The sequence below is a fragment of the Macaca thibetana genome, chromosome 10 (assembly GCF_024542745.1).
Source record: "Macaca thibetana thibetana isolate TM-01 chromosome 10, ASM2454274v1, whole genome shotgun sequence".
NCBI classification, from domain to species: domain Eukaryota; kingdom Metazoa; phylum Chordata; class Mammalia; order Primates; family Cercopithecidae; genus Macaca; species Macaca thibetana.
Window position 1 is genome coordinate 81,074,406 of NC_065587.1, and position 144,179 is coordinate 81,218,584.

General features: G+C 36.8%; 1 long non-coding RNA gene across 2 annotated transcripts; it reads left to right on the forward strand.

Moving 5' to 3' along the window:
• The first annotated feature begins 49,237 nt into the window (after positions 1-49,237).
• LOC126929344 (uncharacterized) lies at positions 49,238-90,476 on the forward strand. Of its 2 annotated transcripts, none has more exons than XR_007717155.1 (7): positions 49,238-49,336; positions 53,723-53,833; positions 53,957-54,115; positions 54,911-57,395; positions 64,442-64,571; positions 65,074-65,132; positions 90,415-90,476. It is a non-coding gene; the product is annotated as an uncharacterized LOC126929344 (long non-coding RNA). The 2 variants fall into 2 exon arrangements; XR_007717154.1 differs by lacking the exon at positions 90,415-90,476 and adding an exon at positions 77,341-77,418.
• Positions 90,477-144,179: the final 53,703 nt, after the last annotated feature.

Consider the following 144,179-nt stretch of genomic DNA (forward strand, 5'->3'; position numbering starts at 1 on the left):
TTATCCCAAATGAAGCTTTCATCAGCACTATTTATTGCTGATAAATAGGAAAATGTCTGAGCTAGAGGGCCTCTGGTTTCACTAATTTTTATGAAGTCCTCACACACAGAGGTGGGAATTCACTCCTCCTTTATTTATTTCCTTTTACTTGGCTCAAATTCCTTTGCAAAAATTGACTGATCCAAAGAGGCGCAAGTTTCTCTTAATTTTTAACCTGTTTAAAACAACTACTGTAATGACTCAGTCTACTGTGTGAGTGCTCTTCTGCAGATATTACATCTGACTAATACATATAGATTGTTCACAATTTCTCCTGTTCCTTGTATTCTAATAAATTGTTATTATTATTTATTATTATTATTATATAGATAGGGTCTCCCTCTGTTGCCCAGGTTGGAGTGCACCAGTGTGATCATGGATCACTGCAGCCTCAACCTTCTGGGCTAAAGCAATCCTCCCAGCTCAGTCTCCCAAGTAGTTAGAACTGCAGCCATGTGCCACTACACCTGGGTAATTTTCTAGTTTTTATAGAGATGGGGTCTCCCTATGTTGCCCAGGCTGGTATTGAACTCCTGGACTCAAATGATCCCCCTACTGCAGCCTCCCAAACTACTGGGATTACAGGTATGAGCCACTGCACTTGGCCTACTAAATTATTTTCATGGAGACCATTTTACCTAAACTTTTCTTGCTTAGCATACGAAGCTGTCTTGCAGTTGCTGGTCTCTCCTTAATGTATTAAAGATTCTTGTGCTTGATGATTATTAGATTGAAAATGCTACTTTTTGTAGGTCAAAAATGGTTGTATATCAGAAATTTTGTATAGTTCGAACTTTATTTGCTATGGCTAGACATTCAAGGAGAACTTTTAAAATTTATTTTTCTTTTTATACTTTAAGTTCTGGAATACATGTGCATATTGTGGAGGCTTGTTACATAGGTATACATGTGCTACGGTGGTTTGCTGCACCTATCAACCCATCGTCTACGTTAGGTGTTTCTCCTAATGCTATCCCTTCCCTAACCTCCCATGCCCGACAGGCCCCGGTGTGGGATATTCTCCTCCCTGTGTCCATGTGTTCTCATTGCTCAACTCCCGTACTTATGAGTGAGAACATGCAGTGTTTGGTTTTCTGTTCTTGTGATAGTTTGCTGAGAATGACGGTTTCCAGCTTCATCCATTTCCCTGCAAAGGATATGAACGCATCCATTTTTATGGTTGCATAGTATTTCATGATATATATGTGCCACATTTTCTTTATCCAGTCTATCATTGATAGTCATTTGTGTTGGTTCCAAGTCTTTACTATTGTGTACAGTGCCACAATAAACATATGTATGCATGTGTATTTATAGTAGAATTATTTATAATCCTTTGGGTATATACCCAGTAATGGAATTGCTGGATCAAATGGTATTTCTAGTTATAAATCCTTGAGGAATAGCTACACTGACTTCCACAATGGTTGAACTAATTTACACTCCCTCCCAGTGTAAAAGCATTGCTATTTCTCCACATCCTCTCCAGCATCTGTTGTTTCCTGACTTTTTAATGATTGCCATTCTAACTGTCATGACATGGTATCTCATTTTGGTTTTGATTTGCATTTCTCTAATGACTAGTGACGATGAACATTTTTTCATGTTTGTTGGCTGCATAAATGTCTTCTTTTGAGAAGTCTCTGTTCATATCCTTCACCCACTTTTTGATTTTTTTTTTCTTGTAAATTTAAGTTCTTTGTAGATTCTGGACATGAGCCCTTTATCACATGTATAGATTGCAAAAATTTTCTCCCATTCTGTAGGTTGACTGTTCACTTTGATGATAGTTTCTTTTGCTATGCAGAAGCTCTTTAGTTCAATTAGATCCAGTTTGTCTATTTTGGCTTTCGTTGCCATCGCTTTTGGTGTTTTAGTCATGAAATCTTTGCCCATGCCTATGTCCTGAATGGTATTGCCCAGGTTTTCCTTTCATTCATGATTTGGCTCTCTGTTTGTCTGTTACTGGTGTATAAGAATGCTTGTGATTTTTGCACGTTGATTTTGTATCCTGAGACTTTGCTGAAGTTGATTATCAGCTTAAGATTTCGGGCTGAGATGATGGGGTTTTCTAAATACACAATCATGTCATCTGCAAACAGAGACAATTTGACTTCCTCTTTTCCTAATTGAATACCCTTGATTTCTTTCTCTTGCCAAATTGCCCTGGCCAGAACTTCCAGCACTACGTTGAATAGGAGAGGTGAGATAGGGCATCTTGTCTTGTGCCGGTTTTCAAAGGGAATGCTTCCAGTTTTTGCCCATTCAGTATGATATTGGCTGTGGGTTTGTCATAAATAGCTCTTATTATTTTGAGATACATTCCATCAATACCTAGTTTATTGAGAGTTTTTAGCATGAAGGCTGTTGAATTTTGTCGAATACCTTTTCTGCATCTATTGAGATAATCATGTGGTTTTTGTGATTTGTTCTGTTTATGTGATTGATTACCTTTACTGATTTGCATATGTTGAACCAGCTTTGCATCCCAGGGATGAACCCACCTTGATTGTGGTAGATAAGTTTTTTGATGTACTGCTGGATTTGGCTTGCCAGTATTTTATTGAGGATTTTTGCATCAATATTCATCAGGGATAGTGGCCTACAATTTTCTTTTTTTGTTGTGTCTCTGCCAGGTTTTGGTATTGGGATGATGCTGGCTTCATAAAATCAGTTAGGGAGGAATCCCTCTTTTTCTGTTGTTTGGAATAGTTTTGGAAGGAAAGACCAGCTCCTCTTTGTACCTCTGGTAGAATTCAGCTGTGAATTCATCTAGTCCTGGACTTTTTTTGGTTGGTAGGCTATTAATTACTGCCTCAATTTCAGAATCTGTTATTGCTCTATTCAGGGATTCGACTTCTTCCTGGTTTAGTCTTGGGAGGGTGTATGTGTCCAGCAATTTAACCTTTTCTTCTAGATTTTCTAGTTTATTTGTGTAGAGGAGTTTATAGTATTCTCTGATGGTAGTTTGCATTTCTGTGGGATCAGTGATGATATTCCCCTTTATCATTTTTTACTGTGTCTATTTGAATCTTCTCTCTTTTCTTCTTTATTAGTCTTGCTTGCAGTCTATCAATTTTGTTGATCTTTTCAAAAAACCAGCTCCTGGATTCATTGATTTTTTGAAGGGATTTTTGTGTCTCTATCTCCTTCAGTTCTGCTCTGATCTTAGTTATTTCTTGCCTTCTGCTAACTTTTGAATGTGTTTGCTCTTGCTTCTCTAGTTCTTTTAATTGTGATGTGAGGGTGTCAATTTTAGATCTTTCCTGCTTTCTCTTTGGGCATTTAGTGCTATAAATTTCCCTCTACACACTGCATTAAATGTGTCCCAGAGATTCTGGTATGTTGTATCTTTGTTCTCATTGGTTTCAAAGAACATCTTTATTTCTGCCTTCATTTTGTTATTTACCCAGTAGTCATTCAGGAGCAGGTTGCTCAGTTTCCATGTAGTTGTGCAGTTTTGAGTGAATTTTTTAATCCTGAGTTCTAATTTGATTGCACTGTGGTCTGAGAGACTGTTATGATTTCCATTCTTTCGCATTTGCTGCAGAGTGTTTTACTTACCATTACATGGTCAATCTTAGAATAAGTGCAATGTGGTGTTGAGAAGAAGGTGAATTCTGTTGATTTTGAGGTGGAGAGTTCTGTAGATGTCTATTAGGTCCACTTGGTCCAGAGTTGAGTTCAAGTCCTGGATATCCTTGTTAATTTTCTGTCTCATTGATCTGTCTAGTGTTGACAGTGGGGTGTTAAAGTCTCCCACTATTATTGTATGGGAGTCTAAGTTTCTTTTTAGGTCTCTAAGAACTTGCTTTATGAATCTGGGTGCTCCTGTATTAGGTGCATATATATTTAGGATAGTTAGCTCTTCTTGTTTCATTGACTCCTTTACCATTATGTAATGACCTTGTCTCTTTTGATCTTTGTTGGCTTAAAGTCTGTTTTATCAGAGACTAGGATTGCAACCCCTGCTTTTTTTTGCTTTCCATTTGCTTGGTAAATATTCTTCCATCCCTTTATTTTGAGCCTATATGTATCTTTGCATGTCAAATGGGTCTCCTGAATACAGCACACTGATGGGTCTTAACTCTTTATCCAATTTGCCAGCTTTTGACTTTCAACTGGGGCATTTAGCCCATTTACATTTAAGGTTAATATTGTTGTGTGAATTTGATCCTATCGTTATGATGCTAGCTGGCTATTTTGCCCGTTAGTTGATGCAGTTTCTTCATAGTGTCAATGGTCTTTACAATTTGGTATGTTTTTGCACTGGCTGGTACCGGTTGTTCCTTTTCCATATTTAGTGCTTCCTTCAGGAGCTCGTGTAAGGCAGGCTTGGTGGTGACAAAATCCCTCAGCATTTGCTTATCTGTAAAGGATTTTATTTTTCCTTCACTTATGAAGCTTAGTTTGGCTGGATATGAAATTCTGGGTTGAAAATTATTTTCTTTAAGAATGTTGAATATTGGCCTCCACTGTCTTCTGGCTTACAGGGTTTCTGTAGAGAGATCTGCTGTTAGTCTGATGAGCTTCCCTTTGTGGGTAACACAAGCTTTCTCTCTGGCTGCCCTTAACATTTTTTCCTTCATTTCAACCTCGGTGAATATGACGATTATGTGTCTTGGGGTTGCTCAACTCACGGAATATCTTTGTGATGTTCTCCATATTTCCAGAATTTGAATGTTGGCCTGCCTTGTTAGGTTGGGGAAATTCAAGGAGAATTTTTAAACTGGCTAATATATGTAAACAATCTATCCTTTGTCATTTTATCTTCTGCTCATCTACAAAGAGAACAGAAAAGAGATATAAAGGGGCAACAGCAAGACAGTCTAGAAAAGTGGCAAGAGGTTCCCATGCACTGCACATCACTCACCCACCCTGGTCCTACTCCAGGCTCAGGGTAATGAGAAAGCAGAGGAAAGCGAAGGAAAGATGACAGGCTACACATGAGATCCACCCAGCCTTGGGGGAAAAGCTTCTATTCTGATGGGCAGTGCCTCCAAATAAATAAGGACAAATTCTGCCTTCTTTAAAGAGTATAACATTGAAGTGTTTTATACTTTTACATCAAAGAAGCAGGACACATCTGAGACATCCATGAAGACACTTGTCAAGTAACTGTAAACCTCCCCCTTCCACACACACAGCAATACATAAATAGAAATAAGTAAATAGAAAATACAAACACAGCAATCACAAACCCTCAGAATTCTCCAGGTCTCCTTTGACCACATGTCCATAAAAAAGAAAGAAGAGCATTTAGGAGAAAACAAATCAAGGGAAATTAGAAGCCAGGATGCCTAACTTTCCTCCTTGCCTACTCTGCTGCAAGCACTTTAATTGTGTTAGCTTATTAAATCCTCCCAATCCTTTACCTGATGGAGAACATTATTCCATTTTACCAAGTGATATGATTTGGCTGTGTCCTCACCCAAATCTCATCTGTAAGTGTAGTTCCCATAATCCACACATGTGGTGGGAGGGACCCAGTGGGAGGTAACTGAATCATGGGGGCATTAACTTCCATGCCGTTTTCATGATAGTGAGTGTGTTCTCATGAGAGCTGATGGTTTTTTACGGGGCTTTATCCCTCTTTACTCTGCACTTCTCCTTGCTGCCGCCTCATGAATAAGAATGTGTTTGCTTTCGCTTCTGCCATGATTGTACGTTTCCTGAGGCCTCCTCAGCCCTGAAGAACTGTGAATCAATTGAACCTCTTTCCTTTGTAGATTACCCAGTCTTGGATATTTCTTCATAGCCATGTGAGAACAGACTAATATACTGAGGAAAGGTCTCAGACTGACAGAGAAAATATAGCTTGCTCCAAATGGAAGAGCTTGTTAAGGGGCAGAGGATAGACTCTAAGCCAAGGCAGGCTAATGCTGAAGTTGTGCATCTTCTGACATGATAACAACTGCCTATGAGGACGGAGGCAGGCAGTGGATTTTATGGGAATCAGGAAAGCAAAGGGTTCTACATAAGGGCAGGAGCTTGCCCATCCGCAACTTCTCTGACAATACATACACTCTGCTCCTGTCTTTGAGTCTTTCTCCAGCACATTAATAAAGCCATATGTTTGATGGTCTTACTGGGGAAGAGCAGGGGCTATTGGAGCAGGTACATTGTCTACCATGCCCTGCCATTACTCTACCTGACTCAAATTACCAGGCTTCCATGGGAAGAGAACCTAAAAGGCACATGTGCCCTTTGTAAGAGAAATGCCATTGGCAAAGTACTCCAAATAAAGATATAGTCATAGGGGAATAAGCATAGTTTTATGGATCAGGCAGCACTGCCACTAAATATTTGTAAGACATTAGACATCTGAAAATGGAGATGATTGTACCTACATTGTAGAATTGCCCCTTTATAGTAGTTTTCATTTTCTTATTTTCCTTATAGACTCTTTTATACTTAAAAAAGTGTTGGTGGGCCGCGGTGGCTCACGCCTGTAATCCCAGCACTTTGGGAGGCCGAGAGGGGTGGATCACGAGGTCAGGAGATCGAGACCATCCTGGCTAACACAGTGAAACTCCATCTCTACTAAAAAAATACAAAAATTAGCCGGGCGTGGTGGCGGGCACCTGTAGTCCCAGCTACTCGGAAGGCTGAGGCAGGAGAATGGTGTGAACCCGGGAGGCAGAGCTTGCAGTGAGTAGAGATGGCACCACTGCACTCCAGCCTGGGCGACACAGCAAGACTCTGTCTCCAAAAAAAAAAAAAAAAAAGTGTTGGTAACCCAAAATAATTACTTTACTTTGTTATATATAGGTAAGATCTGTTAATATTAATCAGAAATTAAAACTTATATTTTAAAAATATTTATTAATTTTTTAAAAGTTAGAATACAAGTATTACATGTTAACATAAATAACATGTATTTCTTAAGAACAATAGCTATACATTCCAAACAAACTTAGCTAGAAAAATGCTATTGTTTTACAAATCTCTTTAATGTCTGGTTTAATATAAAATAGCCATAAGCTGGGTGCAGTGGCTCATGCCTGCAATCTTAGCACTTGGGGAGGCTGAGGCAGAAGGATTACTTGAGTCTAGGAGTTTGAGACTAGCCTGGACAACATAACGAGATCCCCTTCTCTATTAAAAAATAAAAAGGAAAATATAGCCAGGTATAGTGTCATGCTTCTGTAGTCCCAGCTAGTCTAGAGGCCTGGAGGCTGAGACAGGAGAATGACTTGAGCCCAGGAGTTCGAGGCTGTAGTGAGTTGTGATCACGCCACAGCAGTTCAGCCTGGGCTAAGGGAGATCTTTCTCTATAAAATAAAAAATAAAATAAGAATAGCCAGATTATTTTCTGCTTCTGCATTCAATTTGTTGTGATACATTACTTGTTTGGGTTAACATACATAAAGAAAATCCAGCTTCACACAAATTTGTAGTTAGAAAAGAGAGGACTTCATGAAGCCCCTGCAAGGAGACTCCCAGGGTCGAGGACTAGAATTTGACAGGAGCTGCTCTAAAAGCTGGAAAAAAAAAAAAAAAAAAAAAAAAAAAAAAGACTACAAAGTGAGAGTGGCAAGAGGCAGCCAAATGCCTACGCAGATAGGGGTGAGCCCCCACCTCCAAGCTGAAGACAGTTTAAAACCTGAAAGCCAAGCTACAAGTTAAATCCTTGGATGGGATTAAGAGCTTGCCTTCCTATTTGGCGTGCTTTCCTCTGATTGGTCCCCACTCCTCACCTATTTTAAATATACCTAGCCTGTCCTAATTGGTTTTCCTACACTGTTGTGCCCACCTTTGAGTGATGTCTTCACTTTAACCTTTTTTGCCTACTCACAAACCAATCAGCACACACTCCCCATTCTGAGTTCATAAAAGGCTCCAGACCCAGCCACATGGGGAACTTTCCCGAATTCAGGTAGGGGAACCACCCCCTGTATCCCTTCTTTGCTCAGAGCTATCCTTTTGCTTAATAAATTCTACTCTACTCACTCTCCGTTGTCCATGTGCCTAATTATTCCTGACTGTGAGACAAGAACTCAGACCTAGCCGAGCTCAGGAGCAGAAAGACCACAACAAAAGGATTTACTACAGTGTCAGAACACAAAGAGCAGATATTCACTAAATTGTATGAGAAAATGTTATCCGCAAACTTTATTGTACTTACATACATATGCCTAAAAAATGTGTCCAGAAGCATATCACAGTGAGAGTAGTATTTGCCAAACAAGTGGATAAATGGAAGCACAAATACGTGCAAACATTCATGTACCCTAAGCTCTGATTCCCTTGACTTCACTTAAGTCAGAACATTGGCACCACTTTGAAAATATTAACAATTAATAGAGTAATCAAACTAAAAACTAACAAGACCTAAAATTCTTAACATGTAAGCACAGAACTTTAAATGAAACTCATGCATATGCTTCGATTTTAGGGATAATATTTAGCTAAATATTATCTTTTGAAATCCTCTAATCCTCACAATACTTTTAGAAATAATTCAACATTATAGGGCTAGTAACCCAAATACCAGAGGTCACATTAGAATTAACAAGGAAATGTAAAGTTGATTCCTTTTTTAAATGTTGTTCTGATGCTGCATAAAATTATACTGAGTTAATATTTTGTTTTCTTTAAAAATAAATTAATGACCAATAATTCAAAACAATAGAATTTTTAATAATGACTATATGCCATGCAGTTGTTTAATAACATTGTCAAGTTTTAAATTAGGATTTCTATTTCCCTTTTTTAGTAATAGATTTATTAGAATATAATTCACATACTGTAAAATTCAACTATTTAAATATTCAATTCAGTTTTAGTAAATTCAGACTTGTGAATAAAATAAAACGTATGTTTTCTATTTCCCAAAACAGCAAGGACTTACAATATTACAGTGCATAGTTCTTGATCTTCATTTCAGAGTATGTATATTATTACACCCATTTTAAGAAGGTCCAATGATAAGAAATTCTGAGCACCAAGGCTTTAATTTTCCCCAAGAGTAAATCTTCCAATGATTTATGCTAAGATAATTTTGTAGGTAAATTGATGGATGATATCAAGCTTAATATATTGACAAAATTTTATTTGAGACTTCAACGCTCTAAAGCTTTTTTTAAATAACACAGCCATTGAGTTACAATTAACTAAATTAAAAACATTTTTCCAAGATAAGCAAATTTAAAAATGATGAAAGGAGAAGAAAACTTTATTAGGTTTAAGTAAAACTTATTTTTCTCCTCACTATTTTTTATTTTGTATGTCTTTTTTGTTCAGATAACTATTGCTTTAAGCTCTTTAGGTCAAGTTTTCTGTTTTGTTTTATTTGTTTCTGTATTTTCATCCAGTCCAGTTTCCCTTAAGAAAGTTAATTTCTATTATTATTTTTTTTTTTTTTTTTGAGACAGAATCTTGCTTTGTCACCCATGCTGGAGTGCAGTGGCACAATCTTAGTTTGTTGCAACCTCTACCTCCTGGGTTCAGGCAATTCTCGTGCCTCAACCTTCCCACTAGCAAGGATTACAGGCACGCACCACCACACCTGGCTAATTTTTGTATTTTTAGTAGAGACAGGATTTCACCATGTTGACCAGGCTGGTCTCGAACTCCTGGCCTCAAGCAATCTGCCTGCCTCGGCATCCCAAAATGTTAGGATTACAGGCATGAGCCACCACACCCGGCCACCATTAAGAAAGTTGATATATATTTATCTGTTCAAAGTAACGGGCATTATTTTGAAATGTCTATTAAATGGATTTAGTAAGCAACCTGAAGGTAACCAGACTATGGGTATATATTAATATATTTAGTGAAATTGTGCTAACTGGTATATCTTCACTTAAATTATGGCAAAATGTTACCCCTCTTTCCATTGGTACAGGGGACCCCAGGGAGTACGGCAAAATGGTCATGGAATGGGCCTGGAATCACACAGTGTACTTACCTGAAATACTCTCCACCTCCTCTACCCCATGCCTTTACTGCTCTGTAATGAACTGCTGGTCAGTGGCCAATCTCTATCAATGGCATGGCTCTCTCTCAGGCTGCTTATACCCTTGTTTCTTCTGTGTACTGGTTACAAAATCATTCTTCCCCTCTTGGGTTCCCTGCTGCTTGGAAGTCCATATTTCAGAGTTCTTGAGGGCTGTTCTTTTATCCAAGCCCTTTCCTCCACTATGTTCTCACATTGAGGATAACTCACTGGGCCCCTCAGAATCTACCACTGGGACCAGCTGGCTGCTGACTCACCTCCCTTAGCGTGAGTGCCTTCTCTCCATCCCTCGGCCCCATCTCCATCTTGTACCCCACCCCCCAGCACGCTGCCCACCTCCAACATACAGCTCACTAATTGCAGATACTGCTTGGGTGCCTGAAGGAAAAGGCCTTCTTCCTTCTCGTATTTCAAAGGAGCCACATGAACTTCATGCCATTCAGCGACTCCCTGAAAATAGAATCTTTTTTTTTTTTCAGTTTTTTTTTTTTTTATACTTTAAGTTCTAGGGTACATGTGCATAACGTGCAGATTTGTTACATATGTATACTTGTGCCATGTTGGTGTGCTGCACCCATCAACTCATCAGCACCCATCAACTCATCATTTACATCAGGTATAACTCCCAATGCAATCCCTCCCCCCTCCCCCCTCCCCATAATAGGCCCTGGTGTGTGATGTTCCCCTTCCCAAGTCCAAGTGATCTCATTGTTCAGTTCCCAACTATGAGTGAGAACATGCGGTGTTTGGTTTTCTGTTCTTGCGATAGTTTGCTGAGAATGATGGTTTCCAGCTGTATCCATGTCCCTACAAAGGACACAAACTCATCCTTTTTTATGGCTGCATAGTATTCCATGGTGTATACGTGCCACATTTTCTTAATACAGTCTGTCACTGATGGACATTTGGGTTGATTCCAAATCTTTGCTATTGTGAATAGTGCTGCAATGAACATACGTGTGCGTATGTCTTTATAGCAGCATGATTTATAATCCTTTGGGTATATACCCAGTAATGGGATGGCTGGGTGAAAATAGAATCTTAAGTGCTTTTTTTTCCCTCAATTCACACAGCAAGTATGCTAGAGGCCCAATTACAGCCCAGCCTAGGCCACTTTAACAGGATCTGGAGAAGAATTTGAGTGGCATAGGCACCAAGACTGGCTGGCTATAACCAAGAAGATTTGGTGGAATGTCAGCTGCAGAGACGGACGTCTGGATATCTCTCCCCTGCTGTGACACTTTAATATTGAATGGTATTTGGCACAATCCCTGAGTTGGCAAGTGTGTTATCTGCTTGCACCAGGGACACCTGGCTTTACAGAGGCACTTGCGGTGCTGCCACAGCATTAAATATGTTTGCGGTACTTAAAAGTATTTTAATATAAACTATGTCATGCGATATGGGGTCCTGCCAATTCGATAATTGAATGGGGGTTGTTGGGGGTTTATCTTTATTTTAACAAAATCAAATCCCTTTCAAAAAGTCTATTTCTTTTTCCCAGTATGAGCAAAACATTATATTACGAGCTACCTTTCAGAAGTGGACAATTCAGTCATTTTTGATTCATGCCTCTAGCTGTTGTCCCACCCTCTTATACATCCCTGGTGCTGTCATTACCCATGGGAAAGGCAGAACTGCCACCACAACTTCAAATCTGAATTGCTTCTTTTGGTTGCTTACAACTTGAAGATTAGCATATTATCTGGCACCGCTATTCAAAACCAGCAGAGGCAACAACAACAACGAAAAGAAAGATTCATAGCGAAAATAATGCAAGGAAGACTTCTTTCTACATCTCCTCCTCATTTTTACATAGAAGATATTTATAGGTGGAGAAAATTCCAAAGAGGATATATACTCAAACTATTTTTAAAGTAGCATTTACAAATTTAATTTATTCCTCTTACACTGCCTTTTAATTTTAAGCAATGACATTTGAAGGGTGTTTGAATATACATCCCCATACATTGCTGCTGAAGACACCTGGGGCTGTCATTTTATCAAACACATTTAAGAGCCAAACTCTGTCCTGGGTGCTGGAGAACTCAGTAGTGATTCATACAAATGGGGTACCCTCCTTGTGGGGTCAGAGAGAAATGATAAACATACAATCTGACAAGTCCAAAAGGAGATTAGCAGGTAGGTTTGAGCACCATGAAGATTGAAGGCTTTCAAAGCAGCTTCCCAGAGAGTGTGTCGTGTTGAATCCAAGCATTCAGTAAGAGGCATATGTGGTGTAGAAGAAAACTCGGTACTCTGTAGGCAAAGGCCCGGAATTTCCTTCCTTTTGGTATGATGCAAAGCGTGGCCTATTTCCCTTAGGAGGTGAGTTCCTGTCAGTTCCTTGGCATTGAACCCTGCTTTTCCACATCTTCCATCTCACCTGGCAGCTGAACAGATTCTGTGGTAATGTCAGGGTGGGGTGCTGGGGAGGGTGCCATCTTAGAGACTAAATACATAAAGCCTTGCCACATTTTACCACCACATTTAACTAGCTTAAAGGTAATTTGAAGAGTTTCTTTTAGAAAATGTAAAGCGAAAAGGAGTTGCCTGTTTCTAATCATTAAAGGCTTTCAACTTCAACAGATGGGAAAAAGTCATTTTCAATGCACTTGTAAATGGAGTGACCCAATTGTGAACAGCTAATCTTTTAACTATCCCCTATTTCCATTTCTTGGGTATCCTAATACACTTTTCTCCTCCCACAGACAATTGATGGAAGTAATTACCTAAAATTGTCCTTATTCTTCATGTATTTGTCTTTCCTATAAAATGTCCTCCAGGTATATCCTCAAACCAGCTCATTCCCTTCACTTTGTACCTTGCTTACACAACTTTGCTCTGCAATTCAGTTCTCACCCAAAGCAATAGCAGATGAGTTATCAATCAGGGAAACACTGGAAGCCACATTCCAGTTGATCTTGTTGACACATTAGCCATTGTAACGAGGTGAAGGGTGGTCTTCACAAAACATCTGTCCACATCTTAAACCCCAGAACCTGTGACTGTGAACTCATTTGGAAAAAAAAAAAAAAGTCTTGGCAGATATGATTAAGCTAAGGATCTCAAGATGAAATTGTCTATTATCCAATCACAGGTGTCCCTATAAGAGACACACAGAGAAGAGGAGGAGGCAATGTGATGATGAAGGCAAAGACTGGAGTGATGTAGCCACAAGACTAGGAATGCCAACAGCTGCCAGAAGCAGGAAGAGGCAAGAGACAGACTGTCGCCTCAGTCTTTACCAACACCTTGATTTTGAACTTTTGGCCTCCAGAACTGCCAGAGAATAAATCTCTGTTGTTTTCAGCCACCGAGTGTGTGGTAATTTGTTATGGCAGCCCTAGAAACTAACACAGTCATTGTGAGTTATATAAACTCCATAAAGGCAGGGCATAAGTGTTACCCTGGTGTGTGCATCCTACATACAGAAAGGGCTGAATTGGTGTGATTTGATCAGGTCTGCTTGAGAATGGAGCAAAGTCAAGAAAGCATCTGTTATAGAAATAGCCATATTTCTAGTATCTGTGTAGCATCTTAAGCCAAACAGGGATAGATATTTATCTTTCTCTATTAGAAGAAAAGAAAACGATGGAATTTTTTTGAGAGGCATTCAGTTAGGTGACATCAGTCATATCACAAGGATTTGAATGCAAACCAGGAAATTAAATAAGCCAGTTAACACCTGTGTCTTTCCTGGAAACGTTCCTCTCTTCCTTCATAGAATGTTCTTATATATAAAACTCAATTTCTCAGCCCAGCGCTTAGTCCATCTCAGACTGATTAATCAGCACAAGAATGCTGTGTGGATTAACTGTTCCTTCTTGCTGAAAAGAAAGCGACTTTCAAACTCTCTTGCATCTGAGCGGCCATAAATTTCTTGCATTGCCAGAGAGCAGCACAGGCCAACTGCAGAGAGTGGGTTGTTTATTTCTCCAAATACTGATGAAAGGCTGTTGTCTCCTGGTAATTCAGCTTCAAATTTTCCAGAGAAAAGATTCCCTCCCACCCTTCAGTAATAAAACAGGGTTGCTGGGAAGATGCAAAGACACTAAAAGAAACATTCATCAAGGTATAGATGCTCTGTCATGAAAACAAAATATGCCAAGCCAGTGTCACTGAATCTTAAGATGCTGTTTGATCTTCCCCTCCCTTCTTTGATGGTTGTGTCCGGGATAGGCTATGTTCTCAGTTAAAGGCAGCTTCCTGCCGACTGCTATAAAGAGACATATGTAATAAAATGAGAGTTCCTCCTTCCTCTGTCATTCTTTTGAAACACAATTCAATTCCACTCCAGACTTTGCAGAACCCCAAGACTTGTTTGGGGTTTAAAGATCAGACAGATAACACAGCTTAAGAATTACCTTTGGTGGCACAGAATACAGTCATCTTCTGTTAACCAGGTTCTGGTGGGGGCAGCATTAAAGTAGAATCTTTCTAAAGAAGCTCCAGGAAAGCCACCATTACTCTGGTTTCTCTTGAATGTTTATTATAATGTATACTCTTAGAATCTATTGATGAGGGTGATAGTGCAGATTAATACTTTTACTACATTCTGATATTTTGACCTTATTGGAAGAAAACCCTCCTTAAAGCTAGTAGAACTAGACTCTGAAGCCCGCAGAATAACTTGAAGATATTTCAGGATTGAATGCAAGTGTTATACTCAGCAGAACCAGCCTAGGAAGCCTAGTAATTTTGGAGAGGAATTCACACACTGAATACCATTTTTAAAAATTCATTTATTCCAAAACAATAAATGGTCCACCCACCATTAAACAGAAGCCTATATAGAGTATGAAAGGCCCAGAAAAGTGTAATATGAATTCCCATCTTCTGTACTGTACAATCTGTTAGAGAATAACTGGTGTACTTTCCAGAAAAGTTTTAAAACATTACTAAAGCACCCACTAAGTAGCATCTAGTAATTGTCCAATAAGGAAAACATACAATAAATTATGTGTTTATGGATAACAAAGTTGTGACAAGATGAGATGATTTGGTAAAGCAGAAAGAATCTGGGATTTGCTTCAGGCAACCTGAAATCACCTTGTTTTTTTTGTTTTGTTTTGTTTTGTTTTTTAACTACTCTAACTAGCTACTATAAGTCCAGGGCCAGTAGGTTAAAAACTTCTGTGAGCTTGAACTTCATCAGGATGTCTAGGCCAGAATCTTAAGGTATATGGCAAATACAAACAGTGCATGTGCAACATCTCACAGATAATAAGTGCTCACGTGTGGTGTTGCTTCATTATTATTGCTTCTTCACGCCTATAGTTTATACTTTACTAAAAGGGAAGACCCAAATGTTTGGTAAATTCTGATGGATTATCTGAAGAAAAATAATTATAGCAATAATGTATTCCAACAGAGGGCTGAATAGGCCAGTGAGACTGACAAATTGCAGACTTACTTACCATAGATCTGGTGGTATTCATCACTGGATCCCCAGCTGAGGTCTCAGAGGTCTCAGAAAAGGCCTGACACGGAAAACTCCTTACCCCAAATCCAGACTTTAAAATTCTATACATAGTTATAGTGAGAACACTTCTAATTGGATTGGAAGTGATTTATAATAGCACTAAAAATAAAATTTCAAATTAAAAACCAAAAGGAATTATAGAAATAAGAGGAAGCAAATATAGCAGCCTCCTTGGTTGATATGTTAATTATGGTTAAACATTAAATTAGCTCTAAGCTTCCTGCCACCCAGGGGAACAATGGAAACACGGCAGGTTATATAATTTTCAGTGACTAATAAAAATGACATGGGGAGTCTTCCTGGAGATTAAATTCTAAGATTTAAAAGGTGTGACCATAAAGGAATAAGAATAAATTTGCAAATTGCATTCAGAAATGTGCTTTATCTCTTTGTTTCACAGGTGTGGCTTCTAGCAACAGTTGGAGGTGAAGTAGAAAAATGTACACCAGGTGGATATGACCTTTAGGGCATATGACTCAGGAAGAAACCTGGGAAGATACAGATGTGTGTATCAGGGAATGAAAATAAATGTGAATGGTATTAGCATATGTGAGATAAATGGAAAATGGAGGAAAAAACAGGGCAAGGAAATCTTTCTAGAGTGGCTTCTATGTAAAAGAACTTCATAAAAGCATCAGATGTGAACAGTAGTAAAGATTCAGGAATTAAGATGAGGTTAAGGACATTGCCCTGGACATTATATTTAAGCTGGAATGCCTAAGCTGGTTTTATGACAGAATGGATTGAGAAAAGCCACTGGTTAAAGGCTGGGCAAAGGCAAGAAAATTTTGACCCACTAATGTAGATAGATCTGAGCTCATCCAAGAAAGGAATTTTCTTCCTCAACGACCAAAGAAAGTGAGCAAAATAATTTTTGTCTTGGCCAAGAAATAGTGAGGGCCTAGGAGACTGGTTAATGCTTTAGTTCATATGCTAAAATTGCTTCCTATATTATAAATTATTTTGCAATTTGATGAGTGGAAATACGGTCTTAGAAAAGTAACACGATGGTCAGATTTTTACAAGAGAAAAACATATATATGAAAAAAATCCCAAAGGAAAAATTGTGACTCATAATGCAACCTTATTGTTGCATTGGGTAGAAATGATGAAAAATCACATAGTATGGAAAATGCGCTATGAGGAAAAAGAAAACAAACCAATTAGGTAGTCTCACTTAACTTTAGTTCTCATTTGTAAAAGGGTAAAGGTATCCCACATGAACAGGTCCTCCTTTAAGGCAGATTTCTACCTTGACTATTTATTGGAATCATCTGAAGAGCCTTTAAAAATTTATAAGGCAGATCCATCTCATTTTCTGGTATAGGATCTAAGCCCCAGTATTCAGAAAGTTCCCCAGGTGGATTCCAGTGGGCAGCCGAGGCTGAGCTTTAAAGGATTTACTAGTAAAGCAGAGAAGGATTACAGGGACGGATAGGTAATGAAGAGTCTGGCTGACTGAAAATCACAATCGCCTCCAGAGGTGGAGTCTGTTTCCTCCTTCCTGGAATCTGGGCTGGCCCTGTGATGTATTTTGGCTGATAGAATGTGCTAGAACTGACATGAGATGAGTCTCAGAGCCTCAGGATAGCTTCTGTCTTCCACCTCTTGGAATATCCCCTTTACTATGTAAGAAAGCCTGAGGGATGGGCAAGGTACCTCATGCCTGTAATCCAGTCTCTTTCGGAGTCAGAGGCAGGAGAATTGCTTGAAGCCAGGAGTTTGAGACCAGCTTGGGTAAAATAGTGAGATCCATATCTATTAAAAATATAATTTTTAAAGTTAGCTGAGGATGGTGGTGTATGCTTGTAGTCCCAGCTACTTAGGAGGCTAAGGCAGGAAGATCACTTCAGCCCAGGAGGTTGAGGCTGCAGTGAGCTAGGATCACATCACTGCACTCAAGCCTGGTTGACAGAGCAAGACCCTCTTTCCAAAATAAAAATCCTGAGGTGGATGTTTGAATGAGAGACCACAGAGAGATGCCATGCCAATAGTCAGCACAAACCTCCAGACATGCAAGTGGAATCATCTTGGACCATCCAATCACAGTCAAGCCCCCACAGTTAATCCCCTACCTAACACCTCATGAAACAGAGGCCACCCATTCCAACTGACCCTGGTCCAATTGCCCATCTCCAGAATTATGACAAGTAATAAGTGATTGCTGTTTTAAGCCACTACATCTTGGGATAGTGTTATGCAGTAATCAATTTAAAGATAGAAAGAGAACACAAAACAAAACTTGTTGAAGCTGGACTGTCAAACAAATCTGCAACAGCAAGCCTTCAGGATGGTCCTCAAAGATCTCCATCCCCTGGTATTCAAGTTCCTTTGTCATGCATTCAAACATTTTACCAGTGTTGGTCTGTGTGACCAACAGAATATGGCATAGTTATGATATAAGACTTCTGAGGCTAGATCAGAAAACTCATGTGGCTTCTACCTTACTCTCTTTCTTGCATAAGGAAGCCAGCAACTATGTTATGAGGGTGCCATAGCCCCCTACAGGGAAATCCTATATGGTGAGAACCTGTGTTATTCAGTCAACAGCCATGTGAGTGCACCATCTTGCAAACTGGTTCTCCAGTCCCAGTCAAGCTTTCAGATGAATGCAGCTCTTGTGAAGATTCTGACTGCAACTCCACAAGAGACCTGAGCAAGAGTCACTCACCTAAGCTGCTCCCAAATTCCTGACCCACATAAACTGTAAGAAAATAAATGTTTTTTGTTGGTTTATTTTAAGTCACCAAATTTTAGGGTCATTTGTTATGCAACAATAAATAACCAATGCATAACCTTTCTTTTTGAATGAATTGCACCTGGTGAAATAGGTCCAATGTGTAGGTACATGATGAGGATGAGGAAAATTCAGTATCTAGAATTAAAGTTCAAGGTATGTGGTCAATAGCATTTGGTGAAATAGATAAGCAGTGCTTTGTAACCTGGGGAAATGAAAAAGGGTGTCTCTCTCAGGAGTACAGAGTGAATGACAATCTTGTTTGGGAGCAGGATTCAGTCCTCTTTGAGGTGAAAATGTGCCACTACATGGGGATTTAGTACCTTCAGTTGTAAAGATTGGAAAACTGCAGGTTGGTAGACTGACCATTAAACACATTTCCAGGGAACTGCAGAAACCACTTATAACTGAGAAAAATCATAGAAATTCATGTTAACAGGTGATAAATAGAAATGCATTATTTCTGGAGCAAGTGCTAGGTAAGGACCAAAGTAATAAAAGAAAGAGAGTTGGAAAAATGAGGAGACGGCCTATGCAACAGAACCCAGGCTGGGGAAAAAGAAAACAGAAGTCATAAGTAAGGAAAATGAGTTTGTAAGTGTATTTTTAAAGTTTTAAGAGAGTTTTTGTTCTTTTTAAACTGCTGTAACTATAACCAAGCATGTCACAATCCCATAATGGTGTCAATCTAAGAAAGAGGAATCACTATAGTAGCTATTGTCTTTAAGTCTAAAGTCCACTTGAAATTAAGGTAATAAAAAATGATTAGAAAAATTTCTTCACTTGGCTTACTGAGCAATTTCTTTGTTCTGCCTTTTCTTTTAAATAACTTTATTATAGAAAAACAGTTAAATATGCAAAACAAGAGTGAATAATAATGAACCTCCATCTAATTAGTATCCACTATCAACAATTATCAAGCATTTCCACACTTCTACCTTTACCCATTCATACTCATACTCAGTGCTCCTCCCATTTCACCCCATTTTAGATTATTTTTATATAAATCTTAGTTATTGTATCATCTTAAATATGTCAGATAAGAACTCTGTTTAAAACATAATCAAAATATCATTATTAACCCTGAAGAAATGACAATAATATCTTAACATTAGCCAATCACCAGGATTAAAATTTGTTTGATTGTTTAATATTTTAAACGTTTGTTTGTGCAAATTAAGATCCAAAGGTGGTCCTTATATTACATTTGTTGTGGTATATCTCTTAAGTCTCTTGCAATGTGTAGTTTCCTCATCATCTCTTTCGTTTCGTTGAAACACATCTTAAAGAAACTGGGAGTTTATTACCTGCATATTTTTTTTTTCCTCTCTCTCTCTCTCTTTTTTTTTTTTTTTTGAGACAGAGTCTCAGGCTGGAGTGCGCTGGCAGTGGCACAATCTCAACTCACTACAACCTCCCCATCCAGGGTTCTAGCGATTCCTCTACCTCAGCCTCCTGAGTAGCTGGGACTACAGGCGCTTGCCCCCAAGCCCAGCTAATGTTTTTTGTATTTTTAATAGAGATGGGGTTTCACCATGTTGGCCAGGCTGGTCTCCTGGCCTCAGGTGTCTTGGCCTCCTGAAGTGTTGGGATTACAGGCATGAGCCAGTGTGCCCAGCCACTTGTACATTTTTTATTAGATCTAGGGTCATGATCAGATTCATGTTTGATATTTTTGACAAAAGTACCTCCCTGGTGATATTTATTTCTTCCATGAGTGATCCAAAAATATCTGATTGTCTTCCTTTTTGTTTTTTCAAAGGATATTAAATCCATAATTTGTTACAGATTATAAAGTGGTAATATTCTAATTCTATAATTTATCCAAAAAATTTTCTCATATTAACTATTTCTTAGTATGCAAAACAGTTTGTATGGCAAAGGTAGAATAAATGTTTATTTTTGTTTATCGATTTTCCAAACAATAGAAAAAATTTATAAACAAATTGTTTCCTAGCATCTTCCAAATATGAAGAGTACATTTATTGATATTTTTAGGAACTCTTGTATTTAAATATATTTGATGTTTTTCAGTTCATTTGAATTATTATTCACATTGATATTCAAACTGTTCCCTTACTGGCCAAACTGGTCCTTTCGAGTTAGTCTCTGTATCCATTTGACGTGATACAAATAATGTTTGATAACTTTTTTCCTTTTGTTTTCTTTTTAACCTTTTATTTTGAAATAATTATAGACTCACATGAAGCTGGAAAGAAAAAAAAAAGCTTTCCTATACCCTTTACCAGCTTCCCACAGTAGTAACATCTTACATAACCATAGTATATTATCGAAACCTGGAAATTGACATTGGCACAATGCAGTTAATTAGACTATAGCACTTAATTGAATTTCACTACTGTACATACACTCATGTGTGTATGTGTGTGTGTTGCTCTATGACATTTTATTGTGTATATAGATTTGTATAACCAACAACACATTTTGTAACTTATTTGCTTTCTGGTATAACATGAAATTCTACAAGTATCTTTTACATTTCCTGTCTTAGGCCTAAGATCAGCCATTTCTTCAAGATGTCATGGTTAGTTGTAGCGGGGCATGCTATGCAGAAACCATAGAATGAAGTCTATGGGTTTTATTTCCTTTGGCTTGGCCATGGTTTCCAGAACTGTTGAGCGGACAAGGTTTTGTGGAAAACCTTAAAAACCACACACATCATGCCTTCTAATTGATAATTCCAAGTCAAATTCAGGACTACAGAGGTTTTACTTAATCTCAACAGCATTATATTTCTGTTTTCTTCATCCTGTGACAAAAAAATCTCATTTCTCAATCCCATCAAGATAATTATCAATTCACTTTATTTCACAGGGTTAACAGAACACTACCAGAGCAGTAATGCCATCACTACTACCAAAACCATTATTATTTAAAACAGGCTAAGCTTTAAAAAATTGTTTTATTTGTACATAGGATAGATCCCAATAGTGATGCACAATTCAAAAGTTACATTGAACAGTTCCTTTCTGTATAGTTACATTGAAAGCTTGATCACAATTGGTTGCATTTGTTTTATTTTGCTTTCAAATTGTGGAAACTGCTTTTAAGTCTCAATTGCATTTAATAGAAATGTAAAATACCTGATTACAAAGCCAATTTACAAAATAAGGTATATGCAGAGTGGTATGGTTTGACTATGTCCCCACCCAGATCTCATCTTGAATTCCCATGTGTTGTGGGAGGGCCTCAGTGGGAGGCAGTTGAATCATGGGGGTAGGTCTTTCCCATGGTTTTCTCATGGTAGTGAATAAGTCTCATGAGATCTGATGGTTTTAAAAATGAGACTTTCCCTGCACAAGCTCTCTCTTTGCCTGCTGCCATCCATGTGAGATTTGACTTGTTCCTCCTTGACTTTCACCATAATTGTGAGGCTTCCCCAGCCACATGGAACTGTAAGTCCATTAAAACCCTCTCTTTTGTAAATTGTCTAGTCTTGGGTATGTCTTTATCAGCAGTGTGAAAAGAGACTAACTACCAGTAGCATGGGGTTCTGCTGTAGATACTCAAAAATGTGGAAGCAACTTTGGAACTGGGTAACAGATAGAGTTTGGAATAGTTTGGAGGGCTCAGAAGAAGACAGGGAAACGTTGGAAAGTTTGGAACTTGCTAGAGATTTGTTGAATGGCTTTGACAAAAATGATGATAATAAAATGCACAATGAAATTCAAGCTGAGGTGGTCTCAGATGGAGATGAGGAACTTGTTGGGAACAGGAGCAAAGGTGACTCTTGTTATGTTTTATCAAGCAGACTGGTGGCATTTTGCCCACGCCCTAGAGATTTGTGAAACTTTGAGCTTGAGAGAGATGATTTAGGATATCTGGCAGAAGAAACTTCTAAGCAACAAAACATTCAAGAGGAGACATGGGTGCTGTTAAAGCATTCAGTTTTATAAGCAAAACAGAGCAGAAAGTTCAGAAAATTTGAAGTCTGATGATGTAGTAAAAAAGAAAATTCCATATTCTGAGGAGAAATTCAAGCTGCCTGCAGAAATTTGCATAAGTAATGAGGAGCAGAATGTTAACCCTCAAGACAATGGGGAAAATATCTCCAGGTCATGTCAGAGACCTCCACATTAGACCTTACCATCACAGGCCCAGAGGCCTAGGAGGAAGAAGTGGTTTCATCAGCCAGGCCCAGGGACTCTGTACTGTGTGCAGTCTAGGGACTTGGTGCCCTGCATCCCAGATGCTCCAGCACCGAAGGGGTCAATGGCTAAAAAGGGCCAACGTAGAGCTAGAGCCGTTGTTTCAGGGGGTGCAAGCTGCAAGCCTTGGCAGTTTTCCTGTGGTGTTGAGCCTGTGAGTGCACAGAAGTCAAAAATTGGGGTTTGGGAACCTTTGCTTAGGTTTCTGAAGATGTATGGCAATGCCTGGATGCCCAGGCAGAAGTTTGCTGCAGGGTGGGGCCCTTATGGAGAAACTCTGCTAGGGCAGTGTGGAAGGAAAATGTGGGGTCAGAGCCCCCACACAGTGTCCCTACTGGGGCACTGCCTAGTGGAGCTGTGACATGAGGGCCACCATCCTCCAGACCCCAGAATGGTAGATGCACTGACAGTTTATACTGTGCACCTGGAAAAGCTGCAGACACTCAACACCAGCCCATGAAAGCAGCTAGGAGGGAGGCTGTACCTTGCAAAACCACAGTGGCAGAACTGCCCAAAACCATGGGAATCCACCTCTTGCATTGACGTGACCTGGATGTGAGACATGGAGTCAAAGGAGGTCACTGTGGAGCTTTAAGATTTGACTACCTTGCTGGATTTCGGACTTATATGGGGCCTATAGTCCCTTTGTTTTGGCCAATTTCTCCCATTTGGAATGGCTGTATTTACCAATGCCTGTACTCCCATTGTATCTAGGAAGTAACTAAGCTGTTTTTGATTTTACAAGCTTATAGGTGGAAGGGACTTGCCTTGTTTCAGGTGAGACTTAGACTGTGGACTTTTGAGTTAATGCTGAAATGAGTTAAGACTTTGGGGGACTGTTGGGAAGGCATTATTGGTTTTGAAATTTGAGGACATGAGATTTGGGAGGGCCCAGGAGTGGAATGACGTGGTTTAGCTGTGTCTCCACTCAAATCTCATCTCAAATTCTCACACATTGTGGGAGGGACCCTGTGAGACATAGTTGAATCATGCAGGCAGGTCTTTCCCATGCTTTTCTTGTGATAGTGAATAAATCTCACAAGACCAGATAGTTTTAGAAATGGGAGTTTCCCTGCACAAACTCTCTCTTTGCCTGCTGTCTTTCATGTAAGATGTGACTTGTACTTCCTTGCTTTCCACTATGATTGTGAGGCTTCCTCAGCCACGTGGAACTGTAGATCTATTAAACCTCTTTCTTTTGCAGATTGCCCATTCTCAGGTATGTCTTTATTAGCAGCATGAAAACAAACTAATACACAGAGTAGTCTGGTTTCTATCTCTTTTCCAAAATACTGTTTGTTCACTATTTGTATTTGTAGTATATGGCATTCTCTCTCTCTCTCTCTCTCCACACACACACATACCCTCCTCCTTACACCTATACATACATGCTGATACAGACACATAAATGTGTGTATATATATTTATATATACTAGTATCTTTAATACCTCAATACGTCTTTACAATATATTTAGACTCCACATTTTAAAAAATTGTCCATTATTTCCTAACTCTGAGAAACTTTGAATTTAGCTACATTTTATTCCCATGGGACCCCTTTTAATATAGGGCCTTTATTCAAAGTTTAATAACATAACATCAGCCTGCCCTATTAGTTCCTTAGTTGCAAAAGTCTAAGCTTTGCATGTTTTCATCACTGTTTTGTTCAAGTGTTTTTCTTTGTTACTTTCAATAATAGATAGATTATACAGGCGTTATTTGTCAACCATCATTTCTAAAATGGAACCTGAGCCTCAAAATATGCCAAAGAATTTTTAAGAGATAAAATAAGCATCTCTGATAATACTATAAAAAAGAGAGAAATTGTGAATGTACAGTGAAACTAAATAACTTCAATGAAGGATGCTAATATGAAGATTTCAAACAAATTGTCAATTTCTATAAAAACTACTAACAAAAGGAGCCTAAAGTTACCAGGTAGAGTGGAGAAGACACAAATACTGAAAAAAGTTCTGTAACTGTTAAGTAGAGGATACTGAGCCAAAATAAACAAACAGTAATTCACCAAAAGAAAGGTCATGAGCTTCAGAATTTTATTGCAAGACATGCGTCTTTGTGATCTTGCTTTTACCCAGAAGGGGTAACTTCTAAACGTTGAGAGGTAAAATCGTTGGATTCCTTTCCTGCTTTCCAGACATTCTCAAAATTGTTTTGAGACTAATGGTTTTCTCTTAAAGTAGACTTCAAGAGCAAACTTCTAAGAGGGTATCTGTGAATAAATACACAATAACAAGAAGTGAAATCATAAAAAAGGAAGAGAAGAAAGATAAAAAACCAAAAAGCCGTTACAGGAATATGCGTCAAAGGAGAATTAATTTGGCTAGCAGAACACTTAAAATAAGTATTTATTTATACATTAGAAAAAGTCACGTAGTTACTACTGGAAAAACAATATTAGATGCCAGACCATATAAACTCAAAGTCTGTGCTTTTAACCATCATGTAATTCTACTAAATAAATCTGGAAAAAAAAAGGAAGAAACAAAGACATAGAACTAAGAAATAGAAAATGTGCAAAATACATACATTCAAAGATTGTTCCTTTGAACAAATAAATTAGACATATTAAACACTAAAATAACACAGGAAAAAATAAAAATTAAACAATCCAAATTCAAAACAAGAACAAGGAATTAGCCAAAAGTTAGATGACATTAAGAAAATCATAAAGGAATGGTTTCCTCAACTATGTAAGTAAGTTTGAAAGTCTAATTGAACTGCATAATATAAATTTTTACAATTTGATTCAAGATACGTATAAAATCTTAAGTACACCATAAGTTAAAGGTAAACAGTTGTGAATGTATTCTATAATATGCCTCTGGAAACAAAATGAAATGCCCAGATAGTTTCACAGGTTCAATTCTACCAATATTTCAAGGAGCATTTAAATCCAATTTTATTTAAATAGTTTCACAGGATGTAGAAAGAAGAAAGGCTTCCAAATATTTTTAGGATAGTATACATGCCACCACCTTGAAAAAATAAAAGGGATAAAAATAACACACAGAACCACACAATTACAGACCAAAATCCAGTCTATTCTCAACACAAAGCAAGTACTCTCTTTAGAAGCAGAGATTACTGCTTTTAAAACAGTGTTCCTCTCCTCTTACCAGATCTCCCAAACAGACCCCTGTAAAACCCAGTCTTTAGAGTAGCTGACAAGGCCATTTGTGACCTGCTCACTCCATTCTAGACACATGCAGGTACCCTCATATCTTAGACTTTTGTCCTTTGGAGCTTCCTCTGGAAGAACTTTTCCCCATATATCTTCCTGGCTAATGCCCTCCTTCAAGTCTTTGTCAAATCTCACCTTTTATAAATGAGGTCTGCCCTAATCACTCCTAATCATTCTATCTAAATTAGCAACCAGTTCCCATAGCCTCTCTGGATCCCTCTTCCCTGCCTCTGTTTGTTTCTGATAGCAATTATCACTTTGCACCATGTTACGTAAATGACTGAACTATTATTTGTCCTTGTTTGTCTAGCCCTACCAGAATGTAAGTTCCAGAAAGTGAAGTCACTTTTATCTGTTTTGTTTGTTGATGTATTCCAAACACCTAGAAATAGTACTGGAACATGATAAACTCTCATTATGTATTTATAGAATTAATTGATTGATTTTAAAAATTGTATTCCTACTATTTTCTTTGTTCTCTCTTTTTGGAAACTACTATTATTTATATATTGAACCTCTTGGATTGAGTCACTAATTTTCCTGTCTTTTAAAAAACTTTTTTATCTTTTCCTTCTGGTTCTACTTTCAGAAATTATTCTTAAACTTTCTCTTTGAATATGGTTCTTTTTTCATTTCTGCTGTAATAGTTTTAATTTTCAAAGACTCTACAGTGCTTTCTGATTTTTCTTCTTTATATAGTGTTCTGTTCCTATTTCCTGGATGTCATATCTTCCTTAATCTTTCTGAATAATATGCTAAATGTGGGATTTTAGGGGGATCTTTTTTTCCCCTCCCATTTTATAATTATAGAAACAAAGAAGGAACTGATAACAGTGAAATCCTATTGGAAGTAGGAGCTAGGGGAGGGGAGTCTTTCATTTTTCATTTTATATCCTTTAGTACTATTTTAATCTCTTGCATTATGAATGTATTACTTTTATAATTATATTGTTGATAATAATAATGAGAAGGTAGAGGAAAAGGGAGAAAAAAAGTCATTAATTAGATAAGCACTGTGACCTTTGACCAATGCCTTTATAATATTTATGCAAGAAAAGAAATACCCTTACCTATTGGCATAATATCTACAAATACATAATACATAAAAGGAATACCTATCAGCAGAGACCCAGACAGAATTCAAGTTTCATCAGGCAACTTAATGCCCCTCTGCATTCTATAGCAGTTCTTCAATGAATAATTTAGTGTCCCTGTAATGAGTTCTACTAACTGATGTGTCTACTCATCCTTATCTATTGCAGAGTAGGACTACGGTGAAGGATTTTAATGTGATCTGGAATTTTATTCATCTGTAGTTATGCTACTTGTGTCTTGCATGGCAATGTAGGCTATCTTTAGCCTACTGTGCAGCAATCTAAAAAGTTAAACCTTCAGTTATCCTTATTTGGTAGTTTCCACTTTGGCTATTGAGCCCAGCCTGCTTGCTGTTTGACTATTGGGCCCCACCTATGTGCTTGCATAAACCTTAAGTGTTTTCTTTGCAAACATGAGCTGGAAAGCTGAGCCATCATTTCCAGAGAAGGTGACTTAAGTTTTATATCCAAGTTTGGACAGTTTGGGCCAACCTTGCATGTAATATTTTTGGGACAATTTTGAGTAGACATTCCTGGCCTAAACTCGTATTCCTGTGCCAGTTTCCTTAAGCAGATACTACAAAGTCCCCATATTATGAGCAGAAGACCCCACGTAGCCTGCTTTTGCAATTCTCCACCTACCTGACGGGCCCTGAAAGAAGACTAATCAAGCAGCATCAAGAGCTGGCCATCCTAATGCATGAAGCCCTTCACTGGAGCCCTTTTCTTATGGAATGGCTATTATTTATTCACCATGGTGTGTCTGAAATGAAAGCACATACGAACTTCTTGCAGATTGTTTTAATGATAAATGCCAATGTGCTCAGGAAGAAAACTGGGAAAAGTCACTTTGGAGGAACCAGAGGAGAAGTCTGCAAAATACAGGCAATCCTATGCCTCATTGTGCTAATGTTGCTTGAGGACACAGACACGTGTTTTACAGAAATTATTGTCGACTATTCTAAAAGTGAGTTTTATTCTCTTTCTTTCTCTAATTCAGAAGAAGAAGATAAGTAAGTTGTCTAATTTAGAGTTAGACAAAAAGTAAGCGGTCCATCAAAATGATGACATTGTTTTTATTTAGGATGAAGTAAGAAGTAAGAAGTCCAGAGACATAAATTTGGGGTTTCTTGAATTGTGCTTGTAACTGGATTCACAGAGAAACCGTTATGAGGTTCATTCCCATAAGCTTCAAAGAGAAGATTATGTGAACTAAAAAATAGCATTAAATACTAAAAGATGGTACAAAGCACAATTAGTTGCTTGAAAAGGGCTGAGTGATATATGGCATCTCAACTTAGAGGTAATGATTTCAGTCAGTTATTTCTCCTCTATCAGGAAAAGAGAGAAAGAGATGAAAAAAAGAGAGAACTAAAAGTTCTCATGTTATTTATTTTTGTGTTAAAATTGGGGAAAAACAATCTTTGAAAGTGTTTAACTCAATGGTGGATGTAATTATTTTGAGATATTGACAATAAAAATTATGTTGTACATTGAACTATCAGGGCTTTATAATGATAGATAGCATATCATACCCTAAAAACATTAGATTTTATTTTATTTTATACATTATCACAATAGTGATAGCTCATTAGTGAGATAGCCCTCTTCAATTAGCTCATTAGTGAGCTAGCCCTATTCAATTGGGAGAAGACTTTAGATCAAGCCATTGGAATAGGGTGAAAACAAAGAAACAAGTCCTTTCCCTGCCAAACATGATAAAAAGTATTTTTTGAAAATATTTGAATACATAGTTATAAAAGACATTTGTAGTTGTCATTTGTAATAATTTATTAAAGCAACACACACAGTGGAAAATTAAGACCTCGGTTTGATCTTTTATGCATTTGTGTATGTGTGAATGAATAGATGATTGATAGATAGATAGATAGGTAGGTAGGTAGGTAGATAGATAGATAGATAGATAGATAGATGCAGATACACACTTTCTTTGCTTCTGCCCTCAGTGTGAGGGGATAGGGGTATGTTGAATAATTCTTACTGACACAAAATTTAATTGCTCTGCTGCTTTCTTCCAGTTATTGGCATTTGTGGACTAGAGAGAAGAGGGAAACGTAGAACTCGCCAATGTCTAGATTCTTTTCAGTTGCTAAAGGATAAGTTTCTACTTTTGATACCCCTTTGTCCAACTCATCACCTCAGTGAGGTGGGGATGTGCAAGACGATGATTGTATAATATAATGCTTTTCTAGGGCACAGTTGGAGGATGCTAGGAAGACCCTAGGGGTCTCTCAGGTAGTCCAGAGGAAGTTTGGCAAATTCACAAGAAAAAGTGACATAATTGTTTGACTTATGCATAGTTCATAAGTGTGAAATGTTAGATTATTTTAAATTTTCACAGAAATTCTGCATTCATTTCACATTTTTCTCAAACGTTTTGCATGTACTTAAAAAACTGAGTTGGTCAGTACACTTTGACTAACATTAAGTTAGTAGAATGGTTCATCTTGACAATGGTATTTTCAACATTCAAACAACAAAATTGGATGCTTATGTATTGTTTTCATTTGCTAAATAGTCTTTGTTCTACCAGTGTGTACTGTTATATCCCCAATTGTCACAAATGAATAGATGACTCAGAAATACTTCGTTGGAGATAATAGTGCTATTAAAAACAAATAAAAGGATTATATTTAGATGATGTCATGATATAAATAGTAAATAGGTCTTCAGTATGAGTACAGAATGTGACTCTATATATGTATTGATAATTTCACTCATGTAGCTAAAAATTAAAAGGGCAAATGGGAAATATAATTGTTAATATCAAAAATTAAGATGTTATTATTGTATGGGTGAGGCTTTCATCTTCAAATATGCCTGCTGTGAAACTTTTGAAAATATTTGATGAAGCCTTCTAGATTTTCATGTCATTTTTAAATACATAAATGAAACATGCACTTATTTATCAGAACAAATGCAAATTAGTAAATCACGACCAAATGGAAAATTTTATCTCTGAAGTCAAAGAAGAGATAAAAATGAGAGGTACCTAATTAAAAGTTTTTTCTCTATAGCAAAAACCAAAGTGCTTGCAACAGTCAACCAAAATTAATGTCAAGTAAAAGAGCACAGAAAGAAAGCTGATTATGTCATTGTTAAAATAAGCCACTAGCATAATTCCTTTATCCATTATATTGTTGGATATTCCTTTATAATAGTAGGCAGTTATGATTAATGCAATTCCAATTTAACCCAAAAGCCTCACCTAAGGAGTTCTGGTCTATCCTCAGGATGACTACCATGTCACATTTTGTGTGCTCATCTACCTCCTACAATCACAAAGTCAGCATATTACAGGAACTGGTTGGGTAACCTGGTTAAATTTGTCTTCAGCAACTCAGTCCTCTCTTGGAGGTAACTATAATTCTAGTTATTTTTTTGCTCCAAGTGAGTGAAAATTATATTATACCTTTGTGATCAAAACTATGCAAGAACCCTTTTTTAAGTTCATTTTATAGATACCAATTGGGATTGGAGTGATCTCTCTTTTCCCCTGTCCTTGCATATTGGATTCCAGGCAAAATCCAATTTATTTAGTTAGTGATATCTATTTATCTTAAAATATTACTTGAGTATCTCGTGTATTTTAATGTTCATTGCTCTCTGCCCCATTATATTTACTCTGTAACTACTGTGGATATGCTATCAAGTGTTGCAATTTACAGCTGGATGAAACCAGAGGTTGTGTAGTATGTGAATCAGTTCTTAGTATAGGAGAAAGTCTCAACAAAGGGAGAAATGCATGATAATTTTTTGTTTTGTTTTATACTAAAAATTCAAACTGGAAAAGAACATAATTTCTATTTAACTGGTTATTGTTTTGTGAGCATTCATATAGACTAGAAAAAAATGCATTCTCATAAATGCTAATACTAAGACCCACTAAATGTGCAATAAAGATTAGTGTTGTTGTGCAGATGAAATTGGCTCCACCTATATTCTCAGCTATACAGTGATTTATTCATAGAGAAAAGTTAGCAGCCAACAATTCCCTTCCCTCCTATTCTCAATTTGGAGTGGAAAAAGAAAAAAGGTACATATTGTGAATATAACTAAACGGTTATCAGTAAATACAGATAGAACAAGACTCTACTTTTTCACACTGAAGTTTTGAGTTGCAATAGAAATAGTAAGCACATGAGTATTTGAAAAGAGGCTTGAAGTGAAAGCATTTCCTCATAACCTAGATCAAAACAAAGATATCATTTTTATGACTTCAGTACTTCCTTCCAGAAATATAATACTAGAAATGTTAGGGCCTTTACAAACATAAACATGTCACCCCAGGTCCAACATCCCACAATTCTAAAATGGAAGAATAGAAAACGTCAGGATTTCTTAAAGTCCACATTTTGGTATTATGACTCAATTATTAAAACAAAATTTTTTTTTTCAACGACTAACAATTTTCTTAACTTCTTGATCAAGAAGGAAATAGATGTTTACATTTTATATAATAACTTGATTGTTGAAAATTTGCCTTTTTGCCAGCTTTATAATTGTATTTACTTTTGTAAAAGAATTCGATGGCCCAAAAGATGAAAGTGAATATAAAAACAAAGAAAAACTAATAATACTTTTAAAATCTTAATTCAACCAGTATAAGAATGAAGAATGCATTTTCAAGATGAAATATGCAGTCTTTCCTGCTTTGAAGGGGATGTAACTATTGACTCAGCACCCAACAGCACTGAAAGTTATCCTCACTGAGAGCCACCACTATGTTTTAAGTCCATATTCAAATGAAAATACTAGATATTTCTGGTATTCAAATGAGAATCCAGATATCTAGTATTCAAATGAGACATGACAGATATCTGGTATATCTCATTTGAATATGGACTCGAAACATATTCTGCCATCATTTGTGACACATAAGTATGGGTTAGGATTTTCTACTTTAGTTTAAAGTACATATAGTAGTGAAAAAGAGAACCAAGTTGACAAATAAATACCTATTTCTCAGGTTTTCTATCATCAATCTAAATGCAAAAATGTTGGTAAAAGTTTACAAGAAGTTTTTTACTCTCAATATGAAACCATTATAATTGAACTTGAAATTATTTATGTTAAATGCCTTTTTAAAATTTAGAAGTATAAAGATTTTTTTAAACATGAAAATTTTTGGTCTATGTACATTCTTAATAATCACTAAATGCTCTATTAATGTAAAAATGGACAATATTATTCTTATAAATATTCAATCACTTAAGATAAGCACAATAAAAATAGTCATCATACTAATTATACTAATTGTCACTATTTAAATATGGAAAGTCAAGTACATTTTATTTTGGCTATCTAAATTTATTAATCAAAGTAATGTATTCTTTATGAATTAAGACAAAAATCAGAGAATTAGGACTGTAGACTCTTTCAGGTGCCAGTAAATTTTTAGAAAATGAAATATTGTGTTTAAAATGAATACTGACCCTTATTGAGATATGTTAGTATAGTGAACACTTGACCACCACTTTTTGTATTCCAGCTACTGCCCAAATAACCCATTCTTCACCCTGACTTGATATTCACCCATTTCAACCACATTCATTCATTCAGTTATTTGTACATATATTTATCAATAGGAGCCATTCTAACAGAGATGATAATTCATTATGACTTTGATTGGCATTTCTCTGATGGTTAGCGATGTTGGGCACATCTTCATACACCTGGTGTCCATTTTTACTCTTCTTTGGACACATATCTATTCAAGTCCTTGTTTTAAAAAACAGAGTTTCTTTGGTATTGAATTCCAGCACTTTCTTGCATATTTTAAATATTAATCCCTTATTAGATAAACGATGTTCAAATATTTTCTGCCATTGCACAGGTTACCTTTTCACTCTGGTGATTGCTTTCTTTGCTACATAGAAGCTGTTTTTCATTTGATGTAGTCCCATTCATCTGTTTTTGCTTTTGTTGTCTGTGCTTTTGGTGTCATACTCAAGCAGTCACTCTCTATGCAAAAGTCAAGAAGCTCTTCTCCTTCTAGGAGTTTCATAGTTTTAGGTCTTAATGTTTAAGTCATTAATCTATTTTGCGTTGATTTTTGTGGATAGTATAATAATTTGATTATTTGCATGTGATATTAAGTTTTTCCAGCATAATTTGTTGAAGACGCTACCCTTCCCCATTGTGTATTCTCATCACCTTTGTCAAAGATAAGTTGGCCGTATATGAATGGCTACTATCAAAATGTAACAAGTGTTTGTGAAGATCTCAAGAAATTGAAACCCTTGCATACTGTTGGTGAGAATGTAAAATGTTGTAGCCACTATGGAAAGCAGTTTGGAGTTTCCTCCAAAAATTAAAAACAGAACTATCATATAATCCAGCAATACTACTTCTGGGTATATATTGTAAAGAACTGAAATCAAAATCTCAAATTGATACCTGCACTCCCATGTTCATTACAACATGATTCACAATAGCCAGGATATGGAAAAAACTCAAATGTCCATTGACAGAGAAATGGATTTTAAAAATTGTAGCATGTACATATAATGAAACCTTATTCAGCTTTAAAAAAGACAGAAATCCTATAATTTGGAACAACATAGATTCTTCAGGTTTTGGTGATGAACCTGGAGTACATTATGCTAAGCTATTCACAGAAGGACAAATACTGCATGATTCCACTAATATAGTGTATCTAAAATAGTCAAACTCATAGAAGCATAGAATTGAATGATTTCCAGGGTCAGGAGACAGGGGGAGATGGGAAGTTGTTGCTGTATGGGTATAAAGTTTCATTTATGCAAAACGGGTAAGTTATAGAGACCTGGTGTACAACATAGTGCCTACAGTCAACAATATGTTAATATGCACTTAAACTTTGTTAAAATAGTAGATCTTAAGTTTTCTTACCACACGCATAAAAACAAACAAAGGGAGAAAAAAAGGACACAAGTAAGTTTTTGGAGGTGTTGGATATGTTTAATACTTCAATTGTGATGATGCTATCACAGGTGTGTGTATATGTTCAAAGGTATCAAATCATATACATAAAATGTGCATTTTGCACATCAATTATACATCAATAAAACTGTTAAAAGCATGTATTGACCACTTACTATGTATTAGACACTGTTTCGGGTACTGGCATAAATATTGAACATAATAGATCAGTGTTTCTACCCTCATAGGACTTACATTCTAAAGAAGGGAAGTAGAAAATAAGGAAGCTAAATAAGTAAAAGCATAATGTTATTATGTTCAATTGTATCAAATATATTGTGAGTAGTTAATAAAGCAGGAGAGGGTATATGAAGTGTCAGGGGTACCCACAAAAGCCCTTTCTGAGAAGGTGACTTTTTAAAAAAATGTAAAGGATGAAGTCAGCAAGCCACAGCTGTATCTATGGAAAAGGTATGTTAAGCAGAGGGAAGAGCAGGTGCAAAGGCCTTGAGGTGGGAGCACGTGTGATGTGTTTATAGAACAGTGAGAAGCTCAGTATGGCCTGAGTATAAAAGCAAGAGAGAGAGAGTGAGATCAGCGAGTAAAGGGTTGAGGCAGTTTACATAGGGCTATAGGGGTTCAAGGACTTTTGCTTTGATTCTAAATGATCTGAGTTAGTTTTTAACCATGTTGCTGTGACTTGTATGATCAGGGAGACCAATTCGTAGCTAATCCAGATGAGAAATAATGATCATCTGAACAGGTAATAGTGGCAAAGGTAATAACAAGTGGCTAAAATCTGGATATCTATTTTAATGCTAAATTCTTCAGTATTTGGTGATGGATTAGATGTGAACTGCAAGATAAAGAGGTGAATCAGGTTGACATAAAAGGTTTTGGCCTGAATAATGCTAAGGTTAGTGTTGTCATTAATTGAGGATAGGAACATTTGCAAGTAGAACTTAGAACGAGGAGTTACAGGAACACTTATTTAAGCAGGATAAGTTTGTAATGCCTACTAGACATTCAAGGGGAAGTGTTAAGTAGAAATTTGGATATTAACATCTAAAGCTGTGCAGTGGCAGGTAGAGGGAGGAGGAACAGCTGCTGCTATTAGTCAGGAATCATCTGCAATGATTCACACAGTGATCACACAGGGACTGACTGGATAGAAAATGGAGAAGTTCCAAGGACTGAATTCTGAGACATTATAGCATTTAGAGGTAGACGAGGAAAGGAGAAGGAAAAGGAGAAGCCAGGACAAGAAAAAAACAAAACAAACAAACAAAAAAACCGGTGAGGGTGATGTCCTAAAAGCTAATTAACAAAAAGGCAAAGAATACAGAGTGATCAGCTGACAGGTCAAGAAATAACCATCAAGAATTGGCCGTCAGGTTTAGCAATATGGAGATGACAGGTGATCATGACAAGCCAAGTTTTCCGAAAGTGGTTAGGAGAAAACCTGATTGGTGCATATCCAAGCAAATTTGGAAGGATATCATTTGAGAGCAAGGACAGACAACACCACAAGGAATTTTGCTGGATAGATGACCAAGAAATGGAAGAATAATTGGAGGGAAAAGTGGGCATTAATAGTGAATGTCATTGGGAAAAATGACATGTGTTTTTATGCAATATAAATGATCCAAATAGGTTGATATTGAATACTTACATTAATTCATAATCCTCACATCAAGCATGAATATTAATAATGAAGTAAAATTTTGTGATGAGGTAAGGATTTGTTTAGATCAAACTCAAAATTTATCTATCTATCTATCTATCTATCTATCTATCTATCTATCTATCTATTTCAAAGCAGCTGCATTAAAACCACAATTTTTAAAGAGCTCCACTAAATACTCCACATCAATAATCATCAGAGAAACACACTTTAAAACTGCAATGAGATGTCATCTTACACCAGTCAGAATGACTATTATTAGAAAGTCAAAAAACAATAAATGTTAGTGTGGATGTGGAGAAAAGGGAACACTTGTACACTATTAGAGGGAATGTAAATTAATTCAACCTCTATTTAAAATAGAATGGAATTTTTTCAAAAAACTAAAAATAGAACTACTGTTAGGTCCAGCAATACTGTTACTGAGTATCTACCACAGGGAAAAAAAAATCATTATTTAAAAAAGACACCTGCACTTGTATGTTCATTACAGTGCTGTCCACAATAACAAAGTCATAAAACTAACCTCAGTGTCCATCAATGGTTGACTGGATTTAAAAATGTGATATATAAACACCACGAAACACTTTGCAGCCATAAAAAAAGAATAAGAACATATTCTTTGAAGCAACATGGATGGAGCTGAAGGCCATTATCCTAAGTGAACTAACTCAGAAAACCAAACACTTCATCTTCTCACTTGTAAGTGGGAGCTAAACGATGGGTACACATGGACATAAACAAGGGAACAACAGACACTGTGACTCCAGAAGGGTGTGGGAGGGAGGGGTAGTGGGGGCTGAAAAATTATCTATTGGGTATAATGTTCACTATGTGAGTAATGGGTACACTAGAAGTTCAGTTGCCACGAGTATGCAATGCACCCATGTAACAAACGTGCACATGCACCCTGTGAGTGTAAAATAAGATACAGTAAAATAAAACAAATAGTGCAAAAAAAAAAAAGAAAAGAAAGAAAGAAAGAAAGAAAGAAAGAAAGAAAGAAAGAAAGAAAGAAAGAAAGAAAGAAAGAAAGAAAGAAAGAAAGAAAGAAAGAAAGAAAAGAAAGAAAGAAAAGAAAGAAAGAACGAACGAAAGGGAAACTTGTTTAATGCCTGCTTTGTTAAATTCCTGCTCTTTCTTTCTTCTTCCTCCCTTTTCTCCTGTGCAGAGGCAGAGTCTGTGTGTTTTCTTTTTTGAAACCTGTCCTTCAAAGGAACTCATTTGCACTATGTCCTGGCGTCGGGCGTTGTACTGTGACTTCCTGTGATCTCTGTTTGCAGTCTGTCTTCACCTTAGGCCCAATTCACCTGGACCTCAGCACTCCCTCACTTTCCTCAAAAAAAAAAAAAGAAGAAGAAGAAAAAGAAAAGAAAAAAGAAAAATTCACCTGTGCCAAATATGTTAGAGAAAAATAGGATATTTCCTCAATCTTCCAAAATGAAAATGCAGCAACATCCACATTTTCTTCCTACCCCCATCAGCTATTTGCTCCAGACCCCCCTCCATTGCAGTTCCTCAAGGTCCCCACCTAACCAGAGTCAATTGCTCCCCTCCCTACATTCTCTCCCAGTCTCCCTCTGGTCTCTATTATGCTAACACTCCAAGCACTTATAAAGGAAATTTCCTGGTAAAGGATGTCTGATTACCCACCCACATTATAGTAAGAAAGCAGGCAAGGGAGGTTTGGGTGAGCTAATACAAAACAACTTCCTTTTACTTGGTAGGAAAACTACTTCTGCCGGTAATTTGCTATCTGGAGATTCTTTTGCTTCTAGTTCTAAATAATTGTGTAAACTCCATTTGTTTCATTTGAAATGTGGCTGTCATTTCCTGTCAGGAGGAAAACAAGAGAAACTCCTAATATACGTTCATTCCCTGATCACCTGTCAGCCTCACAGGAACAAGCATCTCACAATTTGTCCCTGCCCAGGCACTTCATCTTCAAACAGAAACTGCATCTTAATTATAGGCTTTAATGGGCTGTTTCACTCCAGGATCAATATGTCTGACAAAAACCAGGCTTCCCTAAAAGCTCATTAATTCACATCCGACTAATTCAGGATTTGTGATGATTTTGGCAGGGACCATGCTGAAGTTTTACCTCTTATGCTGCTGCTTACAAAGGCTTAGCTTGGCCGATTAATTAGGGAGAACAGAATTGCCAGAGAAGTATTTACAGAACACCAATTTGCACGGAGATACAGCTGTTTGTAGCCTCCGGACTGTTCAGCTCTTACCAGGCAACCTGATTTGACAATTATTTTTTATTAGCACTCTGGATGTAGAAACTGAAAAGTGTACTGTCTCAAAAAGTGTCCGCAGATGCACCATGTTAGCCCCTTGTGACCTGTGCCTTCAGCACCTTACACCCATCGCTTGTTTTACCTCTTATTTGCAGCTGCAGCTGAGGTGGATGTTTCCCATGTGGGGTCAGAGTCATCTCTACAGACAACATCCAATCCCCAACAAGGAATGTGAGCATCTCCTTGTTCTTTATCTTAGGACCTCCTCTGAACCCACAGGAAAAATAAGCCAGAAGTGCAGAGGGTTAATCTCTTCAGAGAATAATGTTCTACCAAGGGGAACTGGTGTCAGTATTGGTGAACACCTTGGAAGTTATTTTCCAAGCTTTTCAGAAGTCCATGGCCAATAGCTGTAACTGTGATAATGTGCCCTGTTTTGGCTTTCCCTGCTTTCCTCTGTTACCCATTCACTTCAGGGTATTGCTTCCCAAATAAACTATCTGCCCCCAAGAGTCACACGCAGCTTTCAGGGGAACCCAAACCAAGGCACCCACTCCTCCAAACTTTTGTGTGAATGAATGTAGACATTTCACATGCTCACTCATTTCTTCACCCACTTGTTTTTTGGTAAATGTATTCATTTCTTGTGCTTCTTGGTCTTAGGACCGTCTTTTGGTAGTAATGTCAAGCAAGCAATAGCTGTCTTCATTTTTTTCCTTTTCTACCCTTACGGAACTCTTTCTCTTTTCGCTAATGTCTTTTTCTTGGGTTCTCACAGTCCCCTCTACATCCCTGTACCCAGTTTCAATCTGTACCCGCTAATCTCATTTCTCTGCCTCCTCCTTTTCTCCAACATCCACATAAATTATTCCCCCCCAACTTTATTCCCTGTCCGGTGTTCCGTTTCTTAGTAATGTAGCCTCTACTAACTAATGTGGTAGACGGATCCATGTCAAATGACGTGTGTGTTTATGTTACTCTGAGAAGGTAAGAAGTATGTGGTTATCTGAGTTGCCTTCTAAGCAACTAAGTTGCCTTCTAAGCAACTGAGCCTCCCCATTATCGCCCAAATAATGTCTAGATTGGATATCTATTCCTATCTTCTTGAACCTAAATTGTCTTAGCATTTAGGATATAAACATCATATTTTTTTTCCTCTGAGCTCCTTGGGTCTTCCTGCTTCATCTTTTTCGTCTCCTCTTCTTTCCATGTTTTAACTTCTTGTTACTCATAATGTGATCTGTGGATCAATAACATCTTTAACACCAGGAAGTCTTTTTTTTTTTTTTTTGAGACAAAGTCTTGCTCTGTTGTCCAGGTTGGAGTGCAATGGCATGATCTCGGCTCACTGCAACCTCTGCCTCCTAGGTTCAAGCAATTTTCCTGTCTCAGCCTCCTGAATAGCTGGGACTATAGGCACCCACCATCAAGCTCAACTAATTTCTATATTTTTAGTAGAGACAAGGTTTCACCCTATTGGTCAGGCTGGTCTCAAACTCCTGACCTCAGGTGATCCACCTGCATCGGCCTCCCAAAATGCTGGGATTGCAGGTGTGAGCCACCGTGCCCAGCCAGGAAGTCTTTTTATAAATGTAGAATTTGGGGTCCTACACCAGATCTACTGGACCACAGAATTTGCATTTTTAAAAGACCCCCAGGTGATTGATATGCATCTTAAGATTTTAGAAATGTTGCTGCAATTGGTGGCGGTTTCTTAGGTTTCCAGACCTGTTTCTCTTCCTCAATTTCTACATTCTTCTGAGAAGTTTCCCTGTCCTCATAGCTCCAGATACTGTTCATGAACTGATGACTGCCAGAACTTCTTCCCAAGGCTGGACGCAGTGGCTCATGCCTATACTCCCAACACTTTGGGAGGACGAGGTGGGTGGATCACCTGAGGTCAAGATTTCGAGACCAACCTGGCTAACATGGTGAAACCCTGTGTTTACTAAAAACACAAAAATTAGTGGGGCATGGTGGCGTGTGCCTGTAATCCCAGCTACTCGGGAGACTGAGGCAAGAGAACTGTTTCAACCTGAGAGGCAGAGGTTGCAGTGAGCCGTGATCGCACCACTGCACTCCAGCCTGGGCCACAGAGCAAGACTCCATCTGAAAAAAAATAGATAACTAAAAATAAAAATAAACTTATTCTCAACTCAGATCTCTATTCCATGCTTATGTTAATTTGTACAACTGGTGAACTGCCCACATGACATTTATATTTGGAAATCTCACAGATGAGCCCAAATCAAGATATGGAAATGTGATTACTTCAGTGAGGCTGTTGCTGGTTGAGTTAGCCTGGATACCTTTCAGAAGCATGTTCACAGGAGTGAAGCTGTTGCTGACAGGCTAGCCTGGATATTGATGTCAATGGAGACCAGTTGAAAACTGATACAGGTAGTTACGGTTGCTATAGTCCAAGAATAATTGGTCATATTCTTTCTTAAATGTGGAGTCTAAGAACTTTTTATTCCCCCAAATTAATAACTCCATCAATAGCTAGTCCCACAAAAAATACTTTGTGGTAGGTACTGTGGTACTTTTCCAGATCCCCTGTTCAGAGTAAACACAACTATTCCCCTAAAGCTGTGGGTATGTATCTGCAGCTGCAGCCTTTATTAGGAATTGTCCTAGGTTGTAGGAAATGTATTTTTTCAAAGGTATGTCCCTTCACTGGGGGTAGACTAAGACCAATGATGAGCTGATATGGGGATAGAGGTCCAGCTCCCTTATTTCAATATGAGATAACTCTGAAGGTCTCATTCCAGTTTCAGAGCTCCCATAGAACCAGCTGAGGCCTCAGTAGCAACCATACTGTGGATCAGATTCTCTCTCTATCCAGTACTGCTTTCCTTACTTCCCCACAGATGTATCTCCTGAGATCACTCCTGTACACAACTCCTGCAGGCAATGCTTTATCTCAGAGCCCATTTCTAGAGTATACAACTAAAGACACCGCTGCTTCTCCACGACTCCATATCTTACTGAATGCACCAATACTATCCTGTTGCCCCAGCCAGACAACAAGGAATGCTTTTTTTTTTTTTTTTTTTTTACTTTTCTCTCCTCACTTTAGCTCAAATACTAGGATGACAACATTGCATTTATTTCTCCTTTCTATCCTTATGATATTGCCCTAGCTGAAGCTTTCATTCATCTCTTACCTGGATAACTGCAACAGCCTCCTGACTTGTTTTCTCACTGCAACCAAAATAATATTTCTAAATTTAAAAAGGTCATATTATTTACAATTCTTCAGTAACCTCCTATTCCCTCAGCATAAAATCTACATTTCTGAAGGTACTGCATAATACCATTTGGTTCACTCAGCACTGGGCTTATGTGTCCCAGAGGAATCATTTCATTGTGTTGCCACAAGTTATCAAATTGTCTCCATACATAAAAGTGGCCTTTTTGATGCCAAGGATGTATTTTTGTCGCTCAGTATCCTTCTAGCCTTGTTCAAAGTGTGGCCTCTAGTGGGAACCTGAATGAAACTTCCCTGCAGACATCTACTCAATTCTCCTAAGTAAGTCATTTCTCTCATCCCACCCATTCTAAATTCAGGGAATGAAATGAGATCACTGTTTGCTTATGTATCTAACCTGTCACTTACCTTTACTTCTTAAGAACAACCATTTAAACTTGAGGGCACAATGATACATCAGGAATTTGCTGGGGTGGCTGGTCAGCCAGGATTTACAGCACTCAGCTGATGGGATTTTTTTTTTATGCACCCTGTAAATTTTAGTTATTGCTACGCTTGTCTGTGGTCAGCATGGACAAGGCTGGCTCCTTTTTGTAATTTCATAAGCACAATAAGGTCATAAATTTCAAGCTGCCTTTTTTGTTCCTGATTTTTTTTCTTTCCAGTAGCCTATTGCCTGAAGCACAATGGACTTTCAAAGGAAAATGCCAGCATTAATAGACAGCTACTCTAAATGAGCCAGGTAGTGCTGCTTCAAGGTTATTTGAAGGTCATTCCTACCTCGTACTGAAGACCTCAGATTGGAAAAGTATAAGGATTTTCTCTGTGAACAAGTAACCAAACCTTTTCAGAGCTGAAGGATGAGTATGCGGATGAGTATCCAAAAGTTAGTGCCATCCTCATGCCTCTACCAGATGGTGACTAGTCTTTGGAAAAATCGTACAAATAGTTTGACATCACAGAAATGTTCTCAGCCTTCCTGGATAATAGTAGCCTTCTTTTATTTCAGTACTGTGTAAATTTATCCCAACAATGTAGTTTATGCTCACCCAAAATATTATTCTCCAAGATTGGAATGGTTTCTATAATAAACTTTATTACAATAGTTGTAGAGTTACAGAAAAATTGAGAAAAACTACAAAAAGTTCTCATATATACGACACCCAGCTTCTCTTGTTATTTAACTTCTTAAATATTGGTATGATACATTTGTTATGCATCATTAGCCAATATTATCTAAAGATCTGATTTATTAATATTTTGTGAGTTGTTTTGTTTTTGTTGTAGGTGGTGTTTCCTGGTTTTGCTTTGTTTTCTTTCTTTTGTCTATTTTGATGACCTGCGCAGTTTTGAGAAGTACTGGTTGGGTATTTTGTAGAATAACCTCAATTGGGATTTGTCTGATTTTTATCTTTTGTCATATTTGACTGGCTGTTTAGGAGGAAGACCACAAGAGTGAAGTGTCATTCTCATCACATCATATCAAAAGTACATATACAACACATAATCACTATTGATGTTAACACTGATCACCTGGCTGAGATAGCATTTGTCAAGTTTTTTCAATGAAAAGTTACTTCTTTCTCTTCCTTTCCATACTATACTCTTTGGAAGGGAATCATTATGTGCAACTCACACGTAAGGAGCAGAGAATTATGCTCCATCTCTTTGGTGGCCAAGTATCTATATAAATTATTTGAAATTCTTCTGCATGGGGCATGTTTCTATTGTTACCCACTTATTTTTTATTCGACAATTTATTTATATCAATATGGACTCCTCTATGTGATACTGTAAGCAGATCTTATACTTTGGGTTATAATCGAATACTATTTATTCCTTATTTTATTACTCAGAATGTTTCAGACATGGCCACTGGGCTCAGTTGGCTCTTTTATTTCTTTAACATACTTCCATTACTGTGGGGCTTTTTGTTTGTTTGAGCACATCTTTACTTTCCAACCCTGCAAGATTCTCCAGGCTTATTTCCTGTCACAGTCTTAGAATCAGCCATTTCTCTAAGTATCCCTGGTTCCTTTTAAAGGAGGATGGTATTAGAAACTTACATTTGAATACTAGATGTGCTTGTTGCCATTGGAATGTTATTTCTTCTAGGACCTCTTTACTAACAGAAGGAGGAAATATATGTGTGTATAATAACCTGTGTATGTACATATATAGATAATTATTCCTATGTGCAACCATCTGTATCTATATTAAGTTAAACATGAGTTTATACTAATATTCCACTGTATGGATATACAACGATTTGTTTTTGTATTCACCTGTTGAAGAAAATTTTGGTTTTATCTAGTTGCAGGAAATTATAAATAAGGCTGCTTTAAGCATTCATATATAGGTTTTTCTGTGAACATACGTTTTCCAATCAGATAAGTAATTAACTAAAGGAACAATTCCTGGGTTATAGTAAGATTATGCTTAGTTTTGCTAGAAACTGTTAAATTGTCTTCCAAATGGCTATCCCATTTTTATTCTCACTAGTAGTGATGAGAGTTCTTAATGTCCTATAACCTTGTCAGCAATTACTAATGTCAATTTTTTGGGTTGTGATCATCCTAATTGGCTTGTAGCAGTATCTCATTGCTATTTTCATTAGAAATTCCTTAATGATAAGTAATGTTGAACATTTTTACTTGTGCGTATTTGCAATTTGTATGTCTTCTTTGGTGAAGTGTACTTTCAGATCTTTTCCTATTTTTAATTGGGTTGTTTTTATGTTGAGTTCTAAAAGTTCTTTGTATATTTTGGATAGTCTTTTATCAGGTACCTTTTACAAATATTTTCTCCAGTCTGTTACTTGTCTTTCTGTTCTCTTAAGAATGTCTTTCACAGATCAGAAGTGTTTAATTTTAATAAAGTCCAATTTAACATGTTTTTTTTCTTTCATGGATCATGCTTTTGATGTTGTATCTAAAAACTCATCACTGAACCCAAGATCATTATTTTTTTCTTCCAGAAGTTGTATAGTTTTCCATTTTGCATTTAATTCTGTGATTTATTTTTGTAATGACTGCTTTAGATACAATTAACACTGCATACAATTTGCCCTTTTAAAGTGTACAATTAAAGGCTGTCAGTATATTGATAGAGCTGTGCAACCACCACCACAATAAATTGTGGAACATCATCATCACCCCAGAAGCAAAATTATCCAATTTTCCCCCACCTATTACTCCTAGCTTTAGGCAATCACTGATGTGTTTTTTGTCTCTGTGGATTTCTCTGTTCTGAATATTTCGAATAAATGGAATCATAGAACATATGTTTTTTGAACTGGCTTCTTTCACTTAGCATAATGTTTTCAAGGTTTATCCATGGTGTACAATGATAAGTGCTTTATTTTTCATATCTAAATAATGTTCCATTATATGGACATATCACATTTTGTGTATCCATTCATCACTCGATAGGCTTTTGTATTATTTCTCTCTTTTAGCAATCACTAAAAATGCTGCTATGAGCCTTTGTGTATAAATTTTTGAGTGAAAATATGTCTTCATTTCTCTTAGTTACATACCTAAAAGTATAATTGCTGGTTTTTATAGTAACTTTATATTTAAGTTTTGAGAAAGTTCAAGATTGTTTTCCAAAGTTGCTTCACCATTTTACAGTTCCACCAGATGGTTCTGATTTCTCCACATCCTTGCCAACATTTATTAGGAGGCTTTTTTAGTATGGCCATCCTAGTAAGTTTGAAGTGGGTTTCAAATGATGTCTCACTGTGGTTTTAATTTGCATTTCTATGATTACTAACGATACTGAGCATCTTTTCATGTGTCTACTGGCCATTTGTACATATTTTTGGAAAAATGTTTTTCCTTAATTTTTATTTCCATTAATTGCTTATTATCGAGTTACAAGTATTCTTTGTAAATTCTAAATATAAACCCCATATTAGGTATATAATTTGAGAATTCTTCCATTTTATCTGTTATGTTTTTACTTTCTTTGTATTTCTTTTTGAAAAACAAGAGTTTTTAAATGTGATGAAATCCAATTTGTCTACTCTTTTTCCTTTCTTGCTTGTGCTTTGGATTTTATATATGAAAAGTTATTGCCATATGCAAGGCCGTAGAAAGATTGCATCTGTGTTTTTTTCGTAAGAGTTGTATAGTGTTAACTCCTTGGTCTTGGATTCATTTTGTACTAATTTTTGTGTAGGTGTAAAGTAGGGGTCCATCTTTATTTTTTGCATGTATATATCTAGGTGTTTTATAATTATTTGTTGAAAAGACTAGTTTCCCCATTGAATGGTCTTGGAATCCTTGCTAAAAGTCAGTTAGCCATAGATATATGGGTTTATCTCTGAACTCTCAATTCAACTGATCTATATGCCTAGCCATATGCCAATACCACACTGTCTTAATTATTTTTGTTATCTGGTAAATTTTGAAATTGGAAATTTTAAGACTTTCGAATTTATTCTTAAGATTACTTTTGCTATTCTGGGTTCCTTCTGTTCCTATATAAATTGTAGTATATGAGCCATTTTGAGTTAATGTGAAAGGTGTAAAGTGTTTATGTTCATTTTTATACAAGAATGTCCAATTTTCCCAGCATCATTTGTTGAAAGGTTATCTTTTCTTGATTTAAGTGCCTTGCTCTTTTGTCAAAGGTAAGCTCAGTATATTTGTGAATTTGTAGGTCCTTTGTTCTTTTATATTGCTATGTCTGTTATTTTGCCCTTATCTCAATAAAAGTATTAATTACAGTAACTTTATATTGCTTGAAATAAAAATAAATAGTGGGAGTCTTCAACTTTGTTTCTCTTCTTCAGTATTGTGTTGGCTATTATTAGAATTTTACTTTTTCATATAAACTTTAGAATCAGTTTACTGATAAATACACAACAACTTTTGATTGGCTATGTATAGAATCTATAGATCACATTAGAAGAGACTGATATCTTAACCATCTGGAATCTTCTAATTCATGAACATGGAATATCTCTTCTTTGGCTTCTTTCATTATAGTTTTTTTTTTTTGTTTGTTTTTTTCTGAATATATATCTTCTACATATTTTGTTAGATTTGTACCTACATATCTTGTTAGATTTTTTTTCTTTCTTTTTTTTGTGGAGGGGGGACAGTCTCGCCCAGGCTGGAGTACAGTGGCACAATTTCAGCTCACTGCAATCTCCGCCTCCCGGTTCACACCATTCTCCTGCCTCAGCCTCCCGAGTAGCTGGATTACACATGCCCACCACCATGCCTGGCTAATTTTTTGTGTTTTTAGTAGAGATGGGGTTTCACCATGTTAGCCAGGATAGTCTCAATCTCCTGAACTCATGATCTGCCCACGTCAGCCTCCCAAAGTGCTGGGATTACAGATGTGAGCCACCATACCTGGCCCATATTTTGTTAGATTTATACCTAAGTCTTTTGAAGTTTATACCTAAGTCTTCTGAAGGTATTTTTAAAATTTTTAAATTGTAATAGTTTATTGATGTAATGTAGTAAAGCAATTGACTTTACTATATTAGCCCTGTAAATGCAAGCTTGCAAACAAATACAGTTTTTCTTCTTTCTCATTTTATATAACTTACATTTCCTTTTCTTGTCATATTGCACTAGCTAGAAATTTCAGTACAATGCTGAATAGAAACTATAATATAGGAAATCTCTGCCTTGTTCCCAATATTATAAAAAAGCATCCAGTTTCTCAAAATTAAGTATCATGTTAATTGTAGATATTTTGCAGCATTTTTTAATCAAGTTGAGAAAGTTCACTTCTGTTCCTAATTTGCTGCATGGGCAGTGTATCTACCTGGTAAAGTAGTACATCCAATTCCTTCCTCCTCTCTCTTAAAATATTGCTGTTATTCATTTCACTTATCCATAGTTACAAATACCCAATATATAGTTGCTATTATTATTTTGAACAAATAGATACCAGTCTGACCAATTAAGAATAAGAAGTAAAAATACTTATTTTACCTTCATTGATTTCTTCTCTAACACTTTTTTCTTTATGTAGATTCAAAATTCTGTTATCATTTGCCTTCTCTCTGTAGAACTTCTTTAAATATGTCTTGCATATGTCTTGCAAAGGAGATCTATTTTGACAAATTCTCCCAATATTTATTTGTCTGAGAAAACTTTATTCCTTCTGCACTTTTGAAGAGTAATTTCACTGGGTACAATAGACCCTCACTCAAATCTATCAAAGTTTTTTTTTGTTTTGTTTTTTGTTTTTCTTTTTTAACTGAGTACCAGAGACTTTAAGATCTCATAGTAAATGTATTTTCTTTTATGAATCTTGGGCACAAAATTGCTTTGGATATTTTTTCTAACTATTCAGCTGACAAATATTGTGCTTACAAAACTTTTATTAAGTGAATAAATGTCTTTAGTCACTACACAATGTATAAAATCAAATACAAAGTGAAGGAGAAAACTTTTGGTTATGTATATTAACTGCTGGTCAGCAACCAAAAGATGATTTTGAAATCCAAAAGAGAGATTGATCATTTTTTTTTTTTAAATGTTGCCATTTCAAAGAAAATATGCAGAATTGCAGGATTGGAAATGAGAACTAAGATGGTTTCATTAGTTCTAATGAAGCCAAGATAATTTTCTATCTCTGAGTTAAACAACAGTAAGAATGGGGATATTTTTCTATCTCTATGTTAAATACTACTAAAAACAAGCAAAATAACATAGCTACTTACTCCAGAAAATTATTCTTCCAGGAAGACAGCAAACAACTGAATTCACTTAAATATTATGACCAATATGTTGTTTATGTCTTTTTTCAAGAGCCTTACCAGTTTTGCTCAGTAATCCAAAGCTATTGTGTCATAAACTCTGCCCAGTCACAAACAGTTCCTCACGTTCCCACTTTAAGTCCACCAGTCCTAGTCCTAAAACCCTCTACAGATCCTCTCTACTTCTCCCTATTGAGACATCACCAAGACCTATGAAGGTGGTGATATAGTTTGGATGTTGGCCCTCTCTAAATCTCACGTTGAAATGTGATCCTTAATGTTGGAGGTGGGTCCTGGTGGGAGGTGTTTTGGTCATGGGGCCAGATCCCTTATGAATGGCTTGATGCCTTCCCTGTGGTAATGAATGAGTTCTTGCTTTATTAGTTCACTAAAGAGCTGGTTGTTTAAAAGAGCCTGGCATCTCTCTCTTGCTCCCTCTCTCACCATGTGACATGCTGCTCCCCCTTCACCTTCCACCATGAGTAGAAGCTTCCTGGCGTCCTAACCAGAAGCACTTGCTAGTGCCAAGATTCTTGTACAGCCTGTGGAACCATGAAATAAACCTCTCCTCTTTATAGGTTACCCAGTCTCAGATATTCCTTTATAGCAACACAAAACACAGGTGGCATTCTACTTCACTGAAATAAATCTAACAATCTTAGCTTTGCTCGAATAGTAGGTACATTTAAAGATCTTTTGGGCAATTGATAATTGACAAAATAAGCTGAAAAAGGAACTGAATATAGCACTTTTTAAGGCCTGTAGTATAGTTTACATTGTAGAATCTAGTATTGCTCTTGGATTTTTTTTAAAACGTATGCCTAAATCCTCTCTAGTAGCAGGAAACTTATTATATTTATTGTCCTTGTTTTCTTCTAGGACAAATTCGTCAAAAATTTCTCCCTTATTTGGCTAATTTCCATCTCCTTTTTACATTAACCACTGGAAAGCTCATGAACCCTCTTGCGTCATCTGTGATGATTTATGGCTTTTATGTGCACATTCCAGAAACACAAATGCAACAATAGTTCTCTTGAGAAGCTTAAAGAGGAAGGTAACTTATGACTGTTCTAACATATTTTTAAAATGTAGATGGCTCCTTAAAGACCTCAAATGGACAACAAAACATTTTAACAAAATCTGAGGAGATACCTGCTAGTGGGATTTATTATCAAAGATCTAATTTCCAGTGACAGCCATTCTAAAATATTATTTGCGATCATTGTAAATTAAGTAAGCAAGCCGAAATTAGAAACTAGAAAAAGCTTCCCTACATCTCTACTTACTTTTTTTTTGTCACCACTTCTTAAATCCACTGAGCATAGACAACTTGGGAAATTATTTTCATGTCAAGGTATAATTGCATTATAAACTGATATATAAATCATTTTCTTAAGCTAGGTAAATTATGCTATGCCACTGATCAATAGCGTCTGCATTTCTTCCTCTTTTTCATCGTGTTAATGTAATCATAACATACCATTTTGTGACTACGTTTCTAAGCCCACATATACTGTTTTAAAAGCTCAAGATCTGTTGGGACAATCTGGACTTGGTCATGATCTGGCTTCTTTGGGTCATTGTCAGACAGCTGGTCAAGGTGAGCCTGAACAGAAGAAAATCTGTGGAGGGACACACAAAATGACCATTTAACTGCCCACATATGCCAGCAAAGATGCGGATTTGAATGACCTGCCCAGTTCCTTAATGTGCCTTTCCCCTGGCACATCTGAAAGCCCTTGATGTATCCACTTACAGGCTTGTGGGACAAGACACTATTCAAAGGAATGGGAGAAGCACTGATCCAGAGGTTCCAACACTGTGATCTGCAACGAACTGGGCTTTAGTGATCAACAGTGAGTACTTCTGACACAACAAAACTTAATTCAACCAATGAAGTGCTATATTTTTGTTTTCTTGTTTTACATAGTAATAGTTATGCAGATTTTATTTGAATAAGAAAAAGTGCTTCTGATGAAACATTTGAAAACTAGTTATCTATTTCCATACTATAGGGACTTGTATCCAATTCAATTTAAGCTTTTTTTCTATCCAAATTCATGGACCCCTTCAAGTCTATGTGCAGACCTGGATGGTGCCCAGATCCCAGTCTAAGAACTCCATCTTATGACCACAGATGGCTCTGTTAACTGCCAACTGTCTTCCTTGACACATATTACCTGCCTTATACATCTACATATTGCTTTATTATGTGCCTTTGGGCACCTTCTCCCAAGAACTCATCTGCCTAGTGGGTGACTCTCACAGCCTGGCCCCCACGGTCCTACCCCAGTGGCTCTTCATCACCTATGGAGTCAGTATCACATCTTCAGCAGGTCTTCCCTGGCTGCCTTTTCCACAATAGCAACTACATTTACCCCCGATATGGTTTGGCTCTGAGTCCCCATCCAAATCTCATCTCAAATTGTAATCTCCACATGTCAGGTGAGGAACCTGGTGGGATCTTGGGAGTGGTTTCCCCTTATTGTTCTCATGATAGTGAGAGTTCTCCTGAGATCTGATGATTTAAAGTGTTTGGCAGTTCTCCTGTCATGCATTTTCTCTCTTTTGCTGCCATGGTCATGTAAGATGTACCTTGTTTCCCCATCACCTTCTGCCATAATTGTAAGTTTCCTGGGGCCTCCCCAGCCATGTAGATCTGTAATTCAATTAAATCTCTTTCCTTTATAAATTACCCAGTCTCAAGTAGTTCTTTATAGCAATGTAAAAATTGACTAATACATCCCCTCAGTCTCTTTCATTCTGCCCAGCTTTATTTATCTTTGCAATTACATGGAACTATCTACAATGTATATTAAATAATATACTTATTTATTGTCACTTTCTTGCACTAAAATATAAACTCCATCCATTCAAGGACTTTGTTCCACTTTCTCCTAAATCACCAGTGCCAGGCAACTCAATAAATTAATTATACTTAAAAAAAGAAAAAAATTAAACCAAATTGTGGTTCTGCTCTGCAACTTCCTGGATTTTTTTTGTTCTTTCTCTCATTAGCTGCATTAAGCGTTGTTCAGGTTCTGTGTCATGGCCAGGTCCTTTTCACATAAGCCCCATTACAAACTTAGTAGGAAGATCAAAAGATCAGCCTCATTCTTTCTTAGGAAGGACATTCAATCTTATACCCTGTCTTGCTTTTGATCCATGGATGGCTGACTTCTTTCCAATAAGATGCCCATTCATCTTACACAAAGAGAGGGATGGGAACTATTGCCTATTACCTTGTATAAAGAATGTCTGGTTCTGCCAACTACCTTAGTACCCTATAGCTACCTCTCAAGAAAAACAAAAAACATATGTCTGAAATGCTAAGAAGTCCTAAGACTCTACACATCCCAGTGAGATTGCATTGTAGTCCAATTACCAAAAGTAATTTAAAAATGTTTCTATCCTTACTCAAGTGCCAAGTCAATATCCACATTAAACCTGTGTTTCTTCTTTTAAAAACACACACATAACACTTTCCTCTCTTCTCTAGTTCTTAAATAACACATTGCTGTACCAGAACGTCACTAAACCCTTCATCCACAAATCTATCACTAAAGCTGTCATGAATACCCAAACTTCATAGGCCCTTCTCTGTCTTCCACTCCCTGGACCTCACTAACCTCACCTCCCTGGCAGAAGTTGCCAGCCTGACTTTTGCCTTTATCTATCTATCTATCTCTCTCTCTCTCTCTCTCTCTCTCTCTCTCTATCTATCTATCCATCCATCCTTCCATCCATCTATCATCATCTATCTATTGATCCATCTATTATCTAATCATCTATCTCCATATCTGTGATTTAGTTATACCTCACTCCAGAACTTAGTAGCTTAAAACAATCATTTTTTAGTCCAACATTTCTTTTCCAAGACATTTATTTACTACAAAGGGAAATATAATCTCTTTAAAATGGAACAATCAGGAAGAAATCACCTTAGCCTCCTGTTTAAGGTGATTAGCACTAGCAAAAGGCCAACTTAGCATGATGAACTTGTAGATATGATGCACTGAGAAGGACCTCACATCATTCCTAAAATGCAAAACCTCAGTCAAACCCAAATTGAGAAATGTTTCATGAATAACTGTTCAGTACTCTTCAAAAGTGTCAAAATCATGAAAAACAAGGAAAGACTTAGGAGCTAGCATAGAGTGGAAAAGACTAAAGGGATCAAAACTAAGTGCAGTGAATCCTGGACTGGATCTTGAAACATGAATGAAAATAGACACTAGTAAAGAACTGGTGAAATTTGGATATGGTCTTCAGTTAATAGCAACATGCCAATATTAATTTCCTGGTTCTGATCTTTGTACTATGGTTCTATGTCATGATAATATTAGCAGAAGCTCAGATAGAGATTTATGAAAACTTTCTATATTACTTTAACAAGTTTTATGTAAGTCTAAAGTATATCAAAACAAAAAGTTGAAGAAAAACACACAAGGATTTATTATTTCTCACACTTCTACAGATTATCTTGGTGATTCTTTTGTGTCTCTTCTGGACTCACATATCCAGGAGCATTTACCCTGTAGGTTGCCTGAGTGTTGGCTTGGCTGGGACATGAGGAAACTGGAAATCTCTCTCTATGTGGTCTTTTATCCTGGGCTGCTTTGCATTATGTTAGGAAATGGTTCCAGGAGGGCAAAACCATAAGCTGTAAGCCTCCAACTGCCTTCCCTTGACAGTTGTACCACATCATTTCTACATTATTCTGTCAGTCAAAATGGGTTTTGAGTCCAGAGCAGATTAAAGGGGTAGGAAAATAGACTTTACCTCTTGATGGGAGTAGTGGCAGAGTCACATCACAAAAGGTTGTGGACACAGGTGGGTGTCTATGTCTCTTCAGGCTACTACAACAAAATACCATAAAAACTATTGGCTTATAAATAACAACCATTAATTTCTCACAGTACTGGAGGCTGGAAGTCCAAGCTCAAGGTGCCCGCAGATTCAGTGTCTCACGAGGGCCCATTCCTCATAGACAGTGTCTTCTCAATTTATCTGCACATGTTGGAAAGGGCCAATTAGCTCTCTACAGTCTTTTTTATAAGGGCACTAATCCCATTGAAGGCTTTGCCCATCAAATCTAATTACCTCCCAATGTTGCCCCTATTATATTAATATCACTAATATCAGGCTTCAGATTTCAATATATGAATTTTGAGGAAACACAAACATTTAGGTCATGGCAGGAGTCATAATCTATTGAGGTCGTTACTGTAAAAGTCTATAATGAGTCACACTGAGCAGCACCAGGATACTCAAGAGACTGAAGGCGGCGACTGGATGCCTCCTCCCCAACCATAGTCACCTGTCTTGCTGCAGCCCCTGGAGAACGTGGGCCTCCTCTCACCCTGAATCACCCTTTATCATGAAAAAATCCTCATGGAACAAAAAATAATTCCACCCATACATCTCCTTGTAGAAAGTGTTATATGTCTATGTATGTGAGTATGTGTGGAGATTTACTTTGTGTTTTTAGGTTTATTTTACTTCGTAGTAGCAAACCTGATTTTCCCATCATTAGTTTAAATTTTATTTCCCAAAGCTTAATTCTGTGTTGATTGCAACACAGATGGTTTCTGGGTATGTGTAACACGAACAGCAGGGGTGGGGAGGGCAGTGGTAAGTTCACTGCTTCACAATAGTATTCACCATAGATAATTCAAAGAGTTGATCACCAAGACATTTATAAATTGAAGTGGCCCCTGAATTCCTATTTTTCCTAGGATTTTACTGTGTTACAAACAAAAAATTTTGCTTACTGTCAAATTAAATTCAGGATAAAATCAACGAGAAAACAGAAATCAATAGTTTTCTATAAAGCATGGAGAAAATCAATAGAAATTGGAAAAAGTTATTATCTGTGTTCAGATGAATCAGAGTTGAGATGAGATTCTGCTATTAGTTAATTGACAAGGGCAAACAAATATGTCTCGTAGATGGGATTATTATTTATTACTTGATACTCGAAGGGGTATTACATTCAGAGCTTCCACTTACAGGACCCAATAGAAAGTAGCACCTGTACACACTCGTTTTAATTGAATTTGGTGTTCAAATAGAAAATAAAAATGAGTTCTATCAAAAGACACGAACTCTTAGTCTATTGAGCCCCCAAAATAAGGCTAATGCCCTTTTCACTGTTTACCATGTGTTTTGATGCTATGTAAAACCAGGCAATATTATTTCTTATCTATGCAAATGGAATAGTAGTTTCCACTTTTGTCTAGGTCTCCTCAAGACTTAATCTGTCGGGAATTTTATGTGCCCATGGTCGGCTTCATCTGTCTTCCAGACAGAGTGATAAAAAGTGGAATCACAGCTAATGGAGTCCCATGCAGGTTTGTGCTCTTAATTACTTTCAAAACTTTGAAATCGGGATAACCTTTCCAAAGAGAAGTATCTCTAATTTTCAATGATGTTAATATTTCTTCTAGTTACCACATTTCTTTTTTTGTCTTTAGTCTGAAAAACTGAAAGCCTTTGATACAGGAAATGAGAAAAGCCGTCTGTTTTCATTCCAGGAGTTGGAAGATGAAGATAATGTCAATGCAGCTAACTGCTAATGCAGTGAAAGGTTATGATGAAAATGGTTTTGATAAAATAAAACTCTTGATGCCTAGGTACATAGATTCTAATATACATCATTTTAAATGCAAAACTTCTATAGAGCAATGTTTTATCCAACAGGTAAAATTAAAGATGTTTACTGAATATAGTTTGTGCTCAATAAAAGTTTCAACTGATGAATAAATAAAAAGGCTAGTGCAGGTTACTTTTACCAGAGACATTTAGGTTACAAATATGCTTTTACACAACTTCACCTATTGCATTAAATTATGCATTTATGTTTAATAAGATAGCTTGGTTGAACACAGGTTTGAAAATTTGACTCTTGTTTATAAAGTCCAACTTATAAGGCCTTCATTATACTTTTCTTTAGAATGAAATCTTAGAAATTTTTTTTGCTAAAATACCATAGAATATCTCTTCTCCTTGTGTTGAAATAAGGCCCATCTGGTCAATCTGTGGATAAAAATTGACCAAGGTACAGGATAATGACCTGGTTGCTATAGGAAAATAGAAACAAAATAGAATACAGGAATCCTGACCTCTGAAAGTTTACATATTAAAGGAACAGCCAAGGTTAACATAATAGAGAAAAAAACACAAATCAAATATATTAAAAATTACATATTAATAAATCTGTGAAAGAACAAAATATATAAATTCTGAAAAAAATTACATATATATACACATGCACACAAACTCTTTAAGAAAAGCTAACTTTTGTAAAAGAAACAGAAGAAAGGGAGGGAAGAATGAAGTAGGGAGGGAGAGAGGGAAAGAGAGAGGAAGGAAAGGAGGGATCTCAGTGGTGTTACACAGTAGCGATCTGTTTCTTCATTGTGTTACAGCTGCTCTGCTCTATGCCGTCAATCATGGACTCAGGTTTCTATTACCTTTTTGTTCCATTCTTCTGTGAGTCCTTGAAGATACCACTATTCAACTGAATAATTAGGAAGCAGGAGCTTGAACATGGAATAATTCGAACATGAAATATTGTAGAGTGTTTTCTGTGTGCTCAGTTTGGGAATAGTATAGATCACTTTCACCCATATTCCACTGGCCAGAACAGAGTGCCAGGACAGCCCCCAGTGATCGTTGCCTCCTGGTCTTCACACCCTTGTGATGTCCCCTCACCTTGCATCTGTCAGAAGTGATGGTACGACTTCTAAGATTAGACAATAAGAGATTTCTGCTTCCATCCGAAGCTTGACTTCTCTTGTGGAAAGCAAACTGTCGTGTTGTGAGCCACCTTAGGGAGAAACCCACATAGTAAGGAATTTCTAGTAGCTATCCAGCAAGGAACCAACAACCACCATGTGAGTCGGCTAGGAAACAGATTCTCCAATTCCAGATGAGTCTTGAGATGACAGCAGCCACTGCTGAAAGCTTGACTGCAACCCAGTGAGAGACCTGAAGCCAGAACCATGTTGCTAAGCCACACGGAATTCTTGGATTCCTTGACTGTCAGGAACTGTGTGAGATAATAACTCTGTGATGATTTAAACTTCTGAGGTTTGGATAACTTATCACATAGCAAGAAGTAACTAACATGCATAACCTCACCCAACTGAAAGGAAGGCTGGAAAATGACTTCCAGTTGTGTGCCCAAGAGGAAAGGAGAGAGGGTTTAGTGTCCATAGCTCTCTATACCACACTGAATATCCACTCTGGACAGGTCTTAGGGCCAATGAAACTTGTACCTTCCCCTCAGGAGCTCCTATGGACAACACAGCCCCAGAGACATCACTCAAATTCTCTACATGCTCTTAGCCTTTTCCAGTTACTCTGATAACCATGCAAGTGAGCTCTATAAAGAATGCCAGAATGAATGGTGCCTATGGTTCCCGATCTCAGTCTTACTTCCTCATAGGTTGATAGTGGACACTGATCTTGTCTAGGGGAATCTAGGAGCACTCAGAACTCCAGACTTGAAGAAATACCCCTGCTCTAATGCACACCCAGATCCTTGTACTTAACATTTGTACTCAAAGACTTTCATCAGGTCTTTACAAGCCAAAAGATAATCCAGAACACATTATTCTCAGGCCTGGAACCCTCCAGTGGATTACTCAAAGAGTAAAGATGGGATAGCTTTATCCACCTGCTTTCCATCAGATATTGCATAGCTCCTTAAGAATGCAACACATATTCTGATGGGTAATTTCTCGTGTGAATATGTTTCAGGTAATCGCTTTTCACTTATACTCTTTACCTATAGTCTTTCCTGTAGTTAAAAACACTCTATAATTCCTCTATATACTTCCTTACAATAAAGCAAATTTTTGACACTACATATAAAATTACTAAAATCTTTTTGATGTCCCTCAGTTGCCTCTTCCATGGTTTTATCATTTCTCCCTAAACTAATGGAAACCATTGTTCTTCCAAGGACTTGATATCAATATTTCACATCTTAATAAAAATTGAGTTTATTATGTAAAAAGCTTTGCCTTGAAATACATATTCTAAAATTTTTCATCCTACACAAGAAGTTGTAGTGATACTGTTACTATCCCGTTGAGATCCACTTTACCAGGTAACTGGTTATTGCGTGTTGTAGTGGCTGTGAGTGTTGGATATTTTGGCTCTCAGCTCCTTCCTTTTCCATTGAACTGCCCTCTGCAGATAGTAGCCACCTTGCTGTGGAGATTATGCCTTCCCATCCCAGGGGCAGCTCACAGCCAATGACTGACTAATATAGGGGTATAAAATCTTCCCCCTTTGACTCATGAAGGGATAATTCTGTGGTTCCAGTCATACTCCAGAACTCCCTGTGAGATCAAACTGAAACTAAGCTTCAGTTGAACCACTTCCTTGTCTAGCTTCTTCCCCTACCCTCTTCTGCTTTCTCCACTCCCAGAGAGGGTTCACTATGACTTATTACAGAAGCAAAAATAAATAATATAGGAGAGTGGGAAATGCATTACTATCTTTATAGCAAAAGGTGAATTTAATAATTCAACTTTGCCCTTTATTACTAAGGGCCTTTAATTTCTCCAACAGCATTTTTTAGAGCCTCACATTTTATTGTTCATACTATTGTGTGGGTTTCCTTCAGAGTGAGGAATTAAAACTGTCTTGAACTACGGGAAAGAGTTTATAAACAAAGCATTGACTAAGAACTAAAGTGACTTCAAAAATATTTACCCCGAACTTTGCTATGTGAATGTGTGTTCTACTCATGGAGAACTATACACATATTTTAGTGTGCTGCCAATCTCTAGCATCTTTGGAAGTTACATCTATCAGCGTGGAATTCTCACCTGAGGCCTGCTCGTTCAACAAACGTCGTCTGAGGGCCTGCTATGTGACTGGAAATGTGCTAAGCATTAGGTATGCCACTTAAATCAAAATTGTTATTTATTATTAATATTTGTCCACTGCTAATTAATTTTATTTTCCCATGAACAGATTTTTCCATGAAATCTAACAATCACAGGGAATCAAGTCTGTTAGAAAAGTTTGGAACTAAGAAATAGATGATTACACTTGGTATCAAACATGAGTTAATGATTGGAATTCAATGAAACTGATTTTTCCAATGAGGCTGGTAAATTTGATCTAAAGTGAGTTCCAGACTAAGGGAAAAGTAATATTTATTGAACACTTAATATGTTCCAAAAATTATATTTTCCAAACACCACTTTAGGGAACTATCTCAAAAGCCCATCATCTGTACTTGCCAGTGAGATTCAGTGATTGTTACAGATCAGTTTGCTAGGAGTTGGCAGTGGCAGATACAATCTCACATCACTCTGATGTCAAAGTCAAAGACCATGTTCTTTCAGTTACAACGGTAACATATCCCTGGGAGTTTCAAACATTTTATGGGCAAAGGCAATAAAATTGAAATATTTACATAGCTTCCTGGGGGAACCACTTAGAAATAAGAAAACACAAGTATACATATGTAACAAACCTGCACGTTATGCACATGTACCCTAGAACTTAAAGTATAAAAAAAAAAAAAGAAATAAGAAAACACAGGGGATCAGTAAGTTTTGAGTTGTTTATCAAAGAACATCATTCTTTTTGATAAGTGTACCTTGTACCTCCATGCAAGAAGAAGAGCAATTTCCATTCCAACAAAAGACAGCAAATTCCAGCTGAAGGATGACGAGATGAGATTTACAATGGATTACCCGATGAAAATCACTAGACAGTAACTCCAAGATGATGGGATTACAAACTTTAAAGCACTTCAAACCTATAATTGTTTGCCACATTTGTGATCTAACTTGAGGGTACCTAATCCCTATTCGTTGTAATACAGAGAATTTCCCAGCACTAAAACAAAAATCTCCAAATAGGTAATATGTTTCTTTGTTCTTCCATAACATTGTCATCACCAAAACCCAATCAGACAACCCTGACACCATGTCCTCTTCTTAGAATCAAATTGGGGAGATAATAGCAAAAACCATCATTTATTACAAATTCACTATGTACATTATTATACTTCATGCTCTTAATGTAGCTAAGAAGTGGACATTATTATTATAATACCTCTTTTATAGCTGAGGTTTACAGAATGTAAGGATTTTTCATACAACACATAGTTGTAAGCAATGAATGCAGGATTTGAACCCAGTGGTATTCAACCACAAATCTTCATTTTTTAACTATTATACTATAAGTTTATCATCACTGCAAGAAAAGTAAAAATAATTTTTAAAGCATAAAAAATAAAAATAAAGGTTATAAATATCAATTTAGTACCACAGTACAAAAAGAAAATGGGTTACACAGTACCAAATATGTGGGAGAGTAATGAGGGCCCTTGGATTTTGAAAGTCTGAGTCAGACTCCACAGAAAATGGTAAAGCGTTCTTGAGAAGACTTTTTCTGTCTTAAACTGAAATAATAATTTATCACTCAACAGTTTTCACTCTTTGGTTTGTAGATAAAATTTTTGTTATGAATTAAATAATATTATAATTGTTATTTCAATAAATAGCAAGTTATAGAAGCATGAGTGCTGGCCTTTCTTAGCACAATGTCCTGCCGTTAACCTACCAATTGTCCTCTTCAGCCCCACTTTTTTCTTCTTGATTCAACACTGGCCCAGATAATGGAATCAGCAATTCAAAAAGGCTCAGCCACACTTAGGGAGTTCTCCTGGGTGCCATGTATTGTCCAAAATGCCTCACAAACATCCCAGTGAGTTCTCTTGGTGTTCCATTATCTATATTTTCCAAATAAGATATATAAAGGATAAAATACCTGTGTAGCCCTTTGAAAATTAAGAAAAAGTTTCTTCCCAAGGTGGATTCGTGAGATTTCTTTTTCTGAAATCTCCTGAATCCACCTTTCTTCTTGTCTTAGAAATGAGCTGGATATGACTCGTTTATGGTGCCAGAGAGAGAAAATATACTCACTTCTCAGATTCTTATGTGAGGCAGTTGCCCTTCTGCCCACCCACTTCATTTTCTAGGGAAAGACTTGATCATCCTCTTTCCTTGGTTCAGCAGTGGACAGTCCACATACTGGTTTGAGACAAAGCAATGAACAATCTTGCCATGTCTTGTTTTTCTCATTTCAATTCTCCCTGGAAGAATGGGATTGTAGTTATGGTAAACCATATATTGCTTTTCTGCTTTTGTGAGTTTCAGTAAAGTCTTCCTTTGAGTTTCTTGGAGGTAGAGACTATATCTTATTGATTTTTATTCCTCTAGCTCCTAATTTAATATCTGGTACATTATCTATACACCATAAATATGATATGAATTTGATTCCATAAAAAGTCACTTACGTGATTTGGATGTTTAAAATTATTCAACATGGGCAAGGGCATTCATTTTATATGAAAAGTAAGGCTTAAAGAAAATCATTATCACAAAAGTCAGGGGATCTGTTACCTTTAAGGTGAAGGAACAATCTCCCAAAGGCAAAAGACACACAGGAGCTTTTTGAAGTGCTGTCAATATTTTATTTCTTGATTTGCATGGTAGGTACCCAAATGCTCAGCTGCTAATTATTATTTACATTTTTATAAGCACTTTTCTGTATGCTTTATAGATTTTATGAAATACATCATACATGTATAAAATAGATTAAGCAAACAGAGATGTGTTTGCACAATTTAAGGGAAATTATAATCCAAACACTGTGTAATCACCAAACCACATATGTTACTACCAAGCTAAAATGAAAAAGAAAAAACTAAAGGTGACTTAAATTAAAATGTCCCTAGACAAAGTAATTATCCGACTTAACTTCCAATGTCTGTGCACATGATACTTCCTAGTGAGGACAAGAAAGGGGAGTGGCATAGTGACTATGGAAAAAGAGTGTGTCAATAATGGGATTGAAGGACAAGAGGAAATAGTTCTTGGTTCATAGATTTGGGCAGCAAATATTCTATCTATGTGAGTGATGAAGAGATACGTACTCCACTCGGAAGGATGGCTCCTTTCTCTTCAGAGGGGATAAAAGATGAATGGAAGTCAGACTAGGGAGGGGAGGGTGTTAGATGGTGGTGGTTTTGGTAAACCTGATAATTTCGGGTGAAAAATCAGATCTCCCAGATTAAGATTATAATGCTCTAATAACGCTGTAATATTACTTAAAGGAAAAGATGGGGACCTAAGTCTTGGCAAGTGTCACACAAAAATTATTGATATATTGATCATCTTAAAAGGTTACTATGTTTATAAATCGTAACTGTGATGGAGCCACGGATTGGTGGGCAGCTCATTGGTATTACAAACTGACATCGATGAACTATGGTGGCTTGACATTTGTTCCTTTGTTCTTCTCTATGAGTTAACTTATGTGACAGGCTGTGTTTTCAAAGGTCTGAGCTTTAGAATGAATCAGAGTAAACAACTGCCCTGCAGTAATAAAATGCCTACACCTATTTGCTGAATGAATCCTTCTTGGAAGGAGACAGTTCTGAATGGAATGGCTCTGTACTTCGAAATCTAATAATTAAGCACTTTTTCACCAGTGGATCAAGACCCATGGTTATAGGTATTATTATCTCCTATATAGAATATGTTCCATTTTGCCATGCTTAAATTCCTAAGACCAATGGAATGGAAACATAGAATTAACCCGATTGAAGCAGAAAGCATTCTGGAGTAAAAAATCTCTCATTCTCCTGGTCTGTCTTAATGGGAAATCAAATGTGATTTGTGTTGTGTGGAGATGATTACTGATGGGTAATTATTCTAAAATATCTCTTTTCAAATCCTTTATATGGCAATCAAGGAAGAATGTGAGAGGTTAGGCATTACATTAGCAGGGCTATCAGTAACATATAATTTCTTAATTATGCATAAAAATGAATAGCAATACCTACTCAAGGAGTTCTTAAATTTCCTTTGTGAAGTCTGGAGGACACATGGGCCTCCGAGACTTATTAAAGAACATGTGGTTAAAAAGACAGAAGCAAAGATTCTTCTTTCTGATAATTGTGTGACTGAACCTCAGTTTTCTCATCTCTAAAATAGGAATAATGATACTTTTTACTCGGGGTTGTTATGTGAATTGAGTTATGTAATGTCACAAGCTGTTTATTTTTGTGCCTAGCATATAATACAAGACACTCAACAAATGAGAGCCCTTATTATGGCTGTTATTAGTAGTAGTGTTACTATTACTACTTCTTGTACTATTACTTTTGGCCAAGGCTTACCTAATTCAGGTAGAAATAAATTTAATTGAAATGAATGTCACTTGGATATTTCATTTTTATTATGAAGTTATTGACACAGTTAAAAGTAACACACATTATTAAGGTACGTTTTAAAACTGTTGTAGGAGAGTCTATCATAATATTTTCCTAAGAGCATCTTCTATTTCACCATGGTAAGTTATTCATCAGTTTCTTTTAGAGTGGCATGTGTTATCTGAATGTGGCAACCGACTTTAAATAAATTAACGTATTTATTTACACATCCCAACACTGCATCCTCTAATTTTGGGGGAAATATGTACATTTAAAAAATCTATTATGATGGCTTGTCAGGAACAGATGAAGAGCTATGAATTGTTACTATTTGTGTTCTCTTTCTTTTTTCTCATGGTAAAAAGAGTACTTTAACACTGTGCATCCTTTCTCAAGGAATTTAAGAAATTACCAAATCGAGCAGTTGGTTGAAGGAGACTTTAAGCTCTCAACTACTCAAGTAGCCAGTGCTACAGATTTCCAGCTTTGCAATCACATTTATCAGCAGTGACAGACCAAAGCAGTTCATTGCCATGGTCTTGTTGCTGTTTGATTGAGGGTGATGAGGAATCTGATAAAAAATGTTTTGTGTAATGAGAATAACACTGTACCCAACATTTCATATAGAAGCAAAGCTGGACTGAGAGTTCAACTCCCCCGGTGAGGCCATTTGGTAAACACCTTCATCTCTGGTGCATCTCATTCCTCCTTCAGCATTTTCACTGCCAGTGTCCTAAGACATAAGAAAACTGGAAGATAAAGGAGAGCATGTTACATTTTTTATTGACTCACATGGAGGCAGGAACAGAGATATTCCTAATCAAAGCAATAGATGGTGACTGTAGATTGGAAGGTAGGTGAACTCTGGCCCTTAGAAGGAAAGAATCAGCAACTAGAAACTAACAAGCCTGAGCAGAGTCCCAGGCATTGCTCCAAGCCTGAGCCTTCCCATTCACTCTCAGATGTTCCTGCTGTACCCTGCCAAGCCACTAAGTCATTATCATGGGCAGAACTTTGTGTCCCTGGGCCTGGCATGTGGCAAAGGAGAATCAAAGATGGAACTTTGAATGATTTGATCTCAAAGGTGGGAGAGAGAGGAGTTCCTCGTTCAATTTACTCCTACCATTAGTACTCCAGGGATAGTTAGAACTCTAGGGTCCAGGAGTATTGTCAATGAAAAATGAGTGTGCAGATTTACAAATAGGAAACGTAAAGGTAACCTTTTGAAATATGACATTTTGAGAACCTCTTGTGTCTTTTGTGTGTGTGTTTTTTTTTTTGGAAGTGCAAAATCTGTTTTTATTTTAAACTTTCATAATCTGAAACTGTAAAGAGGTAAGTGGATGCTGAAGTCTCTCAGCCTTGCAACTTGAGGTTTTTAACAAACTGACTCATCAGGAGATTTGGACCTGTGGTTCAGCTTTGCTTGTATGTGCTTTTGTTGCTGACTTTAATGTTCTTTCAAGTGCACTGGCCTTATCTCTTCTGCTAGTCTGGATGCTATCTGGTATCTCAGATGGTGCTTTTTCAGTGTTAGCCATAGAAGCTAGTATTTTGTTTCTAGTTCCATTTGTTGTTGACACTTTAGTACAGCGTTCATCAGCTTCAGTGTGCATCAGAATGGTCCAGTGAGACTGTTACAACAGATTCCTGGATCCTAATTCTAGAGACTGAAATGTGTTAGGTCTAGGATGGAGCCTGACATTCTATATTTTTGACATACCCCTATCCTCCTCCAAGTGATCCTGATATTGCAGGTCTTTGAACTACACTTGACACTTTGGGTAACATTGTCTTGGAGTGTTGCTGCATTCTACAGTCTTCATGTTCACTTTGCTCTGGAAGATTATAGTCTTAGTTATAATCTATTGTTTAGTCTACCAAAGTAGAGATGCACCAGATTGCACTTAAAATCCACTACACAAGTCCTCAAGGCCTCAGTAAAACCCTCTGGAAGCCTTTTGTGTCTGTTATTCTTGGATCTTTAAGCTAACTATCTGAGATGCATGTACCTTGGGATGGTGAATAGACTCACTCTATAGCAGCGGAAGTAGGAGGGACAGGAGATATGTATAAAATACCAAATTTCAGAAACGATTAGTTTTGTTTTTCACAGAACACAAAGGAATCAATTTAAAAGCCTACTTGATCTCATCCCTATAATTTCACTCTGGTGTACAAGGAAAGTAATACTCACTGCTGGAAAGGAGCTGTAACATGGCTAAATTAAAGCTACGTATAATCCAAAAATCTTTTAGACCTGGCTTGAAATTCAACCATACCCTCACCTAGTCACAGCCCCAGTGTGGGCCTGGCTCTGGGAAATTTCTAAACATACTGAGGCATTTGTGGAACAGGGGTAAGATATGGGAAGGCAGGGTGGGTATGGGAGTCAGGCAAGCTTAGCTTCTCTGACCCTCTGTTTTCTCATCTGGCAGATAAAAAATGTTATATATAGAAGGTTCTTACAAGACTGTTATTCATATACAGGTTCTTAAAGAACCTCAAAGAGTTATTTTAAGCATTGCATGTAAATATGTGTAGAAACAGTATAAAATCTAGAACATCATAATGCCCAGTTAATATTAGTTTTTTAGTGCTTTCTGCCTATAAAGTTGGAAAAACATGGGAACTGAAGAAAGAAAGGATTATTAAAAATTGCAAAGTACTTAATCTCCTGGCACATAATTTATTCTATTTTTTAAAGGTTACTGATAGCTCCAAAGACTGGCCTAGAAACTGGCAAGCACTTTACAAGTTACTGGTAACAGAAAATCTAAAAAATGGCATCAGATTTTCAAAGTAGAATGACACGTCTTGGATGTGAAAGATAAAAGGTATAATATGGATGGAAAATATTTATATAAAGTCTTCAGTATTTGACAATTGTCCTTAGGAGCTCCTAAAATTTCAAAGTAAGGTGCAAATTATATGTAATTGAAGGGAATCTGACATAATACAGCATATGGAAAGGCAATGGAATTGGAAGTTGGGTTTTAATTCCCATTCTACCCTTAACTAGCCTTGTGATCTTGGTGAAGTCACTTAACTTATTACCAGTACACACACACACACACACACACACACACGCACACGCACACGCACATACTCCAGGAAGACCAGCTAAGTGACTTACACCCCAGAAATATTATCCTTTGTTCAAAGTCATCAAGGATATACTTTGGATGATAAATATTGCCATGAAAAAAAAATGCTTCAAAGACAAAATATGAGGGAAATAAAGTTTGCTATTGGGATGCTGATCTTTACATGACTGTAGTCTGTAGCTCTGTAGGCAGATTTTTTTCTGAAAATCTTTCCTTCTTAACTTATTCCCAGGTTGCTCTGCTCACAGGAGGACATTAGGAGGAGAGTGGATCACTTAATCTTTCATCAAGGTAAGATCTCTTCTATTTGTGCTATGAAAATGGGTCCACATCAGACTGTTCACCGTAGGCAGTGCCTACTGCGTAGAAAGAGCTCAATAAGTATTGTAAACTGAATGAGGAAATGGATGAATGGAAAACAATTCAACCCCAAGAAGGTTACCCCAGAGAGCCTATACAAATCAAATTGTAAAAATTTTCACCTTGCCTGATTCTGTGTGGACACAGCCTCAATTTCCCCAGGGCCTGAAGAATAATTACAATGATCATTCATGTCTCCATGTCGAAATAAGGCATAACATTCAAACTTTCCCAAGGTGTATTATTGCACACACTTCATTTTGGAAAGGTTGATATAGTAAATTAGCAGCTCCACCACAAGGCTAATGAGGCTAATGAGAGGTATCGGTAAAATTGCAGCCATAGAAAATAAGATGTCCTTTCCCATCATGAGAATCAAAAATGTATACCAGAAAGCCATGTATGGAAACACATTCCACAACAAGCAGACTCTATCATAATACTTTTTTCAAAAGTGTTTTCCCTCTCTCTTCATGTATTAATTATTCAGTATTTTGTCTTTAAAAATAGCATTGAGTGCAAATTATGTGCATGATATTATGATAAATAGTGTGGGTGACAGATAACACATAAGTCAGTTTCTACCTACAAGAACTGCACAGCAAGTTGAGGACATAAACATATGCACACAAATCTACATGTGAAACGTCTGATGGTTCCTATACTAAGTAGGGAGAAACCTAATTACTAAGATTTCTGATACCTGCAAGTAAAGAGTCAAGGGCCACCATGTTGAGTAGGGGGAGGTTGGAAAGGTTGAAAGTATGTTATAATAAAAATAAACAAAGTTGAGGTGGAACATCTCTGGATATCTGTGGGTTCAAGTCAGTCCAATAATAATGAGGTGGAGAAAGTCATGGGTCATCCACAGAGATGTGGCACTTGTGGTGACTAACAGTAATAATAATAACTGCTAAGTAGAGTAAGAGGAGCACTGGTTTTGGAATCGAACGATATACATTGGAACTCCAGCTCTGTCAATTACCATGCAACTAAACTTGAGCCAAAGTTATGAGCATCAGTTTACCAATCTGTCAATAGTTGATAGGTATCTATCTCAGAGGGATCTTCAAAGGAACCATGTGGAAATATATAAAATAAGAAACACTTTGCCAATACACAGGGAAAAGATAAAAAAATTACATTTCTATTATATGAATGAAGTTTAGAAGTGGGTACTAAAAGGAAAGCACAGAGACATTGTCTGAATGGTGAGAGGCTCAGATTTGTCTCAAGTGTTTGACTGAACCAGTTTAGACGAGGTTGAGTCAATAGGGTTACCCATCTCCAAGACTGATGTTTGAAAGATAATCAAAAAGTCAAATAATCCTAACACCTATCACTGCCTTGTTTCAGCCTGTATGTCCCACTCAATATGTTTAGCTTCCATTTGAATAGTTAACCTTCTCAGAGTGGAAAACTTAATTGGATCATTCAGCCCTTGCTATTTTTATTTTTGGATCAATTCAGTTTGGCAGGAGACACTGAGGAAAGTAAGCAAATGACTGCCAAATTTCCACTTATCTTGGTGGAAATATATATACAAATCTTAGCTCTCAATAAAGGTATATCGGTGGGGGGGGGGTCTTGCTAAAGATGAAGAAGTTTCTAGAAAAAGAGGCAGGCCGTCTCTCAGGTTATCTTATTCTTGGAGAATTTTCATCATGCACAATGCATCTGTATATTTAAGTTACTTCTGCTATAACCAGCAGGCTCTCTGGATTTCATTCCACTTCTGCTTCCTAAATGACTTCTGAACTTGGCTCACACTTTTCTTTACCATCTAATCACAATGACAATAACATCTACCAAACAAGGCATTTTGTTTTACATTTTACAAGGCATTTTCGCGTATTCATTTAAGTCCTCTAAAAACCATGAAAGGTTGACGTTGTTATTTTTACTTTACAAATGAGAGAATAAATTTAGAAAATAGGAAAAGGTAAAAATATAAAGTCAAGAGTGGAAAGAGGAGGGCAGCCTCCTAGAATTAAAAACACCATGGGAAGTAATATTGTCCGATGGAGGTTATATCTCAGTGGCCACCAATTTTTGATAGGCTATGAGGTTGAAGTTTGCACCTTCTTTTGAGAGCCTACAACCAAATGTTCCAAATGTTCATCCTAGCTCAGATTGGCTAATAAGTGCCCAAGTCTCAAATCCTACATCATACTATCTCCTTGTGCCCCCATGCTTGAGATCTCAATCCTCTTATCTAATAACAAGACCCATCTTTGCCAAAACATGCCATTGAGTGCAGGAGGGGCAATGGTATATGGTGGTGCATGACAGAAAATCCTGATTGTATAGCAAATCTATACAAAGAAGAAAAACAAGGGCATGAAGTTGTGTCGGGGAAAAAAAAATGTCAGGATGCCAGGCACTGATTAGATCACAATCTACTTCTGCCTAAATGCATATCCCATGACCAAATATTTTGTGATGCATTCAAGGTTCTTAATAACACGTCCATCCACATGGACTTGTTTCTTGAGTTCTTTTCTTCTGATATCTGTCTAAGAAACTAATTATCCTTTGATACACACTAAGGACAGATGAGTTCAGGAAAATGCTGAACAAGTAAGAGAGAAAGCCTGTAAACAATAATTTGATGCTGCCTCTATTTCATTTGCTTTGTATTAGCATCCATGGCATATATTTATCTTTAAACCAATATTTCTTACCCAGGGTATTTAATCCCGATGAGTTTCTTGTCCCTCTGAATTCTTACTTCACTTTTGCCCTTTTTTGTCCTTTAGTTACAGAATAAAACTTCCCACAGATAGGGCAATCTCTCCTGTAGATCTTTAGAGCAGAGGTGGTTTGTGCTTTCACATGCAGAGACAAAAACATAACCCACAGAAACTTTTCTAAATATTCTATCTCAAAGTACTCTAACACAAGTAGCTGATTGCCTTCCCCACTTCTCATCATCCTTCCCTTTCCACCCACAGCTTCTCACTGAACTTTATTTCCTCTTCTGAGGTTTCTGCCCACCTTTTTAATGGCAATGGTCTAGAGGTGATTGTTAACTTGTACAACCTAAGGAACCATCTGAGAGTGATGGTAGGAAGGCTTGGCCAACAAAGGAGAAAACCCAAGAGCCTGGAAGCTGTCCGGGTTTAGGGGATTGCAGATTCATCTTCCTCTTTAAGTAATGGGGAAAAAAAAGAGAGAGTTGAAAGCTAGATGGGATTGTTGGGTATCGTGATGGTTAACATTGAGTGTCAACTTGATTGGATTGAGGGATGCAAAGTATTGTTCCTGGGAATGACTGTGTGGGTGTTGCCAAAGAAAATTAACATTTGACTCAGTGGGCTGGGAAAGGCAGATCCACCCTCAATCTGGGTGGCTAGAATAAAAGCAGGCAAAAGAACGTGAAAAGATTAGACTGGTTGAGTTTTTTGGCCTACATCTTTCTCCCATGCTGGATGCTTCCTGCCCTCGAAGATCAGACTCCAAGTTCTTCAGCTTTGGGGCTCGGACTGGCTTCCTTGCTCCTCAGCTTGCAGACAGCCTATTGTAGGACCTCACTCTGTGATCGTGTGAGTCAATACTCCTTAATAAACTCACATTTATATATACAGCTATCCTATTAGTTGTGTTCCTCTAGAGAACTCTAATATAGGTATACAGTGGGACTTGGTGGAAAATGGATCCAGACACTATGGGAGGAAGTGGGTGCAAGGAGCTAGATGAAAATAAGGATATGTGAGGGTGTGAGGGGGCTTCTTCTTAGGCCCTAGTCTAGAAGCTAGAATCTAGCTGGGCATTGAATTGGACAACACAACTCCCCCAAATAATAGATAGGGAAGTCAGATGAGTGAAAGCATTTTCTCCAGGGGAGAAAAGAGGAAATGCATAGTATAAGTGTAGGCATGGGCTCAATCAAGAGCAGCACTGCCCCAATAAATAGCCACAAATAGTGGCTGCTGTGGTTTACTTTTATTAACCCTTGTGTTGTTCCAAGTCCAGAAAATATCTTCACAGACACAGTTTCTGATGTGTGGTTCTCTGGTTTCTAGTTCATACTACAATTACACAAAGACAGTAGAGAAAATTACATGATAGGATTTTTTTTTTTTTGTCTCTCTGTGGCAATATGAATTATTCACCTTAAAATTTTCCTTTCTCCACTTAACTTTGGAATGATAGAAAAATGTTGACTTTAAAAAATAAATGGAGAGAAATGAGAGACAAGAACTCCAGAAGCACCTAGTCTTTATTCACTCATGTGTTCTTGTCCCAATTCTACCACATTACAGTGAATGGATGCCTTGGAACTCTTCTTAAAATATCAACATTTATTATTTAACATATTTTCTAAAATGCATGACTCTACTTTGGGCAAATAATTAAATCTTTGATCATTTATGTACTCATGGAGGCCCAGAGGCAATCCTTCTAAATGCCAATTTGTGCATAATACTGTGACAATAAATAAAAGAAATATAGGATTTCAGCTGCAAATGCATGCCTGGTCAGACATGGAGCTTCACTTTGTTTTGTTTTTGTAAAAAATCTTTTGTGTATCTTTATTCTCATATTGATTGATTTTTAGGATTCATTTTCTTAAAGCAGAGAAAAATAAATATTGGGAGAGAACTCTACATTGCAGATTTTTAGCTAAGGAAGTTTCATTTATGTCATGCCACTCTGCCATACGTTTTCCACCAAGGTCTCTTCATTACTTCTCTTTACTCAGGGATGCCACTCCTGTTTAGGTCTCATTCTACCTCTTCGGCGATTCCTGCCCAGTCTCCTTGTCTCTTTTGCCTCATCTCACCAACCCCTAATGCGGTCTTCCAGGGCTCGTTCCAAGGACAGTTTTGCTGTTCATACTCATTCCTTATTTGATCTCATCCAGTCCCTTTGCTTTTTAATGGTTCTCAAAATTACATCTCCAGTCCCAACTTTCTGCTAGGCTCATTATTCCAACCGCCTGTTAAGTGCATCATTTTGAGAGGTAAAAAGACATCTTAAAGCGAACATAGCAAAAATTAAACTGGATATTTCTTTCAAATCTGTATCTCCTAGAGTCTTTTCAGTAATGGCAAGTCCATTTTTTCAGGTGCTTATATCCAGATCCTGGAGTTATCCTTGACTTTCACTCTGCACATTCAATCCATTAGAAAAACCTGCTTCCTCAGCTGTAGGATTTATCTAGACTCTCACCACTTTTGCCTTTCACTGCAAGGAGCCGAGTTTGCATCAACATCAACATCAACAGCAATAGATCTGTAACTCTCTCTCTCCTTTCTCCCTTACGGTCTGTATAGAAAGCCAGAGCAATTTTTTGAAAATGAAAGTCACATCATGTCCTGCTCTGTCCTAAACCCTCTACTAACTCATCAATCCACTTGAACTAAAATTTTATGGTCTTATGAATCTGGTGATCTTCCACCTGGGTTCAACTCTTTCCACTTCCCCATCATTTACTTCAATCCAGCCTGGCTGATCTCCCTGCTATTTCTTTGCTCTGCTCCTTCCTTGGGATCTTTGCACACACTGTTTGTGCTCTTTGAAATGTCTTCCCCCAGGAATATAGTTTATTCCTTCAGGTCCCATAAGCCTTTGTTCAAATGTCACCTCATCAGAGACTCCTTATTTAACCAAACTATTTAAAGTAGCACCCCTCTGTCCCAGCCTATTTTGCACTGCTATAAAGGAATACCTGAGGCTGGGTAATTTATAAAGACAAGAAGCTTATTTGGCTCACAGTTCTGTGGGCTGTACAAGGAGCATGGCACCAGCCTCTGTTTCTAGTGAAGGCCTAAGGAATCTTCCAATCATGGCAGAAAGAAAAGAGGAAGGGGAGTCTCACATGGTGAGAGGAAGGAAGAGAGTAGGAGATGCCAGGCTCTTTTTAACAATTGGATCTCGGAACTAATGGTAAGAATGCACTCATTACGCAGGAATGGCACCAAGCTGTTCATGAGGCAACTACCCTATGACCCAAACATAGGTCATATGGCAGGTCCACCCGGCTCTACCTCAAACATTAGGGATCTCATTTCAACATGGGACTTGGAGGGGAAAATTATCTGAACTGTATCACCCTTCCTGCCCACTCACTCTCCATTCTTTCCCTGCCTTATTTTAACACATAGCCCTTATTTCCATCCCCAGGTATATACTTCCTATTTTCCTGTGTATTGTCTATCTCCTCAGTAGGATGTAAAATCCCTGCGAACAGGCACTGCTAGTGTTTTATTCATTGACAGTTCCCCAGTGCCTAGAGCAGTGCATGATTCATAGTAACTAATCAATACATGAATAAATTGGCTTTTTTTTTTGAGATGGAATTTTGCTTTTGTTGCCCAGGCTGGCTCACTGCAACCTCTGCCTTCCAGTTTCAAGTGATTCTCCTGCCTCAGCCTCCCAAGTAGCTGGGATTACAGGCTCCCACCACCACAACTGGCTAATTTTTGTATTTTTAATAGAGATGGGTTTTCACCATGTTGGTTAGGCTGGTCTCGAATTTCTGACCTCATGATCTGCCCACCTTGGCCTCCCAAAGTGCTGAGATTACAGGCGTGAGCCACCGTGCCTGGCCAAATTGGCCTATTCTTATTTAAAAATGTCCGTGGGTAGGAGATCCAGAGGGAAATTAGAAACCCAGGATCAGAAAAAGATTGTCTTTGAGCCTTGCTCTTCAAATTGTGGCATCACCTGGGTGCTCAGTTCATTCAAGATTCAGAGTTTCAGGCCCCCAACCCAAACCTACTGGAACAGATTCTTCAGTTAAATTAGTCAGTTAAAATCTAAAGTTGATTTTAATTGTTCCAGGCCACATTGGTGTTATTTCATCCATTTTGGTGGGCATTGAGATAACATGGCTGTAGCTGTATGGGCCTCCTCTGTACCCTGGAGCAGGTATGGACTTCAACATTGAAATTGGTAGAGCTCACAAATACACACTTTAACGAGAGGTTCTCTAGTCACACACACTGGAGTAAGTACTGTCCTAGAATTCCCAGGTGGGTCTCTCTCTTTCCTCGATGAAACACCTGATCCTGTTTGAACAAGGTTGCTGATTGTCTAGTATCTCACATTGGGTGATCTTTCCATGTTTTCTGTCTTCCAGAACTTGTGACCCATAAATGGTTGATAAATGAGGAAAATGACTTGAATCAGGGAAACTAATAAGACTAGGTATCCTGCTGTCATTCAGTCTTTGACATACAAAAGACCTACCCAGAAGACTCTGCAGGGGCAATAGCATCACTCTGAAGATCATGGTGCTCTATCAAGAAGTGTGTTGCCAATTTAAGCCAAACAAGTGTCCATTGAGAATCACCACAGGCTCAGCCTTCCCACTGTGGTGATCTGAGAAGACAGGCACTGTGCGTAGCAGAACTTAATGTTCAGAGGGATAGAAGGGAGACAAAGCAGCCGCATGTGCATTGTACTTCATTCTTCTTTCTGGTGGTCTTGCAAAGAGCCTCTCCTCTCCTGGTAGCTGCTATAATTAGTATCCTATTATCTTGTCACTGTTCAAATTTGATTTGCTAAATCATTCTGAACTTCCCTGGCAGGCTGCTGGTGCAAGGTCAGAAAATAACATTTCATACTTATTTTAGGCCAGCTTCCCTAGAAGCAGGGTCTGAGATGGGGATTTAAATGCATGTGATTAGTTGGAAGAGTGCTCTTAGGAGAAGTGCGGAAAGTAGGATAGGACAGGAGAAGAAACTCAGCAAAGATGTGGCTCAGCTGAGGTTTCATCTCGGTCGGATCCTACAGGAAGCTATAGAGAATGAAGGGCACCAGAGACCAAGTCGTACCCTGAGGCAAAGAGGCTGGTCCTTTGAACCCTCTTACCAATCAGCTACAGATTATCCCCAGAAATTTAGTGTAACCCCATACCTCCCATATATTTCTTGGTGAGACAACTCCCCTAGACCAAGGTCGCAGTAGAAGGAGGAAAGCAGTTATCTGGAAGCAAACAATACTCACAGCAACAGGGGACGGGACTCCTCAGATGAAGTGTATCTTGACAATACTTACCAGCAATTGTTTAGTTATTTTAGGCAAAAAAGGAAACTTTTCCAATTTTAGATATTAATTTTTTTAAAATTTCATTACCCTTCACTGCTTCAAGTTCAGTATAACTATTAACTCATTTAATCCCCATGACAGCCCAGGAATGTATGTGCTATTGTTGTTTTCATTTTACTGATAAAAAACTAGAAGCACTAAAAACCTTGGATAGTTGCATAATTACACAGCAGAGGTAGACATGAGATGGGGCAGTCTGGCTCCAGATTCTTTATTCTTAGCTATGAGGTATCAACCGAATGACTGCCATTCTGAGAGTAGGCATGGCATCATATACCCTCACTCAATGTTTGACACATTGTAGGTGCCCATTTTATGTTGCCTAAATGAAACCAAATGAAACAAATGGACAAAGAAACAATCTTGGATAAAATATGGACCCCAAAGATCTTGTATAGGTTAGCTTTTGTTGCACATTAAAGAGTCTTAAAACTTAGTAACTTAAAACAACAAATATTAACTAACTTTCAGTTCTGTGGATTAGCAATTTGGGCTAGAAACATCTGGGTAGTTCTCTTGTTCTTTACGGGCTCAGGCCTGCATTTCATGGTCAGCTGCCAGTTCTTTCTAGGCGGCTCTACCTCTTTGATTAGTTGTCTAAAAGCTGGAGTAATGGGAGCAAGTGGGCCATGTGACTATGATTATCTGACCAGTTATCTTGGGCTTGTCCACCTAGTATCACGGCAAGATTCCAATAAGGAGAATTCAAGCATGCAAGAGGGCTTGAAGCCTACAATAAGTATCATACCATCACTTTTGTTTCATTCAACTGGCCCAAATCAGTCACATGACAACTTCAGATTCAAAGAATGAAATAAACTTCATATTTTGGTGGGAGAAGTTACTGAATCATATTGCAAAAAGACAAGGAAACAGGGAGGGGAATAATTCGTAACCATTTTTGGCTTTTACCACAGAATCTTTCTGCATCTGTTAGTTATATATAAAAATGCCATATAAACCCTTCCTTCATATTTAGTGCTTTCTTTTACATATAAAATGTGGATAATATTAGGTTGGAAAACTTAGAAACCAAATTACTACTGTTAATTGGTTAAAAAAATCAGAGTGCCTTCTGAAACAACAAGCTTGCCTCTTGATGCTTTTTATCTTTTTTGCCTCGATGTTTTTTATCTTTTTTGCCTCTGAAAATATTGTAAAAATATCTCATTAGCAGCCCTCGAGCCCTATTTGTATATCTCTATTTTAAACAAAGTTAAAATAGAATAAAATGTTGGAGCTCCCACCCGCCCAAGCTAGTACCCAGTTTTACTCTCCAGAGTGACCAACCACAAGAGTCATCTGCATGTATTTCCTAACGTGATCTCCCTGGACGGGAGCATATTGTTACACTGTCCTCTTTCTCACTTAGCACTCTGTCTTGGAGAGATTTTCATATTAGCAAAAACAGTTTTACTTCATTTTAAGAAACCATATAGTGGTCCCTCCAAAGTCTAGAAATATACCATAATTTACTTACTTCTTTGTAGATGATTATTTTTATTGCTCCCAAATTTTTGTTTCTACAGCCAGTGATGGGGAATAAATTTTTATTCATATTTCATTGGATTCTTTATGGGAGAAAATCTAGGAGAACTCTAGAAGTGGAATTTATGTTTTAAACATGACTTTTAAAAAATCTGAAAGATACTGCTAAATGAACTGCAATGAGGGTGTGCCAAGCCTACCAATTTTAGATTCCTGTAAACAATGCATGACAGTAGGATTTCTCCACATGCTCATATAGTACATATTGGCAAATATTTACATTTTATCACTGTTCAACTCTTGCCATTTTGAGAGGTGAGTATGGTTACATGGTTATTTAATTTGCATGTTTTTAAAATAAATGAGGTTATATGCAATTCCATAAATTTATAGACTATTTAAATTTAATTTTGTTAAATGCCTGTTCATATTTTTCACTTATCTTAATATCATGTTATTGATATTGCAAGGAAAACATTATATAAATGTTTTATATAATAAAGAAAATTAAGTATTTAGTGTGTGGCAAATATTGCTTCTGTTTTTTAATCTACTTTATTGAGAGATACAATACTCACACAGGAAAATGAACTCATCTAAAGTACAAAGTTCAAACGATTTTGGCAAATATGTGCAGCAATGTAATCATAACCCAAATAAAGATATTCTTGGCTTATTTTTTGTCTACAATCCATTTCAAGTTAATATTTGTGTATGATGATAGTCAAGTATTTTTTCTGTATAAATATACAATTGTTCCAACATCATCAGTTTAAAAGAGTTTTTTCCCATTAAGTTGTCTAGAATATTTCTAGTAGTCCAGAAATTTCCTCCTGTCTTTTCTAGTCAATCACTTACACTTCTACAGAAGCAGCCACTATTCTGACATCTAAGTATGTATACTCTTTTGCATGTGGCTTCTAACATATATGTAACATTTTCAACTATAGCATTTCTTTCATCAGTAGCTTGTTGCTTCTTGTTTTGAAGTTGTTTTAGCATACTCTCTTTCTACAGTTTGCCTGTTCACCTGTTGATGGACATATGAAACATTCTGTATTTTGTAGTATTATGAATTAAGTTGTTATGAATATTCCTATGCATACATTTATTTCTCCTGAATATCTACCTAAAAGTGGAATAACTAAGACATGGAGTAGATATATTTTTAATTTTATTTGGATTGTCAAACTAATTCTCAAAGTGATTATACCACTTTATACTTTCACTAGCAATGTATGCATATTTCCAGGTTCTCTACATGTCAACACTGATGAATGTCAGTCTTTATATTATTTTGACATGTGTGTATAGTATATCTCCTGTGATATTATTTTGCATTTCTTTGATAATTAATGATATTGATCATTTTCTCATGTGATTGGTGGCCTTTTATCCATCTATTGTGTAGTATCTGTCCAAATGTTTCACCTCTTTTAGTTGGGTTCACTTTATGTTAGTATTGATTTGTAGAAATTCTTCGTTCAGGATATGAGTTTTTTTGTTACATATATATTGCACATATTGCCAAAGTCTATGATTTGCCTTTCCATTTTTATAGTGGTGTTGTTTTTGATTAGCATGTGATTTTAATTTTGATAAAATCTTATTTGTGAATTTGCTTTTTTTTAGGTTAGTGCTTTTTTTAATAACTTTATAGTATCTTTGCTAACTTTTGTCTATGAGCTATTTCAAATTAATATTTGTGTATGATAATGGTCAAGTTTTTTTCTATGTGAATATGCATAGAATATTCTATGCATGTGAATATGCATAGAATAGATGATGTTCCAACATTATATTTTTTCCCACTATGCTGCTAGATATCTGAGTTCCATCTCTGAGCTTTCTATTTTATTCCACTTTATACTTGTCTATCTTTACACCACAATCACACTGTATAAATTACTGTCAATCTTTAGGAAGTCTTAAAATCGTGTAGTCTAATTCTTGATTTTATTCTTCACAATTATTTCAGTATTCTAGATCTTTTACATTTCCATATTTATTTAAAATCAGCTTATCGTTTCCATAAGGAAGATTCCTGAAGTTTTAGTTGGGATTGTGTTGAACCCATAAGTTAATATAGGAAGATTTGATATCTACAAATTTTGAGTCATTCAGTCCACTAACTTAGTATATTTCTCATTTTACTTAGGACTTCTTTAATTTTTCACAGCAATGTTTTAACCGTTTTCAGCATGGAGATATTACATGTAATTCATTAATTAGATTTCTAGAATTTAATTTTTGAAATTATGAAAATGCCATTGTTTTAAATTATAAGTTGAAGAAATTCTATTCCTAACTTGCTAAGGGATTCACTTATTAAGCATTAGTGTAAAATTTCATGAAATGATTTTCAATATCTATTGAGCTGATCATACTTTTCCTTTATTATATTAATTTAGCACATTATATTCATTGCTTTTCAAATGCCAAATCAACTTCACACTCCTTGGATAATTCTGACTTGGTTATGGTTTACATATTGCTGAATTCAATTTGCTAAATCTTTCTAAAGAATATTTATGTCTGGTTAATGAAGTATATTAGTATTTAATTTAATTTTTTTCTCATGCTTTGATATCAGGGTTTTGCTGGTTTCATATAACTACAACAGTTATGTGTATGAATCTTGAGAAGCCAAACTGGAGAAAAAAATATCCAATCTTGTAAGTTACTATATAAAATATTTATGATTAATTTGAACACTTTATGTTTAACTACTTAGCCAGCCTTTGTCTACTAATTTTTCATGTTTCTATTTAAAGACATCATATGTTGATGTGTAAAACATAAAGTTTTATATCATAAAGTATTTAATTTTTGAATTTTGACTTCTCACACAAGACAAATATAAATTAGACATGGTAGAACAAACTTTTATTCTTACCTCTTAAAATTTTTATAAACTAATGCCTATTCCCTAACTTTTGTTCCTTTACCCCAATTAGAAAAAGAAAAAATATCACGGAAAAATAGAGAAAACTGTTTCTTCAAAGAAACCATGAATAATATTATAAAGCCACCTTTTTTAAGACTGCAAAATCTTGAACAAGATGGGAAGCAATAAAAATACTGCCTGACACTTGCCACTATAGTGCTGTCTGGAGTCAAATATAGATATTATGTATTTTTTGTTTTTGTTTTTAGATATTGGGTCCCACTTTGCACCACACCTAGCTAATTGTTAAATTTTTTGTAGTCACAGGATCTCATCATTTTGCCCAAGTTGGTCTTCAGCTTCTGGGCTCAAACGATCCTCTTGTCTGGGGTTCCTGAAGTTCTGGGACTATAGGTACAAGCTACCCTGCCCAGCCAATATTCTGTATTCTAAATACTGTTTTTCTTTTTTTTTTTTTTTTTTTTTTTTTTTTTTTTTTTGAGACAGAGTCTCGCTCTGTCGCCCAGGCTGGAGTACAGTGGCGCGATCTCGGCTCCCTGCAAGCTCCGCCTCCCGGGTTCACGCCATTCTCCTGCCTCAGCCTCCTGAGTAGCTGGGACTACAGGCGCCCCCCACCGCGCCCGGCTAATTTTTTGTATTTTTAGTAGAGACGGGGTTTCACCATGGTCTCGATCTCCTGACCTTGTGATCCGCCCGCCTCGGCCTCCCAAAGTGCTGGGATTACAGGCGTGAGCCACCGCGCCCGGCCTAAATACTGTTTTTCTGAAAGGCTCGTCCAAGTGTCCATTAGTTATGGTGATGTGATTCCAGACCACAGGTGACAACAAATTTTCTTTGGAGTTCAAATTCAACCATAGATTTCAAGGATAGGTTAAGAAACAAGGCAAAAACAAAACAAAACAAAACAAAACATAAGAGTATTCACAACATTAGAAACCACAACACAAACCAAAATGCTCATCAAAAGGATATTGCAGACTAGTCCGATGGCAGTATTCGATATTGGATACAATGGGACAAAATTCTAAGGGATAGAAGATACAGCTTGAAATATTTGTTCCCCGTTATATTTATTCACATATAATAGCTACATGTTCAAACATGCAAGATTGGAGATCACAGCAGTCATAAACCCTGCTTATATATATATATAAAAAAATCAAACCAATCTAGAAATAAATCCAAGTTTAAAATTCAAGAATGGAGGAAAAATTCAACATAAAAGTAAAGGTAATGATCATTGAATCCTCTAAACTTTAAAATCAAGATCAAACAATAACCAGTATATTGATTATAACATTTTTGTCAATGTAAACATAAATAAACATCAAATATGTGTTTATAATACATAAACACCAGATGTCATAGGGGAGTTTGGAGAGAATATTCTAGTTCCCTTATCATTCAGAGAAGGGAATCAATAGAGCCTATCTAAATTTGAAACACAAAGTTAAAAAAAAATTACTCTAATGTCTTAAAGTGCCTCTAATTTAATTTGTTAATTTCATATTTTTTTTTTGGTAATTAATGTCAGGTGGTGAAGAAACATTTATCTGAGGTTCAATACTTCTAATTTCAATGCAATTTCCCCCCCATTAGATGTAAATTCTAACTATGTCTAAATAAGTGTAGCATTACTGTGAGATACCATCTTTGTAAAAAGTATTTGTATTTTTTTATTATTCATCATTATATACATGCCTATATACATATATATCTGAAATAATATGCATGCATAGCTACATATATACCTGAAATAATATGCTTAAATATTGACAATGATTACTTTTGAGTAATAAATATGGAGTGATTTTGAAAATATTTTATATTTTTTGAATTATCTGATTTTTAATATAATGGCTATATATTATTTGTGTAACTCTTTATACATGAAATCATCTTTTGAAAAATTAATTACAGAAATTAATGTAAATGATATTTGATTTCATAAGTTAAGATTGAAAATCATATAAATTATACAAACTAGCCAAAGATATTTAAAAATGTGTATTTACAGAAATACATTGTTTTAAAGGCAAAGGACAAAAACAAACAATTCACAAAAAAATGAAATATTACTGGCTAATACATTTTAAGTAAATAGTGCAAATTCTCCAGTAATCAAACAAATTCAAGCTCAAATCAGCTGACTTGTGGTTTTTTCCTAACCTGCTAATAAAGGTTTATTGGGATAGGCCTTCTTACATCATAATGACAGAAGTATATAAATTGATACAATTTTTCTGAAATCCAATTTAAAAACATATGTCAATGAACATAATTTTGTGCAACTTTGGGAACTTGAGCCTGTAAAAATACTCTAAGATATAACCAAAGATTTTTGGGAATGAATATGTATTACACCATTCTTTCTACAAGTAAAAAAGAGGAAATAATTAAATGTTCAACTATAGGAAAAAGATTAAAATTTATAATACATAACAATTATTTACTGAGTTCTTATAACATGTTCAATTTTGTTAAAAGATTTGCTTATACAATCTCATTTTATCCTTATAATGACACAGAAGAGCAGTGACCATTCACATTTTATACTTGAGAGTTTGACCATTAGAGACAATAGGAAATATAGTTGAGATTACCGAACTCATTGGTGGTAAGGCTGGATTCAATGTGGTTAAAAAATGAACATTCATCAATATTATGTACTTCCTTCCTCCATAGTGATATTGTGCACCCATTTTAGATGAAATATATTATAGAATTTTAAGAAGAGAGATACAAGGAAGAAAGTAAATATTACTCACAAACCCACTCAGAGATATCCAATGTTAGGGCATTTAATTTATTTCTGTCTTCATTCAAATGTAATACTTCTCTCTCATATAGACAGATGGATAAAACTGGGATCTAATATATAAATATTTTATATTGTCTATCATTTACTTTCATATTTCAAATATTTCAAATTATTAAATATTATTTGAAAACTGTTTTTATGGAATACATTATAATCTGTTCTGTTATTTCCTACTCTGCAAACCTAGAGTTTTAGAACACCTTTATAAAAACAAGTAACACTGTAGTAAACATCTTTGTACTAAAATGTATCTCCAAATTCCTTAGTATAGACATTGGAAGAAAAATTACTAGACCCAAGGGTGCTTATGTTTTTAAAGCCTTTTTATATATATAACCAAACTTTAAAGAAAACAAATACCATTTATACTTGGCCAGCAGTGTTTGCAGTCAATTTCAATGATGACTCAACATAATGAAAATTTCATTTAAAATGGATGTACAATGTTATTGCAGAGGAAGGAAGTCCATATATTGGGGAAAATGAAAAATTTTTAAAAAGAAGATATTTTGTTAGGAAACTCTGGAACATACCCACAAAAACAACAAAAAATGTCATTTTACAGTAAAGGTGCCATTGTAATGTGATGGGAAAATGACTATCTGTTCAATAAATGGTTCTGTGACAATTAGATATCCACATGGAAAACAATTCATCTGAGTCTTAACTTATATCCTGCACAAAACATCAATTCCAGTTGTATCATAGACCTAGAAGAGAAAAATGAAAGAGTAAGGTAAAGCAATCTTGTCCAGTATAAACATAATGCAAGCCCTATTGAGGTATAACTCACATACTATACATCCACTCATTTAAAGTATATAATTCAATGGGATTTATTGGGTTGGTGCAAACATAATTGCGTTTTTTGCATTTACTTTTAAAGGCAAAAATTGCAATTATGTTTGCACTAACTTAATATTATATTCACACAGTTGTGCAACTATCACCACAATCAATTTTAGAACATTTTCATCACCTCCCTAAAAAACCTGTATCATTAGCAGCCACTTCCCTTGGCCCCTCCCCACCCCCGCCGCCAAATCCACCAGCTTTATGCACCACTAATCTACTTTCTGTCTCTATAGATTTGTCTATTACGGATATTTTATATACATAAAATCATTACAATGGGGTCTCTTGTGATTTTGTTTTCACTTAACGTGTTTTCCAGGTTCATCCATGTTGTAACATGAAGAAATATACTGCCATTTTTTTTTATGGACAGATAATATTCCACTGTATGGATGCACCACATTTTGCATATCCATTAATCAGTTGATGCATATTTGGGTCGTTTCCAATTTTTACTACTGTAATTCATGCCACTCTAAACATTCAGGTACAGGTTTTATAGACATATGTTTGCCTTTCTCTTAGGTATAACTAGCAGTGGAAATGCTGGGTCATATAGTAGGTCTATGCTTAATATACGAGGAACTGCCAGGTTGTTTTCCAATGCAGCTGCATCATTTTGCATCCCTACCACTAATATATGAATGTTCTCATTTTTCCACATCCTAGCCAACATGTGTATTCTTTCTTTTTCATTCTAGCTATTCTAATGTGGGCAAAGTAGGATCAAATTTTTGTTTTGACTAAGTTTCCATGATGACTAATGCTGTAGTTTGAATATCTGTTTCTTCTTAAACTCATGTTGGAGTTTAATTATTTTAACACTATTAAGAGGCAGGACTTTTAAGAGGTTAGGCCATGAGGGCTGTAACCTCATGAACGAGTTAATACTGTCATAACAGAAGTGGGTTTTTTATCATAGGAGTGGATTTCTTGTAAAAGGATGAGGTGGGCTCCTTTTTGCCCATCCCTTCCTTTCCTCTTGCCACCACCAACTCCTTCTCCCTCTTCCCCCCTCTCTCTCTTTTTCTCTCTCCTTCCCTTTTTGCCCTCTCTTTTTCCTTTCATCATGGGATTATGTAACAAGGAGGAACCCTTGCCAGATGTGTTCCCTTAGTCTTGGACTTCCCAGCCTCTAGAGTTGTTAGCCAGTAAGTTTCTGTTTGATATGGTTTGGATGTTTATCCCCTCCAAATCTCATGTTGAAATGTAATCCCCGATGTTGGAAGTGGGGCCTGGTGGGAAGTGATTGGATCACGGAGACAGATCCCTCATGCATGCTTTAGCAGCATCCCCTTGGTGATCAGTGAGTTCCACTCAGTTAGTTCACAAGATCTGGTTTTTAAAAGAGTCTAGGACCTCTCCTTTCTCCTTCTGTCTTGCTCCCACTCTCATGTGATACACCAGCTTCCCCCTTTGCCTTCTGCCATGAGTGTAAGCTTCCTGAGGCCCTCACCAGAAGCCCAGCAGATATTGGGACTGTGCTTGTACAGTCTTCAGAACAGTGGGGCAATTAAACCTCTCCTTTTTTTCAATTGCCCAGCCTCAAGTATTTCTTCATACCAATGCAAAAAAAATAGCCTAACACACTGTTCATGAAAAATCAGGTACTATGATACAGCAGCATAAAACTGACTAAGACAGCTGATAATGCTGAGCATCTTTCATGTGCTTATAGAGCACAGTACAATGGGTCATCATATCACGATATATTCATGAGTGGAATAGTAAGCAGCAATATAAAAGAACAGACAGTACATAAAGACAGAGTATAAATAGTGCTCATAGACACAATGTTTAGGAAAACAAGCCAGATGTAAAAACATAGCTATTGTATTATTCCATATATATGAATCAAAAGAAAAAGTAAATAAATATATAACAACAGCAGTCAGAATAATGGGTACCTCATGGAGGTATTGAGTGTGAGGCAATATGAGGAAAGCTTTCATGCTACTGGAATATCTTTCATCTTGATCTGTGTGATGACTGCAGGAGGGTAAGCGTAAGTAAAATTTCATCAGGTGGTGCTCCTAAGATTTGTGCATCCTACTGCATTCACATTACACCTCAACACAATTTTTTAAAAATTTAAAGTCATAATATGAGGCAATAAAAGATTCCCCTAGGTCAAACAACCCAGGAGTGATAGGAATAAAAATTTAATGATGTAGAAGATAAACCATTTTAGGGAAATAAAGATTTTTGGACTAGAGCCTGATACAGACTTTTCTAAGCTGTTTTATCTATCATTTTTTAGCCAATTTAGTTTGAATTTAAATTATCTTTATATTATAGCAGTTATGATAGCTAAATTGCTTCCATGATTTGAAATCTCCAGATATATTTAAGGGCAGGAAGAAAACAATTTCTATAATGAGAAAAAAAAAGAACCCTTTCTGCCTCGAGCTTAAAAAAATAAGAAGGCATTTAGTGCAGCTTTTCCTTTAACTTTAGTGGGCCCGGCATGGGGGAACCCTCTTTTCATGTGATTTTATGATGCAGGAAGAGTATTCATGAGTGGTAAACCAATGTGCTCTATATAGGGTTCAGAAGAAAGAAGAAAGAGCAAAGGGATTGGTTTATGCCATTAAAGATCCAGAAACATTTATCCTATGAGAGCTGGTCTAGAAAAAGAAAAAAATGATGGTGAAGAAGTAAACTTAGATATGGCACAAAAGGAGCAACTAGTACTTATCATTATGGACAGTAGTCTTTAAAGCATCCACTGGCTCTAATATATGACTGACGAGAGAAGAAAAAAAGGTAAAGTAGATGAGATCATTTACAGAGACTCAGAAGGTATCCATCCAGTTCCATGTTCCACGGGGCAATTATTAGGACAGATTCTCTAGAAGCAGAACCCGAGACAGGAATTCATTTGCAAGGGATTTCCTGAGGGAGTGCTCTCAGGTGAAATTGATAGGGGGATGAGGGAGGCAGAGTAAGAAGTCAGGTACGAATATGGGTCAAGCATTGTTGACCCATACTCAGACCTAAAATTACTCAGTCTTGGGAAGGAGAATCCCATGGGGAGGGATAGGGAGACAAAAATTCTCCCTTTGACCAAACTCTAGTCAGGCTCTTCTGAATTCTTTTCTCAACCAGCCCTTGACTTTTGGTTTTCTAGGTTTGCTTCTGCATTGTTCAATTTTAGCAAGAATCCTACTAAGTCAGTTGAGCCAGAATTCCTCATCTTTGGTATCTTATCACTCTCAATATGCGATCAGCCTTCTCATTCTCCCCCATCTTCCAGGTAATATCTAATCACCCTGGCCAGTCTTTAACAAGAATCTTGTCAGGTTGTTTAACCAGAATCTTCCCCAACTCTGATTTTTTCTTCTCTTAGTAATTTTTCATTCACTGACCCCCCCACCCTGCTCCTATAAATTCCTATTTTCCCTTGTCATATTCACAGTTGAACCCCATCTCTCTCTGTCACTGCAAAACCCTACTGCAGTGGTCCATACCATTATGATCCTAATTTAAGAATGTCTTACTGTTCTCTGCAAGGGTCATGGATAATTTTTTTAACACGAGACAAGGATGTAAATACTCAGGAGAACAGGCAGCAGTGAGCTGTTAGCAGCCTATGTGCTCAGCAACTGGGGAATGAGGGAACTAGCCAGATAAAGGGAATGCACAAGGAGTGCCAATAGCATTTTGGTGTCCCCCAGAAAAGGAAAGTTGGAGACTTATCCTTATCCTTGCTTGCTTATCTACCAGGTTGTACCACTTAAACTTCAGCCTTTTGCAAATTACACTCATATCATTTTGGTGCATATATATATCTCATCATCATCTAATTTATACTTTTCCTTAAATTGATTCTATGTTTTCTTGAATGTATCACACTTTTGATAATCAATAATGTCTGTGAAACTATATGTTTGGTTGCTGCATTTTTAGTACATCATTAAAAACATGTACAATTATGAATATTTAAACACAATGTATGGATGTGATCTAAATGCCTCTCTTAAATCACTAATGGTACAATTGCCATCATTTGTGGAACAATGGTTTAAGGGATGCCACAGGGTATACATGATCTCAAAATGTGCCCCTCATTGTAGAAAACTTCTTATGGTGTCTGAAGTTACCACCCTGAAAACCAATCTTTGCATTGACGTATTGCCTTTAAAAGATCCTAAATCGAAAAGTCTAAATATATCAACAGAAAAGGATAAACATTATCGGCATCATCACAGTCAATCTTACCCCTTGTACATAGCAGGGCTCTCAGGGAATGAAATACTGGAGAGGTAAATTTTAATATTTGAAGCGAAGAGATCACAGATCCTGCCCAGGATGGCATGCTGGTGTAAGATCCAATAGAGTTAGATAAGAGAATGAGAATAATAGAACCTATATACATAACAGATGTTGAGAAGTGGTCATGATGTCAAAGGCTCCAAATTTGGCCTGGCTAACACTTCAAACTTTGGTGATCAATAGTAATTGGCATTAGTGAAAAGTTAAACATGTAGATTAATGAAATAGAATAGAAAGCATACATATACAGTCAATTAGTTCATAACAATATTGCTAAGGGGATAGAGTAGGCAAAGGAAAATCTCTGCAATGAATGGTGCTGGATCAGCTGGAAATTCATTTGAAATGGGAAAAAATGATCTTGATAATTACTTGATACTATATATAAAAACATCAACATTATTCATTATCATAAGTGTAAAGCATAAAACTATAAAACTTCTAAAATAAAACAGGAAAAATATTTGTGACCATTGGGTAAGCTTAATTGCTTGTATCATAAAAAGGATGAACCATAAGAAAAAAGCTGGGTAAATTGGACTGCATTTTTTTAAAAACAAAGCTCTTTAAAAGATATTATGAAAACAAAAGGCAAGCCACAGAATAAGAAAGTATCTGGGATGTACAAAACAACTCTTATAAATCAATAAGAAGGCACCCAACCTAATACAATATGGGCAAACATTTGAATAGAGGCTTCACTGAAGAAGATATGCAAATGACAAGTACGCACATAAAGAGATGCTCAATATCTTCAGTCATCAGGGAAATGCAAACTAAAGCCACAAAGAGACACCAATACATAACTGCTAAGCAAAGAGGAACCAGAGTATTCTGATTTAACTTTTGGAGGGTTTCTTTCTATATTCAATAGCAGGTCTTTTCAATTTTCAAGGGCAAATGCAAGCAGGAATCATTAGCAAGCCAGCTCATAGGGGAGGGGAGCATACATGATTTCATTAGGCCAATTTAAAAAATGATAATTCTAAAGATGTTATTTTTCATCTCTTTCATAATGAACTTGGAAGGCTCGGGATGCTGTTTTGTGTGTCATTTCAGGCTGGGATAATGGGCTCCCCTGGGCCTTGCCTCAGTCATGCTGCCTCACTCTCTGGGAGGGAAACAAATGACACCAACTCACATTTCTGGCTTTGTCACATCCATGCCTGACGATGCTTTTATGTAGGTGATTCTAGAAAGGGTGAGATCGAAGTTCAGCTGTTCTAATAATTGTCTCAGAGAAGTAGGATATTTAGATGTTGGATTGTGAGCCTGAGAGGAGAAAGAGGATGAACGGTATTGCTAAATAAATGTCCTGCTTCTGCTGATGGGATAGATACATCATCGTCCCAGCTGTCACCTGTCACCACTAAATGAGAGTGTGTTTGTCATGCTTCACTTAGCAGGCTTTCAGCACTGGGTGAGCTTGAGCCTGGCTGGGATTATAGACTGTTTAAAGTCTCTAAAGCGGAGTTCATAATAAACCCACCACAAAGCCAGGCCAGGAATGAAGGGAGCCAGGTTATTTCAAGGCTTTGTGAAGGGGATAAAGGTAGGATCAATACTGCAGAAAGGGGCTGGAGAAAGGAAAGAAGAAAGGCAGACATTTTCTGGAGATTAATCTGCATGGATTTTTCTGTTTTTGTGTGAGCCTCACTAGCTGCAGGTAAATCACTATCATCATCACCCATAATCATCATCAAGAAAAACCACAAAAGGTAATGGAAACTAAGTAAGCATCCAAGAAATCGAGAAGAGTTTTCAAGGAAAGCTGGGGCAGGAAATAAAAGAGTCCATTTTGAGTCTAGGCATTGTTACAGCCCTTCTAGTCTAGAGGTAGATACCTGTGGATGCTAGAGAGAAGCTGTGGCATGGGAGAGGTGTGATTCTTCCTTGCCCTCAATTAGAATGTTCTGCATTTGAACGTGTAGGCAGCTATCACAAAAGCAAGCAGCTTATCTGATCTTGAAAATCTTTCTGAGCAGTCTGAGTTAGGAGAAACCCTCATGTCAAACTTGTCTTCTCTCATCTTTCTTGAGATATGAATGTCAACACCAACAACAGCATACACTCAAAAAGTGGAGAGAAATCCTCAAGGTGCCCGCTAGAGAGTGTAGGTAGATTCCAGGTCCCATGTATTGAAGCAAGAGGGCAGGCAGATATGAATGGGTATAAACTATACAGTGTGGCAGAAACGGGAGCATAGGTAGGCACAGGGAACTGTCCAAATTACACCTGCAGGGAGGGTGAGACAGAGTAGAGAGAGGTGTGTGTGAAGGATGGATGGTGCATAAAATCACAGGAGAGGAGGATGGGACATGAGCCTGAGAGTGTCCCCAGGTCAGATCTTGAAAGAGCTTCACATCCATGCTCAGGAGATTAAACTTTATGCTGGAAATAATGGGGAGACATGGGGGAGTCTTAAGCCATAGGAAGGTTTTAAGATTATTATAAGCAGAGGATTGATTGTATTTACAGTGCGGAGAGTGGATTGGAAGGAAGCAAAGATAAATATAGGGAAACTAGTAAAGATAGGTACACTGATCCAGATTAGAAATGACAATGAACAGACCCGCTGAAGAGGCAAATGGAAAAAGAAAAAATGTGGATCGATTCAAGGAGGCAAGCAAGGTATGGATTTGCAGTTAGTTGATTGGTTACTGTGTTGCCGTATTTTGCTATTTGCTGTTCACATTCATGGGAAATCCAATACTTCTTACTAAGTTCTCCATTCACCAATATGTCCAAGAAACCTTAGCATCCTCATGCTTCTCTCCTTGAAGCTGGAGGACTTGATAACATGGCAGAAAGCTGGGTCATCTGAGCTGGGAGGATCTATTATACCACTGCTGCTACCTCTAAGTACCAGACACCTCGGGATTATAGATAAAAACTAGTCAAGAATCCTAGTTAAGAAAAATTGTCCTGTCTCCCTGGCTGCAGCTACTGTCACCTTTATGTGATCCGCTATTGTGTCCAAAGCAATGTGAGCTTTCATTCTGTTCTCTCAGCCATTAGTATAAAGCACTGCTGAAGCTACAGTGACTTTTTTATTTTTTTTTATTTATTTTTTTTTTAGTATTTTACCAGCACCAGTGGGCAATTTTCTCAGCTAAAAATGCAAATGGGCCTGAAAAAAAATTGACCTGGGCTCACAATATCAAATCTATTTCGATTCAATCACATCTTTTCCTCAGATTGTATGAATGTTCCACAAACTATGATGGAACAGTTTCCACTCTGCCATCTCATGAAGCCAGAGCAACCACGAGGTGATGATTTGTGTGCAAGTGGTACTTATTAAGAAAGTATGGAGAAAAGAAAACTGTAAGATTAGAGTGGGGAAGCAGAAGAAGCCGAGCAAGGGTGTGGTTTCAGGCAAAACCCCATCTCAGCCTCATGCTACAGGGAACTCTGGAGTAGAAGTTACACCCCATAGTTTACCCGGACTCAAGGCAAAGGAGCTGGGCTTTTAGGACTTGTGTACTCACTGGCCAAGGGCCACGCCAGGGGATGTACCCAGACACTTCCAGATTTCTGCTAGTAATGTGGGCAGACAGGCTTCAGTAGTCCAAGGACAGTGCTGAAATGAAGGTCACAGGTATGCACCATAGGGCTAGAACCCACAGAGGCTGAGGAACAGGCACATAGAGAGAGTGGGAGGGACCAGAGCAATAAAAGGAGGTGCGCCATACCTGGTCTTAAGCACAAAATGGCCCACCCCACAGTCTTCTAGTCTCATAATACTTTTATTATAGGTGTCTTATTGCCTTCATTGGCACTGGAAGTTCTGTTATATTTATTTATTTATTTTTACCCAATCACATTCTAAAGTTTTAAACTTGAGGGAAGAAGGTGATGGACTTTTGATTCATCAAATCCCGAAAACCCTGAACTCCTTATGCAAATAACTCTGAACTCCTTTTGCCGATAACTTTCAATCTTTACATTTCAATAGTGTCTTTCTCATGTACATCCAACATTGAAGTTCCCACCTCATCAGAACTCCAGTTACCATTGCATTTAGAGGAAGAGAAGAGCGTAGAATGACACTCATCTTATGGGTCCCAGAGCACTGATTTCTCTTTGCTCACGGCAACCAAAGAGCAGACTCATAGGTCTGAGCTCCTTGTAGGCACTTTCCCTGGTTTATACAGGAAAGAAACCAACGCATTGGGCAAAACTCCTGGACTCCCTGCAGAACATGAAAAAGTTATTAGAGAACCACAGAAAGAACCTTGGACCCAGGCTCCTTTTCTGAAACTGAGGATGTAAAGGAAAGCAGGGTAGTATATCTGTTGCCCTAAGGTACACGGTTCCTACAGTTACAGAGTAATTAGACCTGGAACATGAGGTCATCTGATTATTACCCTCTAGTTACAAAGAAAGACACTACTTTCCATAAAAATCTTTGAGACTTTTAAAATTGATTTCCATTTGCCTCACAAATATTGTCCAAATATACTGAGTTACTCTATGCTGTTTGTAGTTAGTTGTCAATCTATGAATGTTTACTATTCTCATAAGCCATAAAGTAATTCATATAATTATTCTTTCAAGAAAACTTGAAGCAAAATACCAGCACATATACCAATGAGTACAACGACAACAAAAACACATCTTTCTGGCTGTAGAATATCAGCATGTCCAACACCCCATCTCAGGGACCAGACTCCACTCCCAGCTTCTATTCTCAGTATTCCCAGTTCCAAGACTGCTTAGCTCTGTGGTCCTTGGACAAGTTATTTAATCTTTCTAACAATTTTCTCCTCTGTACAATAAAGATAACATTAGGATTTTCCTTACAGGTTTGCTCATGGGTAAAAGTTCATAATGTATGTAAAGTCTTCAGCACAATTATCTGGAATGTAAGTATTCTAATAATGGTAGTTATTATCATTAACTTTTCCACATATTTTCCATCGTTAATTCATAATTCACACACCCAAAATTCATCATTTTAAAATGTACTATTCATTGATTTTTAGCGTTTTCACAAAACTGTGCCACTATCAACCCTATCTAATTCCAGAACATCATCACCCACAAAAGAACCCTCAGGCTCTTTATTAGTCACTCTCCATTCTCCCCTCCCCAGCCCTGACAACTATTTACTTTCTGCTCCTGCTAGATTCTTTTATATAAATGAAATTATATAACACATGGCCTTTTGTGTCTGACTTCTTTTAGGTATCATTATGTTCTTAAGTGTCACCCATGTAGGAGCATGTCACCACTTCATTCTGTTTTATGGCCAAAAATTATTCAGTTACATGGATATACTAGATTTTGTTTATTCACTCATCAATGGATGGGCATTTAGGTTATTTCTACTTTTTGGCTATTATGAACAAGGTACTAATGAACATTTCTGTACAACTCTTTGTATGAATATATATTTTCAATTTTCTTGGGTAGATGCCTTGGAGTGGAATTGTTGGTCATATGGTAATTCCACACTTAACATTTTGAGACACTGCTTAACTGTCTAAAACATCAGCACCATTTAACATTTTCACCAGCAATGTACAAGGGTTCCAATTTCTCCATATCCTCTTCGACACTTATGATTACCTGTTCTTTCAATTGTAGCCATTCTAGGGGATGTAAAGTGGTATCAAATTATGGTCTTAATTTGCATTTTCCTAATGATTAATGATGTTAAGCATCTTTTCCTGCCTTCGTTGTTAATTTTTATACCTTCTTTAGAAAAATGTCTATTCAGAACCTTTGCCCTTTTTAATTAGGTTTGCTTGTCTTTTTGTTGTCGAGTTATAAGAATTTCACACAATTTTATTGGGTTTTTAAAAAATGAGCCAGTTGTCATTCCAGAAGCTGCAGACATAAAGATGAAAGTATAAGTAAATTCCTGTTGCATTAACTTACATACTAGTGAAGGTGTAGATAAAAAAAAAAAAAAAAAAAAAAAAAAAAAAAAAAGCAAACAAGTAAATGAACAAGAAAAATGTCTGAGAACAATAAATGCAGTAAGGGAAAATCTGAGGGATATATCAGTGACAAATGCAATAAGGGAAAATCTGAGGGATATATCAGTGACATGCAGTGAGAACAACACGAGATACGGTAATCAGAAGAGAATATACTTTAACTTCAGATCTATAGCAATAAAAAGAAACAGCCACAATAAGCTAAGCTTTCTATTGAAAATATGTACCAGGAATTCAGCAGCATGAGAAAAAAGGGAATTTTTATTTTAAAATAAAGTGTAACCACTGTCAAAAGAGCCCGTTTTAGCTTAGTAATGTCACTGATGGAGTTTTTGGCCAACTTGGTCCTGAAATCTGCAATTACAGGAAAATATGTAATCTTCAATAAAAATTTCTTTCACAAGTTATTCAGGTAGGCAAATTTTGTCTTGATGTATTTTTGAAAAAAAATTGGACCTCTTGAATTTAAGGTTTATACAGTGTTATTTTTTAGCATTTTACCGAGTTAGTACATATTTACTAAGTACATACAATTCAAGCCTTGTCCTCACCAGTAATGAGGCCAAAGAACAAGGCATAATGTTAAATTATCCTCTTCATTAAGACAACAAATGGCAAGGAAAAAATTAGGCATTCAACAATGTCAGAGATAAGTTTTATGTTCCTAATATTGAACTTTCTTTGAAATCATTTTCCAAAGCAAATCCATAAAATATGAGGTGACCGTGTTTCCTATTTGCAAACAATGCATAAAACATAAAGTAACAGGCACAATATTCACATTTTAAAAATGCAATTTGGAAAGTAGTGCTCCCTTGCTTGTTTTGAAACCAGCTGCCAGAGGATATGAATAACAAGATCAGAAAAATCCAATAAATGGTAAGTGTGCTTGTGGGTAATTTTCCCTTCTTTTGGGTGCAGTTCTACTTAGATGAAGGACAGATACCTGAAACCAATGCATACATTTCACTGGAATATAAGCCAAAAAATGGTCCTCCGTTCAGAAATTCAATATAATGAAATGTGAACTATTCAACCGAACATTCAGCAACACCTTATTATGAAGGCCAGTGCTTCTGCTAAATTAAGAGCAGAAATTCAAAACTAGAAGTTAACACAAATGTCTTAGGAATAACTAAAATATGAAAAGTACCATCCATTATTAGGATCCATTAAACACTGAATTCTTAAACTACTATTTATTGGATACTTACCTTGTACCATATACCATCTGTAAGTGCTGGGGCACAAAAATTAGCAAGAAATGGCACCCTTCTCTTAGCAAGTTTACATTCTAGCAGAAGATTCAGATAATGAACAAATAGATAAACATGAAACTGTGGAATGTAATAAATGATACATTTATTACACTCATTCATTATGCATAATGATAGGAGGGATTGAGTGGGGGCAACATTAAATAAGGTTATTAGAAAATATCTGCATGAGATTGTAGAAATATGACTTGAGATTTGAAAGACTATGCTTGAAACAAATCTTTTATGTTGTGTTTTTTATATTCTACATGTGTTGTTTAACACTCTTTGTGGTGATTAAAGAATAAAGTCCAGCTTGTGTTGTTTTTCCCTATTTTTCTATCACTATCATTAGTATTATGCCTACCAACAAAGGCTTTGGTATTTGTGGGGAAGACAGCAGATAGGAGGCAGAAATAGCTTGCAGCTCCCACTTGGACAGACAAATCCATGTGTGGAACATCACATCGTGAATTTTTGCTCCAAAAACTGCCACAGGAACATACCAGGAAAGCTGAGAGAATCCACAGACCCTTTGAAGGAACTGGATGGCCACTGCAGGTTCCCTGAGATGCTGAAAAACTGTGAGTCTGTTTGCTTTCTCACTGGGGAGGCTGGTGTTCTGGAGCAATTTCTCAGCCTTGGTCACCAGCTGCCTGGAAGTAGACTGGGTGCTGTTGCAGGGGACCAGTGGAAGTGAGACTGGCTTTTAGGATTCCAGGTCGTGTGGGAGAAGGTGAGGCCTATGACTGCTGGCTTTTCCCCACTTCCCTTGCAACCTGTATGACTCAGCAGACACAACCGTAATCCCCTGGGAACATAACTCCATTGGCCTAAGAACAACACTCCCATCTGCCACAGCAGCTGCAGCAACCTTGCCCAAGGAGAAGCTGCGCTCAGACATGCCTATCCCTGCCCAAACCTGGTGGTATTTCTGCACCTGCCCTGGTTGCCAAAGACAAAGGATATAATCTCTTGGGAACTCTATGACCCTGTCCACCACCTGAGAAACCTGAATACTTAACCAGGGGACCCTAGGCAAAGTTTGCTTCCTCCCAGTAGGGAGCTGATCAGTAGGGCAGCTGATGCACTCTTAAAAGCGCCACCTCCTGGCTGGAGGCCATCTAACATAAAACCAGTGCACTAAACAAAAACACAACCAGGGACTCTCACAGAGTCCACTTCACTCCCCTGCTATCTCCACCAAAGCAGGTGCTGGTATCCATGGCTGAAATACCTGAAGACAGATCACATCACAGACTCTGCAGACACTCCCCAGTACTAGCCTGGAGTCTGGTAGCTCTGCAGGTGACTAAACCCAGAAAAGCAAAAACAACCACTGCAGTTTGGCTCTTAGGAAGCCCCATCTCTAGGGGAAGGGGTAAAGCACCACATCAAGGGAGCACCCTATGGGACAAAAGAATCTCAACAGCAGCCCTTGAGTCCCAGATCTTCCCTCTGACATAGTCTACCAAAATGAGAATGAACCAGAAAAACAATTCTGTTAATATAACAAAACAAGGTTTTTCTTATACTGCCAAAAGATCACAGCAGCTCAATAACAATGGATCCAAACCAAGATGAAATCTCTAAATTGCCAGAAAAAGAATTCAGGTTGATTATTAAGCTAATAAGGAGACAACAGAGAAAGGTGAAGTTCGACTTAAAGAAATCAAAAACATGATACAGGATATGAAAGAAAAAATATTCAGTGAAATAGCATAAATAAAGGGCAATCACAACTTCTGGAAATAAAAAACACACTTAGAGAAATGCTAAATGATGCACTGGTATGTCTCAGCAATACAATCAAACAAGAAGAAAGAACTTCAGAGCTCAAAGACAAGGTTTTTAATTAACCCAATGCATCAAAGACAAAGAAAAATAATTGTAAAAAAATTAACAAAGCCACCAGAAGTGTGGGACTAGATTAAGCCTCCAATCCTGAGAATAATTGCTGTTCTCAAGGAAAAAGAGAACTCTAAAAATGTGGAAAACATAATTGAAAGAATAATCAAGGGAAATTTCCCTGGCCTTTCCAGAAACCTAGACATTCGAATGTCTAAAGAAGCTTAAAGAACACCTGGGAAATTCATCACAAGAAGATTATAGTGTAGGAACATAGTCATCAGGATAGATAAGTCAAGATGAAGGAAAGAATCTTAATAGCCGTAAGGCAAAAGCATCAGGTAACCTATAAAGAAAAACATATCAGATAAATAGTAGATTTTTTAACAGCAGAAGCTCTACAAGCTAGAATGGATTGGAGTCTTATTTTTAGCATCCTTAAACAAAACAGTTATCAGCCAAGAATTTTGTATCTAGCAAAACTAAGCTTCATAGATGAAGGAGAGATACAGTCTTTTCCAGGCAAGCAAATCCTGAGAGAATTTGTTACTACTAAACCAACCTTACAAGAACTACTAAAATGAGCTCTAAATCTTGAAACAAATCTGCAAAATACAGCAAAATACAACCTTCTTAAAGCATAAATTCCATAGGACCTATATAACAATAACACAATAAAAAAACCCCAAAGTATTCAGAGAATAAATAGCATGATGAATAGAACAGGACCTCACATCTCAATATTAACGTAGAATGTAAATGGTCTAAATGTTCCATTTAAAATATACAGAATGACAGAATGGATAAGAAGTCACCAACCAAGTTTCTGCTGTCTTCAAGAGACTTACCTAATACACAAAGACTCACATAAACTTAAGGTAAAGGGGTGGAAAAAGATATTCCATGCAAACAGACACCAAAAGTGAGCAGGAGTAACTATTCTTATATCAGACAGACTTTAAAGCAACAGCTTAAAAAAAAAAAAAAAAAGACAAAGAAGGACACTATACAATGATAAAAGAACTAGTCCAACTGGAAAATATCACAATCCTAAAAATATATGCACCTAACACTGAAGTTCCCAAATGTATAAAACAATTACTACTGGATTTAAGAATGAGATAGGTACCAACACAATAATTGTTGGGGACTGTAATACTCCAGTGACAGAACTAGACAGCTCTTCAAGACAGAAAGTCAACAAAAAAACAAAGGACTTAAACCGTACCCTACAACAAATGGACTTAACAGATATTAACAAAACATTCTACTCAACAACTGCAAAATATACATTCTATTCATCAACACATGGAATATTCAGATATTAACAAAACTTTCTACCCAACAACTGCAGAATATACATTCTATTCATCAGCTCATGGAATATTCTCCAAGATAGACCATATGATAGGCCACAAAACAAGTCTCAGTAAATTTAAGAGAATTGAAATTATATCAAGTAGTCTCTGAGACCAGAGTGGAATAAAATTGGAAATCAACTCTGAAACAAGCATTCAAAACCCTGCAAATACATAGAAGTTAAATATCCTGCCCCTGAATGATCCTTAGGTCAACAAAGAAATCAAGATGGAAATTGAAAAATTATTTAAACAGAATGATAATAGTGACACAACCTATCAAAACCTATGGGATACAGAAAGATGGTGCTAGGAGGAAAGTTCATAGCCTTAAATGCTTATGTTAAAAAGTCTGAAAGAGCACAAATAGGTAATCTAAGGTCACACCTCACAGAATGTGAGAAAAATGAACAAGAACAATCCAAACCCAAACTCATTAGAAGAAATGAAATAATGAAAATTAGAGCAGAACTAAATGAAATTGAAACAAAAAAAAAATACAAAAGATAAATGAAACAAAAAGCTGGTTCTTTGAAAAGATAAATAAAGTTGATAGACCATTAGCGAGATTAGCCAAGAAGAGAGAAGATCCAAATAAGCTCAATTAGAAATGAAATGGGAGATATTGCTACTGGTACCACAGAAATACAAAAGATCATTCAAGGCTACTATGAACACCTTTATGCACAAAAACTAGAAAAGCTAGAGGAGAAGGACAAATACCTGGAAATATGCAAACCACCTAGATTAAACCAGGAAGATACAGAAATTCAGAACAGATCAATAACTACCAGCGAGACTGAAATGGTAATAAAAAAAAAAAATTATCAACAGAAAAAAGTTCAGAACCAGATGGATTCACAGCTGAATTCTATCAGACATTCAAAGAGTTGGTACCCATCCTATTAACACTATTTCACAGGATAGAAAAAGAGGAAATCCTCCCTAACTCATTCTATGAAGCCAGCATCATCCTAATACCAAAACCCGGGAAGGACATAACAACAACAAAAAGGAAACTACAGACCAATATCCCTGATGAACACAGCTGCAAAAATCATCAACAAAATACTAACTAACGGAATCCAATAGCATATCAAAACCAATCCACCCTGATCAAGTGGGTTTCATACTAGGGATGCAGGGATGGTTTAACAACCACAAGTCAATAAATATGAACACCACATAAACAGAATTTAAAAATCATATAATCATCCCAATAGATGCAGAAAAAGCACTTGACAAAATCCAGCCTCCTTTTATGATTAAAATCCTCAACAAGATCAGCATAGAAGAGACATACCTTGATGTAATAAAAGCCATCTATGACAAACCGACAGCCAACATAATACTCAAAGGGGAAAAGTGGAAAGCACTTCCCCTGAAAACTGGAATAAGACAAGGATGCTGATTCTCACCACTTCTATTCAATATAGTACTGGAAGTCCTAGCCAGAGCAATCAGACAAGAGAAGGAAACAAAGGGCATCAAAATCAGTAAAGAGGAAATCGAACTGTTGCTGTTTGCTGATGATACAGTTGTACACCTAAAAAACCCTAAACACTCCCCCCAAAAGCTCCTAGAACTGGTAAATGAATTCAGCAATGTTTCAAGATACAAAATTAATGTACACAAATCAGTAGCTCTCCTATACACCAACAGAGGCGAGGCTGAGAATCAAATCAGGAACTCAACCCCTTTTACAATAGCTGCAAAAAAAAAAAAAAAATTGGGAATATACCTAACCAAGGAGATGAAAGGTCTGTATAAGGAAAGCTACAAAACACTGCTGAAAGAAATTATAGATACAAAAAGAAGTGGAAATACATCCCATGCTCATGGATGGTTAGAATCAGTATTGTGAAAATGACAATACTTCCTAAAGCAATCTACAAATTCAATGCAATTGCCATCCAAATACCACCATCATTCTTCACAAAACCAGAAATGAATTCCTACAATTCATATGGCACCAAAAAAAAAAAGCCTACGTAGCTAAAGTAAGACTAAGCAAAAGGAACAAATCATCACATTATCTGACTTCAAACTATACTATAAAATCATAGTCACCAAAACAGCATGATACTGGTAAAAAAAAAAAAAAAAAAAAAAAAAAAAAAAAAAAAAAAAGGCACATAGACCAACGGCACAGAATAGAGAACCTGGAAATAAACCCAAATGTTTACAGCCAACTGATCTTAGACAAAGTAAACAAAAACATAAAGTGGGGAAAGAACACCATATTCAACAAATGGTGCTGGGATAATTGGCTAGCCACATGTAGAAAAATAACACTGGATCCTCATCTCTCACCTTATACAAAAATCAACTGAAGATGGATCAAAGGCTTAAATCTAAGACGACCTGAAAACATAAATATTCTAGAAGACAACAGTGGAAAACCCCTTCTTGACATTGGCTTAGGCAAAGACATCATGACTAAGAACACAAGGGCAAATGCAACAAAAACAAAGATAAATAGATGGGACTTCATTAAACTAAAATGTGTCTGCACAACAAAAGAAATTACCAGCAGAGTTAACAGACACCCCACAGAGTAGGAGAATATCTTCACAATTTACACATTTGACAAAGGACTGATGTCCAAAATCTACAAATAACTCAAACAAATCCTCAAGAAAAAAACAATCCCATTAAAAAGTGGCTAAGGATATGAATAGACAATCTCAAAAGCAGATGTACAAATGGCCGACAAGCATATGGAAAAATGCTCAGTATCACTAATTATCAGGGAAATGCAAATCAAAACCACCTCACTCCTGCAAGAATGGCCATAATAAAAAAATAATAGATGTTGGATGTGGTGAAAAGGGAACACTTTCACCCTGTTGGTGGGAATGTAAGCAAGTACAATGAGTATGAAAAACAGTGTGGAGATTCCTTAGATAACCAAAAGTAAATCTACCATTTGATCCAGCAATCAGATAAGGTATCTACCTAGAGGAAAAGACATCATTATACAAAAAAAGATACTTACACATGCATGTTTATAGCAGCACAATTTGCAATTGACAAAATATGGAATCCACTCAAATGCCCATCAGTCAATGAGTGGATAAAGAAAATGTGATATATATAGATATATAGATATATATAGATATTTATAGATATATAGTATATATGCGATATGTATATATGTATACACCATAAAATACCATTCAGCCATGAAAAAGAAATGAAATAATGGCATTTTCAGCAACCTAGATGGAACTGGAGGCTATTATTCTGAGTGAAGTAATTCAGGAACGAAAAACCAAACATCATATGTTCTCACTCATAAGTGGGAGCTAAGCTACGAGGATGCAAAGGCACAAGAATGATACAATGGACTTCGGGGACTTGGAGGAAAAAGTGGGAGGGTTTGAGGAATAAAAGACTACCCATCAGGTACAGTGTACGCTGCCTGGGTGATGAGTGCACCAAAATCTCAGAAATCACCACTAAGAAATTTATTTATGTAACCAAACACCACCTGTTCCCCCAAAACCTATTGAAATAAGAGTAAAAATTTTTTTTAAAGAAGGCTTGGAAACAATTACTATTCTTGGAGAACATTAGCATATTGAAACAATTTCTGTATTTGATTATGTTTAATATTTTACAAAAAGGTACTGTATTGTAACCAATATTGTCTTGTTCTGATGCTTAAAGAATTTGTTTGCCTACATTCTGTGTCAGTCAGCTAATGCCACAAAAGTGTTGCATAATAAACCATCCCAAATCTCAGTATTTAAAACAATCATTTATTCTAATTCATATAACTGTGGGTAGACTGATCAACGGATGGTTCAAATGGGCTTGGCTCAAAGCTATGTAGTAGATACAGCTCTAACCCATATTTCTCATCCTTCTTAAATCAGTGTCTTCTTGAGGCAGGTTTTTTTCACGTAGAAATGTAGAATCATAAGGGATCAATTTCTAACATGATGTACGTGTCAAGCCTTTGCTTGTGTCACTCATACTAACATCCTATGGTGGAAAGCAAGTCTCATGGCCAAGCCCAACAGAATAAATAATTCCTCCTTTGTAGGGAAAAGGAGGAAGTAAATATTTGCCAAACAATGAACTAATCTACCACACCTTCCAGTTACCAACTAAAATATGGCACATCTAGTATATTCCAGACATTGTGTTTTGTACTGTAGGGCGTGAAAAAATAAATTGGAGCCACATTTTATGGGCAAAGACGTGAAGAAACATTTAGTTCTGCTTAGTGGCATCAATAACTCAAAGGAGCGTGAAAGTAGTGCATTTTCAAAGAATCACGTTAAAGGTTTCAGACATTCAGGAAAGGAGGAAATTGCAGGCACATTCCTCATCGTACATTGTATTTCGAATACAAATCTTCTTATGTTGAAAAATTATATACCTCCTATTACTCATGTCTACAAATAAAAATCGTCTCCCAACAAACTCACACATCTATGACACATTCTATTGAATGTTGAGTTGAGCATGTATTATAATTTTCTGTGTTTATAAAAGATGCTTTCAGTGCCCAATGCATATCCCCTTGGCATTCACCTTCCTGTAATGATCAGGTTGGTGTATTACTTTCAATGGCAAAAACTGCAATTACTTTTGCCCCAACATAACACGAGTGACTTCTTACTACAAGAACCTGCAGTCCTCTGTCTGAAGGTTGGCCTGTGCATGTGACTGGCCAGAAGAGCCACGGAGTTAAAAACCGCAGGAGGTGCCCTCAACCAGTGATAGAATAATACCTTCATTTCTCACCTTTTGGTTCATTTAAAGTTCCCCAGCATGATGGAGGTCTAGTCACCCGCAGTGGCACTCTGTTTATGAGCACACCCTCTATTGGCCGTCCTCCTTTCCCTGTCTCTCTTCCTTAGGCCCCTACCAGTGTGCTTTGTTGGATCACCTCCCACATAAATTGTCACTTGCACTGAGATCCTTGTCTCAGAATCTGCTTCTGAGTAGTCCAAATTAAGATCATGAAACAAACTGAAATAACTCAAATTGATGGTGTTAGGATCTATATATTGAAGGTAGACACATCAGAACAAAAGAAAAAAAAAAAGAAAAAACCTTGAGACACGTGACTTCATATCTGGCTTGATGCTTTTCTTCTGGGCTTAGTTTCTGTATGAAAAGCAGAAGCTTCTATCTCTATAGAGCACATCATATGCCTTATCAAGCAATGCACTTCCAGGCAAATTTGCATCACTCAAAAGTTTATATGCACCCAGCTGAAGAGATTGGAGACAAATTCTTATGTAAACAGTTCGTTATTCATGAATTCATGAGGATCTGATCAAATCAGAATCGTGTATCTACATTTAGTGAAAATTTACTACGTAAAAGACACTTTTCTACTGTTTCAAGAGTAAACATTAGATTGAGGCCTGGTTCCTTTCCTTTATGTATTTATAATCCAGTTACAAGTCAGGCATGTTATAAATTAATGACAAATGCCAGGCCTGGTGGCTCACGCCCGTAATCCCAGTACTTTGGGAGGCCGAGGTGGGCGGATCACGAGGTCAGGAGATCGAGACCATCCTGGCTAACACGGTGAAACCCCGTCTCTACCAAAAATACAAAAAAATTAGCCGGGTGTGGTGGCGGACGCCTGTAGTCCCAGCTACTCGGGAGTCTGAGGCAGGAGAATGGCGTGAACCCGGGAGGCAGAGGTTGCAGTGAGCGGAGATCACGCCACTGCACTCCAGCCTGGGGGACAAAGGGAGACTCCATCTCAAAAAAAAAAAAAAAAAAAAAAAAAGAGAGAGAGAGAAATTAATAACAAATGACTTATAAACCTATAATATAAACTACGACAAATTCCATATTTGAGGAGTAAGCAAATTTTTCTCTATATGCCCCAACCACGCCCCAACCACACCCCAGAAGGGAGTTGCTAAAAAGATACTCTCAAATAAATAACCAAATGTAGGTTGAAATGGATTTTTAAAAGGAGAGAAAAAACACTGCTGAAAATATAAACTGTAGTTTAAAATAAATAAACAAATGTGTAGTTTAATATTGATTCTTTTGTCAGTAAAAGACCCTTTTTATATATGTGGTTGGTTTCCCTGAATCCAACTTTGTGAGATCTGGATTGGGCAAATTTAACTAGGGAAACAGAATTAGAGATACTTTATTTAGGGTCAGGAAATTGGTTGTACAGGGGCTGGAGGAATGAAGAGGCCAAAGAGAAAAACAGTAGTCAGCCAGGCAATAGGAGGAGGTCTGCTGCAGCTCCCCTGGGCTGCAGAGACCCACGGCAGCTGAGCTGGTTTGGGGGTGACAGCAAGAGCCATGGATAAGAGGTGAGCTCTCTTTCTTTTTTCCCACCCTCCATTCTCACAACATGACTCCCATTGGCCGAACCCAAAGAGAAGGTGCTATCCTTAGAGGTAAGGGCGGCTCCCTGCCTTTGGAACTGAACTAGGGCAAGGGTGAGGAAGGGAATGGAGGACAACCCAGTCTGGGACTGGCACATCTGGACTTTTATAGGTTTTCTCTGCAAATAGAAAATAATGTTCACTCCTCCCATGAAATAAAACAAACAAACAAACCAAAAAACAAAGAGGTCCAAGATCCTGAGATGAGTGCTGTGACATCAATAAGTAAAAGCTTAAAAAACAGCATTCCATTATCTGAAATTCACATTGCAGCTAATCAGCAAACCAAAATAATACTTATTCTTCCTGATATAAATTTTTTTGAGAATTAAAAGATTTCTTAATTTTAATTGAATGTTATACGTCACTGTGTCTGATATAGATAATTATATGCCTTTCTGGAATTTAGCTTTCATTTTAATATTGAATAAAATTGTGGAGAAATATGAAATATTATGTTACCACCCCCCCCATACACACATCTACTGAATTAAGTTGGATCATTTTGGGGAGAGGTTTGAAAATGTTAGTCACCTTATTATTATTATTATTATTATTTGTAAATTGGTCAGATCTCTTTTTTTCATCTACAGCCATACCATACTGAACACACCCAACCTCATCTGGCATAAAATTCTAAAAACATGTTTTTCACTTTCAAACCCTTTCAAGTCTGCATGTCTTGGTGTTTTGATAATTTTTTTTCCTCTTATCTAAGAAGGTCTCAACACTCAGGCTGGAGTGCAATGGCACAATCATGGCTCACTGCAACCTCAACTTCTTGGGCTCAAGTGACCCTCCCACCTCAGTCTCCTGAGTAGCTGGGACGACTGGCATGTGCCACCATGTCTAGCTAATTTTTATTTTATTTTTTGTAGAAACAGGGGTCTCACAGTGTTGCCCAAGCTGGTCTCAAACTCCTGGCCTCAAGCAATCCTCTCTCCTTGCCCTCCCAAAGTTCTGGGATTATAATAATGAGCCACCACTCCAGGCCACTTTATGATTTGAATAAAAGCTATATTATTGTTCCTGGATGCTGCCTTGTTCCCATTTAATCACTTCTCTTCTGGATTTTCTTTGGTTCAGTTCACTACACGTCAAACCTATGCAGAATGTATATTCGTTATCAATTCCCCTGCACATATCAGAATAATTATTTTTTCTCAACCTATAATAGAAATGCAAGGAGGCTATGGGGAGGGTGGTACTGAAGAAAAAAAAAAAGTTATTTAAAAGAGGATCCAGAAACAGAAAATCAGTCACCAGTAATTGCTAGGTGGCTTTATAATAATCAACACTAGCTTTGTGCCTATGTAAGTTCTAATAGACTTTGTGTCATCAGTTATTATCAGCTCACTGCCTCCTCCCTTCTTTCCTTCCTCCCTCTTTTCCTTTTTTCTTCTCTTCCTCTCCTCCTCCCCTCCCTCCCTGTTTTTGTCTCCTTTCATCTTTTCCTTCCTTTCTTCTTTTCCTTCCTTCCTCCCTCCCTCCCTCCCTCCTTCCCTCCCTTCCTTTCTTCCTTCCTCTTTGCTTCTTCAATTTTCCATAAAAGATATGAGATCATAAATTTATGTTCTAGTTGGAGAAACGATCTTACACATATTCAAAAATTAGAGAACAATAGAACTTAAAGTGGCAATTATGCAATTATGCAACCAAGATAACTAAAGAGAACAAGAAAAGGAATGGCTGTGTGGGCAGCAGCCATCAGATTTCACTCACACCCTGGGATGAGAACTGAATCTTCAAGATTATGGAATGTGGGCATACAGGAAGGAAAGAGAGAGTAAGGCAGAGAGAAGGCTAGATCAGCCAAATTTCAGAAGGAGAAAAGAAGAGAAGAGGGGAGGGAAGGGGCAAAGAAGACAGGTGTGGTGAGACCCTTCTCCACTGATGCACCTTTGAGTCACTGTACCCTGGCGGTTTGTTTTTTTGTTTGTTTGTTTGTTTGTTTTGAGACAGAGTATCACTCTGTCACCCAAACTGGAGTGCAATACGTTGATCTCGGCTCACTGCAACCTCTGCCTCCCGGGTTCAAGCAATCCTCCTGCCTCACACTCCTGAGTAGCTGGGATTACAGTTACTTGCCACCATACATGGCTAATTTTTGTGCTTTTAATAGAGACAGGGTTTCATCATGTTGGTCAGGCTGGGCTCAAACTCCTGACCTCATGATCCGACTGCCTCGGCCTCCCGAAGTACTGAGTTTACAGGCGTGAGCCACTGCACCCAGCCGGCCTTGCTTTCATATCTACTAACAACCAGTCAGCATCTTCACCTGGCTTCATTAGCCAGTGGTCACCCAATGAAGCTTCATGATATTCAGGCTATCCAGCATGAAGAAAATATTATTCTTGCTTCTCTTTTCTGCAGTCTTCATAGTTTTATCACCAGCTTTCTTGCAAACACCTGCATGCAGAAGATGCAGGAACACACAATTTTATGGTTGACACAAAAATGTCCACTAAATTTGCACAGAATCAGATTTTCACATCCCTCAATCCAAAAAAAAAAAAAAAAATAGCAGGGAAATTTATCAAGAAAGCACCAGTTCAACTAGATGTCATTACCTGACCAGAAAGAAACTCCCTCTTTTGTTTTTAAAAGTTTTTATGCTTTTAATCATCATTATTATTTAAAAAGGGAGAAATACGTTTTGTTAATGTAGTAGACCTCCCCTGAACTTCACTAAAATATAAGTCTGATATGGCCTTTGAATGAAACTTTGTAGCATATTGGCTTTACCTTCTCAGCTTTTCTAGCTATTGTTTTTTGAGAATCATCATTAAAAAAGCTTTTACATTTTGTTCTGGAGGGGTACACCTGATTCTCATTGTCATTATTTTATGAAAAAGTATAGTATAGACTCAAGACTCTAACTGTGCAAGATTCCATTTGCACAAGGAAATCAGCAATTCTCAGTGATATCTCAAATTAAACTGGAGATTCCATCTCAATGTCTGTCTTGACTTAATAAACAAGCAAACACGTTGGCCCTGTGCTTGGCACATTGTCCATTACATCATCATGTGTTGGCTCCTTTTGGACTAGAATTCTTTCAAAATCTTTCTGGATTGATGATGCTTTTTACTTTGTGTCTCAGCTAGCTGTATCTGTCTTACATCTTCTGCATATGACCTTTCAAAATCCAGTCTCCCTAGAACATTCCATGATGAGGCCTGAGGATCTTTGAAGATATTCACCTTTTCTCTTCCTTCTTAGTAGCATCTGTGGCTATTTAAGATAGGCTCATTTAAATAATATTTACTGTCATCTACTAAGTGCCAGGCATGTTTTCTTTATAAAACTTACAATTTAGTGATTATATGGTCAGAATATCAATTTGAAACTTTCATTACGAACAATCATTGAGCCTGAGAAAGGAAATGTGCACATCATTGGAGAGGCTAAGCAGAACAAAGTCAAATTTCTAACCAGAATAAATGGATAATATAACATCAGAGAGAGGTGTGTGTATATAATTTGTTGGAATGTTTAGACATGTACTAACAAAAATATGCAAAAAGTATAATGGTAAAAAGAAAGAAAAAGTGATCTTAGGCGTCAAGAAAGACTACACAGAAACAGAAATATTTATAATTTTAAAGTGGTATAGAAGGAAAGAGTTTCTCAGTTCCATTTATTAATTTAAATTAATCAATTTTGTAAGCAGCTAAAAATTACACATATTTATATATTTTCATGGACGAAATGTTTTGGAATATGTAAACATTGTAGAATGATGAAGTTGAACTGATCAATGTATGTATTACTTCACCTACTTATAAATTTTCTTGTGATAACACTTAAAATCTACTCACTCAGCAATTTTCAATAATGCAATACATTATTATTAACTATAGTCATTATATTGTACAATAGATGTCTCAAAATTATCTCTCCTATCTAACTGAAATTTTGTGGACTTCCCTAACCTCCCCACCCCAACCCCTAGTGACCACCATTTCACTCTCTATTTCTATGGATTTGACTTTTTTAGATTCCACACATGTGATATCATGTGGTATTTGTCAGTCTGTGAATGGCTTATTTTGCTTAACATAATGCCCTTGAGGTTCATCCATGTTGTCACAAATGACAGAATTTCTTTCATTTTAAGGCTGAATAGTATTCCATTGTGTATATAAAACACAATTTCTAAGGTTGATTTCATATCTTGGCTTATTGTAAATAATGCTGCAATGAACATGGAAGTGCAGATATATCGTACACAAACTGATTTTATTGCCTTTGGATACATACCCTGTAGCAGAGTTGCTGGATTATATTTTCATTCTATTTTTGATTTTTTGAGGAATATGCATACTGTTTTCTATACTGGTTGTACCAATCTATAGTCCCACCCCATCTGCAAGAGTTCCTCTTTCTTCACATACTCTACAACACTTGTTTTCTATGGTCTTTTTGATAATAGCTATCCTACCAGGTGTGAAGTAATATCTCATTGTGGTTTTAATTTGAATTTTCTGATAACTGTCTTTGAAGATTTTTATATATCATCCATTTGTATATCTTCTTTTGAGAAATGTCTATTCAAATCCTTTGCCCATTTTTAAATTGTTTTCTAGATATATTCTGAGTTCCTTATATATTTTGGATATTAACCTCTTATCAGATGTATGGTTTGTGAATATTTTCTCCCATTGTAAAAGCTGTCTCTTTACTCCATTGATTGTTTCCTTGACTAAACAGAAGCTGTTAGGTTTGATGTAATCTCCTTTGTTTGTTTCTGCTTTTGATGCTGGTTCTTTTTGGTCATCCAAAAAATCGTTGCCCAGAACAATGTCATGGAGATTCTCCCCATGTTTGAGAAGTTTTACAGTTCCAAGTCTTACATTTAAGTTTTTAATCCATTTCCAGTTGATTTTTGTATGGTTTGAGATAAGGATCTAATTTCATTCTTCTGCATGTGGGTATCCACTTGTCCCAACACCATTTCTTAAAGAAACTGTCCTTTCTCCATTGAGTGTTTTTGGCATCTTTTTGTTAAACCAGTTAAACATAATTGCATAGGTTTATTTCTGTACTCCCAACTCTGTTCCACTGGTCTTTCTGTCTGTTTTTATGCCAGCACCATTCTGTTTATTATTGCTGTGTAGAATATTTTGAAGTCAGATAGTATGATATATTCAGCTTTGCTCTTTCTGTTCAAGTATGTTTGGGCTAATTGGTGTGCTACCATACAAATTTTAAAATTGTTTTTTCTATTTCTGTGAGGAATATTATTGGTATTTTGCTAGGCATTGCATTGGATCAGTAGATTGCTCTGGGTAGTATAGACATTCTAACAATATTAGTTATTTTATCTATTCTGTGAATAGCTTTTTCAGAATAGCTTCACGTTTGTGTCTTCTTCAATTTATTTCATCAATGTTTTATAGTTTTCCTTGTGTAGGTCTTTCATGTCTTAGGTAAATTTTATTTAGTTTTGTAGTTTTTGGAAATGATAATGTTCTCTTGATTTCTTTTTTTGGATAGTTCATTGTTAGTGCACAAAAACTCTACTGATTTTTAGATTGATTTTCTATCTTGTGGCTTAACTGAATTTATCAGTTCTAACAGCTTTTTGCTGAAGTCTTTATAATTTTACATGTATAAATTTTGGTGTCTGAAAACAGGGATAATTTAATTTCTTCTTTTTAAATTTGGATATATATATATATATATATATTTCTTTCTTCTTGCTTAATTGTTCTGACTGAACTTCCAGTGCTATGTTTACTAGAAGTGACGAGAGTGGGCATCCATGTCTCATTTCTGATCTTAAAGGAAGTTTTCAACTTTTCAGTGTTGAGTATGATGTTAGCTATAGGTTTGACATATATAGTATTTATTGTGTTGAAGTACATTCTTCTATATAGAACGAAGTACATTCTATATCTGATTTTCTGTGATTATTTTCATGAAAGTATGTTTGATTTCATCAAATGTTTTTCTTCATTTACATTCTGCAAATGTGATATATCACATTTATAGATTTGTGTACATTGAACCATTCTTGAATCTCTGGGTAATCCCAGATTTATCATGGTGAATAGTCTTTTCAACTCACTGTTTAATTTGGTTTGCTAGTCTTTTGTCAAGGACTTTTTCTTCTATGTTTATCAGAGATATTGTAATTTTCTATTTTTGTATTATCCTTGTTTGGATTTGGTATCAATCAGATTAATGTTGGCCCCATAAAATGAGTTTGAAAGTAAAGTAATCCCTCTTCTTTAACTTTTTGAAAGAGTTAAGAACAACTTTTACTAATTTTTCTTTAAATGTATGGTAGAATTCAGCAGTGAAGTCATCAGGTCCTGGACTTTTTGTTCATAGTAGATATTTTGTTACTGACTTAATCTCCCTACTTGTTATTAATCTGTTTATATATTCTATTTCTTCATGCTTCCGTTTTGGTAGGTTGTATTTCTAGAAATTTATCCATTTTTCTAGGTTGTACAATATGTTGGTGTATAATTGTTTATAGTAGTTTTTTATCATCCTTTATTTCTGTGATATTAGTTGTTATGTTTCCTTTTTCATTTTTTATTTTATTTTAGTCTTCTGCCTCTTTTAGTCTAGCTAAAGCTTTACTTTATCTTTTCAAAAAACTAATTCTTTGTTTTACTTAACTCTTCTGTTGATTTTTTGTCTCTATTTTGTTTGTGCTCTGATCTTTATTATTTCTTTTTTTATACTAACGTTGAGTTAAGTTTGTTCTTGTGTCTCTAGTTGCTTGAGGTGTAACTAGTTCCACCTCAAGGAAGTTTGTTCTTGTGTTTCTAGTTCCTTGAGGATTGTTTATTTGAAATATTTCTTCAATGTTGGTGTAAGTATTTCAAGCTATAAACTTTTTTTTCTTAGAAATGTTTTGGCTTCATGTTTTGTAAGTTTTGGTATGGTATATGCTCATTTTTGTCCATTTCAAGATATTTTAAATTTTTTCTTTTAATTTTTTTCTTTGACCCATTCATTGTTCAAAAGCAATTTGTTTAATTTCCATATATGTTTGAATTTCTAAAAAACTTTTTGATTATTGATTTCTAGTTTTATATCATTGTAGATGGAAAAGATGCCTGATATGATTTCAGTCTTCTTAATTTTTTAAGACTTGTTTTGTGGCCTAACATATGATCTAGTCTGAAAGATGTTCTGTGTCAACTTGAGAAGAACTCTGTTGCTGTTTTATAAAATATTATGTATATGTCTGTCATGTTTATTTGGTTTAAACTGTAGTTTAAGTCTTATGTTTCTTTATTGTTTTTCCTTTCTGGATTACCTGTGTGTTGCTGATGTGGGGATTTGAAGTCCCATGCTATTATTATTTAAAATGTTTGTAGTTACATAGTAGGTGTATATATTTGTGGGATACATGAGGTGTTTTGATACAGGCATGCATTGTGAAATAATCACATCATGAGGAATGGCATAATCATCTCTTAAGCATTTATCTTTTGTGTTGCAAACAATCCAATTGCACTATTTATTTTAAAATGTACAATTAAGTTATTATTGACTATAGTTACCCTACTGTGTTATCAAATTGTCAGTCTTATACATCCTAATTACTTTTTATACCCATTAAAAATCCCCATTTCTACCTCCCCTACCACCCTCAGGTCCCCACTACCCTTCTCAGCCTCTGGTAACCATTCTTCTACTCTCTATGTAGGGATACAGTAAGAGTGCTTCCTTCAGCATTTCTTGTAAGATGGGTCTGGTATTGATAAAAGTTCTGAGCTTTTGTTTGTCTGAGGAAGTCTTTATTTCTTCTTCATGTTTGAAGTATATTTTCACCAGATGGACTATTCTAAGGTAATTTTTAAAAAATATGTTATGCCGCTCTCTCCCGGCCTGTAAGGTTTCCACTGAAAAGTCTGCTGCCAGACATATTGGAACTCCATTGTATGTTATTTGTTGCTTTTCTCTTGCTTTTAGAATTTTGTTTTATTCCTTGGCCTTTGGGGGTTTGATTATTAAATGCCCTGAGGTAGTCTTCTTTGGGTTGAATCTGCTTGGTGTTCTATAATTTTCTTGTACTTCAAAATTGATATATTTCTCCCGGTTTGGGAAGTTATCTCTTATTATCACTTTGAATAAACTTTTTACCCCTATCTCTCTCTCTGTCTCCTCTTTAAGGTCAGTAACTCTCAGATTTGGTCCTTTGAGGCTATTTTCTAGATCCTATAGGTTTGCTTCCTTTTAAAAGTTTTTTTTTCTTTTGTCTCTCCTGACTGTGTATTTTCAAATTCTTTTCAAGCTCACTAGTTTTGTTTTACATGCTTGATCAAGTCTGCTATTAAAGGACTCTGATGCATTCTTCAGTATGCTAATTGCATTTCTCAGTTGCAGAATTTCTGCTTGATTCTTTTTAATTATTTTAATCTCTTTGTTAAATTTATATGATAGAATTCTGAATTTTTTCTGTGTTATCTTGAATTTGTTTGAGTTTCCTCAACATGGCTATTTTGAAGCCTTTGTCTGAAAGGTCACATATCTCTATCTCCAGGATTGGTCCCTGGTACCTTACTTAGTTCATTTGGTGAGGTTATGTTTTCCTGGATAGTGTTGACACCAGTAGGTGCTCTTTGGTGTCTGAGCATTGAAGAGGCAGGTATTTATTGTAATAGTCACTGTATTGGCTTATTTGTAGCCATCCATCTTGGGAAGGCTTTCCAGATATTTGAAAAAACTTGGATGTTGTGAACTAAGCTGAATCTGCTTTGGGGGGCACCCCAAGCCCAGTAAATTTGTGGTTCTTGGGGTCTTCTAGAGGTATTGCCTTGATGGTCTCAGAGAAGATGCAAGACATTTCTCCGGATTACCAGGCAGAGATTCTTGTTCTCTTCCTTCACTTTCTCCCAAACATACGGAGTCTCTCCTTATCTGTATCTCTCTCTCTCTCTCTCTCCTGAGCCACCTAAAGCTGGGGGTGGAGTGACACAAGCACTCTGGTGGCCATCACTACTATGACTTCACTGGGTCAGACCTAAAACCAGCACAGCACTGGATCTCACCCAAGGTCTGCTGTAACAACTGCGTGGCGACTGCCTATGTTCACTAAAGACCCTGGCACTCTACAACCAGCAGGTGGCAAAGCCAACCAGGCCTTTATCTTTCACTTCAGGAAGGAGAGGTCCCCCAGCTCTTGGGTATGTCCAGAAGTGCCATCTAGGAGTCAGGAAGCTAGAGTCAAAAACTGTAGAACTCCATCTGGTGTTCTACTGCATTGTGGCTGAGCTGGCACTCAAAAGAGAAGATATTGTCCTTCCCACTCTTCCTTCCCCTTTCCAAAGACAGAGAAGCCTCATCCCCCAGCCACTGCCAATCCAGGTAACTACTGCCAATATTCCCTTAAGATGCAAAAATCTCTTCAGTCAGTTTGTTGTGAATGATGCTTGGCCTGGGATTCACCCTTCAGGGCATTGGATTCTCCACTGGTCCAGGTCAGGTGCAGAAATGCCATTGAGCAGTCAAGTCCTGGAATAGGCAACCTCAAGATCCCATTTGGTGCTTATCCCCCTGTGGCTGTGCTGGTACCTAAGGTACAAGAAAAAGTCTCCTTTACTTTTCCCTCTGCTTTTCCCAAGAAGGAATTTTACCCTATAGCCACCACAGCTAATAATGTATTGAGTCTCATCTGAAGCCAGCAAGTCTCAGAGGTGCTCCCAAGACCCTCAGTGTAGTACCTGGGTATCACTGGTTATTCGGGACCCAAGGAGTCATCAGTTAGCAAGTGATGAAGGCTGCCTGGACTGGGTCCTTTCCATCATGACAGTGGATTCTCTTCTGGCCCAGGGTGTGCCTCAATATGTCATCTGGAAGCTAGGCCATGGAGTGATGGTCTCATGACTCTGACCAGTGCCCTATCCTGCTGTGGCTGAGCTGGTATCCTAGATGCAAGATAAAGTCCTCCCCATTCTTCCCTCTCCTTTCCTTAAGCAGATAGCAGGGGTGTCTTCTGGAGCTGTGAGCTGTGCAGCCTGGGGTTTGGTGAGAGATGATGCTAGCACTCCATTGGCTGCCCCAGGAGATGTCTCAGTATGTCACATCTCCCGTCAGTCCACTGTCTCTGGGCCTAGTTCAATACCAAAACTCATCTAAGATTTGCAGTCCTTATGGCCTAGATGGCCTTTCAAGTTAATTTGGAGTCACACTGTGCTATAGCCCTCAGTGGCTATACATTTGCAGGCACTCAATTTTGTACTGCGGAGATTGGTAATTCTCTTCTGGCTAGGGCTGCTTTAAATGCTCCCTCCATGAGCAGGCATCAGTTGAGTTTTTTCTGGGTTTCCTTTCTTCTCTAACACGATATAAGTGAGTTCAATACCTCACAATTGCCACGTTCTCCCTCCCCCAGCACCCAGAGATGTTCTCAGCACCATGCTGCTGCTGCTGTGAATAGGAAGGGGTGGTGTCAGAGATTCAAATCTCTTTTTCCTATCTCTTCAGTGCATCTTTTAGCAATATAAAGTTAAAACCAGGTACTGTGAATGCTTACCTGATTTCTGGTTCTCATGAAGGTGTGTTTTTCTGTGTAGATAGTTGTTAACTTGGTGTCTTTGGATGGTGGGGAGGACACCGGTGGAGCTTTCTTTTCTCTCATCTTGTTCCACCTCCCCATGCTACTATTAAATTGCAGCCTATCTCTCCCTTCAGATATATTAATAATTGCTTCATGTATTTATGTTCTCCAATGTTGGGTACATATACACTTGTAATTGTTGTATCTTCTTCATGGATTGACCCCTTTATCATTATATTGTGACCTTTGTCTCTCTAAAAAACTTTTCTTGAGTTAAGCTCTATTGTTTTATATAAGTGCAGTTACCTCTGTTCTCTTTTGGTTTCTGTTTGCATGAGGTAACTTTTTTCATCCCTTCACTTTCAGTTTATGCGTGTCCTTAAAGTGAAGTGATTCTCTTGTAGGCAGCATATGGTTGTGCTTTCTTTTATTTTCTTTTACTTTTTTTCAGCCATTTAGCTGTTTTCTTGTTTAAAGATTTAATCCATTTACATTCATCATAATTATTGATAGGTCAAGACTTACTCCTGTCATTCTGATAATTATTTTCCGGTTGTTCTATATATCCTTCATTCCTCTTCTCTTGCTGTCTTCTCTTACAATTAGGTGATTCTCTCTCATATTGTTTTAAATAGGCTTGGCTTTGTGGTTAATATGAGGTTCCATAAAACATTTCGTAGTTACATTGGGCTATTTAAAAATGATAAGATCTTAAGTTTGATCATATTTGAAAAAATTTTTTTGAATTTTTTACTCCACAGCCCCCACACACATTGTTATGTTTTGGATATCAAAATTTACATATTTTTTATTGTATAGACCTTAAGAAATGATTGTAGCTGTTATGATTAATAGTTTTTGTAACCTTTATAATGAATATGTAAGTGATTTACACACCAGCATTACAATATAAGTATTCTGAATTTAACTGTGTATTCTCATTTACCAGTGATTTTTATATGTTCATATGCTTTCATGTACCTAGTTAGTCTTCTTTTTTTTTCAAGTTGAGGATCTCTTGTTAGCATTTCTTGTAAAACAGTACTGGTGGTGATGAACTATTTTATCTTTCGTTTTTCTAGGAAGAAAGTCTTTACCTCTCCTTCATTTGTGAGAGTCAACTTTACTGAGTATAGTATTCATGGTTCACAGTATTCAGCACTTTGAACATATTATCCCGTTCTCCCTGGCTTATAAGGTTTCTGCTGAAAAATCTGCTGCTAGCCTCATTGAAACTCATATATATATGTTTATATATGTATATATGTTTATATATGTATATGTTTATATATGCATATATGTTTATGTGTGTATATGTTTATACATGCATATATGTTTATATATGTATATATGTATGTATGTTTATATGTGCATATGTTTGTATATTTGTGTATTTGTATATATGTATATATGTTTGTATATGTGTGTATATGTTCATATATATGTGTATATATGTTTGTTTATATATGTGTATAAATATGTTTATATATGTATATATGTTTATACGTTTATGTTTATATGTTTTATATGTTTATATATGTTTTATATATGTTTATATATTTTATATGTTTATATGTTTTTATATATGTTTATATATGTTTTATATGTGTTTATATATGTTTATATATGTGTTTATATATGTTTTTATATGTGTTTATATATGTTTATATGTTTTACCTATTTTTATATATATGTTTATATATATTTATGTTTATGGGTATACATATTTTTTTCTTGTGTCTTTCAGAATCCTGTGTTTGATTTTTGACTATTTCATTTAATATGTCTTGGCAGGCCGGGCGCGGTGGCTCATGCCTGTAATCCCAGCGCTTTGGGAGGCCGAGGCGGGCGGATCACAAGGTCAGGAGATTGAGACCACGGTGAAACCCCGTCTCTACTAAAAATACAAAAAATTAGCCGGGCGAGGTTGTGGGCGCCTGTAGTCCCAGCTACTCGGGAGGCTGAGGCAGGAGAATGGCGTGAACCCGGGAGGCGGAGCTTGCAGTGAGCCGAGATCGCGCCACTGCACTCCAGCCTGGGCGACAGAGCGAGACTCTGTCTCAAAAAAAAAAATGTCTTGGCATAGTCTTGTTTGGATTGAATCTATTTGAGCTCTCTTTATCTGGATATTTATATATTTCTAAGACTTGGAAAGTATTTTGCTTTTATTTCTTTAAATAGCTTTCTACTTCTTTGTCTTTCTCTTCTCTTTCTTAAACTACTACAACTTGAGTATCTTCTCTTTTAATGTTGCCTTATAAATATCATAAGCTTTCTTCATTTATTTATATTGTTTTTATCTCCTCTGACTGCGTATTTTCAAATAACTTTTTTCTCCTCTGCATATCTTCAAATAACTTTTTTATATTTACAAATTGTTCTGCTTGATCAATTCTGCTGTTGATGCTTTCAAGTTGCATTTTAATTTCATTCAATGTATTTTTCAGCTCCAGAATTTCTATTTCACTTTTTAAAAATCCTGTTGTGGTCATTTATTTTTTTCCTAATTTCATTGACTTGTTTCTCCAAATGCTCTTTAAGTTTGCCGAGCTTCCTTAAAAATCATTATTTTGAATTTTTTTTTCATCTGGAAGTTCACATATCTACATTTTTTCAAAGTCAGCCACTGAGAGATTATTGTGGTGTTTTTGGTGGTTGTGTGTATCCTTGCTTTTTCATGTTTCTTGCCTTATTTTGCTATCCTAAGTCCACAGGGATGATCTGGAACCTGGGATTGTGGGTGCTGGCCAGATGACTAGGACTTCAGTAGGCGGCTCATCCCTGGGGTGAGCCTGGAGCTTTAGTCTCTGGCAACTCGCCTGGCAATGGGGCAGACCCAAAGTCTCAGGTCACTGGGGACAGCTGGGTACTGGGACTAGTCTAGGGCCTGGAGCCAGTGGGATGACTTGGTGGTAGGTTGAACCCAGAGTCTGATACCATCAGGTCGTCCTGAAGCCTGAAGCTCTAGGAGCTTGCTAGGTGTTGGAACAGGCTTGGAAGCTCAGTCTTCAGGGACTGGTCTGGAGTCTGGGTCCATGAAGGCCTGCCCAGTGCTGGGTTTTACTGTCATGGGCTCAGTAATTAGGCCTGAGTCAAAGTCTAATGTTCACTTCCTTTTGTTCTTCCATATGAAGATTTATATCTCCGTGATGTGATGCCTGAGGTTAGAGGAGGAGTGATACAGGTAATATGATATTTTCCTGTCTGCCCTCTTCAGTGCAGTTTTTTTCTTATTTCTGTGCTACATTCAGGTGCTGCAATCTATCATCTCGGTTGTTTAGCTCTTGTGCAGGTATTTTGTTGTGTAGGTGCTTGTTTAAATTGATGTTTCTATGGGGGGATGAATGGTAGAAAGTTCTATTCTGTCACCTTGCTTTTAAATTATATACACTTAGATTTAAATTATAAATTTTATATTCTAAATTATAATATATATTATATGCATTCAGATTCATCAATATTTGAGGTTTTCCCAAGAACAGAAGATGGGATCTCTTCTTACAGTTACAAAATTAAAATGCCTACTCAGGCAGTTTTCACAAAACAAAGTAGCACAATGCCTCAAAGAAAAACAAACATCATCTCTACTTCAACTCCCATAGAAAGTGCTGCTTATTTAAATTAGATATATTCCAGGTTCTACCCATTGAAACTTTAAAAAGTGTAGGAATCAGCCTTACTCAAAACATCTCTCTACATAAGAATAAGTTGGTGCCTACAAGTTTGCTGTAGAAAGAACATAACAAATTTGCTGTGTTTAGTTTCTGTTTAGTTTGTTCTTGTTTAGTTTTGAGGTTAGGAAGATAATAGTCCAGGCAGCAAGTAACAGCTTAATAAATATTATTTTTTATTCCTCCTGCTTTCTGAACTTGTTAGACTTGGGAGACTTGGGAAAGGTTCAAGTAGTGCCAGTAAATCTTTCTCTCTCTTTCTGCTCTGATCCTCCCCACAACACCTTCTTCCTACCGCTTCCCAAAAACAAAGTCCAGGAAACACAACCTCCAAAGTGTTTAGACATTCCTAGATTGCCAATACCACGTAAACCCATAATTTTCCCCATTAAGTGCAGTTGAATGTAATTTTTTATGTGATCTTTTAAGACTCTTGTTAGGTACTTTTCTTGTGGTAAGAAGACTTTGTTTCACTTAAGAATCCACTGAAGCAAGATTATTTATGGATAACCAAATCCAGCAATTCACACTCTAATTTATTAAAAACACTTGTTTCTATTAAAGAATCAACACTTGTTTAGAAATATAACTTTATTTTAACTTTATCAAGACTAGCACTGTGCTTTACTTTCCAGGTCATTTTTTTAAAAAGAAATTTCTTTTTTTTAATCACTTCACTAATACTCACCTGTAGCATAAGCAGTAATTGGCGAGAATGGAACATCTATACAGAGCCACAGAGCAGGATATTTGGTTAGGCTCACTAACTAATTCCTTCCTACCTACCAGCTTGATAATGGGCATGATTCAAAAGTTTGTTCCAGAAAAATTAAAAATGACTACTTTAAAGAGACCTTCAAGAAAGCTCCTAACTAGACAACATTAAATATTAAATCTGTGGGAACCAAGGTAGTAGTCTATATAAACTTAATTCGGCCATGTTCCTTGGCTCAATGTGGTGACTAAGAACTTGAGCTCTGGAACCAGATTGCCTGGTGTGAACCCAGACTACACTAATTATCAACATAGGACCCTGAATGAGTTATTTAACTTCTCTTTGTTTTGTTTTCCTTATGCAAAGATGTGATAATAACATATTTACAACATATTATTGTTATTTGGATTAAACAGGATAATGAATGTAAAGGACATAAAAGAGTGCTTGGCTTACAGTAAGCACTCAATAAATGCATGGTTCATTATTTCTACCCATTAATTACCCTCATTCTATCTCACCCTTGGGTTAAACGTCATTTACATGATTTTCTAATGACTATTTCCCAAGCATGTTATCATGCAAAATAGATCAAATGAGCTCTATGTAATGATTTAATTAATTAATCATTTGGGCTTTATTTAAATTAAGTCCCAGACATTTTCATCTAAGATATATTAATTTCTTTGGCCTATTTCCTATACTCTTGTGAACAAAGACTGGTTGAACAAAACACATCTTTTATACTTGTCCCAAATTATCCTGACTGCAGGCTCTTTGAAATGGCATCCCTGTCAGGCAATTCAGAGAGTTTTAAAAACAAACACACAAGCAAAACCCCAGCCAGGCCAGCTGTATTCTACATGATAATTAAGTGAAACTTGGATGAACTGATATTCAGTCAAGGTCACTTCTTGGCTTTAGCACTTTTGACATCTTTAAAGTCCATCTAACATTATAGCAGCTACTATTTAAACTGAAATGCAGTTTTCAAAACTAGGGAATCTAATCAAAATGAGTGAAAGCAGGAGAGAAACAATAGGTTTTCATGCTTTGTGGGTGTGATCTTTTTTCTTTCCATTTTGTTTTTCTTTTTGGTAGTGAATCGAAAACATTTATGATTTGCCAAGATTATGTACTTTGGAACTGGAAAAATAACACAATGTAACAGAAATCATGTTTGAATCCATGGACTATCTTCCATGATGACATTTTGGAAAGCAAAACAATGGATTTATTTCAAATTTTGTCCATTTAAAAAAAGTTAAAGGGAAAATTGTATCCCTTTAATTTTCTAGACTTTGTCCTTTGACTTACATCTTATTACATATAACAACTTTCAATTTAATAAGGCTTGTTGAAAAGCATTTTTTTCATAAAGATTTATCTTGAGGGAGACATGGAGAAAGCTGATTTCCATTTCTTTGTTTTTAAAATGAAAGATGTTTTAGTTCATATACCTTATTCAACCTTCCCACTGCATATACTATTTGGAGAATATGTTCTTTATTTCAAAACCATCCCCCTTGATTCAAGGTAGTTCCAAATAGTCCTATATGAAAGGGAGAGATTTAAATTTATGTGTGGGAAGAGTGTTAAGAGAAGAGTACAAAAAAAAAAACCAGAATTTTTTGTGTGTATTAAAAGAACAAAAGGTGGGCAGTAGATGACAGGCTTCCATTCTAAAACATTAAAATAGTATTGTATTTTCTCCTCTTCTAAAGCACTGAGTCCTTAATTTCTTTAAAAATGACCCTAGAGCAAGGTCACTGAGGTCGTGGATCACATGTAGCCTACTGCATCTCAGATTGTCCAGTAGCTATCTTTGCATTATTTCGTCAAAGGAAAGCAAAATTTCTGGTTCACACTGCTCCTGCCCATTTGCTGATATGTTTTTTATCTAAAATTTAATACTAAATCCTCAGATTTCCTGAAAGGTGACTATCATCACTCTCTCTGATCACAGTTCAGTGTAGACCAGCCCAACCAGAGATTCTCTATGATGCCCATATTGATTAATTTATTCTTAGGAGATATCAAGAAACCATTTTTTTTCAGGAAGGCAAAGTGTGATTATGCAGATCTCGTAGATAAAGGGATTGAGATCCACAGAAATTAAGTGGTATATTTAAGAGCCCTCCTCTTATTAAAGACAATGTCATGGGCTGTACGTCTTTTGACATGAGAAGGTAAATTTCTATAATACTTCTTCCAAATAAATCATTTTTAAATTGAGACTTTTTCATCTGTTCTTTTACACAACGCTAGAAAGAGTTACCCCAAAACATTTTTTCCAGTGTTGTCTATATTATGTACTTGGCAGTTAATCCCATTTAGTCCTATGAAGCTTTTCATTGAGCTTGTATTTTTTCCTAATATATATCTTCACAGGTACATGTTGGTTTTTTCACTCCTCCGTAATATTTTGAACGCATTAATGAAAAAATATTCTAACACTTTTTGTACTTCCCAGGGTATAACACTATGTTAACTTACAGTTGGTTCCAGCATGGACAAATTTTATTTATTGGTTGTCTAATTTATGATATTGAAATGAGCATGACAAAAGGATCACTGGGCTGTTTAAGGTTTAGGTTGTAACTCTATATTTTGGGAGAGGTGGAACATCACCTAAGACAAGTCATTTATGCAGGTCAGCCTCAGGTTCCTTGTAGCACACAGGGTGACTGGGTGAAACAAATTGTATAATATATGGAAATGCTTCAGTAACTGCACTTAACTTTCTTCACTCCATGTGCATATTATCTGACTTTGGTCCTCACTTAATTCTGGGAGATTAAGTGAAATCAATTGAAAGTGTTATGTGTTGGGTAGAATGGGAAAATGACAAAGGACAGACATACCCTGGACTGAGGAATAAGATGCCAACATGGAACCCCGTGAATTTAAGTTACCACAAATGGAAGTATGAATTGACCGTGACTATATATGAATAGCTTACAGTTTCAGAATGGCAGTCTGCATGCTGGAAAAAAAAAAAAAAGAAAGAAAATTACATTCATTCTCCTCCTTCACCTCATATGAAATTATCCTCTTTGAGTTAAATGCTGCTTTTTTGTAATGAAGAACCTACAGGAAAACTGGATAAGAAGAGCACACAAGACCAAAAGTGGTGACTTACGCCTGTAATCCCACCACTTTGGGAGGCTGAGACAGGAGGATTGCCTGAGCTCAGGAGTTTGAGACCAGTCTGGGCAACATGGTGAAATCCCATCTCTATCAAAAATGAAAAAATTAGCCGGGTGTGGTGGCTCATGCCTATAATCCCAGCTTCTGAGAAGGCTGAGGCAGGAGAATTGCTTGGACCTGGGAGTCGGAGGTTTCAGTGAGCTGAGATCATACCGCTCCCCTCCAGCCTGAGCGACAGAGTGAAACCCTGTCTGAAAAAACCAAACAAACAAAACAGAGCACATGTGCTCTTCAGAAATCTTCTGAGGAGCTGATCACCGTGGTTCTGCTTAGTTATCTAACTTGCCTCACAAAGAACAAAATAATGCCACTTGATTATGGAGCTGATTGGGAGGATAGATCCGTTACTACTCTTCAGTACATGTTGAAAGACTGTCTTTTTAAGATTGCTCAACCTGATTTGGGATGTCCTACCTCACATAAAAACGGTGCTTTATTTTCATTGAGGTATTGCTTTGTGCAGGCCCAAACCCTATTCACGATGTGTTTAATATGTCATAACAAATAGGTAAATCATCCCCAGCCAGAGAGTTAATGTGAGGTTATAGTAATTTTGCCCTGAGTGCTGAAATCCTGGCACTTTTAGTGTTGTTACCCTATAACGTTATTTCAGCGGATAAATAACAGCACTTTTCTCTATCTCCTAGAAAGATCTTCTGGCATTTTCTAGGGCATTAATCATAAAGCCTGTGTTTAATAAAAGGATAAAAGGAAAATATGAAGAAATTAATTAGGTATTAAACAGCACTGCAGGGAACTGTGTGAATTCGGGATATGTTGGAAGGTGAACATTTTGTAGTTTTGACTGGTTAAATCAAAGAATCTTAAGAGTGAGACACTTCTCTATTCCTTCAGGATAGGAAATGTTGAGTAAAGGTATGTGACATATATTCAATTTGTGTGTGTGTGATTTTTTTCACAGTCATTTCCCCCAAATTATGCATTTAAAAATAAACACAAAAATATGACTTCTCTGAAGCAAGTTAAAGTAAAACTCTGATGACTTTGAAATAGTCATTGGAAGGTAGTAAATTCAATTTAATTAACATTTAATAAAAGAAAATTATTCAATTAGCTCTGTTTCCACAGTTCAAATTTCTATATACATGAGGTAAAGGCAGATTACTAACAAATGGATGAGACAAAATAATTATGAACATAAATATTGTAATTTTGTAAATAACCTTTGGTATTTTGGAACTCTACCTTTATAACACTTACATAAAACATAACGGTCACAAAGGATAGTTTTTTCTGAAAGTAGTTCAAGTTGAAACAAAAAATGCAATAGCATAAAGTGCACCAAATAAGCTTTCATAAGATTTATGTCTTGTTTTTGTTTCACCATTTATTATTAGCTCTAAGGTGATGAGGGGTAAAACTACTTAACTGCAACTATCAATACTCTCATTAGTACTCATTTAATCCCCATTATTAAGTAGAGATGGTACTAACTTCTTCACTCTTTTTGAGGAGTTGTGAGCATCAACAAAGTGATGGATGCAATTGTACTTTGTGAAATGATGAAGTCCCATACAAAGGTGAGATAGTATCCATCACCTCTGCCCTCCTTCAGCTCTACCTCTCAATACAGCAATTCTTACCAACACATTTCAAGGGCTCTTGAAAATTACAAATCAGGAAGGATATCATAACAGCATTAAAATCCTGTCCTCTCTTTCTCAAGGACTAAGGGATTCATTCAGGACAAATAAAGTCCCTTGCCAGATGCCTAATTGCACATACTTTCCTGAGCTACTTCTTTCAGTAAATTGTTTAGCTAAAATGAGTTTTCAATTAAATGGAAAATTGCTTTTGGGAAATTCCTTGAGAATATCACGATACATTGTCCATAGTAGGTCCTTAATATGTATCTGTGGCTTGATGGAGCGAACTTGTGTATTAATAGCAAGTGATCTGAGTGCGACCCCAGTACGTGAGCACATGCTGACTGATAAAGCTTTGTGTAGATTGCGCTTAATAATAATGGTCTCTCCACTGATGACTCATGCCATCGACGGCATGCCAGTTCACATCCAGGATACACATTTAAACTCATTCTAGTTTGACTGTACCCCCAGGGAAGATTTGAGTCTTCTATATCCTGCTAAACATTAATAAATCCAAAAAATAAATCAACTAAAATTAATTGCATATCTACTATGTACAAAACATTGCTTCATTACACACACAGAAGTGTATGAATTATTGTCCTATCAGCACAATGAAATGCATAAAGTGAATCTCTACATGACCATAAATACAAATTAATGCTTATAAAATATAAGAATGGAAACGTGCTAAGCCATCATAAAATAAAGGAGGAATTTTAAAACAGAAAGAAGAAACCCTAATTTCTAGAAATAAATGGAATCATAAAATCCTGTAAATAAAAGCGTAACTTGATGCTGTGGCTGTTGGTTGCAGATCTAGCTCTTTACACCTGGGAATTTGAAGCTTCAATAACCATTTAATAGAAGAGACATGAACTGCAACCTTACCAGGATGAACAAACACATACAGCCAAACTCTGATGGTTTCCTACTCAGTCCACCAGCCCAAGAAAAGCATAAAAAAGTTCATCTGTGGCTCCAAATTCTGGGTGTCAATTTCAACCCATGAGTAGATTTGTTAACTATCACCCAAATCAGGAAATAGAAGAGTCTCATTAACCTCACCCACAAAAAGAAAATTTTTTGTGCTACCTATTTGTAGCCACTCTCCCCTCTTTTACCTCTAACCCAGGTGACCACTGCTCATAACTCCAGAATATCATATAGATGGAATAATTCCATATATAACCTTCTGAGACTGATTTCTTTCACTGATCAAAATGCCTTTGAAATTCATTTTGCTTAAGTGTATTGATAATTCTTTCATTTATATGTTGAGTCATTCACTGTGTGGATGTGTGCCAACTTGTTTATCTGTCGATTTATTGAAGGGCGTTCGGTTATTTTCAACCTTGGGCTGATTATGAGTAATGCTTTGATAAACATTGGTATACAGTTCTCTAGACTAAATGCCTATTAGTGAGATTGTTTGTCGTATGGTTAAGTGTATGTTAACTGTTTTAGGAATTACTAAACTCATTTCCAAAGTCACTATATCATTTTGCTTCTACATCAGAAAGGTATGAGAGTTTCAATTGCTCTGTAGTCACCAGCTTATGGTCTTTGCGGTATTTTTTTTTTTTTTTTTTTTTTTTAGATGGATCCTCACCCTGTCACCCAGGCTGGAGTGCAGTGGCACGATCTCAGCTCACTGCAACCTCCGCCTCCTGAGTTCAAGCAATTCTCTTGCCTCAGCCTCCCGAGTAGCTGGGACTATAGGTGTACACCGCCATGCCTGGCTAATTTTTTGTATTTTAGCAGAGATTGGGTTTCACCATGTTTCCCAGGCTGCTCTCAAACTCCTGAGCTCAGGCAATCCGCCTGCCTCAGCCTTCCAAAGTGCTAGGATTGTGAGCCACAGTGCCCAGCCTCTTTGTAGTATTTTTTTAAATAGTTGTTTTAGTCATTTAAATGGATGTTTCTCACCATAATTTTTATTTTTGTTTTCCTGAAGTATATGGATGATAAGTCACTTTTCATGTACTTATTTGTCTTCTGTAATATTCTCACTGGTGAAATGTCTGTTCAAATATTTTGTCCATTTTTTGATAGACTTTTGTTTTCTGTATTTTGAGATTTTTAGAAGTCTTTACATATTTTGGAAAATAGTCTTTATTAAATATGTGCCTTGAAAATCTTCACTCCCAGTTCTGTAATTTGTCTTTTTATTGTCATCAGTGTCTTTTTCAGAGCGATTTTAAAAAGCCAATAAAATTCAGTTTATAATTTTTTTCTTTCATTGATTGTACTTTTGGTGTCACATCTAAGAGCTCTTTGTCTAATATCAGGTGGCAAATATTTTTTATTTACTCCCAAGGATTTTACAGTTTTAAATTTTTATATTTAGGTCTACTTTGAGGTAAATTTTTGTATAAGTTGTAAAGTTTAGGTCAAGGTCTTTGGGGTGTGGGGGTGTGTGTGTGTGTGTGTGTGTGTGTGTATGTGTGTGTGTGTGTTTGGTTTTGGTATCCAGATTTACAACTGTTTAAAATATTATTTGTTGAAATAACTGTTTTTACTTCATTAAATTCCTTTTGTACTTTTTTTTCAAAAATCAATTGACCATATTTGTGTGAGTCTATTTCTCTACTCTATGTGGTTACAATAATTCCTTTTTTTATCCCTTTCCAATACTTTATAGTTTTGATTACCGTAGTTTTATAATAACCTTAAAAACCAGCTGGCATAATTCTCCCAGTTTGATTATTTTTTAAAAATATTTTCCCCACTATTCTAGGTCCTTTACCTTTGAATATAAATATTAGAATCTCTTTGTCTAGGTCTGCATAATATTGTGTAGAGGATATTTATAGAAGTTGTGTTAAATCTGTAAATGAATTTTGGGAGAACTGATATCTGTACTGTTAAAACTTGCAATCCATGGACCTGTTATATTTCTCCACTTATTTAACTATCTTTGAATTCCTTGGTATTTGATGGTATTCAGCATACATATTCTGTACATATTATATTTCTTTCTAAGTATGTCAATTTATATAACTAGTGTAAATAGTATTGCTTTTAAAATTTTTGTTTTGCTGTTGTTCATGATAATATATTACAAAATAATTGATTTTTGTGTGTTGATTTTGTGTACTATGATCTTTCTAAACTACTTATAAGTGGTTTCTTCCTTTTTTATAGATTTCTTGGAAATTTTCTGTATAAATAGTGATGTCATCTCTAAATAGGGGCAATTTTATTTATTTCATACTATGTTGTTTTCCTTTTATTTCTTTCCTGCCTTTATTCAATTGGCTATGACTTTCACTATGATGTTAAGTAGTAATAATAAGAATGCACACCCTTTCTATGTTCTTGGTCTTAGGTACAAAGTATATTGCTTTTTAACACTGAGTAGGGTATTGGCCAGGGGATTTTGGTAGAGACTATTAGTTTGAGGAAGTCTTCATCTATTTTTAATTTCCTAGAATTTTTTTTAGAATTGGTTACTGAATTTTGTTAAATGTATTTTATACTTTGATTAATATGGTCATGTGGTTTTTATTATTTAGTTTGTTAAAGTTGTGAACTACATCTTTTAACTTAAAAAAAAAAAGACAATGATTTGAATCAGACTTCTATTCCTATGATAAACAATATTTGGTCATGGTGTTTTTTATAAATATATTTTTATATTTGATTTGCTAATATTTTTGAGAACCTTTGTGTTTAACTTCACAAGGGATATTAGTCTGTAGTTTCCTTTTCTTTTATTGCCTTTGCCTAGTTTTGGAATTCGGGTGATTTTGGCTTTATAAAATGGGCTGGGAATCATTTATTTGTCGTCTATATTCCAGAAGGGATTGTTTATGGTGTTTTCTTTGTTAATTATTTGTATAAAAGTATCTGTAGAAACAAATTTTTAAAAACTATTTTAACTGCAGGACTATTCCATTTATCTGATTCATCTTGAATGAGGTTTGGTAGCTTATTGTTTTTGAATAACTTGTCACTTTTATGTAAGTTACTAAATGTGTATGTGTAATCCCAGCACTTTGGGAGACCGAGGAGGATGGATCACGAAGTCAGGAGATCGAGACCATCCTGGCTAACATGGTGAAACCCCGTCTCTACTAAAAATACAAAAATTAGCTGGGCGTGGTGGCAGGTGCCTGTAGTCCCAGCTACTCGGGAGGCTGAGGCAGGAGAATCACTTGAACTTGGGAGGCGGAGGTTGCAGTGAGCCGAGATTGCACCACTGCACTCCAGCCTGGGTGACAGAGCAAGACTCTGTCTCAAAAAAAAAGAAAAGAAAAGAAAAAGTACTATGAAAAGCTCTAGTCAGATATATTTAGGAAAAAAAAAAGAGGAGAAAGACAAATAAATAACATTACAAATAAAATAGGTTTTGAAAAGACATTTAAGTGAAGACAATATTATAAAGTATTTTATGCTAAAACATCTGAAAGCATTCTAGAAAAATATAAATTACCACAAGCACCTCATTAACAGACAGGAAATCTATGGAGACCTATACATTTTTTCCAGGGCCAGACTTTATTACACTTCAGTTATACTGAACTTTCAAAAACAAATAACAGAAGATATATAAAAGCTATTGCAGAAAACTTTAAATACAGATACATTGTTCTAACTTAATTTGAAAGAATAGAAATAGCATACAAACATAATAACAAAAGTAAAAATTACAGGCCAATCTAACTTACAAAAAAAGGATAAAATCATGATGATTCAAGTACTAGAAAAATTAATTAAGCAATAAATGTTTGAAATTCATTATAAATATGTTGAGTTTAAATCAGAAATGCAATAATTTTTTAACATTACAAAAACTATGTCATAAAGTAGCAACACATTCATGGAAGCAATACAAGTTCTGAGATGCTTGAAATAGATCTATAAGACTTTTATAGGGAAAACAAATAATCCAAGCAATTGAAATATATTTTTGTTATTAATTGAAAAATACAATATAACAAAAATGTTTTCCTACATCCATTAATCAAAATTGTGATCTTTTAATGGAACTTTAAAAGCAGTTTTAAAATTAATATGAAAGAGTATAAAGAATAAAGAATACAAATTATAGAAAATATAGGTATAAAAATAGAGGTATAGATAAAAAACAAGTTTGTAGAAGGTGCTTTTTTCTGATATTAAGACTCATTTTAGGCCAGGTGTAGTTGCTCACAACTGTAATGCCAGCATTTTGCAAGGCTGAGGAGGGTGGATCATCTGAGGTCAGGAGTTCAAGACCAGCCTGGCCAACATGGTGAAACCCCATCTCTACTAAAAATACAAAAGTTAATTGGGCATGGTGGTGCACACCTGTAATCACGGGTACTCAGGAGGCTGAGGCAAGAGAATCACTGAACCGGGGAGGTGGAGGTGGCAGTGAACCCAGATCACTCCACTGTTTTCCAGCCTGGGCGACAGAGATAGAATCTGTCTCAAAATCTTGAAAATGGCCATGTTGCCCAAAGTAATTTACAGATTCAATACTATTCCCATTAAGCTACCATTGACTTTCATCACAGAATTAGAAAAAAACTACTTTAAATTTCATATAGAACCAAAAAACAGCTCATACAGCCAAGACAATCCTAAGCAAAAAGAACAAAGCTGGAGGTGTCATGCTTTCTGACTTCAAACTATACTACAAGGCTACAGTAACCAAAACAGCATGGTCCTGGTACCAAAACAGATAGATAGGCAAGTGGAACAGAACAGAGGCCTCAGAAATAATGTCACACATCTGCAAGTATCTGATCTTCGACAAACCTGACAAAAATAAGCAATGGGGAAAGGATTCCCTATTTAATAAATGGTGTTGGGAAAACTGGCTAGCCATAGGCAGAAAACTGAAACTGGAGGACTTCCTTATACTTTGTACAGAAATGAACTCAAGATGTATTAAAGAATTAAATGTAAGACCTAACACCATAAAAACCCTAGAAGAAAACCTAGGCAATTCCATTGGGGACATAGGCATGGGCAAAGACTTCATGACTAAAACACCAAAAGCAATAGCAACAAAAGCCAAAATTGGCAAATGGGATCTAATTAAACTAAAGAGCTTTTGCACAGCAAAGGAAACTATCATCAGAGTGAACAGGCAACCTACAGAATGGGAGAAAATTTTTGCAATCTATCCATCTGACAAAGGGCTAATATCTAGAATCTACAAGGAACTTAAACAAATTTATAAGAAAAAAACAACTCCATCAAAAAGTGGGCAAATGATATGAATGGACACTTCTCAAAAGAAAACATTTATTTCTGTGGCCAACAACATATGAAAAAAAAAACTCATCCTCACTGGTCATTAGAGAAATGCAAATCAAAACCACAATGAGATACTATCTCATGCCAGTTAGAATGGCTATCATTAAAAAGTCAAGAAACAACAGATGCTGAAGAGGATATGGAGAAATAGGAACGCTTTTACACTGTTGGTGGGAGTGTAAATTAGTTCAACCATTGGGGAAGATAGTGTGGTGATTCTTCAAGGATCTAGAACCAGAAATACCATTTGACCCAGCAATGTCATTACTGGCTATATACCCAAAGGTTTAAAAATCATTCTAGTATAAAGACACATGCACAAGTATGTTTATTGTGATACTATTCACAATAGCAAAGACTTGGAACCAACCCAAATGCCCATCAATGATAGACTGGATAAAGAAAATGTGGCACATATACACCATGGAATACTATGCAGTCATAAAAAAGGATGAGTTCATGTCCTTTGCAGGGACATGGATGAAGATGGAAACTTTCAATCTCAGCAAACAAACACAGGAACAGAAAACCAAATGCTGCATGTTCTCACTCATAAGTGGGAGTTGAACAATGAGAACATTTGGAAACAGGGAGGGGAACATCACACACAGGGGCCTGTCATGGGATGAGAGCCTAGGGGAGGGATAGCATTAGGAGAAATACTTAATGTAGATGATGGGTTGATGGGTGCAGCAAACCACTATGTATGCCTGTGTAACAAATCTGCACGTTCTACACATGTATCCCAGATCTTAAAATATAATTAATAAAATAATTAAAACAAAAACTCATTTTAAATTAGAATAATTAAAATACCCTGACACCAAAAAATTTTAATAAGAAATAACTTCCAAATCATTTTTAAAAGATTTATCTGTTTGACTACATCACAACTCAAATACAGATTACCTTAAGTTTAGATATCATTAAAACTTTCATCAAAACAAAAAGTACCTTAAGCAGATGAAAAGAAAATTCATGTAATCACATGAAGAAAGGATATACTGATGATGCATACAAGGAAAAGTGAGTTACCACTGAGACTATATAAAGAACACCTACAAATGAGTGAGAAAAAGCCAGAACAATTGGAAAACAGAAAAAGATGCAAATAGGAAATTAAAAAAATAAAAGCCAAATATCTAATGAGCATGGAAAGAGATACTTGACCTTATTAATGATGAAGAAAAGAGGAAGTTAAAGAAAAATTAGACATTAGCTAGCATTTCACACTCATTAGATTGGAAAATAAATAAATGGGTGTGTGTGTGTGTTTGTGTGTGTGACAATCAGTGTCAGCTATGATATAAGGAAATTGGAATTTTTATCCTGCTGATATAATCAGTGATACACTGGTAGATATTTAAAACCTTCCTTTGGAAGAAAATAAAAAAAGTCCTGACTTGTAACATTTACTGATTTTGGGGGGCAACTCTTCTCACTGTGGCTGTTTTCAAGCTACTAATGGGATGTGATGCTACTGAACGCAGAATAGAGATGTGCACAGCTAGACTTCTAAGACTAAAACCTAGTGTTCTAATTTTTAAGTATATACTATGAAACAACTCTAGTTTATGGAAACGGGATATTAATTTTAAAAGAAAAATGTTGAAAATAATCTAAATAAACAAATATAAATCTGATTGTCTACATAGAAACAGGTGAATAAATTACATTGCATTTCCATAATGAAATACTGCATAGCAGTTGAAATGAATAAGCTAGATTTACATATAGTGATGGAGATAAATCCCAACAATATAATTTGAAGTGAACAAATAAAACTGCAATGTAACAGCATGTGTGTACATTTCAAATCACAATATAATATTTATGAATATATATACATATGTAGTAAAATATGAAAACATCAATGAGAAAAATGCACCAATATCTACCCCATGGCAACTTCTTTAGTGGGAAGGTGAGAAACAGTAATTTGGCATAGGGCTTTAATTGTTTTGGTAATAATTTATTTCTTTACAAAAATAGAGAAAGGTTTGCAGTGAATGTAGCAAAACTCCTTTTAGATCAGGATAGAAGATAGGTGGTTGCTGGCTGTACTATTCTCTTACTTTTATTTTATGATTGAAATATGATATTTGGAGGAAAATACTTATCTCTGGTTGGAGTTTCTTATAGCTTACTGTGATGAGGGTAGGATGCTTTGTAGACATGAATAGCTTATGTAACTACATGGTCATGCTCAGTATTAAATGACAGTAATATGTGTGGAGGCCCTTGAAAGGACTGTCATAACCTATAGAAGCCAAGGTGGGCTTCACCTCCCATGACTCTGCACCTTAGTTGTTGGAACTAGAACACCTCTTGTGAAATGCAGTGGCTCTCCATCTGGAACCACTGGACTAAGGCATCAATCTGCTCATAAGTGATTATAGTGTATATGTTCAAGTGAGGTGCCTCCTTTCATCATACATAAAAGCAGAGGATACTAAAAGGAGTTCCCTAAGATTACCAAGGAGATGTCAACCTTGAACCAACACAGAGAAGGTGAAAGAAGAAAGATAAGACCCAATTGCCCTATTAACCACTGAATTCATTTCCTCTCTTTATGTGGAGTAGCTTCACTCAATCGATTTGATCTGTAATCCAGGTATCTGTCAGTTATTTCAAGGGACTGCCTGTCTATGGAAAATGAAATAAAAATGACCATTTAAAGCCAAAAGCCTTCGGTACATGGATAACCATGCAGAAAAGAGAAATTTCATGGAATCCTGGAATGTTAGTGTTAGGACTCAGAGATCAGCTAATTCACTCTTTTCTTCTTTCAGGTAAGGAAATTGAAGCTTCGGGGTGATTTTGTGACTTGCTAGACACCTGTAGTGGAAGAACTAGGTCTAGACCCAAATCATTTAATTACCAGCTGAGCGACCTGCACACAACTGCAAGAAATTGTTCCATCACAAAACTTCGGGAAAATTGTTTGGGGGTTCTCTCTTTTTCTCTCTTTTATTCCAAGCTTCAAAAAAAACATCTGCTGAATGTCCCACTGGAGCTGAAATTCTAGAAGACAACCAGCTCTTTAATTATGATGTGCAGTGAGCTGCTTTTACTTTTCACTTATCTCTGAAGCTGAATTGCCCAGTGCCTCTGAATACTCCCTCACAGGTCCCCGTGATTTGTTTCAGCTCACAAAATTTAAAAAACGCAGACTTGCAGCTCTAATTTGCCAGAATCCTTAAGATCTCTTTTATCATGCCCTGCTGCCTGGATGGAAAGCAGCATTCTCTTTAGCGGCAATCTGCTGTAATCATTTTTTATTCAGGTGGCAGGCAGGGTTCAAGGAAAACATGAAAGACAGTGATTGGAGCACAGTGTCTTCAGATAGTTTAAACCGCATCACTCAGGAAATTTTTATCCTTTTTTATTTAGCTACATTTATACAGGCTTCTTTTATAGCTCAGGAGAACAAACCATTGCACAGGGATATAAATAAAGTGCATCAGAAAAGAGCATGGCATTTGTAGTCTAAGGTTACTCCTTCCTAGATGTATATAACCTTGGGTTTCTAAATCTGAGTCCTGGTTTCCTCATGCACAAAATGGGGAAGAAACAATATATATACTCACCACCAGATTATTGTGACGGGAAAATGAGCTTTAAGAATTGTGTATGAAAGTGCCTTATATATTTTAAAGTGTTATACACATGTTGGGACCATTTTGTATGTGAATTTTTAAAACTTGCCAACTTGTCTACACAGGACAATTAACGTTTTCCCAGTCAATATCTAACTATCCATGTCCTCACTAAGAGTTATTTAAAAACGAAAACGAAACAATTCAGATTCTGGTTCTATTTTTTCTTAATAATACTCTATGCCATGCCATTCCGAAACGTAGATGGTGAGGATAAATTGTGTAATAAACAGCAGCCTTATTTACTACAGAGAAGAGAGAGAAATTGTTTCTCTGCTGCAAAATGACAATTTGTTTTACCTTATGAGAAAAAAAAAAAATCAATGAGAAAAAAGGAGGGGGAGTGACAGCTACTGGAATCACAGAGGAATAACTTCTAACTGGCAGTTGGTTTTGGAAACTTCACTGGTTTAAAGAAAGGCTCCAGCCTCTTGAGAATGTAGTTCTTTTCCATGGGGCTGGGAGACCAGGGCAAGTTCTATGTTTTTTCACTTAGTAGATTGTCTTTTGCTTTTTCTTGGTACATTTGCAAATATTGGGGTGGGACATAAAGAATAAGATACCGTCACTGGGACTGTCACCTACAGTGGCCCATGCAGGGAGGCTCCAACACAGCTGCTGTGTCTGGCCTCCAGGGGAGTACTAGTGTATTTTTATACCATTGGAATACTCCCTATCAAGGGAAGAATTCTCCTGATGGAAACCCCAATGGAAGATTCTCTCCTCATCCTGAAAGAAGCAGGGCCACAAATCAGAGAGAGTTGTTCAAACTACTGGGTCAATATTTCTCTGCCATTGGGACTTAAGAGACAAGCGTAAGTCCAATGTGACCAGTTTCCTATATTAAAGTAAATAGCTCACTATTGTCATCTTCCCCCAATACCTAAAATCCCCATGGGTTCACTGAGAAAAGATGTTTGTAAGTGAAACCTTTGTGCCAGATAGAGTGCTAATGCTAAGTATAGAGAGATATAATTGTTCCTGTATAATACAGGATTTTTCTCTTAAAAGTCTCCTTGAGGATACATATACATTTTAATGCCTGGGGGCATTAGACCCTGTAGATATATCATTTGGGTCACAAAGATTGCTCTGTCTGATATGGCCGTAGCCGTGCCTTCCCTTTCTCCACTGGAGTAAAGGAAGGGAGAAGAGTGAAAGAGAATATTCATCACCGAGCTGCCATGCAGTGTGGACACTGGAGAGGGAGCATTGAGTAGCTGGAGAATGTGAAGGCTCTGAGACACTGGCAGAGCCCCCAAGGTGGACTGAAAGGCAGATAACAGAAGAGATAATCTCAGGTTGTTTGTTTTAGAATCCTGTCCTGAGCTGAACCACATGGCAGGCTATAAATTGGAAGTAAATTTAAGCCACATCAAAGTCCCAGCCACCTAGGCCTTGATGGGTCTGAGGGCCGTGCTGAGGTGACTAGGGTCTTGTTAGTCAAGGGGTGAATCCCGGAGTAGCGGTATTATCATCATGTGTGGTCTTGTCAGAAATACGGCATCTTGGACCAGACCTATTTGGGTAGATCTATTGAATCACAACTTACATTTCCATACGTTCCCCAGGTGATTGCCCAGCTCTAAGTTTTGAGAGTAGATGGGCTAGATAATTTGATAACAGGGAAAACAGCTTATAGGCTTAATTGTAATTCTTCTGAAGCCACCTGAGACTAAATCTAATTGGGCACTTTTTAACATCTCTGTTTAACAAGCTCTTAGTGAGCAAAAAGGGATTCTTCACTGAGTCCAGTGGACAAAGCAAAACAAAGATGAAGCCTGTATGATTTTTACTGGAATGCATCTCTGATCTTCCCTATGGCCCCAAGACAGGAAGCTTTAATGGTCTGGACATACTTCTCTTTGATATAGGTAGGACCTGGGTTTGAGGTGACAGTAACAATGCCTATTGGATGACTATTTGGGTCTTCAGGGATTTCCAACAAGCTTCCTGCTTGGGGGATGTTGGAAGTGCAGGCTTCAATCTCAGGTCATCTTCGAAGTTATATTAATCGCAGAAGACCCACTTCACTCCTTCTGTAATTCCCCTTCCCATTCCCATGCATCATAGAGTACCAATCTCAGACCTGACTTCTCTGGTGTTTTCACATCAGAAATGGGGGTTTACTTGCCCCATTAAGCTAAGAAGATACTACTTATCTATTTATTACCATTTATTATGAAATACCAAGAAGAAGAAACATACCTCTAATTATAATGGTTGAAGTGCTTTATCTTGCTTAAGGAGACACCATATAGAAAACATAAGAAATTTGAAACATACGTTATGGTAGGTATTGCCTACCAGCAGTAGATCATTTGAATTTTGAATACTTAAAAAAGTATATATTAAACCCAACATATCTAGTGGAATGTGTATTCTTCTTTTTTCAAAGGTGAAAAAACTCCAACAATATTTTATCGAGAATTCCCCATATACACTATCACATTTGCTAATGTAAAGCCCACTGTTGGTGAGCTGATGAGGAACTATTAAGCATTGTTCTTCAGGATTCCAAAAGGAATGTAATGCTGTAGCATTTACACAAATAAATGTGATGCTTGTATTAGATGGAACAATAGGACAATTTCACGTGGCTCAACCTTATACAGTCAGTATTGTTAGATCAGGATTTTTCTGTGGATTGATTAGTTAGAGGTCCTCTAATAAATATGTATAAAACAGGGGGATTGAACTATATGCTGATACTCAGACTAGAATAAGGTATAATACTGCCTCTGTGAAATACAGGAAGATCAACCCTAGTGTTTAAAATTCAATTGCCCATCACTATATGAACTCCTGTTCATCTCATTACTCACTATCCAAAGCAACAAAACGGAATGTATTAGGATAGTCAGAGTTAGCTCACTCAGTAATGGCAAACCATGGTACTTAACTGCTTTTCTATCTCCCTGACTATTTAAATAGCTTTAAAGTTAAAGAAAATACCAATTAGCATTTTGTGGTTTCACGGAACACCTAGCATGCTACTCAACAAATCTTTGTTGTCTTTTGTTGAATACTCATAAACTTATGTGAGCAGGTTAAATGAGGAAGTTCTTTACAAAGCAGAACATGCCTATAGCATGGAGGGGCACTCCTAATCAGGTTCGAAAATAATAATTATTTGTTATTCACTACAGTCTTAACCACATGGTTGAGAAAACATGTTCTCCATAGGTATAGCAGTGAGTATCTCTGCCTATCACACGGTTGAGAAAAGAAATGGTTTTACCCTCATCCAGGTGCTTGCTAGAATAACCCCTTGAGGACAGGCACTGTATTTTCTATCTCTTTACATATTTCATGGTAAAGAGCCTGGCAAAGTGAAGACCACACTTACCAGGATTAGAATAAATGAATAAGATCTTTAGAACTGGAACTTAGAGAGCCCTCAAGCTGTGAAACTCACAGTTTTGAAAGCATTTTTAAATCTCAGATTAATGCATTGACAGATCAATGGTTGGAAAAATTCAAGACCACTGTGTATATATCAGGTCAGTGGTGATATAACCATAATCCTCTTTTTGTGAAACTCAGTGGGAAATCTGAAAGACAGACTTCTATTCTGACTCCACAGCTGGCTGGAAGCCCCAGAATGAATATACAAACGGACAGTGTCTAAACATCACATAGAAAGAGATTGCTGACCTACAACCTCTGCAGCAACCAGCCACGAAGCCAGACCATCACCTCTGTAGAGTGGACCCAGAAAGATCAAGACTTTGTTAATAACTGCTAAGTTCTTTAAATGTGCTCTTGCTTTCAACTCAGGACCAACTGGAGCAAACCAAATATGCTCCCCAAATCAATCACAAAAGATACCCTCTTCTTAGGCATCCAGCTGGCTCCAGCTTCTCTAGGCCATCAGCCTCTCATCAGGGCACACCTGAAGCTTTCCCACTCCCCTGCCTGGACACATCTGAAGGGCACACCTGAAGCTTTCCTCTGTTTTATTATAAAGCTTTTCCCACTCCCCTGCCCTCCTTTGAGTATCTGCCAATGGCGGATAATGATTCCTATTCCCTGATCACCAAACGTGTCTAGATTTGTCTGAATATTTTATGATTATACTTCAGATTTCAGCTTAGATATTTTTACCCTGGGAGTCATCCTTCCTTGATCCACTAGTTGCTTCCCCTGTCTTATGCTACAGCAGCTTTTACATTTCTTATCAGAACACTTACAATTCAGAATTAGAATTGCTCATTTGCCTATGTAACTGGAATATAACTACGGATTCAGGTGGCCCAGTTTCTGGACAGTATTACTTTGTCAAAAATAATTCTTGGGAGCAGTTCAGTTATCCTCATTTGTAAAAATACCAGAGTACTCTTGTAAAGTGGGTACATTATTAAAGAAAGAAAAAGAAAACACTTAAAATTTTATTAATATTAAATATTCAAACGTTAAATTTAAATTATCTAAATGTCTAAAATATTTCTCTCACATTCAATATCTTTCTTATGCCTGGAAGATGCTTAAAACAATAGGAGCAGCAAAAGTGAAATCAAGTTAGTGTTCTAGCTACTTTTTCTTTCCCAAAACATTTTCCCACATCTAGCCCACATGGGGCTGACCCTCTTGCTATGGCAACCTCAGTCGTTTTCTTTAATTCATTTTGGATAATCTTAATTTATTTCCACACCCCCACTTCCAAACTCCTGATTGGGAAGAATTATTTTTTCACATCAATGGAGAGAATAATGAAAAACCAGCCATTTCCACTGTCAATACACTAGTGATCCAGGCCTTTCACTAATTTGAATTTCCAGCATCTGCCCTCTAGGGGTCGCTCTCACCACTTCCCTCTATATCCACCATGTGGCAGCTGTACCAGGTAGTAGCTCCCAAGAATGGGAGAAGTGTCCATTTTATTTTCACATTGTTACTGGGTAGACCTCATGTGTACTCACAAAGCACTGTGTATACTTCCTAATCATACAGGAAGAGGTACTATTACTATCATCATTGTTGACATCATTTTTATTAAATCTGGCATATGTGAAATAATTGTAGTTACAAAAGTCAATGTTAAGTTTGATTCTGGGATTGTTTTGGCTTTATCAGGGGGCAACATTTTATTTATATTTTTCCACTGATTCTGCTCAACCTTGCAAATAATGTAGTTCCCTACCAAGCTAGGCCAAATAAAACTGAACACTAAGCAACAGGTAAACATGAATATATTGACTGGCCCCTGATTTAGAGTAAAATGTAAGGAAGATCCCAGAGTACTTTGTTATAATAACAGATGGAAACATGATTATAAATGAACTTTTTAACAGAAAAACTTTAAAATCTTAGTTCTTAAGTCAGAAAACTTTAAAATTTTAGTTCTTAAGTCAGAAAACTTTAAAATTTTAGTTCTTAAATCATTTAACAGAAAACTTTAAAATCTTAGTTCTTAAGTCATTTATTTCTCTTTACTTTATGTACCTCACTTCCAAGTAAAATAGAATCGAGAGATGTTGATGGTGATTTGCGTAAAACCTGATAAATCACTTAAACATGATTACGGTCCTTGAACTACTCTAGATCAACTTTAATCACATAATATAGTTTAACTCTCTGTAAAATGTGAGAAGAGGGTCACCTCAGGAGTGCTCTCAACTTAGAGGAAAACAGGCCACTATTCACAGGCTTTAAAATCAGACTCATGGTGACATTTACAAGAAGTCGATTTTCCCCAATGTGTATGTTTATTTATGCATAGATTTAGGTGTCCATTCTTTGCCAGGTATCACATTAAATGCTGAGAATATAGTATTTGCCAAGACCTAATCTTTGTTTTCAATGTTCTTAGGGCACAGAAAGATGAGGAAATAACAAAAAGCATAAATGTGTGAACATTCACAGCCTTTCTTCCCCTTCCCACCACCTCTATTTCCCAACTGAAGGAAGATTCTCACTTGCTCGTCATCTCCCCATCCACTAGTATAGCAAAAAGTGAAAAGCGTTCAAAGCATGTAGAGAAGCAAAGTTTATCATCATAATAAGATCTATGTCATAGATGAGGAAAGAAAAAAGGAAAGCCATGTACACTAGGTGTGGGACAGAATTTTGGGAAACAGACGAAGAGCAGCAAGAAGACTCACTTGATTTCATTTTTATTGTTCCTGTTGTTTTAAGAAACTTCCAGGCAAAAGGAAAGATACTGAATGTGAGAAAAATACTTTAAACATTTAGATATGCTAAGTTTAATATTTAAATATTTAATATTAATAATGTTTACAGGTTTATATTTTATTTCTTTAAGAATGCACCTACCTTACAAGAGTACTGTGATATTTTTACAAATTAGTCAAATTGGATTACTCCAAACTATTATTATTTACAAAGTGATACCGTCCAGAGATCGGCCATGTGGATCCCTAGTTACATTCCATTTACATAGGCAAATGAGCAATTCTAAGCCTGAATTGTAAGTGTTCTGATAAGGGAGGTAAAAGCTACTGAAGCATAAGACAGGGAAAGCAACTAGTGTATCAAAGAAGGATGATTCTTAGGGGGAAAATATCTAAGCTGAGATATGAAGTACAATCATGAAATATTTAGACAAAGCTAGACATGGTTGGAGATCAGGAAATAGAGTCACAGGGGGCACTATCATTACAAGAAGCTAAGTATTATTCATAAGCCTGCAATAGAGTGTGTGTTGGGGAATAAAGGGTAAAATAACATCGGCAAAGGCATTTTCATTGTATAATATTTTCGTGAGATCTGGAATATAACCTGGGGTTTCCATTAGCAAATTCTCTTTCCATCTGTGTAAGATGCACTTCTTCAATGAGGTTGCAGTTTAACTGACTTTAGTGATTAGCCCTCTATGCCAACCCACTTTTATCTATTGGGCCTCAGGGTAGATTGTACATGGAGTAGGTTCAGCAAATAATCAAACAAATTACTTAGTTGATTAGACATTTACTCTGTATCAGACCCTACTCACATATCACCTTCAATTCTTACTATAACCCTAAAAAGGAAAGTGTTATTTGTCCTACTTAAGGAATGAATAACTCAAAGATAAGAGAGTCCAATAATTTTCACATCAAAGTGGGGACACAAGATTCATGTTTTTATTTCCTCCCACTATGCTAGACCGCTTTTAACTGCTATAAAAATTTAAAATCTCCATTTAGCCATGGGATTCAGTAAAAATGCATGTCCACTTTCTCAAGTCTTTCTCACACTCACCCAGTTTTTTGTGGCTTGCTACTTGTTTGTTAACTCCTAATATTACTTATTAAGAGTAAAGTTATCTTAGAATTTAGGAAGTCTTTGCCACTCCTTGGAAATATTACTTTAATCCTCCTAACTTTCAGTACCTCATGTGTAAAATAGGGATTACATTCATACCTATCTCATGGGAGTGCAATTAGAATAATATGATATTACTTACGAAAATGTAGGCATAAGGACTGAAATAATGCTGACACCCAGCAATGAATGTTAAATTCCCTTCATCTTTAATGGGAGCTTTCTCAAACTCAGTCTTCTTTCATCTTCTTTTATAAGAACTTCGCCCCCATTATCACATTCATACTATCTGAGATGGACCTGAATTCTTAAGTTAACAAAATGCCAATATACTATTACCCTGTGTGTTATATGTACTTGACTACCCAGCATTTTTAAAACAATGATTTTTCTTCTCCCTCACTCTCTGAATGAGAACTAACTTCTTTGTACCCTTAACACTCTGTGGTGGAAGCAATCAAAAGATTTCAACCCTCTAGAAAGAACTTCTATGTGACACCACTTAGAATTCATGACACAGGAGGTGGCTCCAATTCCACCAGAGGTTCCAATCAGCCCTTAGTTCCCATTATCTCCTCCATTCACTCACTTAATTATCAAAACGTCTAGTAAAGAGAGAAAACCAACATAAAGGGAACATTGTTCCTTTAAGAAACTTCTCCCTGCCTTTGCCTTTCAGGTTGATGATTTTGATCTTAAGAATGCACTGTCTCAGAAGGAGGCAGCACGCAGAGACAAATGTCACAGTAAATAATACGTGAATAGTCCCTCGGGACTGCAGACACCAAGCTCAGACCCCAGGCATTTCTCTTTCACGATGCTCCAGAGGAACTTTTCAGTCTAACATAGCCATATTGCAAGATGAATAGGGGAATCTTTCTTTTCCTGCTGACTGAGCTCTTTCAGTACGTGATAAGACCAAGCAGAAGATGCCCTGTGGGACTGAGGGTTGGCACAGAATAAAGATGTAACCAGCCAACATGACTCAGGAACACAACATCAGGTATTTTTGTCCTGAGAACAACTGCCCAGGAGAAACAAACATACCTATAAACACACCCAAGTGAGGACTCCAACATCCAGAACATAGAATTAAAAGTTAAGTTTGTGAGAAGATAAGAACATTGTTTGAGGATCTAGGTTAGCTTCCCTGGAAGCAGACAGGGGATTCTGAGGCTGAGAAGAGGATTCCAATGCATGTGATTTATTAAGGGAAGGCTCTCAGGAGAAGAGGGAAGCGGGGTACGACAGGGAGAGTAGCTGAGCAAGGATGTTATCTCTGCTGGAGATTAACCTCAGCCTGATCACACACAGAGATCTGAGCATGAATCAAACCACAGAGTTCATCCCACCTTGAGGCAAGGGGCAAGACATTGTGTAACCTGGCAGGCCACTCCAAAGGTGGTAATGTTGAACCTCCTAGTAAGACACTTCCCTTACAGAAGAAAGCAGTCTCCAAAGAAGTGGGCAGCCTAGAGCCATCTAACAGCCAACACTCATGGCAACTGTTAGATGGCTACACTTGCTGGATAAAGGGAATCTGCGCAGAGAGCAAAGAGCATCTACTACACTTGGAATAACTTTATTCTTTCATATGTGTGACCTGTGGATGGAGAGGATCTCTCTCTCCCTCTCTCTCTCTCTCTAATCTATCATTTTGCAATTTTCATTAGTCTATCTACCTATGATCTATTTATTTCAGGCTTTCCTTAAATGTTGCTATGTTGCTAAACTTGTAGATGAGTTCCATTTGTTTCTATCTACCCAAAGCTATCTTTCTAAATGACATTTTAAAAAGCAAATTGTTCAAAATGTAGCATAGTTATATGACAGAGTTTTACAATATGTTTTTGGTCCTCTGTTATGCTAGACCAAAAATTTTTTTAAAAAGAATGAATATTGCATGTCAGTTGATTGAACAGAATTGCATCTCAGCTGTGAGAAGAACATTTCGTCTTTTCCTGCTGTCATAATTAATAGCCTCAGTGTTTGATTTGCAAGGTTTTTCAAGCTACAGAAGATCATTTCTATATGCACGATGAAGCTATTAAGCACTGAAATATATTTTCAAAAACTGTACACAAAAATCAGCTTTAAAACTTCAATATTTTCCACACATCCCTGGGCCCAGAAGTAAGGATGGCATCTGTTATTCTCCTCTCCTCATTACTCTTTTAAAATTATCCTTCTCTTGGCTTTCTAAAAGAGCTAGGTGTTAATTTCAGGTGGTATCAGTAGTCTATTGCCAAAGTAACGCTGCATGACAAGCCATCCCAAAGCCAAAGGCTTAACACAATGAACACTTATTTACTTCTCAGGCCTGCAGTTCAGCAATTTAAGATGATATATTAGTTATATATTGTTGCCTAACAAATTATCCTAAAACTCAGCAGCTTAACACAATACACATTTATCATCTCAGTTTGCATGAGTTAGGAATTAGGTGCAAGCTTAGGTGAGTCCTCCGACTCTGGGTGTCTCACTGGTTACAATCAAAGTATTGGCTAAGACCAGGGTCATCTCAACTCTCGGCTGGAGATTGACCCACATTCAAGCTCACTCTTGTGGGTGTGACTGACTTCAGGTCCTTGCTGGCAGTTTGCTGGAAACATCAGTTCCTTACTATGTGGGCTTCTACACAGGACTACTCACAGCACAGCAGTTTGCTTCCACCAGAACAAGGATCACAGGAGAGGGAGAAAAGAATGAGCAAGATAGAAATCACAGTCTTTTATAACTTCTTGGAAGTGACATTCCATCACATTTGCTTTATCCTATTCATTTAAAAACAAGTCCCTAGGTCCAGCCCACATCCAAATAAATGGGGTTACATAAGTACATATATACCAGAGCCATTGGGAGCCATGCAAACTGCTGTCTACCACAGCTGGCTTCAGCTGGTTAGTTTCCTCAGACTAGATTGGACTCATCATATATCTGGGGGTTAGCTGGCCTTTGGCTGGGGGGCTTTGGCTGTGGTGATTTTGCTCTGAGCCTTGTTTGTTTTATCCTCTTAAAAAACAGCTGGGACATGTTTCCATGGTGTTCTCATGGAGGCATGAGAAAAGAAGCAGAAACACCCAAAGCTGCTTGAAGATTAGGCTCAGAACAAGTATGACGTCACCTCCTCTGTATTCTGCTGGCCAAAGCAATTCTGAAACCAACACAGATTCAAGGGGTAGGGAAATGAGTTCTATCCTTGACAGGAAAGCTTGCAGGGTCACATTCAAAAAGACCTGAATACAGGGGGTGGGGGCACTGAAGAATCGAGACCACTAATACAATCAAACCAGTTGATTGTATCAGCAGAGTCTCTCTCTTACTTTGTACCCACAAAGCATTCACCCAACTAGTAGCTCTTCACCTCATAACTTGACGCTTTTTTTTCCCCACTCACTGTGACTCTATACAATGCTATTTCTGTTGGACTTCTTGGGGTTGTTGATGTCCACAAACATCAGTGTTTTCCATTGGGGGTACCATTGTTATTTGAGGAGAGAAAATTCCTCATTTATGTGAAACTATTGCTTGCATGTCAAGGAATTTGGCTTCCCTGACTCCTGCCCTCTAAATGCCAATAACACTTCCCAGTTTGAAAATGCTCCCAAAAGGGAGGGTGGTTTCAAATAAGCAAGTGGAGAGGGCTAGAATGATCCATGTGACATCAGCATGAATTTATATTTACCTTGACATAGATACAGACAGGGACATACAGAAATGTTCAGCTGAGAGAGCCTAGAAGCGGCAGCACACCAGGAGCAAAAAGCAAACTGGGAGCCCAGATCTTTGTTTCTAACACCATTCTCTAAGAAAGGGAACCAGGGTTCTTTGGTGAAATCACTCATTCTGGGACTGGCAGAGAAAATATCCGAGATGAATCTGGAGCATACTTGAGTACCAGAAAGTAATGTTAAGAAACAAACGAAAGCCCCACAATGATGGGGACATGTCAGAAGATCACAAGGCGCCAACTGAGAGCTCCCAAGGCTGATGCAATTTGTGTAACAAAATAAGTAAGGCAGAATCAGATTATAGCCCAAAGTATAAAATACGTATCCATACTGATACAAATACATGATTAAATAAATACACACATGGAGAAAAACAGACAACCCTCCCATGTACAAGAATTCCAGATAATCTAGGTAGCTACTCTGCACTCAAGCGTAACTCCCTACTCCTTAGGCATGGGCTGCAGATCATGCTTAATCCCAAAGAGTAGAGTATGGAAAGGGAAATAAAAGAGTAAATTTGCAGTGGAGCAACTTGACAGAAACTACCTTAGTCAGGTAACTAAGGTCAAAATCAACGGTGATAAGCCATTGCTCATAGCATGTTGCCTTGATATGTGAAGATAATGAAATTTTGCCTCTGTAAAGTGGGTCTTTCTCCACAAAACCTATAACTCCAATCTAATCCTGAGAAAAAAACAAATCAGACAAATCTCAGTTGAGGGATGTTCTGCAAAATACCTAAACGAGTTGTCCCCAAAACTGTCAAGGTCAGAAAAAAACCAGGAAAATCTGAAAAGGCAATACAGCCAAGAGGAGCCTGAGAGACATGACAAGTAAATGAATGCAGGATCTTAATGGGATCCTGGAGCAGAAGAGAGACTAAGCAAATATCAATAAAATACAGACTTTAGTTAGTAATAATCTATCAATATTGGTTCATTAATTGTAGCATATATTCCACACAAATATAAAATATTAATAATAGGGAAAATTGAGTATGAGATATATGGAAACTATGTACTATCTTAACTTTTTTGAAAATCTAAAACTATTATAAAATTAAGTTTATTTTAAAAAATAAACACATTTTCAACCCCATCTCCCCCACCTCAGGTGAGTGGTAGCACTCTTGTTT